Raw genomic sequence first — 144,179 nt, 5'->3', positions numbered from 1 at the left:
ATAACAAGAATATTTATTTGCAATATTTAAAAATATGAATATTTCAATATATTTCACAAAACCTCAAAGCAATAAAACATGATGCAAATATCCACAGATTTACTTCTGCTGAAGAAGGTAAATATTTGGCTGTGTTTATTTACAACACACTCTAAATTAAAAACGTCGTTCCATCCTCTTTTGGAAAAGCTGAAAATGCGTAATTTTATTATATTTTACCGAGGACGTCGTGTATTTGCTTTCTATTTCCAGCAGGTGTCACCCACACATAACTGTGGAAAGAGTAGTCACTGAGAATTTCAGTGATATGTGAACCGAGCCGTAAAATATAGATGTTTATAAGATTGATAGAACCAAAGGCTTGGCAGTTCAGGACATATGAGGCCAAATTAACTTTAAAGCTTCTCCTAATCTCTTCATTTTCCTCTTTAAATATAATAACTCAAGGCAGATATAGAATAAACAATACTATACAATACTCTTCTCCAGGTTTTAAACCTTTTCAATCACAGCGGAGGGGAAAATGCATTTATTTGTTCATTTAGTTCTTACTTTTAATCTGAGCTGTGACATGACGCCTTTGGTGACTCCTAAAACCGAGAATCTCGAACTCTCCTTTTGCCTGAAGGATAATGTAATGATATGATGATATGCATGACGTGTCTTCATTATTTAAATGTCCATTTGATGTAAGTGTATGTTTGGCATTTAATAGTGAAAGAAAAATAGCATGAAATTCTTCTTATTGGGTTTGAGCTTTTGTTATTAACCCAAAGGACTCCTGAAAATGGCACATAATATCTCTCATTAACCTCCATTCACATTTGTGCCCGTGTATGACTTTTATCAGAGATTTAAATGTGTGAAACAATAAAAAATAAAAATACTTGTCTGTCAGGCACTTTGGTTTTTCCACTGAGAATGCACAAATTACACAGCGGTCAGTCGAGTGAGGCTCAATAGCATGATGATGATGATGATGCTGATAAGCCTCCCCACCACCCACCCCGCCTTTCGTTCTTGCTTCTCTCTACCTCTTGCCTTGCCCCATCTTCTGGCCCCTCTCTGCAATCTGTGCCTTCGCCACCTTTGGCGTCAGTCCGGCCGCTGGCACCTGTGCCAGTCCTGGCAACCCAAACCAAGACGCCTTGCTAAGCTCAGTTCAACTGATTCGTTTAGGCAATTGCACTCTGACTCTGATCTGTATGAACGGCAACTTACTCATCCCAGACCTTTGTGTGGGGTGTGGGCACGCTGGTTTGCTCAAGTTTCTGTTGATGGAATCGGGGATGAGTTCAGTTGCTGTTTGTTTTTTTGGGCCAATATACTGTTTCACTGAAATACTTCCAAAATGTTCCCATATGTGGATGATTTCCATCATCATGATTTTCTTATCCTACACAGCTCATTTTAGATCTCCGCGCTGGGGATATTTGTTGTGGCGTAGCCAACTATATGAATGCTATTACATGTATATTACAATTAATGCTATAAGGGGATTTTCCTACATCTTCTATACGAGATTAACCCAATTTTCCCCAAAGATGGAGGTTAAGAGAAGCAGCCTGAATCCTACGTTTCTTTTTTTTGTGCCATCCTCTCCTTATTCCATTTTCTCTTTCAGCTCAGTGACAGATGGCGAGTCCCTCTCCCCCAGGGGAAGCCAGTCTCTGTGAATGCGGCCGCATGTCAATCACCGGCTCTCATGTGATGGCTCTTGCCAATGACGTGCCAGCCATATGGGCCTGGCATCAGAGCTGGTATGTAACCCACCCAGTCCTGCCTCTGAGGTGCCACACGGCTCCCTCCTCGCGTTTGGGCTGAGGATAGCAGCAGTAGACAGAGCAGGGTGGCAGGAGAGGAGAGAGAGGTGTGAGAGCAGAACGCAGCGCCTCGCTCGCACAAGCATCCGTGCAGGGCGTGTGGATGTGATGCCCACCCGGAGAGAGATGGTGTAAACAAACCCGCTTTGCCCCGTCACTGAGCTCCACCACGGAGGTAGGTTGCACAATTCTAGTCAGTAGACTATCAGATAATGATCCAGATTTGTTTTTGTCTTTGTGCTGATGTCTCTTACAGCCACGGTTAGGGGAGGGTAATTTGGGTTTCGATGCCAGATTGAGATAATGTAATGCTTTAAACCTGTTTTGGAAGAAGGGTGCAGTTTTCCTGGCTTTTTTTGATCATTGTATCGCAAGCGATATGATCAGATTGGGCTTGTAATCTTTTTTTTAAGGCTTTTTCATTTTTGTTATATATATATATATTAATGTTTTTATTATCGGAGGACATCGATCATGCTGTGTTTCATAGATTTCGTTTAAATAAATCCACACTGACCCTCAAGAGATAGGTTCTACTTGTCACTTTTGGCATTCATAATTTGCATTTTATTGTCTTAGAAAATGAGCAGCATGTGTGTGTGCGTGTGTGTGTGTGTGTGTGTGTGTGTGTGTGTGTGTGCGCGTGTGTGCGTGTGTGTGTGTTTGTGTGTGCTCTTGCATGATTCACGTCAGAGCACTGTGGGGGTAGTATTCTCCACAGAGATACATAGGCTAATTGACAAGGTATTGGTAGGCATTAATTACATTGTGCTTACAAGATTAGATAAAAAATACGCCCTTGGACACCAAACGCACAGCTGAGCTCAGGGTAGTGAGAACCTGAGGAGATCTGTGGATGTGGCAGCTTTTATAATATCTTTACATTTAATTTTAGCACAGAACATGTCTATTTAACCCGTGTCGTCGGTGAATGTGGTGACATGAATTCGGAGAGGATTTACATTTTGACTAAGTTGGTTTCAGAAGAAATAAATAAATAAATTATGAGGAGAAATTTAATTAAAAGCTAGATTTGTGTAACTTAAAAAGAGCTTTGATCGGGCTGGAATCTCTGACGGAAAAGAAAGGTATTGATAGAATTATTTAAAAAAAACAAACAGTCAAGGTCAGTATGAAAACATACTCTAATTTTCGCTCACAAATCTATGATTTATTTATTTATTAAGTCCAGACAAACTAAAGTCCTCAGATGAGGATTTATCTGTAGCCTGCGTGATCTGCGAAGGTGTGCCAAACAGGGTTCATGAACCCGCAGAGAGTTTACTGAGGTTCTGGTGCATTTCATTTTTACACTATCTGGATGTTATAAGTTAAACGCATATATCTAATTTTTTTTCACGATTAAGATTAAAAAAATAGAAAAAGGTGTATTTTAAAAATGTAATTTTTAACAAAAATCTGTTTGCTCCCTTGGTCCTGTGTGCGGCCTGTGTGTAATGGAATTCCTCCAAGTTGGTAATTTATTGGACAGAGGAGGGACCCGCACCCCAGTGAGCCCCTTGGGGATTCAGCAGAAGCAGGCCAGTCTGCGCCGTGCTGCTGGAGGGAACAGATCGAAGCACATGCTGAGGCCGAACAGTGGCCTACACGGTTACTTGCCTGAAGAATAAACCAAATGCATCTGATTTTCTTAAAAAAAAGATAGTACTAAATTATAAAGTTTTTATTAAGAGAATCTCCCATAAATATGTTTTTGCTATAATTTTTTTTTAAAGGTGGAAACATTAAGTTTTCGTGACGAGCAATTTTATACGGCCAATTTGGTTAAGCACAATGTGAAACTAAATTGATTCAAATTGAAATAAATATTAAATGTATGCATTTATTTTTTTACACAAAAGATGACAGTTTTTTTTTTGTTTAGCAATTGAACAATATTTCATGGCATATAGATAACCTGTCTTGTAGAATTTTGAACCCTAGGTGATGGGATAATTTTACAAACTGTCATAGCTCTATAGCTCTAGGTTGTCTCTTTTTCAAACAAAGATGTAACCCACTGTGGAACAGCTGGGATACCCTGCTTGGTGGATTTCAGTCTGAAGAAGCCTTGACGTTCAACGCAAAACTCGGTGATATAAGCCACAGGGCACTCTCACTGCTTATAAAATAATTAGCGAATAATAACTGTTTTTTTTTTTGTTTCTTTCTTAAGATTAGGGACGTCTAGAAGCTACGACCCTATGAGGGCTCACCGGAGATTTTTTTGCAATGCATGCTTGTTGGTGCGTAAAAAGCAGGGCGCCCAACAGCCAGGCTGAAGCGCTGTTTGTCTGTCTTGCAGGTTGCATGCCACAATGTTGAGCCGTCTGTTCAGCGAGGTGCTGCCAGACGTCCAGAGGCTCGCAGCCGACTGGGTGGAGGACAATGAGGTCGAGGACTCCAAAGCCAAGGAAGATGACCACGAGCCCTGCCACCTCGAGGAGGACGAGCTGGACGAGCCACTGGAAGGCAGCAGTCGAGCTGAGTCTGAGATGGCCGGCGACGATGATGAGGACGAGGAGGCCGAGGAAGAGGAGTGTGGGGATGAGAACAGCGGGGACAAACCCAAGAAGCGCGGCCCAAAGAAACGTAAGATGACGGCGGCTCGCGTGGAGCGCTCCAAGATGCGTCGGGTAAAGGCAAACGCTCGGGAGCGCATGCGCATGCACGACTTGAATTCCGCGCTGGACAACCTGCGCAAGGTGGTGCCCTGCTATTCAAAAACCCAAAAACTCTCCAAGATCGAGACTCTGAGGCTGGCCAAGAATTACATATTAGCCCTCGGGGAGATTTTACGCAACGGAAAGCGTCCAGATGTGGTGACCTACGTGCAGATGTTGTGCAAAGGCCTGTCCCAGCCCACCACCAATCTGGTGGCAGGCTGCCTGCAGCTCAACACCAGGAACTTCCTAACTGAACAGTGTTCAGACGGAGCCCGATTCCACATGCCGAGTTCTCCTTTCTCGGTCCATCCCTACTCGTACCGGTGTTCGCGCATCTCCAGCCCTCATTACCAGCCCGGAACCGGTGCTCTCAACTTGCGAAGCCACTCCTACGGCTCTGGATACGAGGCCGTGTACCCGCCTGGAGGCACGTCCCCTGACTACAGCAGCCCGGACTACGAAGGCCAGCACAGCCCTCCCGTGTGCCTGAACGGCGGACTCTCCGGGAGGCAGCAGGAGTCCTCTGAGACTGACAGGAACTATCATTACTCTGTGCACTACTCTGGACTGACCACTTCTCGACCCAGCCACAGCATACCCTTTGGGCCTTCGGGTACGCGCAGTGGTGGTGCGCACTCAGAAAACATTCCACCATTCCACGACGTACACTTGCACCACGACAGGGCGCCCCCATACGAGGATCTCAATGCCTTTTTCCACAATTGATTCCATACTACGGTCCAATCAGGCTTATTGACATTCTAATGACAATCCTATAATGTTTAATATTGTTTGGGAAGCAAGAAGAGTCTCTAAAGGGAGGTGATGGAGGTGGCAGAAAGAGTCTTTTGATTATCTTCTGTATTCTACTGATGTCATCCCTATACTGTTGTACATCATATCAAAGTGTGTCCAGTATTATCCTGTATGCAGAATGAGTGCAACTGACATAAACAATGTATAGGCCAACATGAAACATGTTATGACTCAAACGACTTAAAATAAAAAAGTGTTTTCTAATCGTCTGAAATGAGCGAACAAATCTTCTTTCTTTACTAGGGGAGCTTTCATTCAGTTACTGCAATATATCATGAAAATAATTCATAAAAAAAGGTTCCTTGAAAATAAAAAAAAAATAAAAAAAAATAGCACTTAACGGTTGTAACTCAGTAATATTTTTTAATATAACTAGGTGCAAATTTTCCCTGTGGTCAGCCAACCCTGTAAACAACACATTAAAGTCGCTTTTCGCAGAATACACAGGTCCTACAGCTCACTCGCTCTCAGGGCAGTGAAAGATTTACAGTAGACAGATTAGAGCAGCAGGCTAAAAGCCTTTTATCTCAGCTCAATGGCAATGTGTAGTTGATCTCTGCTTTATAAATTAAGAATTTATGTACGTTGCTAGACAACAGCTTATTAGAATCAAACGCAGAAAGGAAAATCATTAAATTTTGGAGTGAAGCCTGTGACCCTGGCTTTTAGGTCCCAAAATATCCAACGAACAAAAACATTTTGAACACAGCTGATAGTTAGAAAATCTGGACTGCTGAAGGCGTGGGTTAATTAGGTTAACAACCACTTGTAACAGCCTCTACGCATGCGCACTGTAAAGTAAAGGCTACGATAAACAGGTATAGAAATCAAACAAACCTGTTACACAAACTGAAACAGCACTTTGAGTAAAAAGAAAAAGAAACAAGAATAAATTGGGCTGTATTTCACTGTGCCATAATGTGTACTCATTAAAGGCACATTCTCCTGCCTTCCTAGCAGGATGCATCCTTGAACTTTGAAGAGGCCTGGAACAGAATTATCATCCATAAGGAGTGATGTACCCTGCTAAATGGCAAGTATGTAATGCTAAATCTGAGGCCAATTCTTTGAGGCGATATGTAACCCAGCCACAGGGGAGGGGGGCACAAGCCAGTGTAATCCTAGTGCGGCTCTCAAGCCCAGAAAACGGGGAGAGTTGCGCTAGGAAAAGACGTCGTTGCCAAATCAAATATGCGGATAATATACTTGAGATGTGTTGCTTTTTAAACACATTTTATTTTATTTTATTTTTAGCAGTTCACACGGCAACCTTAAGGAAACCCTCAAGTGTTTAGCGATAAAATCGTGCCACATCTTTTTTGGCTTCCATCTTTTTATTTTGTGGGTTGCGTTTTTTCCTCCTTATTCTTCTTTTTTTAAACTCCACGGTTTTAAATTCACAACAATGGAATGTAAGGGATCCGTTCAAGATGGATATAGTTTAAAGGCCCCTGAATACAGAGCGTAGGAGGAAGAACAAGTGGTCTGCAGAAACTGAGCGCCTGGCATTCAGATTAGCGATTCTCTTTTCCAGCACACCGCGCATGGATCTGGGCCCTGTCACGCCACCGTGGTTTGATTCTCAGGTGAGTGTATTTGTCCAACAGCTTAAATAATAGAATGACCTTATTAAAGATTCACAACACTTACTTAATGCAAAACAATAATATTAATATTAACACTGACCACAAATAAGTTATTGGTAAAGTTTTTAATGCTCGCTTTAAACCACGTTTGAGCGAATAGTTCACAGTTTAATCATGTGTGGTCGAGATCGTATTTTTGGTGATTTCTCATATCACTGGAGAAAGCAGCCACCATCTTTGGACCAGTGCCCTGGGTCCCATATGTTGCTCTGGACATCCAGGGGAAATCAGTACCGGGCACCGCAGGGTGGAAACGGTCCCATCCAAGCACTAACACAAGCAAAAAAGAAAAAAAAATGTCAGCAAAAATGTACGTAAAAAAAGATTTGCACTGCAAAAACATCGATTCGGTGCTGTAAGAATTTCATTTTTGCATTTTAATTTAATTACATTTTACCATAAAGAAAAGCCCATCTGACGTCCTAAAACGGTGAAAGAGATGTGCAGGTGCAAAATCAGGTGAGTCAGTGGCCCGTTCCCCTGAAGATCAAGTCCGTGCCAGAATAGACATGCACACACACCTGCACGCGTAAAGTCCAAACCACCAACATAAATGATACATAGTAGTAACATATATCCTGTATAAATACAGAAAATGCACAGTTTTGAAAGGTTTTGGCAGGGCCGCAGTTTTGGTGATCGTGGAAGGGCAGACAAGCAAACATGGGTTAAAAGGCCATTTTTGGTCGGAGAAAGTTCTCAGATGACGAGCTTGATGTCTTTTAGGAATTTAAATGATTAATTTATTGTAATTTATTTTACTTTAATGTTTACTAAACGGATCTAACCCTTAAACAAAATTGTATTTATTCATTTATTTATTTCTACTTTTGAAGGGAAAATCGCGCAGTTTTGTATTATGCGTGCGCTCAACTATAAACTAACTTAACCTAAACATGGTTAAAAGCATTTGCACGCTAAGAAATATTTGATATCAAAGTGATTTTAAAAAATCGTAATTTGGGGTTTGCATCTTTTCTTTTGCATCCGGCGTTTAATATTTATTATGTGGTGCTGCCCACGAGTGCGTAAAAAAACCGCAAAAACAATTTCCAGAAAACAATTTTGATTAATTCAAGTAACGAAAAGCTTCTTAATTTGGGAAACTCTTAGATTATATATTAATTAGCCAGCATTAGAAAGAAAAGGAAACCTCTATGTCCCTTGAACGCTTGTATCCTACAAGTGGCTGCATGCCTGAAAGCGAGTGTGGCCACACGGACGTATATTTTTAATGTTTTGCATTAGATAAAATTAGGTTGCGTAAAACAATCTTGGGGGGAAAAGTGATCACCACCTGATATTTCCGGCATCCCCTCTCACCAGTTGACCACTATTCTTCCCGGGTGAAGGGCAGGTCTCAGAGGGCAAGGTGAGAGGGTGCATTTTTTACTTTATTTTCCGCTGTAACCTGACAGTTCGGTGGTGGACTTCTTTTAGCGAGGAGGGTGTCGGTTGGCAGTGGATTTGATGGCTGAGCTCAGTGCCAAGTCGCTAAATGTCTGAGCACCAGTAAAGCCAGAGACTACTAGAGCCCACCATCACCAACCCGGGTGCCAGCTGCGCCACGTGGCAGCCAGGCGGCCCCTGCCAAAGTGGCCCTTGTGGGAGGGACCCAGTATTTCTTTCCTAATTCACTCAGCATCTGTTCATTATTCTCCGCCGTTAAAGGAGGCTGAGTGCCCCGCGCAGAAAGGGACCCTTTTCCCCCGGTCGTGCACTTTTGAAGGAGACTGCAGAGAGACCGAGCGTGAAACTAATCGGACACTGAACTGGGTTAAAGAGGTGTCCGTTTCATCTCCCGTTAGTCCCCCCTGCAGCATTCCTTTAAATAGTGCATGACTTTTAACCCTTTAAACTCACCTGTGGGTCCAGGGGCATTCAGAAAAAAAAAAAATATATATCATTATTTTAATCATTATAAATGTCAAATTAGCCCTTGAACAGTGTTCCACTGACACCCATACGACTATGGGCCTCGGTCTAAAGCAATTACCCGATTAATTATTTATCATTACGGGTTTCAAGTCAGATTTGCCAGATCTTAATAAAATATATTTTACATCTTACATTATCGTAGCTACACGTGGTATTTCTGGACAAATCTATGATAAATCGGGTTACAGTTTTTTCTGAATGCTTAAACCCTAACTGTGATTCCTGTAGCACAATCTCTAAAACTATTCAGACTTATAGCAAAACCACTCACTGAGTTTGCAAAACTAAAAGCACAAAAACTGCTTTGCACTCAGTTTGCAATTTTGCAACACACACTTTGCAAAACTGTAGGCACAATTCACTGCACAACACTCAATTACCAAATTTCCAACACACTCCTAGCAAAAGTATACACATGTATGGCTATCATTAACACTAATTTGCCAACTGTCTGGCACACTTTCACATGTGAAAACTTTTTTAGATAATTCGTTCACTTTGCAATCTGCCTAAGCACTATAATACAGGTAAGCTGTGTGTGCGGAGTACAATGGAGGGAGCAGAAAGAGTGAGAAGAAGAGGAGGCCGAGGAAGAGGACGTGGAGGTGAAGAAGTAGGATGAAGAGGACGACAAGGACAAGGAGGAACAAGAGGAAGATGAGGAGGGGGGAGAGGAAAATGAGGAGGGGGGAGAGGAAGGGTAGGAAGAGTAAGAAATAGAATTACTGATGACATCAGAGCTACAATAGTGGACCATGTAATCAACCGTGGAGTGACCCTGAGGGTAGCTGGCCAATGGGTCCAGCCTAACTCGAGCCGCTACACTGTAGCAAGCACCATAAGGACATCTTGAAATGAGAATCGGTTAGTTGTGTGCTTAGTAGATGATGGCTTGTGTGTACTGTTTGATACGGAAACACCACTTTTACGAAGGTGTGAAGAGTTAGTCTAGCTGTGTTTGCTTTTGCAAGAGAACTACAATGTTTTGATGATTGGGTGACAGGTTTTCTTATTTGTGTGAAGAGTTTTGCAAAATTAGCCAATAGTTACAAAAAATGTGCTTAAGCAATCAGAAAAAACTGTAAGTGACATTACTAATGACCAAAAAAAATAATTTCTCTGGTATCGCGTTTAGGCGTAATTGTTCAAATGAGTGTTTATAAAATACCGTGCAATTACTGTAATTAAATAATCCAGCTCAGAGCTCCAATTTGGCGATTCGCTAAAGTCGCCGGACACCACACAACACTCGCGACACTGCAAACAGGTCACAAGGTAGTCCCAGGCTTACGGGGGCCTACACAGATCTCCATCTGGACCGCTTTACTCCCATTTATCAGATTAGGTAAACATTTACCGGATTAATTGTATTGGGATTAATCTCGAAAATGTATTTAATGGTTTAATGGGACTAATCAGTGTCATAGCATAGAGTGTTTGTGCGTTAGAGGAGAGAGAGAGAGACAGGCGGAAGGCACAAATAAATCAGGCTTAAAATAACTTAGTGCTATTAAAAGAAGAGTGACAAAGTCCCCATTGCAGCACCAGGATCACTCACTGGAGAGCTTCTGTGGGGCCCAGTGTGTGTGTGTGTGTGTGTGTGTGTGTGTGTGTGTGTGTGTGACACATAGAGAGAGAGCTCTATATAATATGCAACATGTTTTGTCACTTACTCCCCAACAGTTGAAGAGAAGGCACAAGAACAAAAAAAAATGTCTTTTAATTTTTCATCCTTGATCTTTTTATTCCTGGCTAAATTCTGCACTCACCTCCACTGCAGTGGGCACTGCATCATATTTAGCCACCGTGCCCCCTCCCACCATTACCACCCTGCCAGCCTGAGCGCCACGCCCAGCTCTGTGAAAAGAGATGAAGCTGGCATGGGGTGAAATTCCACTGCATCTGCAGAACAATAGTGTTGTGTGCAAGTCTGTGTGACTGGGTACAGCATGGATACCCATGTGCATGGCTGACTGTCTTTGTGTGTTGCAGGATTATTACATTTATTATTTTTCTTTTTAAAATGCAAGTGTAAAAGTATCAGACCTCGAAAAAAAAAGATGCACACACAACTCAAACACACTGATACCCAACCACTCACACACTTGATGGTGAGTATGAAAGCACACAGAGCCCATCAGTGAGGATTTGTCATGTTTGATGTGTGTGTTTGCCCCAAGTGCCTGTGTGTGTGTGTGTCTGTGTGTGCAGTGTACAGTCTGTGTTGTGCATGGTAGGCTATAGAGGTTGTTGTCACTCTGCACAGATGGTGGGAGTGTTTTTTATTTATTTTTTGGGGGAGTGTGAGGAAATGAGAAGGGGAGGAGGGGGGCAGAGGAAGAGGGAAAGGAGAGGCGAGGAGGAGGGTTGCGTCTCTGATGCTGCCATGCCACGGTCACACGGGCAGCAGTAATTGGCCTCCATATTGAGGGGTTTTGCGGTGCTGCAGGGTGGGCAAACTCCCAGCTGGACCTGTCAGATGGTATTCAATCCAGCTCATTGCCCTCGCTCCTCTGCTCCTTTCTCCTCTCTTTCCCTCCATCTCCTCTCCTACTCTGGCATGTTCACTTCTTTTTGTTCTTCTCCTCTCCTCCCTGCCTTTTTACCCATCTTTACTTCATCCCACACACAAACTTACACAAACTCTCCCTCACAGCTCCTATTTTCTTTAATCACACACTCATCGCATATTTCTTTCTCTCTCTCCTTTTTTTTTTTTCCACACAGCACTTTCTCCTCCCGGCATATCACTTTTTTCCTCACCTTTCTCTTCTCTTTACTTTTTTTCGCCTCGGTTTTTCGCACTAATGGCACATGGTCACTTCTATCTAACACGTTGAGTATCTAAAAGTACATCACACCCTTGCCTATCTCCTCCGTCACTGGTCACCCACATTCACAAACACACGCACACATGCAAAGTCGTGTTTTCATAACTTCGGAGGACATTACAACTCACAGCGAGCACTCACTTCCAGAAGATTTACCCTAAATTGAACCAGAACTCCTACTTGCCTAACAACGTGTGAATGCAAATTTATGTCCCCACAACATGAACAACACAAGTACACTTTTTCATACATGTACACACCTCATGCAAGCATTCCTTCTAAGATACTCAATATAGTTCCCACCCTCGCAGTTGTGTCTCTCTTGCTAAACATTGACTTCCTATTAAAGAAGTCCTTTCTTGAAATTTTAGCAGATGCTGATGCAGCCAATAGTGTCTGGAAATTTAGAGCTAGGCAGCTTCATTTAACGGTGTAGTAATAACTAGTAATTTTAAGGGAGAGGACATCAGGGCTGCTTTACAGGACACCAGCACATAGATAGCGACATGACAGGAGTATGAAGTAGTTACCCATACACTGTACTGGATTTGTTGAGTTTAATATTTACATTATAATTTCCAGGCTTTCTGCTGAGGTTAAAGTGAGACAATCAACCATATGGATGATGCTTTACGCAGGTTCAGTTCTAAAGAGGTGATAGACTTAAGATTAGAGGTCAAATCTCTTCCCAGCTGAGGAAATCTGGGCCTGGATCCAACAAATAGCATCCAAGTGTCCTAACTTAACCGACCTCTGCAGCTTGTCTTTGTGGCTCCTGCCTCTCCCACATAATAACATGATATTCAGGAAGATTAATTGTATTATTATGATCAATATTATAATAAACAGCAGAATTTGGATAAATGGAAATCACAAATTATATTTAATATTAAATATCCACAACATGTAAAACGATGTAAGATGTAAATTTCCTCTATTCTGAAATGTTTTGAGCATTTAATTCAATTACAAATGATAATGTGGTTGTATTGTAGCTGTTAGCTGTCAGTGTGGCTAAATCATCTGTGTATGGTGAGGTCACAGTGACAGTGCTTGGGTGTCTCTGTGCACATGTGTGTGTTTTATATTTCCATATTACACAAAATAATATTTTAATATTTAACCGTAACATCAGTGCATCGCTGATTTTATAAAACCTGAAAAATGCTGCACAAACTGTCATTAACACAGACAAAAAAAATCCAGTGTCTTTAGTGGATTCCTATATATTAAAATATGTAAATGCAACTACCAAAGACCTGATTTTAGATACAGCAAGACGAGAATCTGCCAGGTGTGCAGATTTCATTTAAAGTTCAGTGAAATAGACCCGTGCTGGCCGCTGTCCATATGTTTCTGCATTCTCCCACTCACACATTAGACATCCCCCAGATGTACACGCAGCATAACACAGCAAACACACCATAACAGAAGGAAAACTATTTGCATGTCCACAGGAGAAGCTCAGACACTCAGTACTCGCTCACGAGGATGCAATTAGGTAGGGGGTCAATTTTTTAAATAAAACATACATTTGTTGTATGCATGCATTTGAAACACTGATGCATTAAGAAATACACCTTTTATTTCAAAAGAAGCAGTTTCAACTATTATTAAATACTCTTTTTTTAAGTGAAGGGCGATTAGGTTACAAAAAAGACCAAAATTAAAACAACACCAATGGAGATTGTTATCAGTGAGATAATACTATGCTGGCCTGAAAAAGTCAATCAAAATAAAAATGAAGACAAAGAAAAGATAGAAGGAAAAGAAAATTAAAGAAGAAGCTTAAATATTTAGCTAAAATTTAGATTTGTCAAAAACAGCAATGTATAAAATTTCCCTCTTTTAATACAATAAACCTGTATGAAATTTAATGCCAGAGGAAAGACACATAAGAACACACACACACACAACAACAATTAAGACGTATGTATATGAAATGTGGCCCGTCCTTCTTGTTGTGTCTTTCTGCTTGTATGTGCTGCTTCGAGGAATCAGCAGTGTGGGGTTGTAATGGACTAATGAACAGCTGTCACTGAATTTAAACACTCTCTCACACATACTGAGACTACCACAGTGTCTCTCATGCATGCAGATGCTCACAACACACACACACACACACACACACACACACACACACACACACACACACACACACACACACACACACACACACACACACACACACACACACACATATGTGCAGACATGTATACACACACAACCTCTTCTCTCTCTTTAGTCGCTGGCCTTGACTTAGCAGCCACCCACAGGTTTCGACTTTGTGTGGCTCTGACCTCTAAGTGTCCATTTGTACCTGAGTTTATTGCTTGATGTGCATATAAAACACTTGTTTTCCCCTGGTTTGAAAAAAAAAAGCCTTTGATCAGAACAGCCCAGATGTTAAATTTGAAAGAGTTCTCTGTCTTGTTGTAGACCTGCCCCTGATTTTATTTTACTGTAAATACGAGGCTTAGATTTACAGGGAAATCATGCTGTGTACAATGATTTCAAAATCAGAGGTACGATGAGCTGTCTTTACATATTCTTATGTCCTTAGAATCACATTTAAAGGAATGCATATTTCAGAATTTTTAATTTTTTTACATGCTGTCAGCGCTTTTACCATTAGCATCAGTAATCAGTTTCAGTGTAGTATTTGGCAAAAATAAAAATATACAGTAAAGAAATGTCAAAATCTAGCTTTGGTGGATTAGCTTTGGAAAATACTGACATTATTAACAAGTTAAACATGTTCAGACTCAAAACAACAGATTTACACAACACAATCAGATATTAAGACAATAAAAACACATCCAGTTATTTCCAACAAACAATGTGCTTTCAATCCCTTTTGAGAAAACAATAGCTTTTAATTAAATATCTACTATGTTCCACCTAACAAGAGATTTATAATAATGTGATAAAGAGGAAAATTCAAGACAGTTTCCACCTTTAATTTTAAATGCTGTACTTCTTTTTCGTCAAACATAAAGACACATAAGAGCCCAATGAAGCAAAGAGTGTATTTGTTCACATTGTTAAGGAAAGAAACAAGAGTTTAGTATTTGGATCAACATAAGCAGGGTTTTTTGTGAACTTACTGAAGATCAATAAAGGTTTCTGCTCTTGGTCCTCAGAAAAATGTACATAGTAATATCACATTGATACATGACTGAAATACTTACTGAGCTGACACAACATACAGATGCTTTGATTTACAGTTTCACTATTTTGTGTGTTAAAGTATTTTGGTAATTTAGTTTCACGTTGCACCCAGAGTTATGTAAGATCCACAATGTTTATTGTGTTTACTTGGTGTAGCAGCTTACCATGTGTAAAATGTCAAGAGTGTGAAGCGTTGCATGTTCTGGCTTTGCATGAAACAGTTGCATTTCGCTCTATCCTTGTTTTGATTTTATGATCCTCCACATAGACATGGAGCACTCTGAGGTAAGTGCTCTTCACTTTCATGCTGATTATGATGAGTTTGCCAAAGCTTTATAATTTGAGCTGTTCAGCATTATGTAAAGCAACAACTGGCAATCATGTCCTGATAATTACTGTGTATTGTTGACCTTTATTAACATAATCTCAAATCTCTCAGGCTGTTTTGCACAAGTCAAATACCACGGTTTGAGGCTGAAGCCGGTGCCAAAGTGCAGTGCAACCAACAGTCGCTGGGTGCTGGATTCAAATCAAATCTCAATCTGATTTAAAAAGTGTCAAATTTTCAAACCAATTAGTCATTTCAACAGTCGGTTTCATTGTGGTTTCAACAGCTAAATTTAGAGCTTTGATTAATGTGCTGGTGATCATATAATATTGACTTCTTGCAAATGAGCAAAATGACAGACTTCATCACGCTCTTCGGCTTTTACAATGTGTTTGATTTCATTAGGAAGACGGCACCAGCTAGCACTTTCTAGGAAATGACTGCAATGGATTCCAGCAGTAGCTGGAGTTTGTAAGGGTGCCATTTGTGAGTAGCTAATATCCGCCGAAGGGATGTTCGACTAATGCCACTCACCAGTGACATGCGGCGAGTGCTACGCTGTGGGCGCTTGCTGAATGAAGCTAGGACAGCCACTGATGTTTCTTCATTAGTGACAGTTTTCTTGCGTCCACATTTTGGCAAATCCAACACTGAACCAGTTTCACGAAACTTAGCAAGCAGTTTGCTAACTGTAGCATGGGAGATGGGTGGTCTCGTAGGGTGTCTTGCATTGAAATCTGCTGCACTGACCTGGTTACTGCATTCACCAGATATCGACACAATTTCGATCCGCTCCTCACGTGTTAACCTCTTCGACATGTCAATGGCTGTGAACAAAGAGAAACTTGTAAATAACTCATGAAAGAATAAAGTTACGTTGAAACCAAACACACCATTGTTTTTCTTGTGACATTACCAATAAGTTTGATGTGTCACATGGCCCTCTTCCTATTGAAAAAACAAAAGTTGTATCCAAGATGGCCGACTTCTAAATGGCCACCATGGTCACCACCCATCTTGAGGAGTTTGCCCCCTCACATATACTAATGTGCCACAAACAGGACTTTAATATCACCAACCATTCCCATGTTATTACGGTGTATCCATATAAATGGCCCACCCTGTACAATAGAATTGACGTGGTGTTCATGATAGTGGCTGTTTTGTGTTGCTCCCTGTTGTAGTTCACCTAGCTACACCAGCAGATTCCTCTTTATTACCCCTGAAAGGCTGACAATGAACACTTTTCAACTTATTAGAAAATGCTAACATGCTAATCTGCCTTTTGGAGTACCAGATACGGCATCAGTTTGTGTCTGACATCTGAGGAGGCAGAGAAATACTTTCAGAGAGCTGATTGACCTGGAGCAGTATCTGTGTCTTACTACTATTTTAATATTTCCATATCAATGTATAACCTCAGATGGAAATTCATGATTTCAAACAGATGAGACCAGCACCAGCTGAAAACTGAGCCCATCTGGCTCCAACGTAAACCAATCCATTAGGTTACACCTTGTTACAGCCATCTTTCCTCTATCCACATGTGTACATAGACTATGGCACTGACATGGCCTCTCTGAATATTTGCAACCATCTCTCACAGGTCAATGTCACCTTTCTCTGCTCTTCCCTCTAGTTCTATATCTCTTTTCTTTTTCTGCTGATCCATAGCCCCCATTGCCTCATCCTTCATTCTCTCCCCACATGCTAAAAACAAGATGGAGTGCGTATCCCAGTGGAAGCCTTGAGACAAGGTAATGCCATAGCCATCCATGCTTTTTCAGATTAAAAGAGATTATGAGGAGAGGAATGAACAGATTAGCTCTCACGTCACATCACAGCATGTGGGAAGGGGTGTGGGTGAGGGGCTCGATGGGCATCCATTGAATAAAAGAAAGACATGAGGGTCGCATTGAGACATGCTGGTATTAAACACATGTCCATGCATATGCACACATGGATGCATACTAAATGTAAACAACAGCATTAAATTCAGTTGCGAGTGACGTATCAATTTCAATTAAAATATGGGTTTATCTCTGGTGTGTATATTAATGCGCCTTTTCACTACATCTAGTCTCATGCTAACAAAAGGTAATAAGTGCTTCCTATCAAAACTACAGATGAAAGACTTGTGTTGAGCACCTGGAAAAAAATACACATTTATAAAGCCTCTTAGTTAAAAAGAAGATTTCAGTGTGCAACAGCTGTTTGTGAAATGATGAATATTAAAATCTTTGAAGGGCAGTACCCCCACCACCACAACTTTGTTTTTACACCATGTGTCACTCAGTCCCAACTCAGTTAATTCCCATAAATGATAGTGAATATAATTTAAACATTATGTAAATTGTATGTTTTTAGTTGACTGTTTTGAGTGCAAATTAGTATACATTTGATGCTCCAGTGAGCATTTATTGCAGATTTATGGCAGGAGAAGAGCAGAAATCTCACTCGATTGAGCAAGTGCATCAAACAATTTTTCTTTAGGCTCAGACAAACAAAATGAGGAGATGGAGTTGTGACGTGATAAATAGTTACGGAGGAGTTTGGGGCGGAAGCATGGGTCAACAAAACATCTGACTTTTTCACAGGGGTCTTCTGCTTGCTTCCTATTTTCTACTTATCAAAATATTTGGTTTTGAAATGTTATTTTCTTCTTATCTGTGTTTTGTAATGGTTTATGACTGCAGTGAAAGAAGCGCTGAGAATGAGATTTCACATCGAATGAGACATGTCTATGTGTCATTCTTAGGCTGCGACTGCAAGGAATGAAAAAATGAAGCTAATATGGAAGTAATAAAAGCTTACATTTTATAAATGGCTCCAAAAATGAGCCATTCCTCATGGATTCCCACGTTACAGCAGAAATAAGTATGCTTGCAGCCTGCAACTTCATGACAACTGCATTCTAATCCTGTTTAAAAGGTATTAACTCTTACAGGCATGCATTATTAGGAAGCTCACTTATGTGATTAATAAGTAGTAATAGTAGATGTCTGCAATATGTTACCTCACCTAATTTGACTTATTGAATGTCCTTGTGGTTTTGGTGCATTTTGGAGCATTTTAAATCTAACAATCTGATAACTAACAGGTCGTCTGTGCTTAAGTTCTTTGTTTGTGCTTTGTACCTAAATAGGCTAGATCAGGGGTTTCAAACATGTGTCCCCAGGGCCAGAACTGGCCTGCTGAAAAGTCCAATTTGACCCCACTGGTAGGCTTTTCACAGTGTGAAAATTGCAGTGAAATCACCAGTTACTCCATATGTGGATTGATCTGAAAGCAGGCCTGCCTCAGCTAAGCATGACAGAACCTGACATTGTTCCCCAAAATGACAGGTCATGCCAATAGCTCTGAATAGCTGTCAAGGAATCCTGCACTCTATGCCAATAAAAAAATTCCATCCTACCCCACCATCTTCTGTTATACATGATGATACTAACCCCACAGTACTGCGATGGTTGCTCACTGGCCAGTGAAACTCTGACCTCCCTTTATTGAGCAATTTGAAACCTCCCTCATCCACAAAAATACATTTATAATGTTTTTCACCAGCATCCAAAAAGGACATGTTAGCAAGAGAAACACTGATTACAGTACAATGATAAGGACTCTCACAAACAGGTTTCTTGAAATTGAACATACCTGTGCAGTTGTTTTACTCTGTCTACAGGGTTTTTTTTTTAATGGACACTGCGTAGCTGTTTTAGGGGCATTTGTTGTATTTTAAGGATCTGTGCAGTGGGTGGCAAACCTATTGTTTCCACATTGCTAAAGATGTCTTTATTGAATCCTCCTGTAGTTACGCTGCAGTAAGTCTAGGCTGCAGGGGGCTTTCCATGATGCGGAGCGATTCTTCTTCACTCACTATGTGTTTATTCACCACTCTGCATTTAATCATAGTTAATATTAATCTCTGGCTCTCTTCCACAGTGTGCCTATTGTCCTGTCTTCCTCCCCTCACCCTCAACCAGTCATGGCAGATGGCTGCCCCTCGTTGAACCTGGTCCTGCCAGATGTTTCTTCCTGTTTAAAGGGAGTTTTTCCTTGCCACTGTCGCCAAAGTGCTTGCTGACAGGGGAGTCATGTGATTGTTGGCTTTTTCTCTGTATTATTGTAGGGTCTTTATCTTTCAATATAAAGCACCTTGAGGAGACAGTTGTTGTGATCTGATAAATAAATGAAATTGCACTGAAAAATTGAATTGAAATGTCAGGGATATAAAATGTATTTTTAAGATTTTGATAAATTGAATCATAAAGTGTAAAATAAGTAAAAACTTGACGTGTGAAGGTTTTGTGTTTTTGATGAACCACTGTGACGCGCTAGTCACATATCACATAGAACATAATGCTTATGCTGGACTTTTTTAAAACATATATCAGGCTGTTCATCATCTGATTTGGAAATGTGGTGGTTCATTAAAAGAGAATGAATGATTATTATGCAACTCTTTTACTATTTCAGCTTACTTGAGATCAGATTGGACTCAAGTAAGGCCCAGTAACTCAAGTGAGGTTGACACTCCTGGTCTAGCTGCACCATGCTCACAGCTTCACAACAATCTTCAACGACTGTTGCCATCTTTTATACACATACATGTTGCAGTATATATGGGGATTTTTTAAAAATGGCACATTATGAAGGATTATGGCAGCAGGCTGGCATATTTTATACTGGCTTAACATAAAATACAGTGACCATGTGCTTTGTAATGAAATAAGACATCATCCAGCTTAAAGGTGACACATGAATGTGTTTGTTTCTCCAACAAGAGAGCTCAACTGCTATAAAAGGCAACTCTTTGATCTGTTGGCTTAAAAAATGTGATGATTACAAGAAACACTGAAAATATCATTAGAATTAGCCTTTGTCTTATCTGATGATGAAGATGGAAAAGCCCATCAGCAGGCCCAGCAGCCACGTTTCAGCTGTGGTACGGTTGAAAAATCAAAACCAGTCAGAAAATGGGCAGCCATCAGAGCTGAACATCAGAGCGAATGAGGAAGTGCATCAGTAGCCACAAGGATGAATAAATCAACACTTTCCCCTAAATTAATCTCTCTCAAGTTGAAATTTTATTATAGGCGAGCTTGGACATCTCCATGGTAACAGGAATTCCACCGCCATTCCCAAGTGGATTCACAATCAGCACGTACGGACTGACAGCGTGACATGCTGTGCACACTGCGTATGCTGTACACCTGTGCACAGAAAAGGAGGCAAAAGGCACGCAAACTCACAAATGATCACACACGCGCACAGTTCCATCTCCCATCAAACTGTACAGGACGTCAGAGCTGTTGTTACGTCGCTTGAAAGTAAAAATCAATTCTTCAGTTTTACAAAAATTATTGCTCCAAAAAACTGACAGTTTAAGTTTTCTGCAGGTAGAAACAAATGCACACACACACTCTCCCAGACAGCACACAAAGAAAGAGTGCACTTTGAGTCTGCTGTTTTCTTAGTCTTTCCAGTTGGCGGCGGCCAGACGCGGCAGAGTTGGCACAGCCAGAGTCAGAGTGCCAGGGGGAATGGAGCGCCACATGGCATGTTCATGGCAGGGCCAGCTGGGGGGAGGGAAAGTGAGGGTTGTGTGTGTGTATATATACATGCATGTGTGAGTTGCATGGGGGGTGATGGAGGGGTGGTTTTGCATCTTAAATTCCACAACATCTGTTCAATAGGCAGAGCCATATATACCACTGAAGCTGGTGTGCTCACAGGCAACCATTGTAATTGGGGGGTTGGTGTGTACATGTGTGTGGGCATGTGCGCCTTCTGTGCATGCCTAGGTGTTGTAGAAGAGGGGAGATGAGGATGGGAGAAAGAGATGATGGGTAGGGATGCAGAATATTGAGGGTAAGTTTCAATTGTTCTCCTCTTGGCTCAGCAGCTTTCAATGAAATAAAGGCTGGCCCAACAAAAAAAAGGAAAAAGCACAAAAATCAAACGAGCGCTATTAAATTCCCCTCACATATGGCCGTTTTGCTCGAGGCTGATTTATGGTGTCTGACGTGAGGATCACAATTTGTAGTTCATCACAACAACTGGGTTACGAGTAATTTCAGCATCTTCTTCATACAGCCTTGATGCCAGCAAGCTAGCTGTGTACTGGCACGTGGGGAGTCATCACTCTTCTCCAACGCTGGAAGTCCACAGACAGACACTGAGTGGGCACAAGGCACTGGGGCAGCGGCTCCTCACCCAGCTCGATGAGAAGCGGGAGTCTGAATATGGCCCTTGCTTCACACATGCAAGGCGGGCACACACATGGAGACGCAGGCACACTCGTACAAGCACGCTAACATACATCTAGTCCCCCTCCTCGTCATCCCTGCTGGCACTTTGGGGAAAAAGTACCTCCTCCCACTCCCATTTATCTGCCCCCACTCCACACCCCCCACCCCCACCCGTGGCAGCCGACGTCCCTCGCAGCGTGGCGTACCATCTGTTGCCCCCCCCTCCACCCCGCCCACCCCCAATCTCTCCCTCCAACACCATCCCAACCTACTCCCCCAAACTTCCTCTGCCTTCCTGCGCCATCTTAGCCGTACAACACCTCTCTAGACCAGATCTGGGAACCACCAAAACAGGAGGACTTTTACTATACGCATGCATGGATGCACCATGACTGAGGAAACACCTTCATGTACTGTTTCAAAAGGCAAATAATTACAAAGTCATTGCATAAAAAGAGAGCACACGCCACCCAGGCGGATAATTCAGCGACATAAACCTTGACATGCAACACTATACTGCAAACTACAGATGAAGTTGTACAGCAGGAGAGAACACATAGGGTTTCCTGATTGCTCTCATGAATGTTTAATCGGTGAGGCTCTAATAGGGATGAAGTCTGTAAAACCTCCTCCAGCACCTCCAGGCGAAAAGTGAAGCCATGCCAAAAGCCTAATTAAATGTTTTTTAAACCTTTCCCCTTGGAGAGGACACAGAGTAGTTTCACCCCAGAGTGTGCCTGTGCTTCAAAGAGGTGGGTTAGTATGGGCTGTATGTAGCCTACCAACTACATAAGGGCAGTCTGTGGTAAGCTTGTGCACCCAGGGTGAGAGCAACACTCACAAAAACATTTTAAGAGTCAGTCTTTCTATAATGCACCAGAACTAAACTTGTATTCATGACATTGAACTCCACTGTGTTTGAAGGGTATTGATCACATGACAAACTAGCACGTGTTGGCATTTTGCCTCTCTTGCCTTTCTAACAGAGTGCAGAACACACAAAATATTAAATGCAGTTACTGTTATAACTGCTGATATCCTACTATCCTAACCACAAGGTCACCTAATGTCCTAACAGCATTAATTTACAGTGTTATTTGATTAATTCTCTCTAACCAAAATAATTAAAAATGAAAATTCATGTAATTTTGTTAGCACCTAATGCATTGCAATGAAAGTTAATTGAAAAAATCAGTTAAAACCTTCCACTTTGTGGTATAATTTCCACAGCGTAAAGAGCTCTGGTTATCCCTGGTAAAATGCTGGCACTCGGGCTAAGGGTCATTCCAGCTGATTCCACAGATTAACGCAACAAATTCAAATTTATACGCCACATTTGCCAAATCAGAAAGTGGCATGACTCCTGACCTCAGTGACCAGTCCACCCTATTTCTACGGGAGCTGGAAAAATGGGCTGGAATTTAATATGCATGTTTCGGTAAACCATTTAGACTGACATACTGATTTGGCACAGATCTGATATTGGCTTTTTAACATAAACATTCCAGTCAGTGTGCTAACATGCTGTATTGCAGGTTCTTTGAAAGCTTTGTATGAACAATTTCTACAATGTCTGTTTTTTTAAATAAATAAAACAAAAATCCAACTGTTACATTTCTTGCACTTTTGAATTATTTTCATCATTGCAGCAACAAGCTTGGCAAACACACAAGTATTGTCTTCTCGAGTCTATAATTAGACATTCATTTTGAAAAACCAATATCTGAAAAGCCCTTTGCATGGGCGGATGTAGGGGACAAGTGTGGACAGCAAAAGGTACCTAAACAGAGGAAGATGGATAGACAAGGAAAGAGCCACTGCTGTTTGTCCATTCATCTCAGGTGTATGTAGAAGAACTCAACTATGACAACTCATCCATCAGCCACAGGGAGACTACTGAGCCTCCTGGAACGGAACCAAAAACCACCTCTATCCATCATGCTTCTCTTCTCTTCTCTTCTCTTCTCTTCTCTTCTCTTCTCTTCTCTTCTCTTCTCTTCTCTTCTCTTCTCTTCTAAAAAACAAAATCAGGTTATTTTTACTTTTGACTGAGATTGTGTCCGGTGCTGACAAGCGGCCAAAGCGCAGCTCTCGTGTGGGGTGAAAAGATTAAATATGGAAGGGGAGCCAGAGAGACAGGGCAACAAAAAGTGACAGGCCAGGAGGAAATGTACAAAACAATGACTAAGGAAAAAGCTTTAGAGCATAAAGAGTGAAATAAAAAGGAGAATGACAATAAGAGTGTGAAAAACATGTGTACATATATGAGGAAAGGAGAAAGCGGGAGCAAGGTAAGCAGCTAAACAGCAGCTGTCGACCTAATTCCTTCTTAACGCTGTGCTTGTGCTCTGATTAAGAAAGCGATCTGGCCTTTAATTTTCTCCTGACACTGGCTAATGCTCTGTATCTCAATTGCCCATCCTGGCTCTCCCTCTCACAACTATATGAACACAACAGCTTGCACCGCTTGTCGGCATCCTCCAAGCTGACTTAAAAAGTGTAAGAGATATTTTACAAAAGGAAATCTAAAACTCTCTTGCAACTGTGTTCAATCTTTAATCAAAAGGGAGTAATTGTATTATAGCAAGATAATGTTTTCCCCCAGACAGTCATAATGCACAAAATGAAGAAACATAACTTAACATGCTGATAAAAATTATGAAAGCAACAGAAGCGGAATGACGTGACAGCTAAACCATCTCATAAGGAAGGACACAGATTCAAGTACCTAAGAACAGTCGCGTGTCTTATAGTTGTTTTCTTTACGAATGTGAGTAGAAAATTTTACTCTGAAATAAACAAAACTCAGCAAATTCTAAGATTTCATGGTCATTTTATGGTTATCAGTGTCAAACCATTAGCTGGTACCCTTTGAGTCCCTTGCGCCAAGTTAGTTGTACAGGCAGCCAGATCAAAAACTGCAGTGTGAGTGGGAAGTGAGAAAATCAATTAGGAAAAAAAAAACATTCTCACATGCTGTGGGGGGGAAAAAATCTCATAGTATAAACTGCTACATGTGTAAAGAGTTTTGTACCGATACTTTTTAAATGCTTCTAATTGAGGAGGAATAACTTTTTATCTCCAATTCCGCAGCTCCACCAGTTGAAGTGTGTAGGGTGCTATATGCTCCAGCAAAAAATATCTGTGTGTGGTATCAGCTCCAGTAAAAGACATATAGCATAGAGCAAACAACAACAGAGATAACTGCACGTGTTGCTCTATGCAGGAGAAACCCAACACAAAACAGCAAAATTTAAACAATGTCAAAAACAAGTAAATATGACACAAGCAAAATAAAAATAAATAAATAAATGGAAATGTTTCCTCAGTCAGAGGATTTCATCCATGACGCTTTGCATATGAACAGAGCACTGAAGTGACTGAGAGTACTGAAAATTAAAAGGTGGAAATAAACCCTAAAATTCGGTCAACACAAAAGAATAGATCTACGTTATGACACACATATTAATTTGATTAATTACATGCTTCACAGAGAGACATGTTAGAGTGTTCAAATACAAGAAAGAAACTTGTCAGCTTCCAAAACAATCCCAAATGGGACTAGGAGCTTTCTAAATTTATGTGTACGCACATTTGTGCATGCTCATATAAATGCTAAGGAGAGCAGACGGAAGAGAAGCCAGAGAATTACATGCAACCAGCATCAGAGCATAATGTGGCGAATACAAAAAAATAAAACTGACAATAAATAAATGAAGTAAAATCCCACAAATTTTGTGGAAAAGTAGTTGGTTGCATGTTGCAATCTAACAGTGATGCGTCATGTGATATCAGACACTGATTTCTCCTCAGTGTCTGATGTGAAATCAGGTGCTTTAGATTTGTTTGAAGTGAAATGACAGAGAAACGTGAAACTCCTCTTAACGGTCTCTGTTACCATAAGAAGTGACTGAGTGACGAATCAATTTCCAAGTACACACAATTAATCTGCTGGAGGTGAAAAAAAAACCAGAATAACATTTTAAAAAGACTAAAAAAAAGCTAAGTTTAGGATGAAGCTGTAAACAGTAAAGTATCATACAACCTGTAGAAATGTCAGTAAGTCATCATGATTAAAAATATTATGCATTTGAAAAGGTAAAATGATTGTAATCATTGAGAAGTAATAGAGTTGTCTCACATGATTTAGTAAAGAACACTGTTCAAGGCGGCATGTGCTTGAAACAAGTTCAATTATTCCAAACCGGCAGCCAATCAGAAGTCGAGAGAGAAAGAGGGTTTATTGAAATTGACATTTTTAATTTTGTTTTCTTTTGAAGTGGCAGAATAAACAGTGAGCTTTCACACTGTGGACAAAGGATTTACGATACGACAAACAAACATAAGAGCGGCGATAAACCTTCGTCAAACACGAGGTGTGTGTGTGCGTGCTTGGTGCAAACACACATGCCAATCGGACTGCCATGTGGAGTGTATGCGAGAGAGGTGGCGTTGCTAGGAGCACCAGGTTGTGTGCAGACAGTGGTAGCAGAGTAGAGACGGCAGCAGCAGCCTGGCAGTGGAGAAGAAAGGAGTGGAGCAATGCCAAGAAGATTCCCCCAGAGAGACCGTAGCAAGGAGAGAATGAGGCAGACAGAGAGGGAGAGAGGCACGGAGAGGGCATGCTGATATGATCATGTGTTTCCACCGAATGACGGACGAGCAGTTCACTATCCGCAGATAAACATCTGAACCCTAGTATTAGTGTACTGTGACTTCACTATGAGACTAAGAGGGTCATTAAAAAGCAAAAGCGCACTTGCTGCAGCTTTGAGGAGATATAATGTTAAGGCATTAATGCTAGGAAGTGGTGATGAGGAGAGGGAAGCTACAAGGTTGACTGGAGGGATGAGAAAGCCACTTCATCTGGGCTCATTTTTGTCACCACTCCTCATGTCACCTATCAGTCAAAATATAAATGTTTGCCTATTTCCAACCAGGCTGCATCACTGCCTCACCTCTGCGTGTTACCCTGCTGAGCCTCTCCCTTGTTTTCTACGTGTCATCTCCTTTTCCAGTTTCTCTCTTCCTTCTTCCTCCCGCGCTCTTCCTTTCCTTATTTTGTCTTTAAACGGAGAGTCGTGTGAACAGGCTATGCAAATGAGATGGTTATTACCCCACTGCTCATCAAGCCGCACAGAGGAGACATTAATAGGCTGATGAATATGCATGTGAATTTGTTAATTAAGTTAATTATTCTGCTGAAAATGCATTCGTCTTCCAAGGACATCTTCCCCAGGATTTCAACCTGCTCCACTCATTAGTCATGCGATATTTCATACACAGAGTGAGAATGAGAGAGAGGGAGGCAGACAGTGGGAGGGAGAATGAAGGGGAGAGGAGACAATGCTGTTTTTGGAAAGTGGGTGCCATTAACATGTGGGGTTATAAAAGTATGGGGTAAAAATAATGTATTTTAATGTCATCAGCGCTCACAATGGGATGCGTCATAACTACCCATAATAGCAAACCGCATCCTGCTTTCCAGATATGGCACATTATTCCCAAAAAGACCTAGTTGGAAGTTTATACATTTAGAGTTTTTTACGTCTATTTTTTGCGCTTGCTTCTACCTCACTGGTTACTTCTCCCTAATTGCTTATTAAAACCCTCTTAAATGAACTTTTTGTGCCAACTTTCCAACACATTAATTAATTGTTGTAGCCAATTAAGTGCCGTTGTGCAAATGAGCCTCATCACAAATGGTCCTATAGGGCTAACCCCTCCTTTCTCTCTCCCGCTCCTTGTCTCTTACTCTTCCCTCACCACCCTCCCCCCTCTAGTCTTCCCAGCTGCCCGAGCACTTCAAGGCACTCGGTGCCAAAGAAGCAGAAACTGTGTCCTGATAATGCTTCACTGTTTTCTGGACTGCTTCCAGCCTTCAGGCTCACTGATCTCAAACTTGTACGATAGGTGGAAAGCAAAAAGCTCAGTTGATTCCTTTTTTGTCTGGCACATTTGTACAAGAGCATCTTAATAAGGCCGCTTCTAAACCCACCGCCAAACCATATAGAAAGTGCGCTGATTGCATTGTATGCTTAATTTGTCTGATGGCTATGAATTTTCAAGGAGGCATGCATGCATCAAATAATTTATCTTTATTCATTGCAGGTAATATGAGAGTTCACCAAGAGAGGCTGTAGGGAAAAAAAGAAGGAGGGTAGTTAACTTCAAAGCGCTCAATAAGGTTGCCAAGCTGTTCACACATCTTCATCCCCTGTGTTAAAGCTGGAAACATGCAGAGGAAATCAAATACATGTGTATAAGGAGATGTTCTACACAACAACACTGTGAAAATATACAAAATGTAAAAACACTGAAAATTAGTGGTTGACATACAGTATATATATGTTCACCACCCCACACATACAGCCTATATGTAGGTGTATGCATACATATAATATGTATATTATATGTATGCATACACACATATTATGCAAATCTTTTGTGTACTGGATGTAAAATCAGGTTTCTTTTAAAATAATGACACATCTTTGCACCGAATGCGGAAAGCAGAAAAAAGCTGAATCGGATTAATGGGTATGTCTAACATTTGCCTTTAAGCATGTGCCAAGGTAAGTATCTTCTGTTGATTTAGGCTGTCTCATTAGCTTCTGCTTCTTTATTCAGTTCCACCCTGACTCAGTGATGTTGAGACCAGTGTTTTGTGGAGGTCATACCATCTGTTGCAGGACTCCTTGTTTGTCTTTCTGAAGAAAGTTCTTCGTGACTTTGTTTGTACATTCTGTGTAGTTGTCAAGCTGCGAAATGATTTTGGGGCTCTGTTAGGCTACACCCTAATGGTGCCATATGATGAACGAGCACCTAAACATTTAAAGTGTGTAGAAATGTTGCATAGCAGTGCACTTGGAGCGTATGTATGTGTTCACATGTGTGTGTGTGTGTATGTTTTATCTATTCATAAAATAATAAAATGTGATAATAAATGGATCGGAGGACTCAAAATGTGCAAAGAAGCAATGTAAATTTGGCCTAAATGTAAAATTTGTAATGTGTATTATTGTGTCAAAAATGTACTGCCAATAATGCCTCATGAGATAATACCTTTTCTGATTAATGTGACAGTTCTTAGATTTTTTTTTTTTTTTTACTGCTGTTGTTGTTGTTTTACTTTGGGGTTTTCTTTAGCCACTGTGGCATTCATTTTGTAGTTGAGACAATGTGAACATTTTTCCATCATGTTAACAACATGCAGAGAAGCGTTTCTCAGCACAGGGGTTGAACTTTCTCTTTTTTTCTCATGCCTGGCTCTGCCCACTCTGCTGCCATTCGGACGTGGCACTGATACACCCACCAGGAGGATTAGGGAAGGTTTAACACCGGTGCCAGCCTCACTCCCTGTGCCACGCCATCCCTCGGCACAGAGGGAGGTCCCGCTTGGCATGGCAAGGTGAACTAGCCTCTGATTGATGGGCATGGTTTCAGCCTGCTACTGTGCTCCCTAAGGCCCGTGCCTCCTTTTCCTTTTTCCTACTGCTGTCTTGGCAGCAGTGCCCAACTCCTCTTCCATGCCAGGCAGCCAGCTAAAGCTCCTGGTGGGCACATCAATTACATAGCGGCACCTCCCCTCTTTTCTCATGTCTATCTGTGGGTCTGTCTACTGTCTCAGACGATGCCAATCTGGTCCCACTCCATTTCCACTGCTGTCTATAGCTATCTCCTGTGTTTGTGTGCATACTGCTTTATAGCCTACCCATGTTCACAAATACATCTTTGCATATGCACAAATGCACATGAATCCTATTCACGCACACACCCCGTGCTTTCCTCTTAGGCAGGTCATAATGGTTGGTGGGAAAATCCTCCCTAGAGAGCACTCTGCCACAGGCTCAGCTGTACAATAGGCTCAGGTGTGTGCCTGTAGTATGTGCTTGTGTGTGCAAGGCATGGATGCTTTTGCTCTTTAATCTTTTTTTTTTTTAATCTACTGCTTGATTAAACGGCCTATTTCTCTGACTGCTTTATAGTAGAGGGCAACAGTAGGAACAAACAAACAAACAAACAAACAAACAAAAAACCATTAGTAATGTAGTGCATTATTTACATGATTATTTCAACCTTCCTTTGGATTTTGCCTGTTAGTTGCTGTTGGCAAATCATGAATCATTTACTCACAGCGACCATACGCCATCTGCAGTATTAATTTTGACACTGTCTTACTATAAGCTGAAAAGGCTTTTATTTTTGAAGCGATAAAGGCAGCTGTTTCGTTTCTCCTGGAAACGTTGTGATAAATAACCCAAAGTAATTGTTACAACGTGCAAAATGGTAAGTCGGAACCTTAAAATGTTTATACTATTTTAAATGTGCTCGTGTATGTTATATATACACACAAACATGCAAAAAAAATTGATACATAAAATTTAAAAAAAAAAAAAAGTCTGGAGAATACACACAAATAGAGAAAGGACTCACCCAAGAGAAAAAAAAATCGCTGTTCCTCTCTTGCTATGACGAGTTTATAGTAGTACGGAAGCCCGGAAGGGATGCTAGGAACCTGAAGCGGGGAAGTCGAAGTGGAGCAGGGGGTACAATGGCGGCGGGGCCTGGTGTTTCTATGCAGAGCTGCAGCCCTGCGAGGGAACTTTCTGTTTCAGTTCAGCAGGGAGGAAATCAGACTCATGGCGATCGGGTTAAAACCGAAGAAGTAACGGGTAAGAACGCGACTCGTGCTTTATTTTTCGTTGCTTTACTGATAATTTATTTTGGGACTTGGGCTATCAATGGCTAACTGCTAAATCAGCCCACTATTTTGGCGAGTACTGCTGCTTTTTGCGTATGTTTTATAGATTTGAAATCCATCTGTGGGTACCATACACACACAATAACTCCAGATTGATAAGTGCGGCTTATCTGTACAAGGATTGGTGTTATTTTTTGGTGCGCTTAAAGTCACGTTAGTTGCCTATCTGTAATCAGCTAACGGCTAACGTTAGCAGCTTGCTAACGTCAACTTTCTGCAAACACTGATGATAGGTAGGTCGTGCAAAACAAGGCTCTGAAAATATAAACACCACAGAAGTTTTGCTTACCTATTCAGCGTGTAGAGCAAAAAATGCCAGTCTGTCCATCAGTTTGGCAAACTGTGTAATAAGCTGCAACATTGTAATAGCTCATTATCGACATGTTTTGACAACACTAGACATCCTAGACTAACAGTCTGGTAAAAGGATCCCAAAACTTTTATTAAAAGTTGTTGTTTTTTTTTTGTTCTTTTTGTTATTTTTCCAAAGAGCTGACAAATCCTACCAACCAGCTAATGTATAAAAATCATGCCAGTCGCCTACCTACGTGAGACATCTGCCTGGAACACAAATAGTACAAGTGGGACATAGATGATGATAATGATGTTGTTGTCATGCTCTCAGGTCACTCTTGAAAATATAGAGGAAAGAAAGTATTTTTATACTTATATTTGTTACAGTACACATTTGGCTTCCAATTTGTTTGGAATACGTAAATGATGATAATGCCTACAACACTATTAGACCTTGGTCCACCAGGATTGGCTGAGATCTATCTATCTATCTATCTATCTATCTATCTATCTATCTATCTATCTATCTATCTATCATTGATCAATGGTCTTTGATTAGTGGTCATGTCATTAAACAAATGTACTTTTTGTAAGGTTGAGGAAACCTGCAGTCAGCTGAGACTGAAGAAGTCACTTGGATGAGTGACAAACTGCTTCTCCCGCTGAAAATGCTACATTCAAACAGAATCCACTTTTTGGGATTCCTGCTGATCTACATTCAAAAACACGCACAAAACTTTTTTTTTCCTCATAAAGTTACACTAAAAAAAATGTGTTTGTGTGTGTTAAGTTGATATTTTATTTCTTTAAGTTTTGTTTTGTTGTTTTTATTGCCTTAAAACATTGAAGTTACCACATGTAGCTTTACAATGTTTACCACTTCTTAGACAAATGCCACATAGAAGTTTGAACGGGAAGTTTTTGTATAGCCTTTCACACAGGTGTGGATTAACCAAAATTATTTCTAAACAGTATAGTTTGTGGTTGTGTTTTTCTCAGAATAACAAGGATAATAGAAACGCCCATAAAGATATACAATATAGCTTAACAGCAACTCAAACTGCAGCTGTTAAACTGACAAAAAAATGTGTTTGTTTGATGAAATTAGTTTTTGCCTAGAGGAATAGTAAAAACTTTGTCTTGTTCTAGTTTAAGTACTTTTATTACATAAATATGGTTATTCTGGGTGGCAAAAAAGATCATAAACCTCTTTTAAAATGCAGAACAGAATAAGTGTATGAAATTTGCTTAAAAGTTATCTAAATGCATGTATTTCTTTTTTATTTAGAAGCAGAGAAGCAGAGTCGCATGGCTGCTCTGCTGGAGAGGCTTCATGCCAAACACAATGCTTCCCGGCCATGGCAGGAGACCTGCAAGGTTGTTCGTCAGGCTATGGTGAGAGAGAGACCTTTCTACAAGTGATTTGTACAAATTTCAAAAGCATTATTTTACATCAGTAAAGGCAGGAAAGAGGCATCTGCAGCAAGGCCCTTATGATAAAATCTGTGGTGCCTTTGTGAATAGAAAGCGAAAAACATCCTCAACTCCATTTCTTGAAACAGTAATAGGCACCACCTAGTGGTGCAGTTTAGCTCTACAAAAAAACCAAGTGTTTTCATGACTTAGAAAGACTTTAAGGGGAAAGTCATACAATATATTCTACAGTGGTATAATATACCAGTTTTAGAAGGCCTTAACAACATTATAAACACACACAATACCCATCATGACCCATCTATTTACTTAACAATCCCACATCAGGTCACAATGTAACAAGTAATCACAACAGAGAACACATTTAATGTCATTAAACATATAATTGCATAAAAGGTATATTCTTCAGTAACTTAGCTTCTGGATAAGTAAAGCTGTAATGAATTTACATTCTTGAACCCAGTGGAGCAGGTGGAAAACAAATTTTAGATCTTGTTGATTAAGCACATTTTTTGTTTTATGAACTTTCTCTTTCTTTCCACATAATGTGTCCCAGGAGAAACGTGGTGTGATGAATGCAGCAGGTCACCAGCTCCTGCTCAACTGTCTGGAGACCCTGCAGAGAGCTTTGAAAGGTGAGGACGTCAGTTGATTGAAACACAAGGGAGAGCGAGTTGACCTTTTTGTTTAGAAAAACAAACTGCTTTCTTTTTCAGTCTCATCACTTCCCTCCATGACAGATCGTCTGGAATCCATTGCTCGACAAAACATGTGAGTCTCTTACAGTTACCGAGGCCGGTAAACCTAAGCACTGAAAGCAGTGGAAGCTTTCAGTGCTTAGGTTGAAAAACCTTTAGTTTAATATTTCAAATGAGAATGAGCTTCTTTATTGGTTAGGAGGGCTACATACAACACATTGCATGATGTTCTTTATTTTACAGTTTTGATGGCATTTATCCATTGTGAACGTAGTCAGCAACAATATTTACATTTTTTCCAATATACTAAAACTGTTTTAGCTAAAGCACAACAGGAAATGGAGTATAGAAACGTCATAGCATTATTTTGTCAATTTTTTTTGTCTTGTTTATGCAGGCTGGGCTCCCACCTGAGTCCCTCTGGAACGGAGTGCTACATCACAATGGACATGTTTTATGTGGAGGTGCAGCTAGACACCAGTGGCCAGCTAGTGGATGTTAAAGTGGCTCATCAAGGAGAAAGCCCCACGGTCAGTCTAATCACTATGTAGTTCCATAAATTAGTAATAGAAGGCCTTGGTAACACAGGTCTAGAGACCATTCAGTGCACCATTGCAACCTCCACCTGCTAGGAAAAAAACTAACCAATCACAAGGAGGTTTCCAATAAAGCGCAGTGCCAGGAATCTTTGGCAACCGTTTGGAATACACATATTTTCCCTTACAACCAGTGGTTGCCGTGGGTTGCCAACTGGTCTCTAGGCTTGTGTGACTGGGAGAGGCAAATTACATTAATCTAATTCCACTAGTGAAGATTCAGTAATCTTTTTTTGCATTTAATTTTTGGTCACAGAGTTGTCCTGAGCTTTTTCAGCATTTAAGGTGAGTAGAAAGCACATGTGTAATTGAAACTCTTGTGGATGATAAGAGACAAACCTGTAGTGCATGGTGTTTCATTTCTGTTAATGATTAAAAGTTAAAATTGCAGTTACCTGTTAGAGATTCCTGTTTAATAGCTGATTGAGCCACTTTTGTTTTCTTTTTAACAGGGAAAAGAACTTTGAAGAGTTTTCTAAACATCTCAAGGGACTTGTTGATTTATACAAGCTTCCTGGAGACAAGTAAGTAGGCTTGCAGGCTTTGACGTTTGGTTTAGGCTTATCTAAAAGCACGAGTAGATATTTCGTTCCACGTATAAAATTGAATTTACATGTGCTATCTTCCAGATTATGAAAATTATCTTTTCTTAAATTGTTGAGTTATGAATATGTAATGTATTTAGGCTTTTTAACTGCTGAGAGACAGGAGAGCTGAAAAGAAAGCAATCAAAGACCAGATTAGTGATATTATTTTTTTTATAAGATGCATATGCCATACATCTCTGAATATTGTTTTCATATGTCTAATAATATTTCCTTTCTGTGTATCAGTAAACTGAAAACCAAGATGTACATAGCACTCCAGTCTTTGGAGCTTGATCTTACAAAGATGATGCACATGTTTAGGTAAGTTCAATAAGTCTTTGATTTACTGTTTAAGTTGTCTTTGGGATCTTTGGACTTTTCATATTCATCACATTTCTGAGGACTTTGGTTGTATGCTATATGTATGTGCTTCTAGAAAATGCATGTTAAATAATAAATCCCTGAAGATTTAATCAGTTTGAACCTGTGGTACTGTTAAAAGACTAAGTACACTAATTTTATGAGGTGTTGGGACACCTATTGTTAAAGATCGCAAGGGTCACCTCTTATTATAAGAGACTGTATCTCTGTACATTTGCCTAAATTGTATAAATTAATAATTATGACCGAAGCACTTAATTTGATCATCTCTATTTTAATGCAGTCTTCTTTGTTTTTATGTTTTTTAGGTTAGCTACCAATGCTAATACAGTAGAAACTATTCTGCATGGGAGTGTGGGCTTGCTGACAGCCAGAAGTGGTGGTCACCTTGTTTCTCTCCAGTGCTATGTGTCCCCTTATGACATATTTGAAGAGGGAACAGGCACACAGCTCAACCTAATGGACAACAATGGCAAGTGCATGCAGGGCATTGATGACCTTATCAAGAATCATCTACCAGTCACGACCTATGTAACTTACTGGATGCTTGTTGTTACAGTGCCGCGCTCTCTGGGTGTCAGTGTCTCTGTTACAATTGAAGGAACCTCCTCTGTCTATAAGCTCCCAATTGCTCCACTGATCACAGGATCCCACCCTGTTGACAACAAGGGGTAAGAACATGTTCACCAGTGTTTACAAAGTCCTCCAGTGAGCAACTCTAATCTGTGTAAAACCTGCAATTATGCTATACTGGGAATTGTTTACAAATTCACCACACTTGCAAATATTAGGCAGTTATCATGGGTAATTGATTTTTTTCTCTTTATTTTAGGACACCTTCCTTTTCCACTGTGACCAACTCCAACTGTGTGGACCTGCCAGCTTGTTTTTTCCTTAAGATGAACCAACCCACACCCTTTTCACTCTCTTTTATCCAGAGGATGGGCAATGCTACTTGTGAGTTTACCTAATGCATGTTGTATTCACTATTCATTAACACACATAGAAAATATTATTCTTTATTTGAACGGTTTAACCTTAATCTCTGTCAATTTTTCCCCCAGCCATCCCAGTGTTTGAGACCCCACCAATCTTGTCACCTCTCTACCAGTTAATTGTCCAGAGCCAGCTCCAACGTCTTGAGGAGGGCAGCTCCCAGCCTCCACCCCCACACAACATGCACTTTTATTCTGTGAGCAGACATTACTTGCCTCCACAAATATCAGCGATGTGTTGTAAATCTCTAGAATCTTTCAACTTGCACATTATTTGGTTTAGTTAAAGGTCTGTCCACCCTCGGTGGTTACCCCCAACCTCTTCTTTTGGCTTTAGAATTGTCTCCATTACTTGTATTTATATATCACAATTATCACAATTTCTGTCATTGGAAGTATCTGAAAACTTCTATTTTGCTGTCTAAGGTGTTACCTGATCAGCAGCACTGTTACTTCCTGAATGGCGATGCTCCAGTGCAAGATGGTCGATCTCTTCAAGGAGCACTGGTGTCCAAGATCCCCTTCCGCCACCCGGCACAAGTACCATTCTTGTTGGATATCATTCGGCATCAGGCAGCCTATAACACCTTGATTGGCAGCTGTGTGAAGCGGACTTCTATCAAAGAAGGTAGGTGGCTTCTGATTTCCTGTATTTATCTTATTAACATGTGCTCTGTTTTCTATCATATTAAATTACTTATAATAAGTGTCATTGTTATTTCAGACAGTGCAGGCCTGCTGCAGTTTGAGGTGTGTCCTCTTACTGACTCAAGTTTCAGCGTTTCTTTCCAGCATCCAGTGAATGAGTCCCTGGTCTGTGGTAAGCACATACTTTTGCTCTTTTTTTTTTTTGGGAGGTTTCGGGGAATAAAGGTGTTTCACTAAGATAGATGCATTTAAAAAAACATCACAGCAAACATGATGTTTTGTAACAAGTGGATTTGACACAAATGTCTTTATACTACTTTTTTTTTCTCCCCAGTAGTCACTTGCTACAAATACTTGAAATCCTGATAGAGAGCTTGAAGTTGAACTTTAATTTGTTTATATTTCATATATTCATTTTTAAGTCAGAAGTTCTGACTACTGAAATTGATGTGACACTGTTGGAGTGGTTGATATTAATTAATTATGTGGGAAATTGGTCTTTTCTGATTGTATAGTGGTTTTACAGAGAACTGTTTTTTTACATGGTAAATTATCTTTGGTTGAGTATATAAAGGTTTCCCCAACTCATTGCCCAGAAACACAAAACCAACAATTGCAAAGTTTTTATAAAATTGCCATTGCGTTAAAGTTCAGCTAAACTGGTATTTATTATTTTAACTGGAGGACTCAACACATGACTGCAGCATGTTGAACCTTTATCTCAAACCTATGTTTGCTGTCTGTCTTTTCACTGTTGGCTAATATAAAATGTTGACTGAAAAAAAAAATCCTCTAAGTCACTTCAAGGTTGATTAGCAGGCAGCCACTTTACACTTTTAGCTTTGGAGTAGATTGCAGTCTAAAGGGGTTCATGTGTTAATCTGCTGGAATATCTTTTGTTTTTTGTGTAACTCTATTCTATGTGATCTTTTTCCTTTAGTGGTGATGGAGGTGATTGACTCCAGACAGGTATCCTGCAAGCTATATAAAGGAGTGTCAGATGCTCTAATCTGCACTGATGAATTCATCACCAAAGTGGTCCAGAGGTGAGATACTCACCATAACACCATAACTGTGTGGTTATGCACAGTTTAGTACATGGTTGGTAATTGTTTCCTTCCTCTTGTAGATGCATGTCCATCCCTGTAACCATGAGAGCAATTCGAAGGAAAGCAGAAACCATTCAAGCAGACACTCCAGCCCTTTCCCTAATTGCACAAACCGTGGAGACTATGGTGAAAAACAACCTTCCACCCTCTGGTAGTCCCACCTATAATATGGTAACAGCTGATGGATCTAATCCCATGGGACTGCCTGGGCTTACAGGGGGCAACACACCTACTGGAGGAGGGCCCAATTTTACAGGTCCAATCACTTCTCTGTATGGGATGTCCCGAACTGACAGGCAAGCTCAAGGAGGAGAGTGCCTAACCCCAGGAGCTGTGGCTAGCCAGCAACAGATGCAGCAACAACAGCAGCAAGGTCAAGGCCATTCAGATGACTATAGCAAAGTCACACAAAATCCCATACTAACAAGTCTGTTACAGATAACTGGAAGTGTGGGTTCTAGTCCCAGCTCCCAGAATGCACCACAGCCCCACCAAACTCCACCTCCAACATCTTCCCCTGCCAGCAACACCAAGAATCACCCCATGCTGATGAACTTGTTGAAAGACAATCCCACTCAAGATTTTGCTTCCCTGTATGGGTCTAGTCCATTAGAGAGACAGAATTCTTCTGGTTCTCCACGGACAGAAGGCATGGGCGGAACCTGCCCTGGAGGTAGCACGAAGGGAAAAAAGAAGCGCCCACGGGGGAATGAAAAGGGTGGCATGCTGCCTGGAACAGCTGCTGGTGTTGGAGGCGGTAGCTTAGGCATGAAATCTCAACAGTCATCTTCCATGCCACAGCACCACCAGCACCATCAAGTCACTCACGAGGATGATTTCCACCGTGAGCTCCTCTCTATGGATGTGGACGCATCTCAGAATTCTATCTATGATGTTAACCTGACCAGTGATGGCTTAGACACGCCCCATAGCATTACTCCTGCACCAAGCCAGTGTGGAACACCACCATCTGGTCCCAGCATGCCTTATTCACAGTCTCATGTCCAGTCTCAGCAACAGCAGCCACCAGGTACCGTACCACCTCGTATGGTCCGTCTCTCCAGCTCTGATAGTATTGGACCTGATATCACAGAAATCTTGTCAGATTTACCTGAACAAACTGGCAAAGGCAGTGGTGGGAGCCATGGGCAGCATCTAATGGGCAGCGGTGGGGAGGATGGAGGCGCACTAGGTACCCCTATCCGTGACTCTTCGAGTTCAGGTCAGGGTAGTGCAGTGTTTGACTCAGCAGATATTTTCAATACCAACAGCAATGAGAATCCCTTCACAGACCCCGCTGACCTGATTGCTGAGGCGGCCGGAACTGTTACCACTCCCACCAGTGACTCTTCTTCTACCAACTTCTTCCCTGATGCCGCGGACTTCAACCCTGACCTTCTTACCTCAGGCCATGGTTTCTCCCAGAGCTACTTTGATGACAGTTCTCCAAGTGCTGATGGAGACATGGACCTTGTCAAGAGTTTTGGGGGAGGTAGCCAGCAGAATACCCCATCAGGAACGCCTCAAAATCCTACTCCACATGGACAGAGCACTCCAGAGCCTTCACTAAAGGAGCCTTTTGATATTGGGATGGTGTTTGGAGGCAACAGTGGTAGTGGTAAACCACTTCTGGGACAAGCTCCTGATTTAGGAGACACACATGGTGGAGGGTCCCAGAGCCCCCTTTTGAGCATGGGCCTTGGAGGAGCATCTGGTGAACCAAAAGTTAAACAACAACAGGTTCTCATGCGGCCAAAAGATGAGAATGGGGGCAGCGGTGGGAGCAGTTCTGGGATGGGAATCGGGAGCAGCTCAACAGAGGGAAAACAGGTGAAGCGTAGCAGGACGCCATCCAGTGAGGGAAAATCTAAAGATAAACCTCCCAAACGCAAAAAGCTCGATCCTGATGGAAAATCCCCTTCTCACAGCTCAGGGGGACGGCCTTATACACCACCTAGTGGTGGCTCAGGCTCTGGTAGCAGCATAAGTGGAGGCGGTTCCAAGTCTCCTGGTAGCTCAGGACGGTCACAAACCCCCCCTGGAGGTGCCACACCTCCAATTCCCAAAATCACTATTCAGATCCCCAAAGGGACCATAACTGGGGGCAAAACCTCTTCCCATAGTGGATACACCTCCAGCAGTTCAGCCACAAGCAGCACAGGAGGAACTGGAGGAACCAGCAGCAGCAAAAGCCATCATTCACACTCATCGTCCTCTGGAAAGATCAAATCCAAGGAAGGCTCCATGACACAAGGCAACAGCTCCAAACCAGGGAGTGGAGGAAGTGGGCCATCCCAGTCTAAAGGCTCCTCCCAAGGGATGGGTGTTGGCAAGCCAGGATCTTCACCAATCACCAAACATGGCCTGTCTGGGCCTGGAGGTACTGGCGGAGGAATAGGAAGTAGTAATAAAGTTAAGCCTCAGGGGGGCAAGCCTCCTGGTTCACTTATGAATCCCAACATAAAGCCCAACATTTCACCTTCCCATTCTCGTTCCAGTAGCTCTGGTGAAAAATTATCCTCCCCTATGAAGATGCAGCAGTCCCAGGTTCCAGGAACTCCACCTTCTTCCAAGGCCAAATCCCCCATGGGCTCAGGAGGTGGCAGCTCCGGAGGGTCCAAGTCTTCTTCTGGTGGAGGCATGAGCTCACAGAAACCAGCTGGGGGAAGCTCTTCATCTGGTTCTTCATCTTCTTCATCATCCTCCAGTTCCTCGTCATCTTCAGGTTCAGTTGGCTTCTCAGGAGGCTCTCAGTCTCAGTATGGCAGTGGTGGAGGGGGAAGTGGTGGAGGTGGTGGAGGAGGCAGTGCAAGTGGGGGTGGAGGTGGCAGTGGTGGAGGGGCTGGCCAGAATAATGCAAATAACCCAAACGCCAAAGGAAAGTCTCCTAGCCGTAACAAGAAACCCTCTCTAACAGCAGTCATAGACAAGCTGAAGAGTGTTGGAGGAGGAGGAGTAGGGGAGGATGGTTGTGAGGTAGGGCCACCAGTAGGGGGAGCTGGTTCGTCATCTACTCCTGGCGGTGGGTCTGGAAATGTTCCCAGTGGGCCTTCAAACATGGCACCATCCAAGCATGTCTCATCCTCTCAAAGTGGTGACTATAAGCGGGAAAAGTCTGATAAAGAGGCAAAGGCAAAAGTGTCAGTGTCAGGGGGGAGCAGTGGGGATAAAAAGTTGATGGACCCAAAAACAGGTGGGGTAGGTTCGACTGCTTTGGCCAAGATTATAATTAGCAAACCAGACGGTGGCTCTCCAAGTATCAAGGCTAAAGTGACCCTACAGAAAGCAGGAGAAGGATCTGGTGACAATATGCGTCCTCAGATTTCTAGCCTGAAAGCTTCTCCACTCTTCAGTGGCTCGACTCCCAAACATGACCGCTCCTCCCCCAGTCACAGCCGCTCACCAGGATATACCCCACTTAACCAGGATAGTGAGAGCGAGTCAGGAAGCAGCTCAGTGGCTGAAAAGTCTCACCAGAACAGCCCCAGCTCGGACGATGACCAGACCATGCGCCCACTTCCTCCCCAGGACTACATGAGCTCTATTCCCCTTAGCTCAGGTGAGAAACATAAGAAACACAAGAAGGAGAAAAAGAAGCAGAAGGAGAGGGAACGGGAGAGGGACAGAGACCGAGAACGGGACAGGGACAAAGAGAAAAAGAAATCTATGTCAATGGGGCCGTCTTCTCATCCAATAAAATCGGACAGTTGGTCAAGGTCTCCCATCTCAGCTTCAGATTCATCTTTGTCCATGTTAAGTTCAGATCGGCCTTCCCGGCCGAGCCCAATGTATATGAGAAATGAAGATGATGACCTCATGGACTCAGCCCTCACCGGCAACCTTTAATTTGATGTAGAAAGTGCTTTGATTTCACTCATTTGTTGTCAAATTTTAACCCATTCCTTTTAAAACGTAAAGTAAACTTCTATTTATTTCAATCAAGCTGCAGATTAGAGCTGGATATAGGAATATTAAAGCTCTGTAGCTGATCATTGAACTGTTAAAGCTGTATTTTAGTTTTGTATTTTACTGTATGAATACCGATGTATGATGTCGGGGTGGTTAGGATGCCAGGTGTATGTGAATGTGAACACTACACATAAAAAGCCACCTCCGAATTGAGAAATTAACCATTTTTGTCTTTCCTGTGATGTCAGATGTTTTTATTTTTTTTAGTACGTTTCCCCATTTCTTTATCCATGTAATCCATGTACATTCTGCTTCTGTCATAAAAAACAATGGGTTGCTATTATACAGTATGACATCTATTGGAAGTTATTGTAAAGACAGAAAGGTACAGCATTTACTTGCCTTGTTTTTCACAAAACCTTCAAATTTGTAGATTTTTGATACATTTTAAATTGTTAACGAGTAAATTAGTGAAGGTAAAAAGACTGTAACTGATAATGATGATGATGCTGATGCTGATGGTGGAGTAAAAGAGACATGCAGTTATTTTTTATAACTGGAATTGTTTTTGAAGGTTGGAATAAAAATTTCACATGTGAACCCTATGTGGCACTAGATGGCAGCAGTGTATCAGGCTCTATTTCTGGCTGCAGAATTACAGGGTGCGTTATAATGAGTCATTTTCCCAAAGGTAATGTGTGGAGGTTAAATGGATTTTCACATCTTTATTCACAGGTATTATAAAGGATGATTTGTAGATTCAGAGTGCAACTAAAGGGTTTTTCTTTGCTCACAATGGGCTCATTTTGAGCCTCCAAATTGACAGAACTAAGAGATGTTTATACTGTCATGTTTAATATCAGCAAAAAATACTTGTGTTGAGGCAATCTTATTAGGAAACTAACCGGCATTAAGACCTAACAGTACAGATATGCCAGAATGAGTTGGTGTAGTTTTTTGATTTGGTGCTATAAAGTAGTATGACTTTGTAGCTCCAGATACATTTAAATCAAAGCAACGTCTGTGTATCACTGTATGCACAGTGGATTAAATGGCCACTGTGCGTTCTTTTTTTCGTCATTGCATTTTCTGCTTTGTCTTTGTGAAATGATTAGATGTAAGACATACAGTCTTTAACAAGCAGCTGAGGTGTACTCAGTAAAGCAAATATCTAATCAACCAATAAGATGGTAGCTCAACTCCATGAACTTATACATGTAGATGGCCTGCTGAAGTTCAAACTGAGCATCAGAATGAGGAAGAATAGTGACTGAAGGGACTTTGAATGTGGCACAGTTGTTGGTCTCGAGGGTTTAAAGTGAATGGTCTGAAAAAGAGGGTGGCGTAATGGTGTGGGAAATATTTTCTTGGCACGCTTTGGGCCCCTTATTATCAACTGAGCATTACTTAAACACAGCCTAGCTGAGTATTGTTGCTGACCATGTCCGTCTCTTTATAATCACAATGTACCCATTTTCTGATGGAGCTACATATAAAGCAAGGTGATCACCCAAGACTAAAGTTGTGGTCAGACCAACATCACCATCCATAGTAGCAAACTTCCAGCACAGCTCAAAAATGTGTTTGCTAAATTAGACTTTAAAAAATGGGGCAGTCTGAAATGTTGGGTTGCTGAGTACTCTGTAATAAAATTTGAAATTGTCAGGACTTTAAATTTGTATCTACATTGCACTGAAGAATGGGATTGTTCATGCCAAAGTAATCAATTAATAGAGGAGAAATATAAATAAATATTATGTGTCACATGACCAGTTCTAAACCTTCCAGTAACATTGCAGTCAAAGGAGCTTGGAAAAACTGACTGAGAACCTTCACAGACATATTCCAGTAACATTGCACGGACCTTTAGTCAACATCAGGCTTGTGCCCGAGAGACGATAAAAGACTTTGCACAGAATGAGAGGATTATGGGAAGAAAAGGAAATATGTGGATATATTCCAAGCAGTCAGAAAGTGTGAGTGACAGGGTCAACAATAGAGAAATTAGCTGTGCTGGAGAAAAAAGGCAGATCAGCAGTTTCAAAAGGTTGGCAGGGAATATAAAGTCAAAGAGCCACAAAGGGAGGAATGGAGAGAAGCTCGCAGCTGGAGGATGGCGAAAAGATGGCCTGGTAGAAATGAGAATGTTGATTATAAAAACTTTGACTGAAAATGCCACTTTAGAGGCTCAAAAAGGAGTTCAGCTCTGGGCTACTGTTCCCATAATGAGGGCACACATTCAACATATCGTTTTAGGATGCTGTTTTCTCTTTTGGTGCAAATGCAATGATTTACATTGATTCCCATGACTAAATATATAAACTGTGTTTAAGGCTATCAGCAAACTGTCTCTACAACATGTCTCTACATACACTGAATTAAATAAGGTGAAAATAAATGCATCTCACAGTTTTGTTTAGTTTTGAAGCCAAAATGTTAAAAAAAAAAAAAACACAAGTCAAATTCCTAGCAGTCATGAAGAAAAGATGCAAATAGGTGCTTCTGAAAGCTGAGACAGAAGAGGAACAGACTGTGCTGCAGCTCAATAGCAGAAAGACTTGATTCCTTTATTATTCACAAGGACATGATAAACCACATTGGCAGTAATGACATTCAAGCAACCTCCTGCTGTGGTGTCGTAGGGTACTTAGCTGCATATGACACTCTGCATTTATCCTTTGCAAATATACAGTACAAAGGATCAGATGACTTTGCTTTGGGGCCCTTCAGATGGGGCACTGGGGACATAGACAGGAATGTGAAGCCAATCAAGGTGCACATGGTTGACAATAGCGTTTTTTCTTATTCTTTTTCTAAATCATTTTTTTAAATCATAAAATAACCCTATTAATTTGTGGAAGCTATAAAGTTTAGCACTGGCTTCTGGGGGGAAAAAAATCTTCAAAAAACAGCCCAGTCAGCAAACCCAAGGAAAAGTGAGGTAATGTTTCAGAGGATCAGCTTGCTAAAAGGTTTGTATCAAAACTTGGTTTCATGTGTCATTTGAGACATGAGGGGAGGCAAAGGTTAAAAAGATATTTTTTCCATCCATACAGGAATATGTCTTATTGATTTTGTAGAATATCAGCAAAATGATGAAGTGATTTGATTCATCAAAGTGCTGAAACTTACTGAAAGTTACTGCAGATTTGTTGGCTGCACATCTGTGATGTGAATCTCCTATTCACCACAATCCAAATGTGATCTATTGGATTGAGATCTGGTGACTGTGGAGGTCATTTGAGTACATTGAACTCATAGTCATGTTCCAGAAACCAGTTTGAGATTATTTGAGCTTTGTGACATGGTGTGTTATCCTGCTGGAAGCAGCCATCAGAAGATCGGTACAGAGTGGTCATAAAGGGACAGACGCGGTCAGCAACAATACTCAGACTGTGGTGTTTAACAAATGCTTAATCTGTACTAAAGGAGTCAAATTGTGACAAGAAACTATCCACCACACCATCAAACCACCTGGAGCCTGAACCACTGATACAAACTACAATGGATCCACGCTTTCATCTTGTTAACACTAGATTCTTACCCTACCAACTAAATATTAAACACTGATGTAGACCAGGCAATGTTTTTCCAGTCTTTTGTTCTTAAATTTGGTGAGGCTTCAACATGCATACCATTCTTTCTCCTTTGTGATTATTATGTGGAAAAATCTCAGCAGCAGTTTCTGAAAAATTAAACCATGCTACACTTAACGTCACTAAAATCACCCTTTTTTTTTAATCCATTTTGATGCTCAGTTTGAACTTCAGCAGGTTGTCCTGACCGAATCTATATGCTTATAGTGAAAACACCAAATGTAAAAAGGCTCATTTACACCACTGAACCCTGCTCTCAAAAACTGACATAGACATAACACTAACTTTCACCACTTATTTCTCAAATCCAGATACACAAAGTTTTAAAAACATGTTTAGTGACTTCTTCTGTAAGTTTGGAGCTTTACGTCACCGTCTTGGTTGGCTGGTTGCGGTCAATAGACTTACATCAGCTAGCTTCTGTTACCTACCTAGTAACAGAACCAATAACTTGGGGGGATATAAGGACACTAAAACTAAAAATCAGCTTAAGGGGATCACTTTTGTGCTGTCCCTGGCTGCAACCAAGGTTAAATATAACCCTGGTGTCCACTTTAACACTCTGTCTCTTAAGCAGTAAGTGTTGTTTCGTTGTTTGGCTTGATGCACTGACAGGGGAAACTACACCTGGATGATTAGATACTATTTTGTGTCCCCTGGAGCTTTATTCTTTTACTCTGCAGCACCACCACCAGCCAAAAGCTTAATGACAAGATACAAATTACCTGCCAATTGTTAGCATTCTGATGTTGTTGTTAAGCTAGTGCCACTGTAGCTGATTGCAGCCTGGGGTGCTAAGAATCTTTGCAGCCCAGAAAGGATGCTGGCCAGATTTCATGTTCTGCTGATTCTCTTCACTCCTGATCCTGTAGTACTCATAATTAATTTCATTTCTAATTCCACCATTATTCTGTTCTACATAATATGATTAAAAATTCACTCTCCTCTCCTTTTGAGTTCCCACGTCTGTTTGGTTTCTTCCTGTAGCTCATCCTACACCATCCCTCTCTCCTTCAGTGGCTCTACTTTTGGTTTCTTTTGGACTCCTTGCCTGTCTTCGTGTGCTGCAGTCAGGCTCATCTGTCTCACTTGCTGTTATGCAGCACTGTGCATCATTTTATTTTCTTCCCAGTTGTAGCAGATTCCTTCAATTTCAGGTGTGTAAGACACATAAGGTGCAGGAGATGACTTCAGCAAACTGCGGTTTACCCTCGAGCACACAAGGAAGAGCTGCAGTTCACGACTGTTGATGAGCTGTATAGCATGGAAATAACCTCCCAGCTTATCCTGTAGATAAGCAAGCAAGAGGGAGGCAGTCATTTGCCAGTTAGTTAAGCTTTATAGCTGCACACAGTCAGCTTTTGGAGGCAATGGAGGAGGAGAAGGGGTTAGAAGAGGATGAAAAGAAGTAAGAAGTCAAAGGAAAGATGGAGGAGAAGAGAGAGATTTATTTATGCTGCATCCTTAACTAGGGATGTTATTATAGCACAATAAGAGCTGCAGACAAAGTCCAGATTATACTGTTTGGAGTATGCAGCAGCTTATAGGCTGAATCATTTTATCAGTACTGAGCGTAACCCGCCAAAAAAAGAGTTTTATATTTATCAAGAATATTCTTAATTTTTCTCCATGTTGCAGTGGTTTCACTGTGCCAGTAATTTACATATTTGTGTGTGCAGAGATGTAGATCAGCATCACTGAATATTAATTGTTCTGTTGAGAAAGGGTAACTGAATGGGCTGCAAGTGAAATTGAATTTAACCGCTTTTCTTAGGCAAGTTGCTGCAACTGAAGCATGAAAGCTGTGGATTAATTTGTTGATGCGAATTCCATTATTCAAACCGCTTATGCAAGTTCATCAGCAGTTTGCAATTTCATTTTCTGTCCGATAGTAAAGTAATCATTCTTGCTTTGACCGAAAAACAACGGCGAGCAGAATCACGTTTCCTTCATGGCATAACATGCTTTGAGGGAAAAATTTATGGTTGTGTAGCTTTGCAGGTCTTTTTAAAATGCTGTGCTGAGGAAATTTTCCCTAACTGCATCAAGTTTTCAAGTAATGCTGAGGCAAACTGAAGTAAGCGGCTGTAAAACTGTGTCGCTTGTGAAACATCAGCAAAAAGGAAGGAAGTGAAGGTACATCTACAGTTCATAGCCACCGTGTCACTATGCATTTCACTGTGTGCTTTCCCTTTTTTAAGAGCTGTTTACAGTGAGAAATCAGGATGAAATATGCACATGACTCAGTTAAGTGACTGTAATACTAGTCTATACTGTCATGAGTGGCAGAAGAGGACCTAAATGTAGACTTCTGAGGCAAAAAGCAATAAACAAACAAACAAAATCAACATTTATTTAGCTGGACTATTGAGTCCATAGCAGAAAATTAATTGCAGAATCCAAAGAAGCCTAACAAACAATAAGACAAAGGCAGACAGCAACTCTGCAAACACAGAATAGCAATTGGGGCAGAGTGGAGACATCTGAGAGACACAGCTGAACTAAATCAGATAACAAGAGGTGGTGAGGTAAAACTAAAACATGGCACCGGAGACAAATGACTATCAAAATAAAAACAGGAAGTAACAAGACAGAAAAACACCACACAGAGACTCTAAGACTTGACAGGGAACAGAGGGCAGGTAAAACACAATGTAGCCTCAAGGACTTAAATCTATTTTATGATAACACAAAAAAACCCAAAATGGATAATCCAGAAACACAATTACACAAATCACAAATAAGAAAACTGTTAACAAAGGACTAAGAACAGCCCAAAAACCCAAAGCGCTGGGTCAAAGAACCCAGGACCACATAAACACACAGAATCATTAACAAGCTCTAAGAGTCAGACTCATTATACTTTTTCTCTTGTATAGTGCTTAACAAATTTGTTTGACCACCACACAGTGGAAGGCTTATATCACATCGGCCCAAAATGAAAATTTTAATGATTCTGTGATGGTTAATCCTATACTATGTGCTGAGCACATACTAATGCACTAATACTCAAATCTAACATTTATCGGTAACCACAAATGTTCAAATTTACTGTTTTACAAAATCCTAAAAAATGGTAAAGCACATTATTTTTTTTAGTAAGATACTTGTATTTCTGAATAGATGAACTAGTTTTACTGGCTAAATGTTGTGCTTGAAGTCCAGTGTGCCGTCTCAAATTTGGGTATCAACACGTGAATTCAGATTGTTTTTTGTTTAATAAATAGCAATATATGTCTTAGTTCTGAACACAAATGTTCAGAAACCTCTGAAAATGTTTGCATTTCCTGTTTTTATTACAGGTGGTCTAATAAATGAATTAAGCAAATGTTTATATGCAGCATTATATCTCTCCATCTCTTTCTCAAAACCTAAAGAGCCGTGGGCACCTGTTTAAACTAAAAGGCAGGTATTTGTGTCAGAGTGGGTCACTTGGCCCTTACACCACGTGTTTGGGAGTCTATTGTCTCTATACTCCCAGTGAGGCTGGGGTGTGAGTCAGCGAGTGGCAGTGCCAACCCTTTTTGGCATGTTGAACACAAATCTCAGTGTCATTCTGGCCAGCTGCCTATCCTCTCCACCTAGCCTTTTCTTTAGCCATCTCATCCCTGACTCGCTCACAGAATCACTGCTGCTGACAATCTGGTTTTTCTTTCAGTTGCTCTATTGCTGTGTACTGCAGACGCATAATGTACTGTGTCCTGCTCCAGAGTGAGTTCGATCGACTTTACAAGAAGACATCTTTTCAAAGTCTATCATATTAGTTATATTTTGCTCTTGTGAGAAAGAAAATATTGCTAAAATGTGAAGATATATTAAAGACTCTCTCCACTTAAAATTACGTTTATAACTTTTCACTAACATAGTGATACCAAAAGCTTGTGTTACCTACAGTTAGCGGTGCTTTTTAGGTACACAGCAAGTATATCATGTATTTTAAAAAGCTGTTGTGATTGCATCTCATAATGTCTTCTGCCAGCATTTATCAGACTCATGGCTAAAATGATAAAGATTCCTACCTTCCACTGCCAACATCACCTCAAAACGCAAAAAGGAGTTTGCATCATTATCCAAAGTAAGAAACCGAGTGGGTGTAATTGTGGACGTGACAAATTTTCACTTAGTTATGACCTTACTCAGTATGAGCAAATGACATTTTGTTATTGTTGACACACACACACACACACACACACACACACACACACACACACACACACACACACACACACACACACACACACACACACACACACACACACTGTAAACACTTTCATTCCACATCTCTAAAATGTTTTCTTGAACCCTCAGCCTTAAAGCTGTAATGACCAAACAAAATAGCTTTCATATTGGGCTGGATTTTGAGCTGGATCTCACAGGGAAAGAAAAACACATGTAATCATTGGCATAGAGTAAATAGAGTAAATCTTTAGGCAACAGCAGTCTGTGAAGAGACACTGTTTGGCACAGTAGAACTGCCTGTGAAGCTAAATATAGCTGCCACATTTGTTTAGCGAATTATTCCTATGCAGCATCAGCAATCGAATCTAGTTTTGTATGTCACATCTTCTTCTTCTTCTTCTCCCCCCTTTAGGGATCACCACCGTGGATGATCTGCCTCTGTCTCACTCTGTCTCTCTGTCTCACTCTGCATATCCTCCTTCAGTGCATCCATGAACCTTCTCTGATTTATTCATCTCTCGGCCGCTCCATATTCAATCTATCCTTTGTCCAGTATATCCCCTACCCCCTCTTCTGCACATGTCTTAACCTTGTCTTCAAACTAGTCAACCTGAGCTGTCCCTCTGAAATATTGATTTGTAAACTTGTCAGTCCTGATCACTACCAATAACAATCTGAGCATCTTCAGCTCTGCCACCTTTAGCACCAAACTCCTGTCTTGTTAGCGCCACCGTCACTAAACCATACATCCAAGCAGGTCTCACTACCATTTTATAAACCTTCCCTTTCCTTCTTGCTGCTATCCTTCTGACACAAATCACACCTGACACTCCACCCACTCCACCCTGCTTACATGCACTTCTTACCTCTATTGCGCACTGTCCATTGCTCTGGATGGTTGACCCCATTCGACCCTCACTATCTCTACTGCCTGCATGCTCACCTTTCTATACATCTTCCTCTCATTCACACACATGCATTCTGCGTGGGCTTTCATTCCTCTGCAAACATCATAGTCCACGGAGACTCCTGCCTGACCTCATCTGCCAACTTGTCCTTCAGCACTGTAAACAATAAGGTTCTCAGAGCCGATCTCTGATGTAATCCCAACCCCACCTTGAACCATCCATCGCTCTTACCTCACCCTGTCTCGCTGTCCTCATACATGTCCTGTACCACCCTCACATATTTCTCTGCCACTCTGGCCTTTCTCATGCAGTACGACAGCTTCACTCTTGGGACCCTATCATATGCTTTTTCTAGATCCACAAAGACACAGTGCAGCTTCTTCTGATATCCTCAATACTTCTCCATCACCACTTTCAAAGCAACAAAAGCACCAATTGAAACATTTGAAGCTGAAGTACTGAAAATGGTTTCTAAATGAAGTTATGATGATGATTATTTGACTTGTCTGCTTCTTTACAACGATACCAACATCCCCTCTGGCCAGGAGTTTGTTCAGTTAACTCAGCGGTCCCAACCTTTTTTGCGCCACGGACCGGTTTATGTCCGACAATATTTTCACGGACCGGCCTTTAAGGTGTCGCGGGTAAATACAATAAAATAAAATTAGTACCGGTACCGAAAAAAGAAGATTTATTCATAACACACGTGAAAAGACCCAGGAAAACCAAGTTAACGATAAAAACGATAACAAAATAACGCTGAAAACCGATAAAAACCCTGAAAACCATACATTTCACACCTGAGCCTCAACTCTCGAGGCCCGGTACCAAACAACCCACGGTCCGAGGCCCGGGGGTTGGGGACCGCTGAGTTAACTGACGGCCTACGGTTCCCAGGAGGGAGAGCATTTCACATTTTTTGGTGAAATAAAAACCAAATATTTGATGGTTCACCATCAAATTGATGACTTTCATCAGATGTAAACCTTGGGCTGAATTGGGTTTGAATTATATTTGATCCCCTGTCTTTTCACCACTATCAACACCGTTAGGTCAAATTGTAGATAATATAAGTTATTGACAATAAATACTTTACTGTATGTTTATCTATCATGTAATGGCCGTTCATTTCTTTTTCATGTCCTGCTCCCTGAGCTTGTAGTGAGCTGTGTTGCTCAGCAGGTAATATGCTTTCTTGCTCCAATTAGGTCAGAATCATTTTCACATAATCAGATTATAGTCAGACAATTTAATTTCTTGTTGTTAATAACTTCTAAAATTGTTATTAAATTATACCGTAGTTAAAGACAGGTCTGCGTTTGCTCCACCTGTCACCGTGTCTGTTTGCTTCTGCCTCGTAACACAAGAAAGGATGAGTGTGAGTCTTTGATTCATCTTACAGTCAGTTACCTGAATAGTGTCGCACTGATGTTCACAACTGCTTTTTACTGCAGGGAAAATGACACATTCCTTGTGACCTCATGACAGTTGTGGTGTATAAATAAATCATACTGTTTTTAGCAAAGTTTGACATCTCTTTCTTTATATTTATATTAAAAAAATCTTTTTAGAGGACCGCATCTACAGTGTGATCATTCTGAATGAAATAAGATTTCATTCTCTACACTTGACTTGGTTCCTTCTCTCATTTCACCATCGCTCACCCCGAAAGTCTCACTTGGATCCTTTTTTTTTCATGATAGCTCACACTTATATATTTCATAGTTCACACCTGACCTGGTAGAGCAAACACTGGGGACTCTGTGTTTTCACATTGTCATTAAATACTGTCACTTTGTAAATAGAATGAAAATAGAGAACCACACGTGAAGTTGGAATAAAAGAAAGGAAATAGATCCGCTACAAGGCAAAAAATAAAAAATAAAAAAATAAAATCCACACAGAAAAAGTGGGCCATGTATTCCATGTGGATCAAACTAGCAATGAAAAACTCTTCAAAGTGATAAATAAAAAAACAAGGCTGTTTCACACACGAGCAAACGTTTGCTTGTTATATCATGAAAGAGATTTGTCTCCTATCAGGAATTAGTAGGTTAACATTTGACCCAGATACAGCGGAGATCTGAGGTTGTTCATTACATCAAAGACTTTAAATTAAGCTTTCTCATTTAAAAAGAAAATGATCTTTAAAATAACACACTTTTTCACTGAGTGGCTTTAAGGCTGAGTTGGCCTCATGAGACAACTGAAATATGCAACTTGTCTCCTATTTTCTTATTGCAGGCTATTCAGATTCTTAATAATCTTCCAAAGCTTGTTGCACTTGGCAACTTTTTGTGCTACAGTGTCCAGCATTGTTATTTCCGTCTCTTCATGGAGAACCTTTAGACCTGTATGACATGTTTTTATTCTGTGAGCAGTTTTCTAAAGATACCAAGTCCTACATACTTCCCATTACACAAAACCATTTAAAACTACAGCATCTCTTAGAGATTAGTTTAGTTTCCAAGAAGTAAGTTTGTGTTGTGATAGCTATTTCTGCTCTCGGGCTGTGTTGGCAGCAAAGAGATTTGCACTGTGTGCAGCACACGAGATAACATGTGACTGTCCTTAGTGACCTGCACAGGCTGGCAGATACTCTCAGACTTTGCTATGTAACTGCTGAAAGTGTCTGTTAATCTATGCTTAGTCTGATCAACGAATTTAGCATTTCAATCCTATGACTGTCATCGCTTTTATAATTGTCACACTCACAGTGGTAAGGTTTTATTTAAAGGAACAAGTGGACCCAAAGGAACTAGAGATACTTTCTTTCTATATTTATACTAATATAAATATAGAAAGAAAGTATCTCTAGTTCCTTGTGGCCTTAAGGCGATGCAGTGGTTAGTACTGCCATTTCACAGCAAGAAGGTCCTGGATTTGAATCCAGCCTTGAGCCTTTCTGTGAGGAGTTTGCATGTTCTCCCCGTGTCTGGGTTGTCTCCAGGTATTCTGGCTTTGTCCTACAATCCAAAGTAATGCATGGGGTTATCTAAACCGGCTAGGGCAGGGATAGCTCAGTAGGGCAGGGATAGCTCAGTAGGTAGAGTGGTGGCCCCATGATCGGAAGGTCGGGGGTTCGATTCCCCTGAACAACTACCCTGAGGTACCCCTGAGCAAGGTACTGTCCCTACACACTGCTCCCCGGGCGCCCAGTGGCTACCCACTGCTTCACTGAGTGAATGGGTTAAATGCAGAGAGGGAGTTTCCCCACGGGGACCAATAAAGTACACTTTCTTTCTAAAGGTATTAATGTGGATTTAAATATTTGTCTGTCTCTATGTGTTAGCCTTGTGACAGACTGGGATAGTGATCATTGGGTTACAAAAAAAATCAGATAAAAAATCCCTGCAGTCAGTCACCAGCCAGTGGTTTTTTGTGGTCCCTCACAGTTGTTGACATATTTTTTTCCCTTCTGTGACTGGGACCTAAATGGGAGGCTTATTTGAGACAATCTATCAGGTTTTCTGTTGCATCATTTAAGGCTTTTTTTAAAGGCTTTATACAGATTTTCCTTTTTTACATATGCAATACACTTTTGCTGCTGAGAATACAAATAAACAGACTTCAGTATGAATGAAGTGCAGCTGAACAAATACATAATGTAGTTCAATCATACTATTTATTCTTATAATTATATTTGATTTCTTTAATATGACATGGATGAGGCAGAGTGATAAAATAGATATTGGTGTTGCATTTATCTGGTGTGATTCCTTGGTTTTGAAGATAGAAGCAGCATTCAAAAACTGTGGGTGTATAATGGATGCAAGTGGGTGACAATGATAATTAATCTTTTGGTCTACACTGACATGATGGCATTGCACAGCTGCTGTAGATTCATGATGTGTTTGAACTTCACCAGGTTATGTCGACCATGTGTGCATGAAAGAATGGTGAATGAACTGGTACTTTTACAACACATTTTAAGTCAGGTAAGCAATCAAAGCACATTCTACTACAAGTTTAATTCACCCAGTTACTCATATATTCATACAGAACTTTGTGACTTCTATGTCTTTGAAAAGCACTATATAAATAAACCTTACTTACTTGAGCCACAGCTGACCCATACATTGATGCATCCAGTGGCTGGTTGGATATTTGCATCATCAAGCAGTACTTAATATAGAGGCCGGTAAGTGTATATCACTTTTTCAAAATTTAAGTTCTTTTTGCTTCTGAGACCAATAAAAACATTTTAGCTGACAAGGTCAGCAGATGACTAATGCATTCATTACAACTCAATGTTACCCAGATGAATTCTGGGGTATAATGCTTGTTTAATGCTTAATAAAAGCTGTTGGCCACATACAGAGAAACCCCCCGGCCTGAGCAATGTGTGCATTCTTTTGAAGTCGAGGGTCTAATGATAGAAAGATAAAACTTGCATCAGGAAGGTCATATGCAGAATAATCTTCCAATAATGGCATATAAGGACAATGACTAAAGAATTTTGATTGTGCTTTACAATGACAGCAACCCAGCAAACTTACAGTAATCCTCCTGAGGATTATGATAATGTTGACACTATTATCCATGAGTTCAATAAAGTCCAAAAAGTGGATTGAAGAGCAGATAAAAAACAAGGTTGAGTGGTAGGTGTTACAAGAAAAGGTGCTTTAACTGAAAACGTACCTAACAAATCTTTAATCTAAAACAGGGAGCTAGCAATGACCTGATAAAGACAGAGGGAGAAGAAAAGGCTAAATACAGATTAACACAAAGTCAGTGATAGAGAGAATGAGAACCCCGACTAAAACCAATCCAGTTCTTCATCTGTTTCTTACTATATGTAATAAATTGTACTTATTGGTGGCTGAATGGCACCACAAGCTCTGGAGGCAACAAACACAGCCCAAGCAGAGCCCAACTGAAGCATTTCAGAGCAAAACCAAAACTGTCTGGCCACCCAGTGCTGGGAAGCAGCTGAAGTCAGCTGTCTCTCCAGACTGCCTGCTGGGAAAATACAGTTTTACTCCTGGAAACAGATGAGAATCAAAGTATAGATGACAAATGATAATTTGGAAATGAGAGGGAGCGTGCAGATTGACAGATTTAAAAATGGGAGAGGAGAAGGAAGAGAGGCTAGATAGAGGGGAAGCAAAAGAGAAAATAGGGTTATGCTAATTTGAATGGATGGGGAGATTAAATAGAGGCATATCAGGTCATGTGCCTTCTAGAGACAGGGCCCTAATCCCCTTCTCCTGCTTCTTGCAGCTCTACTTCGCAAACATACAGTACAAATGCACACACTCGCACATATTCACATACACAAGATGACGTAAAAAGACTGGTGCACTGTGGAGAGCATTTTAGATGACAGTCGGGAAAATGGAGTAAGACATCTGGAACTGCAGGGAAAAGAAGAAAGAGTGAAGAAACAACATGTGTAAAATATTTTATTTTACTTTTTTCTTCTGTTACCAGTGCACGCTGTTGGTCCTTCTGGAATATTTACTTTGAGCAAACTTCACATGTGATAAGGATTTGTTTTATTTTTTATCTTTTGCAAAGTCAAGGCTTGTAATCAAACACATATTTACCTTTAAACCTGAATTAGACATCAAAAATACACGCTGAGAGACAGAGAATCAGCAAGCATATGGAAGACAGAGTATCATAAGTAGAATGAAAAAGTACTTCCTTAAGCAAATATTAAAAGATGATGCTTTAAAATAGATATCAGCAAGAATCCTGCCATGACATGACAGCAAAGGACATCAACTATGTCTAATAATAATTATTTGGCAACCAAGTGTTTTCAGTGGCTAATAAATGTAGCAAAAATATCCATACAAATGTGGACATTCAGTTGTACATACTTATTTGATGCTCAGCTGATGATATTTGCAAAACAAGAAATAGATAAAAAGCACAGATGAGTTCTGTGACATGTAAAAGGGCAAAAAAATCTTAATCATCAGGAAATGATTACATATACCTATGAAGTATCAAAATGTATGCACGAAGGTCATAACCTCACTCTGTTCATTTCTAGAGCTGATACTAGCTCACACACACAGTTACGCAGAGGAGCCCTTGAGAGTCCTTATCAGCTTTTTCATGCATTTAAGATAAGATAATATGGTCTTCAATTTACATAATTTCCTGCTCCAAAATAACACAACATTGCAGCAGAAATTGACAAAGGCAGGCTCTGTCAGTGTGCTGTTAAACTGCTCAAGGCCAGCTATGATTATTTCAGACAACTGCCACTAAAAAAACTGGGACATGGTGTACAAACATCATCTTCCTCAGATAGAATATTTTGGTGAAGATAGATAAATAGGTAGAAAATATTGTATAAAAACATTTCATTGTGTATATTTTTAAATGTGCACATAAATAAAACTAGACAGGGCAGCATCGCAGCGTGATATGTTTCCCCTATGCTCATTGTCAAAGTGTTTAGTTTTCAGTACAGTATCTAAATATTAATGAATCATTAGCAGTCGGTGCCACTGCTTTGTTCTGAGTCCTTTCTATAATTAGCTTGTTTTTATGGAATACATTACACGCTGTATACAGGTTGTTGCAACAAACACAAACGACCTTGCATGATAAGAGAAGTTCTATTATTGGAATGAAAAGAACTTGTCAACTATAAAACCAGACAGTTTCACATGTAAGGCTGATAATAAGTGACAGACACACACACATAGAGGCAGGCAAGAGAGGGGAGGAGCTGTCCTTGGTGCTGAATCAGCCACCTGTGCTTTGCTGCTGGTGCTCTTTGTGAACTGTCTACGCACATAGTATTGTATTGTTTTAAAATATATTCTTATTTTCTTCTTGTTCAATTTTTTTAATTGGACTTTAATTTTAAATACATAAGATAAAATCTATAAAATCAAATACTTGCACATATTTATGAGAAATAACTTGGTATAAGAATAGTATGCAAGTACAAGATAAATCAGTCCTGGGTATGCATCAGATAATTTGCTGATTTGTATCCATACGCATGTGCAGACACCTGCTCACAAAATTTAGAAGTGCAAACCTTTTATAAACACGGTTGTATTTGCCTCCATACCTCCACTATGCTACTTTAGTGCCCCTTTAGCTTTAACCATTGTTCTTGTGGTGTACAAATAAACATTGTATTGCACGAAATTCAGCCTTATTGCCTTTCATTTTTCATCAACCCCTGCATATTGCCCCAGTAGTGAATGCAGTCTTGCTTTCAGGAAACTGAATGAGATCATATTGTACGCAACCGTTTTCAGTGGGGGAAGAAGTTTCATTTCACTAATGAAGTAATAATATTACATTTGCAGGCTTGCTACCAATATCCTGTGCATCAGGAGAAGTGTATTAGCATCGCACCGCACTTAAACATCAACAACATAATTTTTATATGCGATATATTGGAATTTTCTACCACGTGCAATATTGTGGAGATAATCTACTGTTTGCTGGAGCAAATTTAAACAAGTCAAAGTTGACAAAGTTTAATTCCAAATAATAAAACCACTTTTTATAAACACAGTTAGCTAAGAAATCTTTCACTGAAGGAAAATAAGCTGTCGAAACACATCATTACAATGTTGAGCGACCATTCGAGACATTTACACTATTTTATTGGCCCTTACTCTCCATTGTAGGCAAAAGCGTAACAACAACATAGACGCTGAATATCTAAATACGATGCTTATAAGGAGAATTCAACAGCTTTCACCTGAATCTGGTACTGCCCCTTCATCATCATCATTTTCCAGCCTATAGAATTCAGCTCCTCTGCTGCTTTTGGCGTAGTTTCGTTGGTCTCGACCAATCAGGACGAGCGGAGCACTTGTGACGGTGAAATCAAAGTTGTTGTAGGAGCGCGTGTGCAAGTGAGCGAGCGAGCGGAGAAAAACTGGCCGGTGTGAGAGAGAGGAGAGAGGCGGCGGAGGGAAGTGGACGAACCGGCTGGCTGCAGCTGTTGGATATTTTTCCCACCGTGTCTTCAGAGCGAAAAAAAAAGGACAGAGAGAGCTTTAAAGCGTATTCCTAGATGGCTGCTGTCCACAAGTTAGCAGTCAGAATCGGTCCAGGGTCGCTGCACGAGAGACCGTAGGGATGCTTGCACCTCTGCATGCGTAGTTTCCAGATTCCTCTGTCGCTGTGGACTTGCCAGTTTGGTTGAGTTTTCCTGAGGAAGGAAGTTTTTTTTTTAAACAGAAAATGACAGAAATAAGCGAAAAGGAGAACGAACCTCAAAACCGGGACCTTCACCGACCACAGGCTACTGTGCCTAGTCAACAAGAATCAAAGGTAACGGAACACACCTGTGTAAAAACTGCAGGATTTTTTTTTAAAAGCAATAATCTGTTACTGATAGAGGAATGTTTTTATATCATTTTCTTTACTGTTTTATTTAGCGGTCTTTCAGTTTAAAAGAAATAATTTTTAATATGTAAATTGGGACTAAGTGCGAGTATTTACTTTCCCACGAGGCTAATTCTGTGGCGGCTTGCATAACAACCCTAACCCGCTTTAATTCAGGTAATTAGCTTGGCCTCAGAGTTGGAGAGCAGAGATTACACAGAGGGGTGTAAGCGTTGTCTGGTATGTGTGCACAAAATATCAAAAGCTGCAAGTAAACAAAGAAGAAAGGTCCTTATTGCTTGTTTAGCTTAGGTCAGAGAAGGATGTCCACAGTCGTTTTGTGTACATGCTGTAAATATTAGAAGTACAGTGTCCCAGAAGAGGAGTCCTCCCTGCTGCCAAACATAGAATCCAGTCGCCCTTTTATAACACCTCGTGTCTAGTTAAATGGATGTGCCAACACTTCTTCTGTGCTTTATCTGCTAATGTTGGCTGTTATTTGATTAAGTACATTAATTTAGGCATTGGCAGTTTGCAGACATATGAGATTACTAGACGTACAGTGCATTAGTTATCACTAATGTACACATGGAGGCTGGGAAGAGAGACTGCAGCAGCCAGCTTTAATAGTCTGCAAATAGAATTAAACAAGTCTCCCCTTGAAGTAGGTTTAATTTTGTTCCACTCATTTGTGCTCCAGTTCTCTCACTTAAATCTATGCCCTGAGAATACCTGAACAAGGTTTGGATGCTAATGCTTGTTTTCAGGGACCCTGCTTGTTTTGAGGTTAAATTGATGAGTCCAATATCCTTGGCTAAATTCAGAACCATTGTCATCGCCATTACTACTGCTCCTGCGATTAGCCTTATTTTAATCTTGTAATATGAGTTCATTGTAGTTCTTTCTGATGTAGTGTTTTGGTTTTCAGCCTTGTATACTGCCATCTTGGCTAAACTTCCAACCTCAGTAGGATTTTCCCAAATAAGTGGGGGGAAAAGTGAAAATAGAAAATTTAAGGTCAGCTTTTTATGGCAAATGGCCTTTCGGATGCAACCCTGAAGGCTTCTGTGTCCTCCAGGATAATAATAATAATAATAATGTTAATATTAATATTAATAATAATAATGGTAATAATAATAATAGTAGTAGTAACTAAGAACAACTAAAAATTTTTTTAAAAAGGACATGGAAAACCCTCTTTAAAATAGGACCAAATGATCTGGAAAACAGAGTGGTGCTCACATCAAGGCATCGAAAGCATGGAGGAGACAAACATCTTCGTATATTTTATTTATATTGTCTCTGTATTTATATATATGTGTGTGTGTATAACTCTGTAACTTCTGTCGGTGCTGTGCTTTTTTGGAAATCGAATTTCCCAGAGGAACCCACCCGAGGGATTAATAAAGTTCTATCTTATCTTATCTTATCTTATCTTATCTTATCTTATCTGATGACATGAAGACTCTAGTGACACTTAAAGTACAGGGTGGGCCATTTATATGGATACACCGTAATAAAATGGGAATGGTTGGTGATATTAAAGTCCTGTTTGTGGAACATTAGTATATGTGAGGGGGCAAACTCCTCAAGATGGGTGGTGACCATGGTGGCCATTTAGAAGTCGGCCATCTTGGATACAACTTTTGTTTTTTTCAATAGGAAGAGGGCCATGTGACACATCAAACCTATTGGTAATGTCACAAGAAAAACAATGGTGTGCTTGGTTTCAATGTAACTTTATTCTTTCATGAGTTATTTACAAGTTTCTGACCATTTATAAAATGTGTTCAATGTGCTGCCCATTGTGTTGGATTGTCAATGCAACCCTCTTCACACGCTGATAGCAACACCACAGGAGAAATGCCAGCACAGGCATGCAGTATCCATAGTTTCAGGTGCTGCACATCTCGTATCTTCAAACCATAGACAATTGCCTTCAGATGACCCCAAAGATAAAAGTCTTAAGGGGGTCAGATCGGGAGACCTTGGGGGCCAATTAACTGGCCCACGATGACCAGTCCAGGAAACTGTTCATCTAGGAATGCTTGGACCTGGCACCCATAATGTGGTGGTGCACCATCTTGCTGGAAAAACTCAGGGAACGTGCCAGCTTCAGTGCATAAAGAGGGAAACACATCATCATGTAGCAATTTCAAATATCCAGTGGCCTTGAAGTTTCCATTGATGAAGAATGGACCCACTATCGTTGTACCCCATATACCACACCAAACCCTCACTTTTGTTGTTCCAACAGTCTTGGAGGGATCCATCCAATGTGGGTTAGTGTCAGACCAATAGCGGTGGTTTTGTTTGTTAACTTCACCATTTACATAAAAGTTTGCCTCATCACTGAACAAAATCTTCTGCGTGAACTGAGGGTCCTGCTCCAATTTTTGTTTTGCCCATTCTGCAAATTCTGTGCGCCGATCTGGGTCATCCTCGTTGAGATGCTGCAGTAGCTGGAGTTTGTAAGGGTGCCATTTGTTTTTGTTTTTTTTTTTTGTTTTTTTTTTTAAAATGACATCAGAAACAGCAGTATGCGACATTACGTGATGGCAGAGCTTCAGTTCATCCTTTGTCATTTTTTTTTTTTTTTTTTTTTTTTTTAATAAATAGGACAGGGGGAATGAATGAGAGAAAGAGGGGGAGAGAAAGAAAGAAAACCAAAGGGGAGAAGAGACGGTGAGAAGGGGGGGGAAGAGAGAGAAAAAAAAAAGAACTCCTGGGTCACCTGTATGGAGAAAAAAAAAAAAACAAACAAAAAAAACAAACAGAGGAGACAGCAAACAACAAAGAGCAACATAATAATAGAGAAAACAAAGCACCATCACAATAAACTAGCTAGTCATAGATATCAATATTTACTAAATAATAAACGATATTGTGCAGCACGCAAGATAGACAGCGCACAGTGTGCTTTGAGGCAGCAGCCAAGAAAGCTTTAGTCCGCGTCTGTGAATACCCATGTGTGCATACCTGTGTGGATCAGCATGCTTGCATTCCAAAGGTTTCTCCATGTAATGATCTGCTAGGGAGTGTGGGGGGGCCACAGCCCCGTCCTCCAGGGTGTGAAGTGGGTATGGAGGAGATCAAAACTCCAGACATCCAGAGGCCCCCAGAACACAAGAGACCATGGAAGACCAACAGAGGGGCAGCCGCGCCACTGTTCCAGTAAGAGCTGAGGAGAGTCCCAGATGAGAGCTCGCCCAGCAGCCGCGGAGCAGAAGTCAGGGGGAGTTGCAGTGACGCGCCCGTGAGCTCCGCCGGCCCCCAGCTGTGCCTGAGTGACCGAGCCCCAGGCCGAGAGGCCGGGGGCACCCCACCTCCAAAGGGGCCCGAGCGAGCCCCAGGCCCCAGGCCCCGACAAGCGGCCGCCAAGGAGTGAGCCGGTGTGTACCCGGACGCCCACCCCCAGACACAAAGAACCACCAACACACCGACACCTGAGGGAGTCCGCCACCGGCAGGGGAAGTGGTGGTGGGTGGAGATAGGCCTCCAAACCTTGGAGGGCCTGAGGTGTCCCCAGAGAGGTGGCGTCTGATACCCAACCTGACATATAGACACAGACATACGGGCACACACAGACACAAACATCCATTCCCACCCTCATGCTCTCATATGCACTCACTCCACACTCAACCAACGTGGAGACAGACATAAAGAGACGCTGTACACACAATCACACTCCCCAAGCGTACTCTACAAACCGGGTCTAGGTACCCTTGCCCCTGGAGGGGGGAATTGCAAAGGGTGCCATTTGTGAGTAGCTAATATCCGCCGAAGGGATGTTCGACTAATGCCACTCTCCAGTGACATGCGGCGAGTGCTACGCTGTGGGCGCTTGCTGAATGAAGCTAGGACAGCCACTGATGTTTCTTCATTAGTGACAGTTTTCTTGCATCCACATTTTGGCAAATCCAACACTGAACCAGTTTCGCGAAACTTAGCAAGCAGTTTGCTAACTGTAGCATGGGAGATGGGTGGTCTCGTAGGGTGTCTTGCATTGAAATCTGCTGTAATGACCCGGTTACTGCATTCACCAGATATCAACACAATTTCAGTCCGCTCCTCACGTGTTAACCTCTTCGACATGTCAATGGCTGTGAACAAAGAGAAACTTGTAAATAACTCATGAAAGAATAAAGTTACATTGAAACCAAGCACACCATTGTTTTTCTTGTGACATTACCAATAGGTTTGATGTGTCACATGGCCCTCTTCCTATTGAAAAAACAAAAGTTGTATCCAAGATGGCCGACTTCTAAATGGCCACCATGGTCACCACCCATCTTGAGGAGTTTGCCCCCTCACGTATACTAATGTGCCACAAACAGGACTTTAATATCACCAACCATTCCCATGTTATTACGGTGTATCCATTTAAATGGCCCACTCTGTATTATGGAACAACTTTATTACGCACATCTATTTACACATCAAGGCATCTGCCATTTTTCATTTTTCACTAACTAGACTTCAACCAAATTTGCTCTGACTAGTATTTCTTAAACTTGTGCCCTGGAGTGCTAATGTATACTCACCTACATTTAAATCTAGTTTATGGTCTCTGCACTGGTAATGTCACACCAAACGTGACATTACTACAGCACCGTATCCATTTATGCTGGTGCTTGAGGCACTGGACTTGCTGCAGTCTTAAAATGAAGGTGTTACCATTCAGAAGAAAGCTCTGCACCAGCTCTGGAGCAGGAGTAAAAGTTGGGAGGCAAGTTTTCCCTAGAAAGTCTTTTTAAGCTGTATACAGGGTAACAACAGCGAGCATAAACTAGGTGTCATGCTTCTGCCTGCCTTGCTCTGCAGTTTTGTCACCAAAGTTGTGTCGTTGTGAGGTGTAGTTAAATTTTTTTGTCATGTAAGGTAAAGTGGAGGGTTTCAGAAGAGTTTGTTGTGTTTGCTTGTGTTGTACCTCTGGTTTAGATTTAACAGAGGGTTGTTGCCTGCTTTGTAACTCCGAAGTTTTATTTTATTTTTAAATGGATTTGCCAATCCGTTTTTCTCCGAATTGAATCAGAGTAAATTTTCAGTGACTAAACCAGCTTAAATCCCTCACCAACATGGATCTAAATCTCCAACGACAGCTTTAATTGCAGCAAATATCACAATAACAAATCACATTATACTCGTCTTTTGTTGGTCATCACCACAGGGACCTGAAACAGGCCTGGCAGGAAGGGCTCTTTGTTGTTGTTACTTGACTACAGACGGCACAATGGATGGTGGGCAGTGAGGTGCGGCGTGAATTTATGAGACAATCAGCTAGCATATGTTTGCTGTGTCCTGCTAGTGGCTGGGTCATAATTCATGCGAATGCTTGTCCAGACAAAACAGAAATGGGAGGAAACAATCCTCTGAGCTACGTCAGCCATGTCGCCCCGTTGTTTGCAAAACCAGCTGCTGGCACCGTGACCTATTCCCATCTCACAGAAGAATAAGGAAGAGGAAAGGGGAGGGGAAAGATTAAATATGTGTTACAACTGGGGTCTCTTTAAGAGTAATCTACTTGAGAGTATCTGTAGAGATTTACTTGCTTTTTTTTCTTCTGTCACTCTGAATATTTTTACTTAAATCTTTTAATTTCATAACAGTTTCTTCCTTCTGCTCTCGCCCTGTTTCCCCCGTTCTGACTTCTAACAACCAATCTTTTTATTCTTTCTCATCTCTTTAGCAGCTCTCCCTTATGTCTCACTCATTTTCCCCTCTCTCGCTCTCTCTCTCCTCACTGTCCCTCAGCTCTCAGAGTATTTATTGCACCGCTAAGTGGGCCCACTGGCTTTCTTGAGTGCTTCTAATAGAGCTAGTGACAGAGAATGAGTAGTTATTCCACCTCCTCCACCTACGGGCAAGGTGATTGCTCCAAAAATATTATTATTCCTCTCTACTCACTTGGAGCACATGTTGTACAAGTTTATTCGGTATTGAATTTGCTTTTGCTTTTGGCTTGTTGTGTCATGTAAATGCACTTTACATTAAGCTTAGTTTAAAATTAAGACTAAAAACAGGGAACTCGACATCCTGGCGCTGTCCAGAAGCAGCAAAATCAATCCTTCTAGCACCTCTATGAAGACCAACAACTCAACAATTATGGCACACAACAGTCTCATCGCGGCACGAGTTGTTAAAAACTGTAGTTTATCATGTCTGTAAGGTTGCACGTAGTTATAAGGCTCCAGGCTTTTTTGCCAACCTCTGTATAAAAGGCACCTTTAAGGTTTTCCACTACTGTTTTTTAGCATCACAGATTCTGGAAGCAGCTGAATTTAGCAACCAATTTAGTAACCTTTTAACAAAAGTAAGCTAGCAATTTGCTCCATATTTAGTTATTGTGCTCATTCTATAGCACATTTGATCATGCACACACAGGTATGGAGAGGTCCAAAAGTTGAAGTCCATCCCAGCTAGTTGTCATCTCAAACATAATACTCCCGAGGAACTAAAGACCCAGTCGATTACTTTACATTTGGGTGTTAATGTCTTCCCAATAACAGGAAAATCCTTAATGTTAGCATATAGCTCATAATCTAAAATTCTAATCTGATTATTATCTGATATTCCCATGTAGTATCATTATGTAGTGTTGGCTTTGGCCCATCAGCTGACCCGTCCATTCATCCATCCATGGTGACCATAGCTCAGTAGGTAGAGCAGGTTGTCTATTAATTGGAAGGTTGGTTGACTGGCTGTTCTAGTCTGCATGCCAAAGTATTCTTGTGCAAGATGCTGACCCTCAAGTTGCTCTGCAATGTGTTCATTGGAGTGTGAATGTGTGACTGTTAAATAGAAGGTGCATAGGAAGGAAAAAAGCTGCTTGTATGAATGGGTGAAAGCGCTTTGTGCTCAAGTAGAATAGAAACGTGCTCTATAAGCACCAGTCCATTATTGTTATGACTGCTTATAACACAGTTACCTCTTATTTCCATCCGGGTTACTGGGGCAGCAGTTTAAGCAGAGACGTCCAGACCTCCCTCTCCTTGGACACTTCCTCTAAATTTCTGGTAAAGCACTGAGGTCTTCCAACACTAGCTGAAAAACAATTTCCCCGGCTTGTTCTAGGACTGCCCCGGGACCCCTCCCTGTAGGACACGCTGAAAATGCCTCATGCAGGACATACTTAGGAGGTATCCTTGTCAGATGCCTGAACCAATTCAGTTGGCTCCTTTCAATGTGGAGTAGTGGCTCTATTCTGAGGTGTAATGAACTCCTCACCCTTTCTTAGCCCAGAATACTCTACAGAGGAAGCTTGATTCTGCGATTGTAACCATAATCTTTCAGTATCTACCCTCTGCTTGTGACCATTAAATGTTAAATACCTAACTATAAACCATAAATTATAAATGCCAGTTGAATATGTAATGACTTACACAAAGTGGGTGTCGTGCAGTATTGTGCATCTGCAGATAAGACTTATTATTATTATTATTATTATTATAATTATCATTATTATCATTATTATTATATTAACTTCGTGCGGACTTCTGTCACTCTTTGTAGTTTTTTTTTTCTTTGCACTTTTTAATGGATTTTTTGGATGTGGGGGGGCTTAAAATATCCCAGGAGAAAAACACGGTGTCACAAGTACAATATGAAAAAAAAGAATGTATTTTTTTTTTTATATCAGAGCATGTAAACCTATTGCTGTAGAAAAATAAAATTTAAAACATGTAACTGTTCATAATATGGGTTCTTTAAAACACCACTTTTGTTAAGTAGTGGATAAAATGAGAGCTGTGCTCAGAATCAGCTGCTACATAAAGTTTAATATTCACATTAGACTTTGCGTGCAAATGCTGACAGTGCTTGGTGCCCCGGTCCATAGGGAGTTACACAGACCACCAAATTTTCAGCCAACACAGAAGACATTTTTATGGAGGTAAAGTTATAGCGCAATTTCTGTCTGACTTTGCCCTTCAGTCACTTCTCAGAGCTCTCCTCCTTCTGCTGTTCCTCTCACTAACTTGCTTATCAGCTTTTTTTCCTCCTCTTTAACTAATTAATTGTTTGCTCTCCTCTTAGAATATCACTTTCCTTTCTCTTTCATAATTACTCTGGGCAATTTAAATAAACTTGTAGTTGAAGTTCATCTGTATATCTTTCTTTTTTAGCGTTTCCTGTGCCATAGCTCCCTATTTCTGTATATGATGACTTTTTCCAAAGTTCAGAGTAGATAGATAGTTATGGGTGGTTGGAAGGATAAAGATGAATTAGGGACTGGATTTCAAGCCGGAGTTAGCAGAATTGACTGAACAAGAGGAAAAGCAAAAAAGAGAAGCGTGACAGTGATCATCATATTATCAATAGCCAGAATTTAGATGGTTAAACTAAACTATAGGTTGCACTTATTTTTGATCAAGACTTTCTTTAAAGTGTTCATTAGAAACATGAATTTTAAGATTAGCAATATTTCCACTTCATGAAACAAACCGCACATAAATGCACTGCAGCAAATTGGATAATGATGATCTTCTTCAATAACATTTTGTATAACTAAACTCCTTTTAATGAGCACTCAGTTCATACAGCCTGATTATACTGTGTAGATGATGTTTCTGGACAAAGTGTATTCCGTCTCCTTGTGTTTGTTTCAGCTGCATTCCTGCTGGAAATATCATTCAATTAAAAGTGAGTGAATGATGCATCTTCCTCCTGACAGTCTGTGATGTGTTGTTTTTTGTCTGTAAGATAGATGGATTTGTCCTTCTGACCTTTGAAAATAACTAGAGAGAAGCTTGCAGGGAAGGCAGATAAATGGTTGGGAGACACAGATATTGACAACAGCAGGATTCTCCACAAACTGCAAACTAATAAAACAACTTCTCATTCTTTACAGCCTCACTGTTATACTTATGTATCTCGCATTGTTTTGATTGATGATGAAGTCAGTAAATTACTGCCCTTGATTGGGTTCAGAAATGCTGCTGATTCAGCAGAGTCCTGTGTACAATGTCAGCGAGGAATAAGCAGGGACTTTGTTTAGTACTGACCTTAGGTTATTGCTTTAGGGATAGGGAACTTCTAGGTTATTTTCTCTTTTCAAATATAAAGCTGTTAATGTAATGAGATGGAAGAATTGAAAGTTCATAATGAATAGTTTTCATCTTCAGCTCTAAATGGCAGACTTGCCTTGACCAAATGTGGGGATATGTGTACATGTGTGATGTAAAATAAGATGAATTTATAACAATTACTTATCCTTAAGTTGCTTGTGTTGCTTGGCAACTATGATGTAACTTAGTCATCTACTGAAGAGGGTACTTCTAGTACTGCATTGACATTAAATTAATAAAAATACAGCCTTGACTTTTTCTTCAAGACTGAGACAAGTTTATCAGAGTAGGACGTTTCTCTTTCCGTGTACAACCCCAATTCCAATAAAATTGATGCGGTGTAAACAAAAACAGAATTCAATGATTTGCAAGTCCCATAAACTTGCATTTGGTCAAATTAGAACATATGAAATTTATCAAATGCTTAAACTTTGAAATTTCACTATTTCATGCCAAACAGTTTGACTCAGTTTAAATTTGATGCAGCAACATATCTTAGGACATAGTTAGGACAAGGGCAACAAAAGGCTGCAAATATGGTGGCCCTGAGAGGTCAAGTGCACTGCAGCCTAAGAAAATGCCAACAAATAGAAAAATACCGCAAAGGCACACAAAGCACAATCCAAGTTGAATAAAACACAACAGAAGCAGAAAATATCAAAACCTCACAAAATATATGGAAGTAATTTAGGGGAAATGATGTGTTGATAAGAAGTGGAGGCCTCGTTGGTGTTCAGCAATCCACACAAAACTGGATCTTGGAGATTCTAGAGCAACTTTTAAAGCAAGTGGGCAATAATTTGTTGACAGGTGTATATGCAGCTATTTTGGCTGCAACCCCAAAATTATAATGACTAGATCCTGATGCGCTCTTCCTTTCATGATCCTTGTTATGAATATTGATCTTGTACAACAAGCTAATGGAACAGGACTGTAGAGGCTTCAAAACTTGACTTTGAGTCCTTTAAGATTTCTTTAGCATTAAAGCAATCCAGCGCTAGTTGTCAATACTTCCACATGTACACAGAAAAAAAACTTTTAATGGTTCATTCAGCTTCTTTATCTTCCAGTAGCTTATGTTGCTATCACAGTATAACTTGGTTTACCACATTCAGATGAACCTGTCAGTCACAGAGGTTGTGTGTGCACTGAATCTGACAAATCACTTAAGTCCCCCTTCTTTCTTTGGACTTTGGCCTCGTAAACTGTGAAAAGTCTGAGTAATTTGTGTAAACAGAATTCAGCTTTCAAAGCAGAGCTGCCTGCAAGAGCACAAATCTGCTGCAGCGTTAACCAAGCAGAAGCTCTCACCAGCGTGATGGCTATTTTGTGTGCTTGGGCTGCTGAGTTCTGCATGTGCAGAACTTAACTACGTAAGTGGCAACGAAAACCTGTACCCGTGTAATTAAATTATTTGCTCATGATTACATTTAATCTTATGTGGGACTTTTGACACGATATAACTCCACAGTCTGCAAAGAAGATGAACAGAAATGTAGAAAATGCAGGTTTTCCAAGATCCCATCAGCCTTACTTTCCATCTAGCTGGTTTAAAAAGGCTGAATAATAGCAGAGGGGTGGTTAGACTGCATATTAATTATTGCTTTAACCAATTAGTTCTTCTTGTGGTTACTGTTTATTTAATGAACTAATTGTGCATATGCCCACCTACAATGGTGCCTTAGTGTTAAGAGGCTTATGTTTGGCCCTTTTTTTTTTTTTTTTGCACATAAATACTGTCACATGCGATGTACCTCAGTGAAATGATAGGAAAGTATTGGAGAAAAATGATGAACATATAATTAGTAAAGAAAACTGCGTGACTTCATTGTCAGAAATGGTGTAATTTTAAAATGAAGCATCTTTTGGAAACCTGTGCTTTGGATTTCACAAGTGTCAAGAAAATTGCAGTTTTGTATTGACGTTACATCAAAGTAACACCTTGCGATAAGTGTTTTTCCTTAGCATTGTGTGAACATCAAAGAGCCATTGTGATTGTCACCTCATACTAACTACAAAGCTGCTTGTGCAGTTAAGCCCTTTAAATGGCTGGATTTGGAGATGCAAGCTGCTTTTGCTGCACAGTTTGGCAGACAGGCTTGTGGGCTCGTGGAGTCTGCTTGCATGGATTGCTAAAACATAGGACTTCAAACAATAGCCAGATATTTTGAAGCCACACACAGAGCTGTGAATGTCATGAAAATGAAAAGACGGGAGAATTTGCCTTGAGTCTGGCCTATTTCTAATCTTTACTGTCTTATTTCTTATTGGTTGATGGACACAGCCAAATGCCTAATACAGTCAAAATAACTTGAGTAATGTCTGGAAAATTTATAAGCCCTCCAATTTTAACAACTTTCTTTTCTTTGCCATGATTTCATCTTTTTTTGTGGATGTGTGAGTGTGTGTCTTTCTCCAATTTTGGCAGGTCAGCTACATAACCCTTTTACTACCACTTATAGGGTGATAATGCAGATCAGGGCAGATTACTTATCGGATTATAACCACTCTTTTAAAAAAGAAAATAATTACTAGGATGGATCCAACACCTAGCCCTGGAAACAGGTTTGATCTGTAAGCTTATTATAAAGGTTATTTTAGGGAGCTTTAAATTTATCTGCGTCTGACTCAAAATTATATCGTGATTGTTGGGTTTAGATTTTATTATTGTCATTTGTATTAGGAAACATTTAACCATATATTCTTAGAGGTGTATAATCAATTGTGTAGTGATAAGTTGTGTGATCTTTAACAGGCTACAGAGGCTTGGTGTGTATTCCACTAGAATGCACACCTACATCCTGGGAGCATGGGAAGAGGTCGCATCTTGTCTTAATTGTTTTATGGTAGGATTAACGTAGCTACGTCTGTTCTAGTCTAAGTGCTTTTCTGTTTAGATGAACTGCTGGACTTCCTCACCGGGGGGGGGGGGGGGGGGGGTCTACCCTCTTCCTGACCAAGGATGTTTGCCTTCATGTTATATGACCCTTTGATCAGCAGTAACACACACACACACACACACACACACACACACACACACACACACACACACACACACAGTATTCTTTGTTCACATGTATACCTATGTAAGATGCTATATGTTAATGACCCTATGCATATTCATGTAACTACAATAAAAGGAGTGCTATGGGGAGCCTGGCTGAGAGTCTGACAGAGGTCAAGTGGTGGAACGACGCTTGGCTCCAGCCAGGTCTCCCTCATGCATGAGTAACCAGAGAACTTTGGTGCCTTGAGTCTTGCTTTTTGCTGTGTAGCAGATTGTCCTTAACGTTCCAGCAAATAGGTTTATACTATAGACCTATCAGTGATTCTTCAAGAAAATTTGTAATACTATTTCTAACATTATAGCTAAAAAATAATGAGCTTTTAGTTGATGCTTGCTCGCAGCAGCATTTATAAATGTAAGTAAATGAAAGGAAATTTCCATCCTCCTTTTCCAGTGAGATTCTGTCACTGATGACACGCTCCCTAATTAGAAGTGTGAATCTACCCAAACAAGGTGCCAGCACCAGCATTATAGTGCAATAGTAGTGACACAGCATGAGTGAAATGTAAGCACAAAAGTCACCTATGTTGTGTTTTCCTTGGGTATTTTAACTGAAAGTATGACATGACTTCTTCATGCTTTAATTTAACAATGACTAATGTAAATTAATCTTTCAGTTCTACAGGAGCTGAACAATATTATCACATAATAAAACTGAAAACTATTTTCTACCTGGGCTTTTTAAACCAGCTGCATACAGCTCTGCTTTTCCATCATGCAGCTGCATCAGTCACTTCCATTCATCGTTTGCTCTTCCTGTCATGTGGAGTGTAACTGCTCTAGCAATGCTCAGTGGAGTCATTTGGTTACTTTTGGGTGGCACGTCATCGGCTGCTAGTATCTCCTCTTCATAGTCTGGCTATGCTTGTTTTATGATTGTTGTTGTTGATGTTTTTGTTTTATTTTTTCCAATTTTAGCAGGTACTAAAGGTACAAAATCATTATTGGAAGATGACATGCTGATCTTGCTCTCAGACATTTCCAACCTTTTCCGGTTGTGTGCACTATAGAATGTAAGCAATGATAGCAATTATCTTGCAAGACGACACTAAAAATAAAAAATCTATACTGTTACTACTGTGTCATGGTACTGCCATAATACATACATTTTGTGATGCATCACACTGAACTGTGAAAGGTGGGAAAGTTTAAGGTCCTATGGCAGGCAGGTTGAAGATTGCAGCCCTGGTATAAATGTGAATGTGTGAGGGTCTCCATTGATATCAAAAGGAGTCAGGTAGGGAGAAATAAGCAGGACACAGGCAGTAATTTATGACACATTGAGATAAAAGTAAATGCTGTTTCATCTGAATAGGACTCTTGATTATAAACAATGGGCATCAACAACAAAACCGACAATTTTACCTCTTGGAGTGTTTTTTTTTAATAAAGTGACAGAACTTTAAGCGAAGGCTCCTTACACATATACACATGGAAAAACTAGAGTTTGGACTTGTTTGGGAAGTTTGTTCTAATCAATGTGACCTGTGCTGCGGTTTGTTCTGGGAGGCATTTCCATTTGCACAAAAGGTTGTTTGAGTAGATGCATTTTTCCCTAATAAGGGCCAACTAATGGAGTGCCTAATGAGGTCACCTTTAATTCACATCTCGGGTCACTGCAAGAGCGCCAAACATCAGACCCCACTGTGTTTAATGAGACTTTGAGAATCACAAGCAGGCAGAGATCTCCTGAGAACAACACTGCAGTGGGCTTGAGATGCGCAAAGGCTACAAGACACTACAACTGTCCTCGTTTGTACAGACAGAAACGATACCAGACCACATTAAACAAGCATTTCTACATAAATAAAATGGTGTGCAGTTATAAAGTGTGACTACTGAAAAATATATGTTTGTCAAGATAACAAGAAGACTAAAGACTAATTGAGCTACTTGGGGTTCAGTCATTCGTCAGCTCTTAGCGCTTTAATCTTATTGGCCCAAACTGAAGAGAAAGAAGAATTTAATAACCAAACCAGGCTCATAAACCTGATCTAATAAATGCCTATGGATATATTTACGACCAAATCACATAGTTTTATGTATTTGCACCCAGTTCACACTGGGACAGCTTCTTGTCAGAGGAGCCCAGCCAGATTTAAGGCAGCTAAAACTGAATGGGCGGATGTACTGAAATGCTTACAAATAATTACATTTTTAAATTTATTTCATCTACTTTCTTAGTAAAATAAATATCAGCTTTATACATGCTAGATGACCTGGGCATATTATGTAATCTGCCACCAGCTGCTGGTTCAGTTGAATAATCTGTTACTAGAAGGTTTTTACAAACAAATGATGACACCCAGCAGGGATTTTGGCTTCAAAAAAAGCTATCAAAGTTATTTTGAGGCATTACATATACCTAGCTTAAATTTCAATGTCAATAAAAACTGTTTTAAAAACTGTCATATAATGTATCCCAGTCATTTCAGATTTTAAAAAAGTGCATAAAAGTTCTGCTTGTTTTCTGCGAAAATAAGAATTTAAGAGCCTTTTCCCCCTTTATTAATAATTATGATGCCGTCTTCATTGGTGTGTGAGTAATAAATACATTTAACTTTATATTTGACTAAATATTCACTTGATGCTGTGTTGCGGGGGTAATTAGCTGACAGTCATAGACTTTGCCGGTTCATCAGGATTGGAGGACAAGCTTATAGACAGATGCAGATGCTCTGTAACAATAAAAATGGAATTTAAGCTAACATCTTACCTACCAGTCTTCCCAGATGAATAGATGTGCCCCCCAAAAATGTAAGTAAAGTATAAAAAGAAAAAGAAAAATCAGACACCGCCTCAGTGTGTGTGCACATGCAATATAAGGTCAGCAAGCGCAAACAGCTTCATACAGAACAATAAAATTGTGAAACTGTTTGCAGCTGATGCTGAAAAAGTCGAGGAATAAGATTTAAAGTTGCATTTAATTATTTATTTATAGCACTCATCATCTAGGAAATGCAGAGACTTTAAATGCTGAAAAATGTCTTAGTGTTTTTCACAAACTTTAGACGCTCTTACACTCTGAACAAAGGTTCAGAGGATATTCCAGGAATGGCGCTATTTTCCAGAGAACTTACTGGTCAGTAGGTAGTAATTTCATACCTGTTGATCTGTAATCTAGAATCAATAGGTAATGTGTCAAAAACATTTTTAGTCTTTTGCCAGTAAGTTAAAGCTTATCTCAATTATGATAAACCTTTCTCTCTGAAGTTGATTGCTGTCAGATTTGTTAATAATTCGTCAATATTTAGGACCACGGTCATAAAATTCACATTAAAATACCATGTTTTTGTAAGGAACCAAGATAAATGATTTCTGATTTTTGTTTTTCACTTTTGTGACCTTTAACCTGCACAATGAAACTGACAAAACAAAAATAAATGTAACTAATATGGTTACATAAGTGTACACACTCTTATAAGTAGGGGTGTAGGTAATTTCAGAATTAATCCAACCTAAACACTTGTCAGTACACACCTGTCATCGGTTAAAGTGACTCTGTTTAAAGTTAAATGAATTCCAGTTGTTCTAGTTGGACTTTCATGACATTTATTTAGCTGCATCTTACAATTTCAAATGGATCTCACGTTTAAATGAGGAGGAGGGTACAAAAGAAGTTTAGATAAAGTCTTTTAAAGTTACTGTGATCCAGGGAATCAGGTGATGGCTACTTTTTGAAAAGAATCAGGAGACTCTTTTCCGTTATTGTGCCAGATTTCAGTTTTTTACTGTAAGGTATAGCAGAGGAAGAAAAGCATTGCATAAGAAAGGGTCGAAATATTGTTCCTTTTCTGCTCAGCCCCACAAAAAGCGCAGGAGCATTAACTCCATCTTGGTGGCAGCAGGATGATTTTACCTCACACAGGCATCTTGTCTGCATGCCCACACCTCCCTTCTTAATAATTAATTTATCCAAGTATTCCCTACAACAGCCTATTTATAGAAGGCTTCACCAAACATCTCTGTGCTCATTTTCAAAGTGCAGCTGAAATACAAGGCAGAGTCTAGGCGGTGGTGCGATATTTTCTTCTCTTAACGTGTTCTTTCCTCCATTTCTTGCTTCTGTTTCACTAATTCTTTCAGTTTCTCTGACTACACACATAGTTTACATGTGTTCTTTCACAGACCGCAGCCTGTTCTAATACACTACATCATAAATGCTGTGATGAAGTAATTGCTGTCAGCTGTGTAGTGTGATAGCTTTCCAGTTCTGTGATCTAAAAATAGACTTTTCACCACCTTCGGAGAGTAATTACAGACAGTAACTGTAATTAATAGGATATTGCTTTTGAATTGTTCTTTCAGAGGGTTGTTATAAGATGTATAAAATCTGTAAAACAGCAGCTGTTCTAACATTATTCAATAATAGATAATAAGAGTTATAAAGCCTAGGAGATCATGAGGATAGTGGTGCATATCCAGCAGAATGCACTGCAGACCCCTAATTTCAGAAGGTCAGGCAGCTGTAATTTTTTTAAATTACTTGATGTATAGATACATTCATTAAATAATTATTTATACCAATTTAATCAGTCAGGATGCTTGAATATTCACAGAGCATGATCAATGCCCCCTGACATGTATTATGAAGTCAGCAGAGCTTAAATCAGACTGAACCCAGTGTGCATCTCAGGTAATGATTGTTCACACTGTGTGGCTGTGATGCATAAATGCACACTGCCCATGTGCATGTGGACTGAATATTTATGGACCAGCACTGACCTGGGCCTTGAAAGTCAGTTTGATATATTCGAGTATGTGGAGAACCAAATAGTAAATGCATATGTGATTAGTGTGCTGGTTTCACAGCCTCCACTCTTCAGATGGCTTTTGACAAGATTTTGTAACCTTGCTGCCAAAATGCGATTAGTGAGGTCAGCCCCTGATGTTTGACAATACGGTCATACCTTGATGGGATTTAAGTCAGGCCAGTAAAAATTCTCTTCAGCAAACTGGAAAAAACGTTTTGTTATGGGCTTTGCTTAAACCCTGAGGACACTGAAGCAGGAGAAAGTATTCCTCAAACCGTTGCTGTATGCCATAGTGTTTACATTTCCCTTAGCCGCAAGGGTAAATTTGTTGTATTTGTAATGATTTGACTTATTATTTCAATGAAATACGTGTTTGAGGGAGTTATAAGTAGCTTGTTTCATGTGAAAGAAAAGAAGGATTAAATCTTGAGTGTCTGTTTTAATCATGTGCAGTCAAAAAAATGCAGAAAATGGATGTGTTGACAACTATCAGCAAATGTGGAACATGCTGTCGTTATCATTTCTTAGATAAAAGATAATCACTTTTTTTTTTCAGGCCACATAATGTATTGCCATTTTTTTAGATGTGAAATTGATAAGACAATGGAATTCAAATTTGGATGAACAACATTATGATTTTTCTTTTTTGTTTTATTCAGGCAGATCTATAACCAGACTCTTGTCAGTATGCTGTTGTAATTTGGAGTACTAATGCCCAGATTTCATGATTACTGAACCATGTAAAGCTACGTACCAGATATGTTTGGCAGTCAACTAGCTATTCTTTCACTTTTTAAAATTGGCTCTGAATCCCAGCTTCTGTCTGTTTTTATTTAATCTCTTTAAAAGCTTGGGGAGATAAATAAAGCCATTGATTATCGGACATGTGTTGTCTAGTTTGTGCTCGAAGAAGTTGTTCCTTTTCCTTGGATGTGAAGCAAAGACAGGCATTCACTACAAAGAAGATTAACAAAGTCAGACAAGTTAAAAATCTAATAGAGAGGAACATCCATTACTGAATGGGCCACCAGTCATGCCAAGAAAAGGCCATTAAGGAAAGCATGGACTCAGCTCCCTGTAGAAAACATTTGCGAGAGGAGCTCACTAATGGGTCAACAGAGAGGACTGTTTTCATCACTCAAACTAATTGGCATCTGTGAATCTGTAGCTTGAAGAAGGAAAAAAGGAACATGCTCAATGATATTGATTGGGTTTTCTGTGAAGGAGTGCAGCTGGATGATTTCAAAGCTCAGAGACGCAATAAACCTGATGAAGAGCCTCTCCACATATGAACATAAAGAGGTCCAGTGAAGCTGCAATGCTGGTCTTACTGGCTTTGAAGAAATGTCTCGCCTTTTGCAGGAAATGGTTACACAGGAAGAAAACTAATGCTTAGAAGTAACAAGAATCCAGAATTTAATATAAATTTTGATAGGCTTCAAGTTTGAGGCACTGCTCTGTATATCGCAATGGTATCTTCAACCAAGTCACAAACACAGACCGCTAATGAGCTCTGTGCAAATTGAGGAGGTCTCACGGATCCATTATATCCTTGCTCCCATTCTCCAGGCCGTTCTCTGTATGAATCCATATCAGTTATTATTTTCCATAAATTGAGTTCCATCACTCCCAAGTCCCTGTAATTATTTGTCATTCTCAGTTCCACTTTATTGTGGCCAAAAGCGCTGGATGGCAAGCATGCAAGAAATTGAGGAAAGTGAAGCCAAAGATGAATACAGTGCTTGCCATGCATCACTGACTGCATCAAATGCATAGCTGCAGTCTGCTCAATAAAACTAATCAAACATGAATTTTAAAGGGTATTGACTTGGGTGGATTTGCAAGGGAAAGCATATTTGCCATCTAAGGAAAAGAGAATAGTGGAGTGGGGTGGGCTGAATATGGAAGATCAGAAGTCAGCCTAGTAGTGCAAGGACAGAAAGGGTACAACTATTTTTAACAGACTAATATTTAAACAAGGCACATACACTTTAGCTGGTTTCCTGTTTGTTGTATCAAAACCCACTGCTATTGTTCCTACTTTAAATCTGCTGCCACCGTACAACATACACGATCCTCAATTAAATACAAGGTGGGTGTTTTAACATTTGAAGTTGCAGTCATTGTTCTAAAAGCACTTGGAAAAAGTATAATAGTCCTTACCTAATCTTTAGTAAGGACATAGAAGTCCATATTAAAGAAGAAATGATTGAAATTATGAATACATTCAAAGATGAAATGGATTGCATTTACATTTTGAAAGAAGTTGTGTTGTCAGCAAATCTCAGCTCTAGGCATCTTTTTTAGGATGTTTTAGCTCACTGTTTTTGGTCCACCGTGTTACTGTTTTGGTTCCACACTGCTCACCACCGACCAGCAAACGACCACCAAAAGCCTAGTGGATGCTAGTGACTGGATGATCAGTATAGGACATTATCATTACAGGCACAAATATATACATATACATTAAACCCCACAAATATTTGGTTAAATGTCCCTTAGCAAGTTGCACCTCAACCAGACACTTTTGGTAGTCATCAGCAAGCTTCTGAAAGGATTCTGTCTGGATATTTGGCCACTCTTCTTTTCAGAATTGAGTAGGGTCGTAGGGTTTCCTTTCTTTGAAACTCCCTTCATTGTGGACAGTGATGCTGGTTTTCCACCACTCCCAGTTCATAGCAGGCTTGAACCTTGGTGGTTTCCTGGGTTGTTCCTAAACATCCTAACCAATTTCCTCAATCATGATAACTAATGAACCTAATAAAGACTGACCTTGTCAAATTAAAACACTGTAATCTTCAGAATCACTTACTAAATGATGTTAAGTGCATGCTTGTCTATATTTGAGACATGTATGATTTTGACCCCGTGTGGATTATCGAAAAATTAAAATTGTGTACTCAGTTCTTGTTTTAGCATGTATGCTGTGCAGTCATTCCACTCTGGGCCTTTTAGTACTTTTGTCGCTTGCTTTCTCAGTTTTCTTGAAAACAGTTATAATCTTTCGTGCTGTTGAAGCCTGACTAAATATCTTTAATGTTTTTTGTTCTAGCTGCAGCGGCTGAAACGCTCCCTCTCCTTCAAATCGGTCATACGCAGCAAGAGTGTGGACAACTTTTTCCAGCGCAGCAACGGTGAATCACAGCCACCTTTATGCCTAACTGCCACATCAGCACCACCGGCATCTCCTCCCCCCATGTCTGAGTCCCCTCTGGCCTATGAACACTCTCCCTCTCTCTCTCCATCTATCAGTCCTAACCCTTCGTTGTCATCACACTCCCCGTCTGTCAGTCCTTCAATATATGGGACTTCCAAGATCCAGCCAAAGTGTCAGGCCCAGCCAGTGCAGCCAGTCAAGACCCACTGTTTCCAGGAGCATGTCTTCCGTAGGCCTACCAGCTGCCAGCGATGCAAACATACAATCCAAGGTAGGTCAGTTGTTCCACTTCAAGAACATCGTATTCACAGCAAAAAGATGCAACCATGTTGGCTCAGGGTGTAGGAATTAGATTGTTATCAATCTGTTTTCTGACATTTACCTTGATTTATAATGTTAGGGGCTTTTTTTTTGTTTTTTTGTTATTTGTATCTGTCCATGGTGGAAATAAACATGACAAAGAAAAAAGGCAAATGCCACTTGAAATTCAAAGACAAACTGATATTCTTGAGTGTTAGAATTGAATTGTAGAATTTCTTTACTGTCCCTGTCATGATAATTCATAAAATATCTGAATGATCTGTTTCAACAGATATTCTACCTTTGTGTCAATGTGTGTGAGCAAATATTCCTAAAATGGTCATCTCAGACACAAGCCACACTCAGGACAGGCAGCCAGTCGTAAGAAAGCTGGATTAAAGTCAGGAGACTGAGAGTTAAAGTGGCTTGTTTTAGACAGAGTATGATGTGGAGGAGTGCCAGGATAAATAAGGATTAGTTTGAACTGCTATCATGCAAAGTTATCTGTCTAGATATAAAAACATGAAACTGGAAATGAGCATAATAGGTACCCTGTAATGGACTATAGCTCATTTCTTATTATTGCCCAGTCACTGTGGGCAGTTTGCAGTCTATTTGCTCATTGGTCCCAATGAAATCATCCGACAGCAGGCTTTATGGACCTCTGTACATGCTTCCACTGGGAGTTGTTTTGCCTTCTTGTTCTGTTGGCATGCTGACCTATCTCAGCAGTGCTGTTTATGTAAAATGGGATTAAAAGTAACATCCACCAAACTGATGTCTTTGTGTCCCTTTGTCTTTGGATGGTCATCAGTGTAGACCAATTTAAAACCATGTCAGTTTATGCACAAAGGCCATTTCTGAAGGTGGATATACTAACTGTGCCTAATATGAAACATTAGTTTTCTGTAACATTTTGCACACAAACTACAATGTATGTGAGTGACAGAGCTGGTTTATTTTATACTTGATACAGGAACCACAAATGAGGCACACATCTGGCACACCTCATCTTTGCTACCATTAGAATACCATCGCTAGCTAACGATTGATTCAAAGCTACAGAAATATTTCCTGACAGGCTTATGGTAACATGTGTAATGTTTGGTGTTAATGCAGGAAACTCCAAGCAGGGCCTACGTTGTAAATCTTGCAAGATGGCCACCCACCTCTGGTGCTCCTCCGAGCTCTCCCAGCAGCCCTGTAATGGCAAGGTAAGGCTCTTTGCACCTTCATCAGATTGTTACACTTTAAGGATTGATTGAATGATAGCATACAATCTCAGTGGAAGTGTCTGAAATACCAAGATTTAAATATTTCACAGGTATAAAGTACTACTCAATCACTGGTTGGTTGGCTTTGTCTGAATATTATTTTCAGTGTACCTTAGTTGCTTTGCTCTTTACTGCCATCATCTCCCAACAGCTCTGCTTGATGTAGCCAAAAATTCTTGTCACTTAGTTAATTACCTTTCTATATGATGTGTTCTTGCATAGAGAATTTACTGAAAACGAGCACGTTCTCTGTAGAATGGAGACTAACACAGATTGCATTGTGCCAGCAGCTTTAAACAGCATCTGGATGCTGTAATTGTCTCTGTCACCTGGCATAGTGTTTTGTCTTGGTAATATGCTTAGCCTCAGATCCCTCCGTCTTGTTAAAAGAGGATAAAAGCCTTTTTCAAACCAAACCACCAAAGACAAAAAGGTATGGGTTATAATTGGAATCTTTATTGATGATGTTTTCACAGTAGACTGAGACTAAGTGTGAAGCCCGAGGGGAATAAAAGCTGTGGATGACACCTAGAATATACATGGCCAGGTCCAAATATTTTTCACTCTGCCTCTTTGCCCTTCCTCACACATGTGCTGCTCTTCTCACATGACGTCCTCTTCTCTCCCTCTCTCTTGTCTGGATGCTACATTTCCTTCCTCCCTTCTCAACTCAGTTGGAAAATCAATATCTCTCTGTACCAGCTGGTCTGGCTAATTCAGTGTGAAATTCAGTGTGTTTGAGGCGTACAATCCCTTGAGGATATGACACGGCAGGCTTTCGCCAAGCCTTCGGCAGTGTCCTTTTCGATCACTGCGCGGTCATCAAAGCAGGGATTAGGCATTTTACTGAAACTGAATGGAGTTCAAGGCTACATCGACGTACATTAAGGGGTTCACTGACTCCGAACAAAAGCATGCCACCCAAAAGTTTTGTGTACAAAACATACTCTTCAATGTAAATTGCAGTTGGATTACAATTACAGTGTGTCAATTTCTCAGGTACAATTCATAAATGATTTAAAATTGGAGAAAAAATGTAAAGGGAACAAATTAAAGTCGGAAAAACTTACATGTGTGGCAATTCATGTAAAGTAGCCAGGTTTCCAATTTTGTATACATGTTACTAAAGTTAAGTCCCCAAAAAACAGGAGCTCTGGTGCAATCGTAAGTCCTTCCAGGCGTGAACTCCACTGTCTTTTAAGGACATTTAAAATAATAAATCTGTTTAAAAAATCACTTAACATATTCTGCGTTTTGTTTTTGTTTGTTTTTTTATTCATTTTTACACTTTAAAATGTTTCATTTATATTTATGCCCAAGTCTTCAGTGTGTTTATCTGTTCTAGGGCTGCAGCCAGAACAGTAATAACTAACAGAGCCTAACAATACCACCATGGAAATTTATAGTTACTGCTTTTTAATCCTTCTTGACTGGAAATTAATCATAAGTGATCCCAGAAGTATTATTTTTTTAATTTAATGTCATATCATTGTTATAAGAGTTACGTGACCCAGAAGAAGAAAGGAAAAAATTCAAAGCTTAACAAATGAACAGTATATTTTTTCCTTTGAAATTTATTCTCTTGGGTTTGAGTAATGAAAAAAAATCTTAAACAAGCATTATTACATGAGGAGAATGGTCAAACAAAAAAATCTGAGTGGCTTAGACCTTAGAAAGCACAAGAGAGATATTGATGACTGCGCTCTTCTTGGCTCACTCTCAACCCATTTGCTGAGTGCACCGATATATGACCAATTACTTTAAAACGTCTCCAGAATCAAGCAGCTTTAAATTGGCTTGGAATCATGACAACTTTTTGCTAATCAATGCTAATTTGAATTAAAGATGAATTACAGTATTATTAGAACTAGGCCTGCTGCATTGCACAAAATCGTTGCTTCTGTGTGAAGTCTTTATACAGTTCAGAAATCTGAATCCAGTTTTGATCTTAAATAGGTGTGAACTTTCAGCTTGTCTGCTCCCCTAAAGACTAAGCCATTCCAGTAATACTGTCACAATCGTAAGATATTGTGATACTTAAACAAAAACCTGTTTTCAGTTAAAAGAAAATATGATAAGGGTTAAATACAAATAAATAAAGGCTGGGTAAAAATTTAAAACATCTGGGGTTCACAGCTGTCCTTGTCTTAGAGACAGTAGGTATGTGTAAAGTGATGGCCTGCTTGCTTTTGAAATCTGGAGATGTGCATAGAGATTTAAGCTACTGAGTGATCCGGGTTCTGGATAAATAAAGTTACCGCTCACTCTTTAATGTGAAAGAAAGGTTTGTGTGCTTAAGAACATTTTCTACCTACAGTTTTGAGCACAGTTTATTTTAATTGGGAGCATTTGTTGTATAGTTGAGCCCAGTTGTCTCTCAGTAATTAGCAAAAGTGTGAGAGTGAAGCATTTGCTATATTTATTTACTGAGACGTGTGTGTGTGTGTGTGTGTGTGTGTGTGTGTGTGTGTGTGTGTCCAAATTCCTGTAAAGAACCTTGTGATAAACAGATTAAAAAAGGGATGATATTTAAAATATTCAGTGAAAGACAACATTAATACCTGGACTTGGCTTTAGTTGCTTATCTGTGTCTCTATGCTAAAGGTACAACAATGCATTAAAAAGAAGATTAATGGCATAGACTTAAAAAAACAAATTGTGAATTGAATAATTTAGGCAGTTTAGGAGATGGCACACAGATTCATTAATAATAAAAATACAAAAAGTACAAATGTAACGATTTTATTGAGAACTTATGACTTAGCCTTATTAATGCACATAAGGACAGAGATAATCTGCTAACCTGTAGTTAGTACTAGCAACAGGAAGTACTAATAAGTACTACAAATGACATAATTCTGGGAGTAAAACTATATATTACCGTTGTTAATAAGGAGGTTTGGTAATAATTGGCCTTTTTTCATCAGTGTATGATCATCTGATCTATAGAAGTCTATAGGAGACTATCCAGGGTAAGCTCATTAGCTAATGAGCAATTCAATGAGCAGTTTCACATTCAGATGTGCCCCGTAATCAGACCCAGATTCAAAACAAAACACTGGGTGACATCATGGTAGCTACATCCATCTTTTATCCTGTCTATGGTGCACTTTTATGCTGAACACAGCACGAGTCTATGACTAATAGCAGGGCACAGTGGACGAAGTCACCTCACCGAGAAGGTGTGCATCCGCAGCATTCAGCTCCTTTTTTTGTTCCTGTAATGTCTGATCAACTTTCAGAAAGTGCAGTAATGATCATTGTTTAGTTTTGTAGACCCACCGATAGCTGTGCACACTGTCAAACAGGTTTCATTTCGTTATAAAAGTCAACTAATATTTTGCCAGTCAAATGCCATCAATGGCTGTAATGTTAAAATACAGTGAGAGTAAACATTTGATTTGCATCCCTCCCCCCGTAACTGTTACCACATGCATTCAGTCTGTAATACTTCAAATACACAAACTGCAGTACTCTCATTAGTGGGTTTGATTAGGCAGATATGTTCAGATATTTATCTCAATGTGTATTTCTGATATTGTCCCTTTTAACAAAAAGCTTCACTGTTCAGTTTTATGCAGTCATTTCTGTCTAGAGCTGAAGGTTATTTTCTGGGAACAAGCAGATTAAAAAAGAAATAAAAAATTCTGGGCAAGATCTTGTCTGTCTGGCCTGAAAATAGCCATCATCTCCTTCTGTACCTTAAAACTGGTGGTGGTCAGAGTCCGGCAGCCTCGCCTCTGTCAGTGCGCCCCAGGGTGGCTGTGGCTACAATAAATGATCACAGCTGCCAGTTTCTTTTATTATTTTTAAAATTGTAGATCCTGGAATAAATCATTTAGTGATAATTGGGGTTGGTAGATGGCAATTGTTTATCAGTAATTTCTGGTATGGTGTGCTTTGACCTTGTGAAATATTTTTGTATAGAAAAACATCTCGTGAATTTTCATGAGATTGTTTTAATCTAAAAATAAAACACAACCTTGAAAGTGTTGTGTTTTTTTTTTAAGTACAACTGTGCTAAAAGTAATTCAGAGATTAAAGCGATTTACCTGATATATTATTTTCAGCATATATCACAAAAAGATGAAAGAAGAAAAAAATCTAAGAGCTTAAATAAAGCTGAGATTCTTTAGAAACTGTTTCTATTTTGTGTCCCTTTCATGAAAAACAAGGCTTTGAAATTTATCTCTGAGTCACGTCCTGTAGCTAAACATGTTTCTCTTACTAAATAAAGAAACACAATCAGATATCAAAGGAGTACAGTATCAGATCTGTACTGGCAAGCTTCAGTTTGACAGTGACAAACCTTTGTGACGAATTAATGCAGACACCACGTGATTAAATCTTCCTGAAGGCAGGCATATAAAAGGTACAGCAGTGTTTTTAGACATTTCTCCAACAAATCATCTAATGCTTAGTGTAGTGCTAACACACTTTGCTTGTAAACGTCATGCTAACAAAAATTAACACCTTGTCAGATGTTGACTGCCACTGGTTAGTCAGGGGGGGGTCAGTACTGAACCACTGCCTGCTCATTCATCAGGAATGCATTCCTTCATGCTACAATCCATAAAATTTAAGCCTCTGATGGAAAAATATGAACAATATTTTGCATTTATTGCGTTCAAGACACATGAACTACCTTAGTATGTGCTTTGATAAATATCCCTTCATTTTTGCCATATTTTAAGGTGCACCTTTATAGTCTGTTGTCTCACACGACATCCCAGCAGTAATATTTTGCCTTTGTTACTTTGGACCATTATGCTTTCAGTCACCAGATATGTGTGCATATCTCTGTGATGCTAGTGTCATCTGACAGAAGAGTTGTATTTGATTGCCTGCATGCAAATGTGCTGCAGCAGCAGAAGACCACAGCCGGTGCCACTCCTGGTAGTTAAGAAGAGGAAAAATGAGGCTCTCAAATAGAGTGGTTCACCAAAATTGAACAATAGAGGACTGAAAGACATTGTCTGTTCTGTTGAGCACAAACAACATGAAAGCATGGAGCTATCCTGCCTTCAGCTTTTGGTGGTTTATGGCGGTGATGGTGTGGGGGAAGTTTTCTTGGCACATTTGGGCCCCTCAGTACAAAGTGAGCGTCATTTAAACCCCACAGCCTGCCTAAGTATTGTTGCTGACCGTGTCCATCCCTATTAAGACCACAGTGTACGCATCCTTTGATGGCTGCTTCCAGCAGGATGACACACCATGTCACAAAGCTCAAATAATGTCAAAGTGGTTCCCTGAATACGACAATGAGTTTGGTCTGCGTAAATTGCTTCCAGAGCCACCACATTTGAATCCAATAGAGTACCTTTAAGCTGTCGTGTAACAAGAGATTTGTATCACAGATGAGCAGCAACTGTGGGAGGCTGTCATGTCAATACAGACCAAAATCTCTGAGGAATGTTTCCAGCACCTTGTTGAATCTAAGCCTTGAAGCGCTTCTAAAGGCAAAAGAGGTCTCGTAGGTGTAATAAAACACGTTTTGCGTTTTATTTACTGCAGTATGTTTTAGTATTTTTCACATGGGTAAAAATTAGTTTTATTTAATTTGAATAAAACTCAAAGAAAATATATAATTTGCAGTTTTGAAAAGCACAAACAAGATTCTTTTGAGTGCATTCACATTTGAACCTTTTCAATTACTCAGAGTTCATGAGTATTTTCTGTAAGTATGTATAAGTATGTTCTGCTTTTCTTTGATAAAGCCTACAAAAGCATTTTTCCACTTCAAGTAACATTTCTCCCTTTCTCTTTCCTTCTCTGCTGTCTCTCTCCTGGTATGTCAGACAGGAGCTTTTAAAAGAAACTTCAGCTCTCCTCTTCTTACCATTGATCCACTGGGTGTGGTTAGAGAGGCTCCTGCTGCGCAGGGTGAGTGATGGAAGCACAGACTGATTTATCTCAGCAGCAAATAACTAGACTCCGAGGATGACTAATCACCATGTCTGCGGCCTTTAATGCTTTATACATGAGAGGCGTGCGTGTGTGCGTGTGTCTCAGTATAGTGTCATCTATAAAACTGCACATATGATGATCTTTTCCTTTTCGTCTGGTCATATGTAGAAGCAGATAATAGCACTGTTGATCCTGTGTATGAGGCCTTGCGCTACGGAATGACACTGGCTCAGTTGAGTCAATCCAGCTTCAGCAGTATCTCAGAATCACCCTGTCATGAGGTATAAATGCACACAGGCAGACACACACACATAAAATACACTGACAACCCTCATCATTCAGAAAAATCTATGTTGATATAATTTCTTGCAAGAATATTGTTCTTCCTGTCTTTATCATAGGAAGAAAAACTGCAAGACAAACTAGAAAACCAGCCTATAGCTGAAGAGGATCACATCCCAGGAAGTAAGTTAAATATTTTCTTGAATACAGGAAATGCATTTTGTTATGTTGTCATGCTAAAATTCCTTGAGGATTATTCTTAACATAACATCAGATCTCAATAGGGGAAAACAATCATCCTGGGTATCTGTTTTAATTGTAATGAAAAGTATCAACTTACAGAGGACTTGATTCAAAAACACACTGAAAATCAAAGTGAAAAAATTGATGTTTATTTTGCCAAAATTTAATTTCAGCAACTAATTTAATTGTATAGCCTCCTCAACATTGTCAGGCATGCTTCTAATGAGATGATGGATGGTGTTCTGGAGGTTCTCCTCCCAGATCTGGACCAGGACATCACTGAGCTCCTGGACAGTCTGAGTCAGGGTGCTGTTGCCTGGGCTGTATATGTTTGTGCCTCCCTCTCAAACCATCACTGACCCACCACCAAAACTGATCATGCTGCATTATGTGTTACAGGCAGCATAACATTCTCCAGCTCTTCTCCAGACCTTTTGACATCTCTCATGTGTGCTCAGTATGAACATGCTTATTTCTTTGAAAATCACAAGGCAGTGGACCTGCTTTTATTCTATGGCAAATGCCGGTCGAGCTCCATGGGTAATGAGCACAGGGCAACTAGGATACTGGGTTCTCAGGAACAGACTTCATGAGGGTGGCCTGACTGTTTGGTCAGAAGCATTCACACCAGTGTCCTGCTGGAGGTCATTTTTTTTTAGCTCTGGCATCATCCTGTTCCTCTTTGCACAAAGGAACAGATACCGGTCTTTCTGATGGGTTAAGGACCTTCTACCACCCTGTTCAGCTCTCCTAACTGCCAGTCTCCTGGAATCTCTTCCAAGCTCTTGAGACTGCGCTGGGAGACACGGTGAACCTCCTGGAAAATGGTGCATATTAATGTGCCATCCTAGAGGAGGTGGACTACCTGTGCATACTCTGTAGGATGCAGGTATTGTCTCATGCTACCAGTAGTTTCTTATTCAGTAACAATTTCCCTTTACAAAAAAAGACTGGTTAAAATCTCATGCTGGACAGATATAGACATTAGTTGAGTATTTGTTCATCACTGTTGGGTAACTGGTCCAGAGTCCAGGGACGTCACTGTGCTTAGCCAAGAAATAGTCCCTTGCATAACCCACCTTCTTTTCTTTTAAAGCTATTTTTAATTTCAAGCTAACACTAAACAAATGAGACAGAGCATGTCCATGTGTGAGCTTTAGAGCTTCTGGTAGATGTAGTTTACTCTTTTTCTTTTTTAAGTTTTGACATTTTTCCTTGCTTCTGGCAGCTGGGCTCTAGTTTCAGATTGCGTTGCTTCAGACTCGTACTGATTGTTTACAAAAACAAACAACAACCCCCCCAAAGTATTCCTTGTGTAGGGTCTTTGTGTAACATTTTATGACTACATACTGACAAAAGAAAAAACATGCACCAGTACATTGGTCCTGAAAGTGATACTGTATAGGTATTGTTAATGGATTAATCTAGAATTTGTCATTAAAACAACTTTATAGAATATCTGAATACTGAGTGAAAAAATGTAATGCATAAAAACACGTTTTGAAACAATACGTTACACAGTTTGAGTATTTAAAGAACAAATGTTCAGCTCTAATACATTGTGATGTGTTTCTGGTAAAGGACAATTGCTAAATAAATGTCAAAGAGTTAAAGGACCACATTAACATAATATACAGTACAGTGTAGAGGTGGTAGTGTGTGTCTTCTGCACTTTTCCTCTTTGACTTTAGTCCCAGGAGAAGAGTTCATCTCTGTTTGTACTGCTGCCACTTTATAGTGAATGACCTTCCCTTCTGCCTTACTTGTTTGCCACAAAGTGACAAGAGCTCTCCCTCTTCCTGTGTCTTGTCTTTTCTTTCTTTCTCTTACACCACCCCTCTTTCTTGATTTTTTTCTTTTTTTTTTTCTATGTGACCTTTCTTTGTCTCATGCATATTATCTGTCTTTGGTTTCTGTGTCTGTCTCTCCAGTGCTCACCCCTCCTGAAAGCGAGAAGGCTGATTCAGAAGAACGGGTCAGTCTAAAAGTGTGTAGTCAGCATTCCTCTGTTATTTCAGCTTCTTTTTTTTAATTATTACAAATGCATTCTGTCAAAAAATATTTTTATGTTTGATGATTCCACAAGAGAAGCATGCAAAAAAGCAATCTTGATTTTCCATCTGGTTTTTGTTTTGTTAGACTCCAAAACGAGTGGCGGTTCGCTCTATTCACACCTATGTGGCGCTCTACAAGTTTCTGCCTCAGGAGAAGAACGATTTGGAGCTGCAGTTAGTAAAATTCCTTTGTTTACTGTTTGTGTGTGTGTCATTTGTTATCAATATTGTTCAGTTCCGAGAGATGAGAAAATGTGTACCTGGACAAAATTTTACTGACATTCACCCACCATCTGCCTGCCCAGCAGGATGATTGTAGGGGGTTGCATGGTTCGGTTGGAAAGGGAGAGCTTGCTGGGAGGTCAGGAAGGACAAACAGCTGCACTGTGTGTTTAAAAAAAAGGGGTTTTTGTATGTCAGTAGATGCAGGAATCTGCTGAGTGTAGAATTACACCCAACAGTAATCTGGAGGATAATTCTGTGCAAGAAGACAGCACATCAGGAATTTCTTTACATGGACAACAGTCCACTAAGAAAGCTCAGTAATGTTATAAGTGTTCAGACATTGCTGGATTCATCAGTCTGGTAAATTTATGGCATTCACTTACATTTCACTTAAATGTTATGTTTCTTATGGCTTTATATAGACAAAGTAGTTGTGTTTCTATTAATGAATATTATCTGAAGAAACTCTAATTAACTGCATTTTTCTTGGGATTTCAGCACACATGTCTATGTTTGTACTGTACTGCATCAGCCACTCACAGTAAAAGCTCAGACAAACCGATATCTCTACTAGGTTGGGAATACCAGAACTATATGATAGACAAGTATTCTAATCTTTTTTTTTTTTTAAATAGCAACAGTTTATTAGACATCAGAGACTGCTGACTGTGCTGTTGTAATTTTATTTGATAAGTGTGCAGACACAAGTCAGAAGTGATAAGTAAATGTTGGTTGGAATAAAATAGCCTTTTATTGTTACTGTATATGTAAGGTGGAATTATGGGTGCTTAGTGCCAACTGTGCAGGAGTTTAAAAAAAATCAGGAATAAATAGCAAACAGAAGAAATATATACAAACTAGAAGAATACATATACAAAGCAAAAGAAAGGCACACTTTGGAGAGCAAAGTGTTTGGAAGCAGTGAAAAGGACTGTCTGAGTATAGAGTCTGTGTGTGAGCGGCCTGAGTGATGAGGGTTACTCAGACCATGACTCAGATTAATGAGATGGGTGGGCTGTGGTGTGGTGTGGGGGGTTAGTGTTTTTTAACAGTCTGAATGACCCAGGGGAAGAAGCTGTTGGTGAGTCTGGAGGTGTGGGACCTGATTGACATGAGGCACCGACCAGAGGGCAGCAGGTCAAACAGGTGGTGGGCGGGGTCACCTATGATGGCCCTGGGTTTTCTGAGACAGAAGGATCTGGCGATGGCCTCCAGGGGTGGCAGAGAGCAGTCAATGATTTTTTTTATTTTTTATTTTTGGGGGGGGGCATTGTTAATTACCCTAATTACCCTTCCTGTTCTCATTTGTGGCCCCTGCGTACCAAACACCAAGGCAGTAGTAGAGCACACTCGCCACTGAGGAGCCAGTAGAAGGCCAGCAGCATCTTCCGGTCCAGGTTATTCTTTCTAAGGACACGGAGGAAGTTTAGCCACTGTTGGGCCTTAATAAGGTCAGCTAATTAAAGTTAGGTCAGCCTATTAAGATTGCTGTTGTGACTTTAATGGAAAACTGACCAAAGTACACAGTCCGGCATGAAGCCAGCTATTTCAGTTGCCTTCAGACTAATGGAAAGAAGCGTCTCAGGCTGCTGTGATATTTACAGGATTATACATAATAGAAGAGTGAACAATTACATAGTGAAGTCCATTTTCGTTATATAGCACATTAAAAAAAAACCCACCAAGACACAAATGGTTGATCAAAAGTGTTCCAGTTCAGGCAAACCCTTTAACACACACGCTAGCCTGAAAATGGTCAGTGTTATTCTGCTGCTGTATACTTACTGCTATTATTAGTATTTTGAATGACATTTGAAAAACTCTAAATGGTTTACATCAATGTAAAAATACCACCTCCACCTCCAGTTCTTACTTTGTAATAAGGGTTGATAAACAGCAGAAGTATTGTATCTTGTATTTAAGATAAGATAAGATAAGATAACTCTTTATTGTCATTGCACAGTCATACATAGTACAGTAGTACAATGAAATTGGAAAAACTGTCCTACGTCGGCACTACATATAACACAACACGACACGATATGACACATCACAACGTAACAAACAACACAACACAGTATAATAACTTAGTATAAAAAAGAAGAATAAGTGTATGTGTATTGCACACTGTTATTATTGCACATTAATTATTATTGCACCTTGTTATAAATATAAATATTATTGTTATCGTTTTAAACATTGTTACCTCCCCCTAAAAAGTCCAGGGAGGTATCCAGTCAGGTCAGCTATTTACATTGATCAGGGCTATTGCCCTGTTGTAAAAGCTGTCCTTGAGTCTATTTGTTCGGGACCTCAGCAGCCTGAACCTCCTGCCAGACGGCAGCAGCTTAAACACCCGGTGTCCTGGGTGTGTGCAGTCCCGTAGGATGCTGCGTGCCCTCTTGAGACAGCGAGTGCTGTACAGGTCCTTCAGGGAGGGAAGAGGATGTCCAATGATTTTTTGGGCCATGTTGATGACCCTCTGGAGTGCCTTTCTGTGTGCTGTGGTGCAGCTGGAGAACCACACACCGATGCAATATGTCAGCACACTTTCAATGGAGCAGCGGTAGAAGACGGTCAGCAGCTCCTTCTTCAGGTCCATTTTTCTGAGGATTCTCAGAAAGTGGAGACGCTGTTGGGCCTTCTTTAAGACCGCAGAGGTGTTAGAGCTCCATTGGAGGTCTGTGTCTATGTGCACACCCAGAAACTTGAAACTGGAGACCCTTTCCACGCACTCCCCGTTGATGCTGACAGGCTGCAGCTCGGACTTCCTCCTTCTGAAGTCAACTACCAGTTCTTTTGTTTTGGTGGTATTGAGGTCCAGGTTGTTGTCTGCACACCAATCTGACAGCCTCTGAACTTCAGCTCTGTATGCAGTCTCATCTCCCCCTGAGATGAGCCCCACCACAGTGGTATCATCTGCAAACTTGATGACTGTGTTGTCTGGGTGGGAACTAACACAGTCATGTGTGTACAGAGTGTACAGTAGGGGACTCAGTACACAGCCTTGTGGAGAGCCGGTGTTGAGGCTGAGGGCTGAGGAAAGATGAGGCCCCACTCTAACTCTCTGTACACGGTCTGAGAGGAAGTCTCTGATCCAGCGGCAGGTGGTGGAAGGAAGTCCAATTTCCAGCAGTTTATCTATTAGTCTGTCCGGGAGTATCGTATTGAAAGCAGAGCTAAAGTCAACAAAGAGTCTATAGGTGCCAATATGCGTCGAATTAGTTTTCACTGTATGCCTCTGTGTGTTAGCCCTGCGACAGACTGGCGACCTGTCCAGGGTGTACCCCACCTCTCGCCCTATGACAGCTGGGATAGGCTCCAGCACCCCCCGCGACCCTAAAAAGGATAAGCGGAAGCGAATGGATTGATGGATGTTTATCTAACACTAACTGTTTTTTTGGGGGGGGGTTTGTTTTTTTTTTGGTAAAAATAGAATAAAATTACAAGTGAACATCAAACCTGACACTATTGCTTTTAAAGTGGTAAAAATCCTCCTCAAGGGATACTCAGCTCACTGCACTCTGGTCTATATTCTATTTTCTCTGCAGGCCTGGTGACAGAATTCAAGTGACAGATGATTCCAATGAAGACTGGTGGAAGGTAGGCTTTATAAAACAGACTTTATATTGAAATGCACCGAAGTGTTATCTATTCACTAAGTCATTCGGAAGCATTACATTTTCTTTCTTTTTAACTGAGCCAGTGCTTTTGTAAATAACATATTTACTTATCCAGGGTATCTCAATATATTTATCAGAATCACACATGGGACCCTCAGCTCGACATCTGAACTTCCTTTCAAAGCAGAGCTGTTTGGTCACAGTAACAGAGTTGATAGTTGAGCCCTGAAGTAAGGCAGGTGTGACTGTTAGCAGAGCTAGTTAACATGAAGAGGAAGAGGACAGATTGCAATCTGTGTTTTAATGAGACGGCAGGCGATTTTAACCTTGACCAGCAGAAGGACAGACAAATCTTCACATAACAAAACATCAGGGAAAAGTAAAAGCTTGTCTTACCCGACACGGTGGCAGCAGAGGAACTATTTTCCTGCGGCTAATTTTAGTTAACGAAGAAGCCTCAATTAAATGAATGAAAAGATCATCAAGGGGCTCGTTTAAAATTGACTGTAAATAAATATTTTTGTTGGATTTTTCTATTTTCCTTCTTAAAGAGTACAAACCAAATTACTTCAGAAAACAATATTTGTGACTTGATTTAAACGCAGTACAATTCTTCATTCAGAATGTGTTTAAACTGATTCAGGACAGTCTAGTGACTTCAGCTACAAATGCACAAACAGTGCTACTGTTATTTCAACAAAAAAAAACAAAAAAAAAACATACAAACCACCTTCCAAAAGAGATACTTACACTCTGCAGAAATCTGCTGTTTCCCTTTTATATATGCTTTCAGTTTAAGCAAGGACTCAGCCAAGCCAGCAAAATGGGTAAATTTTGAGTTGTGCAACTCCAGCATTCCATTCCTGGGTTTTGTATGCTTGTGTGCCAGAGTCTCTGAAGAGAATAGCAGGGGATTAGGGCTTCACAAATACAAAAATGCTTTTTGGTCTAGTGGCTGTGTTGCTAATTAGGGAACAAAAACTCAGAAATCTCTTTTTAATTCCAGATTTCTTGCTAATTGTGACGGTTCATTCTAATTCATTTTTCTTATTGTGCTACAAATGTGATGCTTATTTGAGGGCTGCAGAGGAAGCTGCCTCTGAATAACATACTCGTGTTGGAACATAAGCGGACATGATATGAAATAATTTACCTTAAGCGAGTGAGCAAAGTTGAGTGAAAACCCAGTGAGTGAGATCTATTTTTATACTACAACCAGTGCAGACCTTTTTTTCCTCTCTGTTTAGACTAACGGGCTAAATGTTTGTGCATGTGTGTGTCCTTGGTTGGGTGTGTTTGCCAGGGGAAAAGCAGAAACAAGGTGGGATTTTTTCCGGCCAACTTTGTGCAGCGTATCCGCCCTGGTGAGAGGGTGTGGAAGGTCACTACTGGTTTCCACGGCAACCGAGACAAAGGCCAGATGACTGTGAAAGAGTCCCAGGTGAGACTGTAAAATACACACAGTTTCTCTTGCACGCTGAAAGCCTTTTCAAAATCTATGCAAATGAATGCAAAAAACTGCTGAGATTACCGAGGACTGCATGTTATGACTGTTTTTTTTTTTTTGTTTTTTTTTGCCTCAGTCCAGAAACTCACATATATTTATTTATTTTTATTTCACTTGCCCTTCCACCTGCTCCATTGTCCTCTCTTCTTGCCTTTCCTCACCGTCTGACTCTCCCTCTGCAGATCTGTATCGGGAAGAACGAGGAGATTGACGGCTTCCTCCGGCTGAGCAGCGGGAAGAAGAGGGGCCTGGTTCCTGTGAAGTGTCTGCTAGAAATATGACGGTGCTGCTTTCGCCTTGACCCTCATTTTGTTACAGTGATGGAGGAATACTCAGGAGTGTTTAGCCAACACCTCACTGACCACCAACCACCCGCCTCCATCTCAAAAATGTGGCAGTGAAAGCAGTGTGAGTGGAAGATAACTCACAACTTTGCTTTTTACCGCAGTTTAAGACCTAAAGGATGCAGGGGCTTCCTTGCAATTATTTAGAGCTACTTTTCTTGTAGCACAGCTTTCCTTTTTTATACCCTCACAAATGAAATGTAGCATTATGTGGAAGAGGATAAGTGTGCAGGAAGTCTGGCTACCTCAATAGCCATCTCCATTGGCCATCTGTTTGTGAGAAAGAAGAGAGGACTTTTTAATTATGATGTCGAGGCTTGTCCAAGCCTAAAGAGACATTGTAAGCAAACTGTCTTAATGTCATTGTTTTTGTAGAGGAAACGAGACATTGTGAAAGTCTGTAGCTGTTTATTGTGGTGCGTTGTGCAAACACACTGTCTGGCTGTTTGTTTGAAACCCTGTTAAACCGCCTGGATTTGATAGATTTAGCTGAGAATTTAAACCATATTTGGATGTCCACACTGCAGCTCTATATGAGCACATTTTACATCATGATATGGATATGTGTCACTTCTGCTCCGAGTAGAAAAAGATTCAGGTATTACATAATATATAAAAGTAAGTCTTCTCGGCTACATCTTTTATTAATGACACACACAGATTCTGAGGTTTTTACATTTCAGACTGCTCTCCGGTGATTGGAATATCGTACATTTGTGCTCTTCACAGCTCTGATGTGACAAATGCTTTACGTGCACCTCGGGGAGTTTCTTTGTCAGTGTGCCCTTCAGTCGCACTTTCTTTACACACACAGATTTCATAATTCACTCTGTTCAGTGTAGCGTTAAAAACCATCCACTAGAATCTGCTTTCTTCATCATATAAACACCAAGCCATGTCTATCTGTATGTAATGTCCTGTAATATTCGCGGTCATATCTAGTTGTGTACTTCAGCATGAGGATGGTGTCAATGTTAGGACTTTTTGATGTGCTTGCTTTTCCTCCTGGACAGAGCAGAGCAAAGAAATAATCCAGGATGATTTATTAAACTCTTCCAACTTTCAGTCTCTCAGACACTCAAAAGTTTGTTATTTTAAATCAATGGCAAGTTTCTCCCAGCACACATAAGTGATAAGTATTAAAGAGAGACCAGGGTTAGGAAAAAGACTAAATCACCTCACGACACTTGGTTTATTGCTCTGTCATTTGAAAACAATAAGGCAGTCACGGACTGCCTTTGTTGTGGCAATAACTGTAAATACAATTATGACAGTATTTGTAAATAGCCTTAAAAATATTGTATATAGCGGCTCTGAATAGCACTCTGGTTAAGAGGTTTGCAGCTATCCAGGACCCAACTAAGGGCATTAATTTCAGTTACAACTTACAGGAAATTACTATTTATTGTCTTACTTACCTATGTATGCATCTCTTTGCTCAATTAACAACTACCCCTGTCAGCACAAGTCTTTTCAGATACTATGCACAACAGTTCTAGTCACTCACCTTATTTTATACTCTGCTTATTTCCAGTGTATCCACACGTGTGTCGGTGTGCTTTTGCAAGGATTTGAATTTGGACTTGCTTTTACATCTTGAATTAGTCTGTACCATGCTACTCTTAAACATTATCCTCACTGACTAGAACCAAAATTGGCTCAGGATCAGTATTACCAGGTGAATCTAAAATCTAAATGCGCACTACCAGGCTAGTTCTCTGCATGGCTAGCTGCTCTGTGACCTTCACAGCTCTCAATAAAGTTAAATGAACTCTAAAATGCTGTGTCTTTTTGTCTTTGTTATCCAATTTTGTGCTTTCAGTTTGAAGTCAGCAATAGTTGTGGAGAGTAAATATTTGGTAGTATAACCTATTTCTCTGCGACTCTTTGGTTTTATCACTAAAGGCAGAAAATTGCTGCTTTAATTTAGTGCTTTTAACTCTTGACCAAAATGTTGACTCTTCTCAGTGCACTTACATTTATCACTAAATATCAGGGACCCTTATGTTGACATAAAGATTAAATCTAGCTGTTTTTTTTAACTCATAAATGTTCACTTTTACAAGAGGGCTAGTGCTTTAGGAAGGATTTGGGTCATTTCCTGAAGAAGTAGCATGGACTGCACATGAAAAATTGATTCAGCTCTGTTGCAAAGAGGCATCAACATCACAGGCGTGTTGGACTGGTCCTCTTCCTTGTCTTGAATTTCTAGAATTTAAATGTAGCTCATCTGACTGTGTTGTTCAATAATTTATTAATAATCGAATGAATATTAGCTAAAGGTTTATAGTAAACTGTAATTGTCTTTGCTAGTGAGGCCTTGAGCAACGATTTTAAGAAAATGCTAACAAGCTTGTGTTTATAATGGATAGCCTTAGCATGCTACATTAGCTAATTTCTACAAAACACAAAGCTAAAGCCAGTGGGAATGCTGCCAATTTTGGCTGCTATTAGGAGAAGAAGGCAGGAGTAAATCCCTTTTTCTAAGTAACACTCCTATAAAATATAAGAGTGTTACTTAGAAAAAGCAACCTAACAGTCATTAGATTAGCTTACATGCTCTGGTGATCACAAGTACTTGCTGAGATATTTATTTAAAGCTGAAAGTATTCGCTATAACTTTACATTTACTGAGTAATCTTGCACAAAAAATTGATACCATTCACCCAAATAGAATGTCTCCATTCATGGCCACATCACTGAAGTACATTGAGAGCTTTGATTTAAAGTGACGACTGCTTGTTCTTAAAGACCATGAATGATGTGATTAACTCCCAATAAAATTAATTGGTGACGGAGGGGCTGCTGGCCAACTATATACTAAGCAGGCATAGAGAGTGTTGTGTGTCTACGAATGTGTTACGGTTGTGCGTGTGTCCCTGCTGTAGAGCCAGGAACATTTCTCAAACCATGACCCAGTTCTGTTATCAAACTGGATCAAATGTGATTTTCATCTCTGCAGAGAAGGAGACTGAAAAGTGTGCGACTGGCAGTACATCAAGCCGCGCATACATTTCATAAAAATTGCTGACTGTGGTGCTCCGACACTGCTCTCCGCTTACTGTACCACTCTGCTCTCTCTCTCTCTTTCATTATAATGAGCTGAGGAAGTTGAAGCCTTTTTTTAAATTCTCTTTGTGTGGCTCAAGCAGCAACAACAAACCAAGGATGCACAGCTTAGTGGCCGTGTCTTCCTTAACAAATCATTTTCACTTTGCTTTCACGCAACATCCATCAACATCAATGCTGAAGTGTTCAGTTTGGGCGGCCATAATTCTACACCATGTACATAAAAGAGGTTGCTCCTAGCCCCAGAAAATGATATGAAATGGCTCATTAAATGTGTGATAGGTTATACAATCATGTCTCATCCTGTAGATTTCACACTTACTTCTATGCATCTTTAAAAAATGAGCAGCAGCAGCTGGGCAGATGCACAGCAGGGGCGATGAACACAGCACACGGGGCGTTGACGGGAAGAAGGAATATAACAATAATGCCAATTTTAGAAGAAAATCCAAGCTCAAAATAGCAATTGATAATAAAGGCAGGCAGGAGAAAAGGAATGCACTGTCAGTTGAAAATAAAGCTTTCTGGCGCTTGCTGACACCTTACAAACCCCTGCATCAAATACACAAAATAAAAATAATCTCCAATCCCTCACTTCCACTAAGTCTACAGGCGAGGATATTAACATATGAATCTGTGGAAGGTTTGCACCATGAAATTATCACTTCAGTTTATGAATTACACATTTTAACAGCCCACCTTGTGGATGTAGTTCAGCCAGTCAGCTCAAGTGGTGCACATATATTATGTAAAACTTACACAGAGTGGTTTCTTGAGCTGGGGATCAAGTGCTGAGCATCACTGGCAGCGTAGCACAAAAACAAAGTGGCCAAAGTGCTCACACCTATATTCCCTTAAAAAACAAAGTTTCTGGAAAGCTCTATGTACAGAACTGTGAAAAAGTAAGTACACCCCATGATCCATGATTCAGTAGCTTGTAGAACCACCTTTAGCAGCAATAATGTAAAGTAGTTGTTTTCTGTATGACTTCATCAGTCTCTCACTTTGCTGTAGAGGAATTTTGGCCCGCTCGTCTTTGCAGCATTGCTGCAGTTCATTGAGATGTATGGAGATGTGTTCATGCACAGCACTGCAGCATTTCAGTTGGGTTAATGTCTGGACTTTGACTGGGCCATTGCACTGCCTTGGTTCTGTTGTAGATTTGCTCTTTTGCTTAGGATCATTGTCCCATTGCGTGACCTAATTTGCTTCAGTTGTCCAGCACATGGCTTCGCATTTGATTCTGTAAATACTTTGGTATACAGAGGAAATCCAGTGATCGGAAAGTGCCCAGGTCACGTAGCTAGAAAACCAACCCAAATCATCACCCCTCCACCACCGTATTTGACAGTTGATAGTGGCCAGTAGTGGCCAGAAATCTCCACTTTGGTCTCGTCTGTCTAAAGGATGTTGTTCCTGAGGTATTGCTGTTTGTTAAGATGCAGCTTTGCAAACTTGATCCATGCTTCCATGTTTTTCAGAAAGAAGAGGATTACTCCTGACAGCAGTTCTAAATGAGCTATACTTTTTCGGTCTTCTTCTAATTCTGTCTTGAACTTTAATATTTAACATGCTAACTCAGGCCTGTAGAGACTGAGGTGTAGCTCTTTTTTTTCTTCTGAGCATTGTACTCTTTGACCTTGGGATGAATTTGTTGGGAATTCTTTTTTAGAGGGTGCAAGACACTTGCTGATGATCGGTTAATCATAGACATTTGATTAGGAGGGTCTGGCTGTTACCCTCTTAATTCCTATGGAAGCAGTAAAGGTGTACTTAATGTTTCATATAACTGCACAGAGTTTTGCATTAGACTATTTACAAAGTATCCACTGAGCAAACGCAACATGTATGTTTGCAACTAGTAGGAGTAACTTGTTTTTGACTGTTATCAGCTTTAGACTAGGATGTAGGATTCATTTGTTTATTGAAAATTCTCTTAGAAGACATTGGAACCTCCTTCACATAAACCTTTTTAACAGTTTACAGACAGCAAAAAGAGTTAGCTTACTGTATGAACCTTTAAATTAGTGTGTAAAACGCCTTCACAAACAGTGGCTTACGTTACAATTTGATCACTATTTATACTCACTCATGCACTGTTGTTACAAGCAGGGATGGGTACCGGACCGGTGCCATCAGTAACCAGACCGAAAAGCAGCGCACATTTCAGTGCTTTATTTCGGTGGGTTTTTTTTTCCTGAGCTGTGATACACTTTAGATTCTAGCCAATCATTTTACGTTTCCGAAGATAGTAGGCGGGCCCAGGTACGTACGTTCTTTTAGAGCAGAGCTACAGATTAAAAATGACGAAAAAGGCGAAGCGGTCAAAAGTCTGGCTGTACTTCACAGCAAAAGATGCAAACTCAGCAGCCTGCAACAAGTGCTTTCGTGTATAATTTACGTTGAGTAGGCTCACCACGTTATTACATTAATGCATGTAAGGTGAACTAGCAAACATCATCATAGCTACATGCAGCTGTCTTCTTGTTTGATGGCAGATACTCCCTTCACCCTGGCCAAAAAGGCTAAAATGACCAAAGAAAAAGTGGAAAACAGCTAAACATGAGAGGTTTTTGGACAAAGTTTGTTTTTTCCATTGTTTAAGCACTGCTTCCAACCAAGAGTGATACCATATATGCCCTATAGCTGGAGAAAAGGCTAACATTGATATCTTTTTACAAAAAAACAGCTGAACATGAGAGGTTTTTGGACCAATTTTGTGTTCTCCATTCTTTAAGCACCGGTTTGAGCACCATTTAAGCACTGGCACCGTTTCAAAAGTACCGATTTGGCACCGGTATCGGATAAAACTAAACGATACCCATCCCTAGTTACAAATGATGGTATCTCTTGGATTTGGCTTTGCTAGGAATACAGTGTGCACCAAGTTCTGAGAAATTTCCATTTAAACATCTGCAACTGCAAAGTTGGTGATCTTTATGTTTTCTGATAGCTTGCCATTAAAAGCAGTGTGCTTGTAGTTATGTGAATAACAAAATAGGCTGCAGAATATAGCAATTTTAAATAAAAGGAGAACTATCCTTGGTTTAAGCATGTGCTTAAATCTCATCCTTTATCATATAGCAAAACTTCTTGTTCTCAAAGAAGTACACAAAATAAAAATATGTACAGCAGTCTTACAAATCATTAAAAATGTAATAACAGCATGTCTGTCGTGTGTGTTATGTTTCTCTCCTCCTGTCTGTCATATGCAGTCAACACCCCATTGTTAAAATCGTGTTTACATTCAGACCCACAGCCAACTGCACCATTAAAAATGGAGAAGGTACACGGAGGCTGCATGTTTAATGCATGGTCTCATCTCCTGGTACTGAGGCTACCTCCGCTTTTTCAGGATGCTGCTTGCACAAACACACTTTTAGTGACAGGAATGAGCATCACATGGCAAAGTCCTGAGGTAAAAGATGGCACAATGAGTTCAAGAGCTTTAAGTCTAGTGGAAAGTCTCGGAGTAGATCTCAGAGGTTGAACAGGACAGACAACGTAGGCCTGGGGGGTGACACATGAAAGCTGTCTTTGAAGCACGCTACACTGGGAATGGTAGATTTAAGGAATCACATATGCCCCTTTGCCTCTATTGACGAACTATTTCAGGGAGGCCCTGGGTGATTTACTCGTTATTCTAGTACATAATAAAAAGGAGATCAAGCAAGTTTTATGTATGAGGAATTGATTAAGCATTAAACCAGCGCACTGTGAACAGTTTCCATAATGGTCCACGGCATATAATCCCGAAATGACCGCCTACCAGCCCCTCACAGCCAGACTACAGGAATGATTATATTTATAGTTACATCGTTTAAATGTAATGATAATAAGGAATGCATAAGCTGTTTAAACTAAAAGAATTTACTATTGAAAAAGTATTTTCTGGTTGTAGGTATGGCTACCTATCTCCCCCAGTCCTGTGAGCTGGGGTAAATATCTATGCCGGATGCCGGTTTGTGTTCCAGATGGCTGTTTCTTTGCCTATGACAGATGTTTCTCTGAATTAAGCCCATGACACCAAATGAAAACACAACACTGTGTTCCACTCTTGCAGATCCACCCCACCTCCACACCTGCTCTCAGGCTCTTGCTCCACACTGTCACTCCACAGCTGCATGGTGTAAGAGGATTAAACTCCACAGCACTTCACCCAATGCACTCTTTAATCAGTGATCACAATCTCTTTTTTTCTCTCCCTCTCTTACCTCTCTGTGTTTAGCCTTCAGGCTGTAATGTAGCTTTGATATGACTGATGGCTTCATGACTTGTATGGAAAAGGAAAATCTTGGGAGGTCAAGCAGGACATGAGGACATGGATTGGAAGGACAGTGTTTTTATTTATCAATTTCTTTTGATCAAAAAGGTTATATTCCAACACTACAGCAGCAGCTCTGCATTAGTTACTCATTCATTTAAAATTGAGTTTCCATCTCCATAATCACTGTGTAAACACACTTTTTGTCACTTAAGTGTCCTGTTTTCCCAGTTACTTATTTCTATCCAGTTACAAAATTCTGCATTTATTTAACCATTGACATTCTGCCGTATAACATAACTATCAAAAAGCAAAAAGTGTCTCAGTGTAATCATATTTATCCCAAATCTAAAAAGGCAGGCTATTCAGTAAATTTAGAAAGTTTGACATTTAAACCAACAGAGTGGTGCCTTGAAATAAAAACCTTTTTAAATACATATTTCTGCACAACTACATTGGAGGAAATAATTATTTGATCTCCTACCAAATTTGTTTAGTCACTTACATTTTAATAGATACAGAAAATCAACTACAAATCCAGAAAAAACGCATTTCATAAAAGTTATGAATTGAATTGTGTGTCATTGAGTGAAATAAGTATTTAATAGTCCATTAAAGGGAAACTACCATAAGAAAATAGAGACTCACAAATTCAGGAGGGAATCAAATCATTATTTCCCCTCACTGTATGACCTAAAACAAAACTAGATTTTAACATAGATAGACAAAGGGAAACCAGTTAAACCAAAAAATATACTTTCATTCATTTATTTGGGAAAATATTTCAAAACATTGATTTTATTCTTCTTTGCATATTTATTTTGTTATTAGTAGAAACATGGCCTACTTTTAAAATCATGGAAAAAAAAAAATTTAATTTCTTGATATAATTTAAATTAAATTGTTCCTGTAATTATGACAGCTCAGATGCAGTAAATGCTGAAAGCATCTCTTTTGGTCTCAACAACAACGACTTGGACAGGAAGCGGCGTTCTTTCTCCTTACAGTCCTGCACAAACACCGTTGTTGATTAGTGTTCCTGTGATTGTGAACTCATAAACATGAACATTAACCAATGTGAGAAAGAAACTCAGGTGTTTCTATGTGTTCCTTTGTGACATCCCAGACTGTTATACCGCTCACTCTTAGCGTGTTCTTTGTTGGTCGACCACTTCTGTGGAGAATCAATGCATTGAATTTCTGCATTTCAGTCTGTCTGACTGTGAACTGACAGAGATCGAACTTTTTAGAGAACAAAATAAAAAAATGTCTGGAGATGGTTCTGTAAAGCCAACAACCCTTTTTCTGAAGACTAACTTGTGTTAAAGTAGGATTTTTGTTTTTTCCATGTTTATGCAGCAAACTTTCATCCACCACTAAAAACTTAATTTTAATTTAATTTTACACTATTTATTCAAACAGTCATAAAGACATGGTAAAAAAAATAAAGGACATCCTCTGTTGAATTTCAAGTTTTTACCACCATGTCTTAAAATATAATAAATAAAATAATCTTAAAATTAAGTAAAATTAAGTAAATAGAGCTGCCAATAAACAACAAGACGTGACATACTACATTTATTTATTTAACAAATTGTGAGCCAAAAGGCTGAAACAGTATATGAAAAGCTAAGTACTTTCTCCAAAAGTGGAGATTTTTGTCTATAATGCATAGAACCATGTTTGGAGTAAACCAAATGCAGCGTATCAGCACAAACACCTTCACCAACTGTGAAGCACGGTGGTGGAGGGGTCATGATTTGGGTTTGTTCTGGAGCCATAAGACCTGGGCACCTTGCAGTCACTGAATTGAACATGAATTCCTCTGTATATCCTAGAGTCAGATGTGAGACCATCTGTCTGACAACTAAAGTTTGGCCAAAATTGGGTCATGCAACAGGACAATCATCCCAATCACAGCATCAAACCTACAGCAGAAATCCATAAATGAACACCAGCAATCTGATATGGTTTCCGAAAGAGACTCAGGCACAGGCCAGGGTATTCCTTTAAGCGAAGAACAGTGCGTTTATTCACAGTGAACACAATCACCAAGTGGCTATGTACAACGTGCAGGGGAAACGGGTCCGGGTCGCCAGGGTCCGTGGGAAACAGGGTTAGGGGAAAAGGTGCTCCACACTTTCTGTACAAAAGCTCCTCCTCAGTCACTCCTCTCAGAATCCGGTTCCAAAAACGATCTAAACACAAAAGGTCGGGTTAGCGGGATAATAACAAAGGGCTTTCAAGATACAGGTTGGCAGATACACAAGTTTGACTGACGCTGATAGTTCAACGATCCAGCGAAGACTAGTGCAGACTCGCCATCTTAAGTAGTGCAGTAATCAGCTGGGATCAGCGGCCGGTGCGCTGATGAGAGCAGGTGTGTGGGCCAGCAGCGGGAGCCCGCAATGAGCATCGCCGCGGCGAGAGAGAGAGAGAGAGAGAGAGCAAACAAACCACAAACATATTGCCTAATAGAGGGTCGACCAGCGGGGCACAGGGACCATGACACAAACCTCAATGACCGGAAGGAATGTTGTAACAAAAAGTGGGCCAAAAGACTGAAGACTGAAAGACCAAAGGCCAAAGACTGAAAAAGTCATGCAGACAGGGTGCAACCCCCCCCACACACACCTTTTTTTTTCTTTTCTTTTTTTACATTGAATGTAATTTGATTACATTGCTTGAATTCTCTAAACTGGAGTCAAGAGTTGACAGATGTATTAGGTTACCAGGTGCTACTTCTTCCTCTTCACTGTGTCTATATTTCGCTACTACTAAATTTATATTATATCACAAAGTGAAGCACTGACATTGTTGATTTACAGTTTTGCCTAAGCTGTCTGTTGTGGGTTTCAAGGGCTGGATTAGAGTAGAAACTGTTTCTTTTATGTATTTATTTATTTAGTTTTTGATTAATTAACTGTTGCTCTGTAATTTTATATGTTGTTCGTAGCTATTAAAGGTTTCCAAGGCATATGAATCTTTTATGTGATAAAACATGTCAGAGTTTGGTTTTAACCAGTTGCTGTGCTTTGCTTGCAGCACTAAGACTTAAGAGCCTTTTGATCTAAGATGTTTCCTGCAGTCTTGTCATCTCAGCTGGACAGCTGTAATGTTTCTCTCAGCCAAACATGAGTACGTTGCCACAGGTCCTCTTTATACCTCAAGTCCTAACCTCAGCCCTCTCTGCCTTTAAATGTTTTCCTAATCCAGCATGCTCTGAAATCTTAAAAGCATACTTCAAAATCCATTAAGTCACTGAGAAAAGGATTTGAAATCCACAGGACGAGTTTTCTTTGTGCTTTCTCTCTCCATGCTCTCACACACAGTGCATTTGTGCATCTGAAAATATAAATTTTTTATCTACTCCGCCTCAGCGCTTTCCTGTGCCTATATATATATATAGCATTCTGTAACGTTTGTCTGGATCTATACTTTCATCTGAAAATATAGACCCAGAAAAACATCACACAAACATTTATTGTTTACGTTACAACAGGCTTATTACAGTCAAACCCTCAGTTTATTGCTATTCCCACAAAAGATGCTGTAAAATGTTCGGTCCTGCTACAAATAGGATAGAAAAATTGATTCCATTCAGTTTAATGTGTGTCACAGACTTTGGGGTGTGTAGCGTCACAGAGCAGGGATGAGAGGATAAGTGGGACTGCTCTGTTTTGTTAATGATGCTTTGCTTGCTATCTGTTGCAGCTTTATCCCTCTCCTTATCCAAGTCAAAAACTCTGTTATGACAAACAGAAAGACGAAAAAGGAGAAGCTATTCAGCAGGCTGAAGAATCAGCTATACGGGGAAAGAGCTGGAGATAGGGCTAGCCTTACCTGGTATGTGTTTGGAAAGCTTCTAAGAAACAAGAGGACAGGAATGACAAATAAGGATCTAGTGAGAGGGCAAAGCAGGAATGCCGGGGGAAAAGCTAACTAGATTCAAAACATAAAAGACTCAGAACTCTCTGACTTTCATCAGTCATCACTTCCAAACAAACTCTTTCCTGAACTGCAGTCATCACTTTCAAATGAATGACTAAGCTGTGCTCACTTCCATCAGTTGACATGTTCTCTAATGACTGAAACCGATTTTCTCCAGCATTCAGATTTATAAAATTTACTTTACTAATATTCCCCGGCTGGTGTTTTCTGAGTCAGCTTGTTTTGGGTTCTTATGTTTTTTCTTCTTCTTTTTCTAATGAGTCCATCTGGCCCTCCAGCTCATGAACACAAACGATTTTCATACTTGGAAAAACTTGCTCAAAAATTATTTTGATGCCTTAGGTTTTTTCTGTGTGTGAATCTCATCATTTGACCTTTTCTGCAGCAAACCTTATTCGCTCATCTGAGCCAGTGTTGTCGCTGGCCTGTTGTTCACCTCATGATTTTAACCAGTTCCCACTTCAAAGACTTCTTTTCTTCCCATCCTCAATTGCGTTTATTTCTAAAGTGGAACACGTAACATATGTTTCTTCTGTAGATACTGTATCTCCTCTGGGGGCTCCAGGTACATATTGCTAAATGGGTTTAGGGCAGCAACAAATCCCTGTTAACAGTTTTGTGTTTTTAACTAAACAGCGAATTCATTAAATTGCACAGATTTCTTTTCCAAATGTGAGAAGATGAATCATCTGAACACTCAGCAGAAAACAGTTCCATTTTGCATTTTAATCAGTTATTGATAAATGACTTTATCTGACTCATTTATCATCAAATGAAGCTTTGAGTTTACTGCAGCTCAGATTCATTTTCCTCAGTTTTGCTATTAAGCTCTGTTTTCACTTAACCTTTCCATGTTTTTTCCAGATTATAATTGACAATTATATTTGTGCCTGATTGAGTCCTAAGAAGAGACTGACTCCTAAGGGCTAGTGAGGAGCTGCAGGGAAATGACATACAAGCATACACTCAGTGACCACTTTATTAGGTATACTTTGTTATGCTAGTCTAAGGTTGGACCCATTTTTGTCATCAGAATTGCCTTAAATCTCAAAGGAATAGATTCAACAAGGTACTACAAATATTCCTTAGAGACTTTGGTTCATGTTGAATTGATAGCAATAACAAAATATCCCTCGCACCATTATACCAACAGTAGCCTGACCTGTTGATATAAGGCAGGATGGAGCCATGCTTTCACGTAGGACAGGAAACATTTTTCCATTCTTCTGCTGTCCGATCTTGTAGCCTCAGTTTCCTGTTCTTAGCTAACAAGAGTGACAACCGGTGCAATCCTCTGCTGCTGTAGCCCATCAGCTTCAAAGTCATAGTTATAACCACTGCTTATTTAACTTACTGTCACCTTCCTATCAGTTTAATGCAGTCTAGCCTTAATTCTCCTCAACAAGGCTTTTCTCCCCAAAGAAGTGCAGCTCACTGGATATTTTCTCATTCTTGGACCATTCACTGTAAACCCTAGATATGGTTATTTGGGGGAAATCCCAGCAGAAAAGCAGTTTCTGAAATAACATCCTGATCCTTGGTTTGAACTTCAGCAGGTTGTGCTTCAAAAAGATTAGCCGATTAGATATTTGCATCAACAAGCATTTGAACAGCTGCACCTAAAAACATGGCCGGTGAGTGTATAACATAATGTATATGTTTTTCTTGTAGACTAGCATTTTACTTTAATCCAGGTTTTCCACAAGATAAGAAACATACAAGGAATAAAAACAGAGAAGAAGAGTGTAAGTGTGGCACAAAGAACTAAGAAAAGGGCAGCTAATGGTTTTGTCACAACAGCAGTGGTGTCAGTTAACACCACTGAGATTTCTCTCTCATATTTGAATCTAATTTCTTATCAAATTACAGACTGCAGCCTACAGTCTGCTTGATATGATGTACCCTGACCTCTAACTGGACACCTGAGAACCCAGTCTCCGTATGTAATCCCACACTGTGCTTCACAGAGCAAGAAAACCAATAGATTAGTTAGAAGGCAATTCTCAGGTTAAAACAACTACAGTGTTCAAGGTGAGTCAGATGTCAGAGCAGTAAAATTATATAAAAGTTTTAGTAAAACTTTTCTTGCACACAAATTAAATACAGCCACTATTTTTAAAGATAAGCATGCTGGCGTTCCTGTTTCTGAAAACTGAAGAAAATGAATCATGATCTCTCCGTTGTTTGCAGGTCTGCCCTTGGTCTGATTGCGCCTAAGACATTTGGAAGTGTTTGATTAGAGCGGTCATGGATTGGAGTCTTCACACAGAAATAATTTTGAGGAGACATAAGCTGTCATATATCTGGTGTAAACGAAACAACAGAACACTTGTGATGATGCCGGCTGGCACACACCAAAAAATTCAAGGCAAACTTTTCAACCTGCTCTTTTCAGGAGCAGCATTTGACTGCTTTCTAGTAGTACTGCTAATTTGTGCACACAGGATCCCAGTAGATCATCAGCACAATCACTCTCGTCATATTATATTGCAATTTCTTTGATTCCTGGTGCATTTTGACATTGAGCTTTGTCTGGATGTCACTAAATGAGTGTGCGGCAGTGTGAAAGCGTAAAAGAGCAACCCCTGGTGTTAAGAAGACAGGCCTGAGGCGTATCTGTATAAGATCAGAGCGACTGCCTGTCTGATTGATTTATATCAGTGAGCACTGTTACAGTAATCCCTCCTATCAGTCAGCGAACGAGAATGAGAGAATTAGAGCTCCTGAATTCTTCCCTCGTGCTTTGTGTCTCTGTCAGTCTATAAACCAGAGTGATTAGGTAATAGAGTCCACTGAACATGTGGGAAGAGAAAATAAAAAATAATGTTGAAAAGGATTAAAAAGACGATGACTCGAACATTTTATATGTGACAGTGTTAATGTGTGGACTAACAGTCATTGTCTTTGTGATACAGAGGCTGACCGACAGTTTAGTATGCAGCAAAGAAGAGAACCAGTCCCACAGACGGTGGAAAGAGGGTAATCAAACAGGCGAAAGCAAAGTAATTCGTTTAGTCGTTAGATAACTGTTTTTATATTTTAAAATAATCTTACTTTAATCACTTTCATCTCCTCACTTCATTTGTTATGAAAGCCCTCCTGAACTCTTGAGTGTGCTCCATTTGTTTTGCCTGGGTTGAAGGCCAACTGTAATAAAGAGTGCTGCTTGGTTTCAGCTCATATTCCTCTCCTTATCTAATCCCATTAAGGCTCACGCTTCAGGAAATAGGAGTGCCTCCTGGTAATGAAGAAATACATTAACGGAGCTGCAAAATGGCTGTACAAAGGCGGTTTTCTCCTTCAGTAATCCCTGCGACATATTCCTGCAGAGCTCCCGTTTATTTATAAAGATCGTTTTGACTGTGCGGAGCAATTTGGTAATGACCGCATACAGCTGAAGTGCATTTTAAGCGAAAGTGTTGTGCATAACACTGCTTTGTGAGAAAATTAAACCAGGATATCAAGGTAAGCAAGTGAGTTATGCTGTATAAAAACCTTAATTCCAGCTACTCAAGGCCTTTGAAACCCAGACTGTAGATGTGAGGGCTCTTCACTGCCAGCTTCAAAAGCTTGAGTGTCCCATTGTTTATGCATGACTGTCAGTCACAGACATAGCAGCTTAAGAATAAGGAGGAGGTGGCAGAAAATTGTAAGTGACGAGTTTACATTCCAATAAAGTGTACAGGGATTATTTTTTGTTTTCCAGATTGCTGTATTTAAAATGATCTGAAATGCTGAGTGTGCTTTGGATAGTAAAAACTCCCCTTTCTCTCATGCACACACACTTGCACAGCACAGCAGCAGCCTGTCTGTCCCAGTTACCACAGGATGCATCTGTACACTTCAGTCACACCTTCTTCTGCATGCATGAAAAATGAAATCCTTCAAGGCTCAAGCAAGAAATAAGTGGATGTCTGGAGTGTCAGTAGCACAGGTTTAATGGGGCTAACGGTGGTTGTCTGAGCTTCTGCTACTTTGGTGCCTGCTTTCAGGAAAAACGAAGCAGGAAAATAATTTAAAATAAGAAGCTTTTACGGAGCAGACCATTGAGCATTTAATAATGCATGAGTTGCTTTACAAAGTTAATAGATTTTGTTATAGAATTACAGCCAGTTAATGTGAACACATTCCTTACAGGCCATCTTCAGAAAAATCCAGTATGGTGAGAGCTTCCTGTTACGTAACACTGCTCCTCACTATCAGCAGAGTCTGCATGGCATCCAACCCAAGCTTCAGATGCCCATACTCTAAGGATGAATATGACTTGAGAACATTTGCCTCAGCAAGGAAGTTACTATTTATAAATGTTCCCTTATAAAATATGTAATTTAACAGCAGCTAAATTGTTGCTACCTCTACCTTCCTAAAAATGCACAAATGCTTGCAGTGCTTTTGCTGAATGAACACAAATTCAACTGTAAGCTATATGTGGAAAAAGTGGAAGATCTTTGTTTGTTGTTACCAAGTTGCTTATCTACCATTTTTAATAATACCTTTGAGGAATACTGTGCTGTGTGATCAAGTTGCTGATTGAAAATGACTTTTTTTTTTCCAGTTCTCTTTCTAGTTTAATTTCCTCTGGCTAAAATGAGTAGACGTAGATGTATTTGGCACTCTGCTGCCACCTTTTGTAGTGTTCAGAGCATTACCTCAGAAGCATAGTTTGCTGTCTTTTCATAGCCATATTACAATATATATATGGCCATGTTAAAAGAAGAAAAGGGCTTCTCTCACCTCTGTTTATTCAGGTATATATAAATCATAATCAAAATGAAATATTTTCCAAAGTACTCTTTTCATGTCAAATCATTTTTAATATCAAGGCAAGAACATTACTGATGATATTTTCTCTTATCCACATTTATTCACAACCAAAAGCTGATCCTCACAAGATTTGAATACATTTTAGATTCACTTTTTTGTAGTTTCCTCCTCCTTTGATAAGTTCTTGATGATCTCTTCTTTCTTGGCCTGGAGACGCTCTTCTCTGCGTTTGCGGGCTTCTCTTGTCTTTGTGCGCCGGGCCTCGGCTTGGTCACTGCAGGACAGAAACAAATTAATTTCAGTGTATAAATGTTGCTGCGCTTGGAGTGAAATAATACAAGAAAAGAAGAAGTGGAAACGTACGCCAGGAGCTTCTTGCGAGCCTTGTCAGCCTTTAATTTGTGGATGTGCTCCATAAGGATGCGTTTGTTTTTGAAGACATTACCCTTCGCTCTTAGGTAGAGACTGTGGTACCTAGAAGACACAAAACATTACTCATCTATCAATGAAACTGACATAAAACCTTATTCATGATCAGTGAGTACATCAGTGATGACATTCACTCTTACATGTGCCTGTCAATTTTTTTGGACTCCCTGTAGCGACGAAGAAGACGTCGCAGAATTCTCATGCGCCGCATCCATGACAACTTCTCCGGCATACGAGCATTGGCCGTGCCCTTTCTCTTACCTGGAAAGAAAATTATATTACTGAAATAAAACTCTTATCTTACTCCAAGTTCATACTGAAACCACCACTACTTGCAGTTTCTATAAGCAGTCCTTAACATGTACACACCGCTTGATTTTATTTTCCCAAATACGCAATTATTAGCCACATTATTAGTGAAAGCAAATTTGGGGAAAGATAACAATAACCTAACTACTCACCATAACCCGTGTGACGTCCCTTGCGGCGTGCCAGTGTGTTCTTGCGGCAGCGTGCACGGGAATGAACAGTCACAGGTTTTCTGATGATCAGTCCATCCTTTACCAGTTTTCGTATCTGCTGGCCTGTAGCCCAAATAAAATTCATTTAAATAAAAGCGTAAATTTAAGGAGCCCAGAGCCTACTACATAAATCCACAAAGGAAACAACTCACGAGAGTTTGCGTTGGCAATCTCGTTGGTCTCGTTGGGGTCCAGCCACACTTTCTTTTTACCACAGCGCAAGACACTGGAGGCCAAGCGCTTCTGGAGCCTGAGCATGCTGGGAGAGCAAAATCATTATATAAGCACTGTTGGAAATAGTTTTTATTAAACTAAATTAAAAACAAACAAACAAAAACCCCAATATTACAGCAAGAAGAAGCGTATCATTTGATTTAGTTTAATCTAGTTTAGTCCAGTGAGGATATAATTTAGTAATAGAAATTATAATTCTATTACTAATTCACCCTGGCAGTTACAGAAAACATACATGAAAAAAATATGTCACATTCTACGTTTCTGTAGTACAATCTTATTTGTTAGGATGGAATAAACTTTGCCTACCCATCACCATTCAATTAAAAAGCACCCTCGATTGTGTTCATAAGCCATTTTTACTTCATACCTAATTTTTTATGCCTATACAAGAAGGTGTGACCTTGACCAGTTGAGCGCCTAACGCCAATATATCATTTAAATTATTTTCTTCGAGTGTCATAAACTAACTGTTACATAAATGGACAAATCAGCTACTGAACTCCCATTTGAGTGTTTTTTGATGAAAGGCTGTAAAAGATTGAAACGTCATTTGCTGACTTTTAGATGTGCAGTAAACTTGTTTGTTTACTGGTTGGTTTTCCACTTGGGAGAAGAAGACTGTAGCCCAAGTACCAAAACACATGACAACAAGTAACACCTCTACCTTGCCGAGATAATTGACTTTCATTATTAAATCTGTTTTATTTCACTCAATCCATTCGTCAGCTTGTTGAAAAAAAGTCAAAACACTGCAGTCTTTACAGCTGATGCCTGGCTCAGTAGACGGGCTGTCTTCTAACATGTTGTGACATGTCTCACTATATTAGCACGGTTTGCTTACCAACAAAGGCCATCAACGCATTCTGGTAGAAATGAGCGAATTCACTCAAAGTCATCTAGACAGTTCTCCCCGCTGTTTTAAATAAAAAGAATCTCTAACACTTCCTGCACTCTGCTTGGAAATGAAAAGCTTAATTAAATTTCAAATATACAGCTTACCTCATGGCTGCTGCTAGCTTGATAGAAACGAAGGAAATAGAATGTTTGTGACACTACCATTATAGCCATTGCCATGGGTGAGACAACTGTGGCTGTAATATATAGAAATGTAAATACAGCATAATGTTTATGAAGTGACAGAATAGTTAAATAATTAACTAATAATTAATACCAAATAATTAATAATCTTAATCTTTTGGCTTTGGTTTACTGCGTCTTAAAATAAGCCACAATAACCCTATTGATGTAGCACAGTGGTACGGTCCGATAAAATGCTTGTATCAATCCGCCCACTGGAGGGCGCGTTAACCCAATGTTTCAAAGACTGCATTTTAAAAACAGCTTTAAAAAAAAAAAAAAAAAAGCTTTGTCAAGATGACACATTTCCACATCAAATAAAAAATGGACAAAAAAATAGAAATACTAACGCACCTTTATATTAAGTGTTTAATGTTGTCAAATTGCAACGCAAAGTGGTCAAAGTGGCGTCGTGCTGCCCTCTTCTGGCTGGTGGCAGAATGGCGCCGCTGCTTGTACCAAAACAAAACCACCGCAAGTGGTCCTCCCTCCTGTCACACATCCCCGAGTGTCAGAGCTGTGTTGTCCGGTGTACCAAGGACAGTGGAGCTAGTGTGTTACAAAAGAAGCGTACCGAAATACTCAGCGGCCGGCTGTTTGTCGATAAGCTTACATTTTAGATATGACTCAGCGTAACACTGTTGTCAAGGTAAGTGAGAGTCCATTCTCGCGAGCGTGGCTGGAGAGCTAATGCTAACAGCTACATCGTTGCATTATTAGTAACTGTTACTAACGCCGTTCCTGTCCTGTCATAGAAACAGTAACTGTGTCGTTAATGTGGACTTGTTGACACGGTTGTGAGAGATAATTACTTATCATTTAGAGCCGTTTTTCACAGTAAAACACGACATAGTCGGTCAACTTTACACTGACATTGAGTTCGAGACGACCCCCGGCAATGTGGGATTTGACATTTTTCCATGTCTCATCCGCACTGAGGTAAACCGGGCTAATGCTAATCATTTAAGATTCAGACTAGATTAAGACATCGAGTGGAGAACAGGTTAAAGTCACCCCTGTCTTGGAGACCATCGTGAGTACCGGCGTTAGCTGTAAGATGAGATGTGCCTCATGAAGCTCGGAAGCATGCCATGCAGCGTGCCACAGACGGTCACGGAAGCTGCTCACATCACGTTTTAATAACTTTACGCAACACCATCCAAATGCACAAACTGGAGACTTTTTAATAATGTCTTTCTAGGAGGTGTCGGCTGTAACTGAACAGTACCGCGTTTCCGCGGCCAAGCTAGACATGGGCATGTCTGGTTGGTGCTATTGTTGTCTGATCAGCTAGTTATCTGAACTGACCATCTGTCACAAAGAGACCTCTCCTGTTTGACCTGCTTATTGCAAGGCAGGTCTGAGCCTGTCTGCCGGATTAACCCAGTGGTTTTCAGTGTGCATGAACAGGCATGATTTTGCTAAAGGTAAATAAAACGTGATTATGTGGCAGATGGCCCAGGCCATACTTTGCCAGTGTAATTCGATAGTAGCGCCTCAGCGTGTTGTTTTTTAATAATTTCTTGATGATACTTCATTTTGAAATTACTGATTGAATCAAATATTTAACAACGTTATAACAGATAGTGGAAGTTGCTACAAACTAATGTAGATATATCCCATGAAAATTATTCAAATTAGTTTATAGGATTTGCATACGTTGAATGTTATTATCCGTGTACTCATTAAACTTTAATGCAGTGTAAGGGCTACCTTCACTTGTTATCTAATTCCCCTAAGCTCCTCATTCTTGGAGGTCTTTGTTTTTCTGGAGTACTCTCGGCCGTTGACCCCTTTGAAATCTCTGCTTCCCTCATCTGTGTGCACATCACCCACTACAACCACAACACCACAGGAGGACAATGTCGCAATGTTCATTCATTCATTGAAGCTTGTTAGGCAGGAACATTTTTGTGAAGAGGCCAGTCTGCTGACAGTCAGACGTATTAGTCAGAGAAAGATGGACCGACAGTGTCCTTAACTGACACACATACTGTACAGTCTGTGTAAGCATTCATTCATAAATTGACTCATTTCCAGGCTAATCAAAGACATTCTCTTAATTACCTTTGTGGGTTCTCTTCACATCTTCTCTCTTTCCTTACTGATGTCTAGCTATCCCCTTACCTTGTTTCTTCAGGAAGGTTCAGTGGTTATGCTATGTTTGGTTCATTGTAAAATCCTCCAGCATTGTGTGTTTAGTGTAAATTTTGACTTTGTTTCAGGACGCTTACCAGTGTTATGCAGGACAACTGGTGTGTAACAAAAGCAAAGTGTCATTTGAGGCACATTAGACAAATTATGTTTAAAATGCCAAACAAAAGCTTCCCATTATGTTATTTTTAGATTGCTATTTTGTGTAGTGACCATTTCTACATAGTGACTGATAGGGACGCTCCAGCTGTGTAACCGTGAGCTGATACTCATGTTAAAATGTCAGCTTGGGCAATACTGGCGTTTTACTTTTGTTTTGTTGTTGTTTGCCAATGGGCCTCTGTCAGAAATCATGGCGAACTGGTGACTTGTCAGATAGCACTGTTCAGCCAGTAAATCAGTGCGTACATAGTAGTTGATGTTGTTACTCAATCTAACTGCGGGCCTTTTGATAAAATGATAATTTTTCTGTGCCATAAACCTGCTGCTTCCCAAAGTAAAGGCTTTATTTGGTTCTGTTATTTGTTTTTTTCCATTGTCAAATATTTAATGTGTGCATTAAGCTAAACCAAAAAAAGAGCAGCGTAGTTTGGCTGCATATATCTGAGTTTGTGCATTTAATTTAAGGTTCTTGTCAGCTGGAGTTGAGTACGACAGCTGTGTCTTGAGGGCAGATGATGATCTTAATTAACATCTTTAAGAAGTGCATTGTTTGGTGTTTGAAAATGTTTGTGTTTTCTAAAATGAGGAAGTCTTTGCCCTATCTGTGGTCACACTGCTATTTAAAATGGCTTACTCGCATATCAGTTAAAGAAGTAAAACTTTGACTTCTCTGTTAACTAGTCCCACCAGACTGCATTCAGTCTGAGATGTTGGGGTGATTAATATACATTATTATCTGCTGCATCTTGTTGGTTTTTCCAGTATGACTTCCGACTTTTCTTAGAAAATCAGGTCTAACCGGAGCATGCCAGCGTTGACTGAATCTGAATAGCACAGCGATGCCTCATGTGGGAGGTGCTGACTTTTGGCTTTAAAGTTGAAAGGAAGCTGTTAACATCTGGTTGTTCACCATCATTGCTCATGCAGTCAAAATGCTGAGCAGAGGCTGCTCGTGAAGGCGATATAAGCTATGTCGCCCACTGTAGCTTAATACATTGCTGCAGTGAGTGTTGTATTTTTCCACCAGCTAGATTTAAACGCTGTGCATTTTCTTTGTGCTACTCACTAATATTCATTGATCACTTAAATTAAAAAAAATATAACTGTATTGTATTTGTGTGTGCTGTCAGCTTGCCAGCTAGTGGTGTGTGACCAGGAGGGAGAGGAAGGAGACAGCAGAGAGCATGGAGCTGTCAGATGGCTTGCTGCTGCAGGTCAGCAATGGAGAGCAGTGGTGTAACCGCTGGAAACATCCCAATGAAGACTCGGTAAGCCACAATTAATTTGTTTTCTTTTTGTTGTTGTTGTAATTTTCATTGTACATTCAGAACAGCGCCATGCATCCCCCCCAAGATCAAAGGCGATAAATCTCATATCAGCACACACGGTCCTTTCATGTGATGCTTTTGCTTCTTCCTGATCAATCTTTTTTTTATGCATTTCAAGGACCGCAGCACCAGCCCTTCAGTCCTGCGTAATGTCGCCAGCACGTGGAAAGAGGGTCTGCTGAACAGAAAGAGGCCCTTTGTGGGGCGCTGCTGTCACTCCTGTACACCACAGAGCTGGGTAAAATTACATCACGGCTAATTAACTGTGGCTTGAGTTCATTTGCTGATTTCTGGTCTTTTGTAAAGAAATTGGCCAGCATGGAATCGAATAGTTCCTGCTAACTCGATCTATCCTGGCTGTTCGGAAAAACAAGCAGTCCTCTTAAAAAAATCATAATTAAAAATAATTTTAGATAAGTCATTATTATTCATATAATCTATTCAGATCTAATTTGATTATTTAATTTGCTAATTAAATGATATGTGGATCTCAGGTTGTCTTCCTGTGTTTATATGATAAAGGTGAAAATCTGAAAAGTGGTTGCAAGGCATTTTCAAGGAATGTTTTTTTTAGACATAAAGCAATTCTTAAAACACCTCATTATTGAGTTTAGTGCAGTAATATAAAAAATTAGCTGTTAAAAGGTTCAATTCTAGTTAAATTTATTTTCTTAACGAGAATTAAAGCATAACAAGCTGTAAAGTAACGCGAAACTAAACTGATTCGAGTTACTTTCTCATTTTTTATCTTTTTTGTTCCTTACAGGAGAGACTGTTCAATCCCAGTATTCCATCTCTGGGTCTGCGAAACGTCATCTACATAAACGAGACCCACACTAGGTAAACGGAGCTTTTCACTTCCCTTCCACTTTAGGAACATTCTTCAACTGAAACTTCACGTCGTGCTTTGGCAGAACAGGAAAGTCTCTACTTGCCTTGTCAGTCCTCTGATCTCCAATCAGTCCCATTGAATGCAGTTCAGATTTAGGGTGAAATTCTTAACAACCAGTGTAAAATAACTGGATTTAAGTCAAGAGGATGACTCTCTGAAATTGTGGAAAGGTCGACAGATGAATAATTTACAGTGTTTGTCAGTGGACACCAGACACATGCACCCAGTGGCTGGCTTTTGTTGACAATACTCAGTAAGATATATGCCACCATGCTCCAAACCGAATGGGGAAAAACAGAAATAAGTTAATATCTAGTTCTATTAGCATGGAAACAGAGATGGTGATGTACCGTACTCAGCATGGTTGGGTTAGCATCGTTTGCTTTGTCCTGACACAGTCAGTATTATGTTACTTGAAAGCTCATCAAGGTATAGCAAACCTGACCTGTAACACAGCTGTTGATGATGAAGCTGTGTGTTTGGGTTATGCAGGTTATGCATTGTTCTGCAGTTCCTGGAAATGTGATATTACCATGAAAAGTCGTGCAAGTATTCCTGACTGTCCCTTATCTGGATGTTGATTCATATATTTAACTTATGTGTTTTTGTGCGAAAAGCAAGGCTCATGTTTATAACACAGCTTTCAGCATATATCTGAGTATATTTGAGAATCTCTTCTCGTATGTAAATATGTATCGTTTATGTGGTTTTATGCAAGCGTTTTTCTGTGTGTGCTCATCTAGACAGCGGGGCTGGCTGGCACGCAGACTGAGTTATGTGCTTTTCGTTGTGGAGAGAGATGTCCACAAGGACATGTTCACCAGGAACGTGGTGGATAACGTACTCAACAACAGCAGGTAAAAGTCAGGATACAGGAAATTCAGCCCACATCAAACTTTATTTTCCAATCATAGATAAATTTGTGATATGGTGGACATAAAGAAACCATTTTATTAGAGAAATGGAGACAATGCGTTGAATGTTAGAAGAGGCAGCTTTATGTTTGTGTTCTTCTTTTGTTGATTGCAGGGTGGAGGATGCTATTGTGACAGTAGCAACAGACTTGGATGCTGCAGCCAGCCAGCCTGGTCAGGAGCACAAAGCTGTCAGCAAAGTAAAGCAGAAAGCCAGGGCCTTCCTCCAAGAGATGGTTGCTAACATTTCCCCAGCCTTTATTAGGTATTTATACTTTTTAGTTTATGACAATATTGTAATGCCTTAAGCAAACCTGCTATGTTGTGTTCTGTTCTACATCTTAATTTTTCTTTTGGATTAGGCTAACTGGTTGGGTGCTTTTGAGGCTGTTTAATGGCTTCTTCTGGAGCATCCAGATCCACAAAGGACAGCTGGAAATGGTGAAGAAAGCTGCTACAGAGGTGAGGGGCAAAGACACACATGATAAACTGTCTCAGCACAATCTGCTACCCAAAATGAGTAAGACTGTTTTTTCCATTAATATTGAAAACTTGTTTCTGATTGCTGAAAACGGTAACGGCTAAACCGATAAAGCTGATGTAGTATTTCATGTACATAGTCTTCTTCACTGATTGCTGTGTCTTGATTAACTAGCGAAGCAGCCTTTATTTCTGACCACTGAAGAGGCTTTATGAATGTAAATGATTGATAGTTGTAAATATACATAAACTAGCACTAAATATACACTCCACTTTATTAGGTACACCATGCTAGTACCAGGTTGGACCCCCTTTTGACTTCAGTACTGCTTTAATTCTCTGTGGCACAGATTCAGATTTTGAACAGTGTTGACATGATAACATCATGCTGCAGATTTTTTGGCTGCACATCTGAGATACAAATCTGTCGTTCCACGACTCTGCAAAGGTGCTTCATTTGATTGAGATCTGGTGACTGTTGAGGCCATTTGAGTATAGTGAACTTGCTGTCATGTTCAGGAAACCAGTTTGAGATCATTTAAGCTTTGTTACATGGCATGATATTCACACTGGAAGATGGGTACAGTGCGGCAATAAAGGGATGGGTATGATGAGTAGCAATACTCGGAGCTAGGTTCTAGTGTTTAAATGATGCTCATTTTCTACTATGGGATCTTAAGTTTGCTACGAAAATTTGCCCCACCACCACCATTAGCCCGAACAATGCAGGATGGATCCCTACCTTATGTTGTTTATGTCTGATTTTGACCTTACCATCCAAATCTTGCAGCAGTAATCAAGTGTTCAGTTCAACTCAAAGCAGTCTGCTCATTTTTCTCTGGCCTCTGACTTCACCAAGGTATTCTTACTCAAAGAACTGCTGGATGTTTTCTCCTTTACAGGAAAATCCCAGTAGATCGGCAGTGTCTGAAATACTTAGATCAGCTCATCTGGCACCAACACTCAAGCCACGTTCAAAATCACTTAAATGACCTTTCTTCCCCATTCTGATGCTCGGTTTAAACCTCAGCAGTTCATCATGGCTGTGTTTACACACCTAAATGCATTCAGTTCCTGGGCAGTTATTGGGATTGGCTGATTAGACTTGTGAGTTAACAAGCAGTTGAACAAGTGTACCTAATAAACTGGCTGTTTAGCTGAGTGTTTATTTTCTTGCTTGTAATATTTACAAGGTGTTTTCTGTCATTGTACATTTCTCGTAGATAATAAAAGTTCTCAACATTGATCACATACAGAGTTCTTAAAAACGTGTTAGGAGAAATTGCTTATTTCTCTTTTCTTTGCAGCAAAATGTGCCGATGGTCTTCCTCCCAGTTCACAAATCCCACATCGACTACCTGCTCATCACGTTGATTCTGTTCTGTCATAACATCAAAGCCCCGCACATCGCTGCTGGAAACAACTTAAGCATCCCCATCCTCAGGTAAACATAAGGCCTTGTGTGAAGATTGATCTGGAAATAAGGTGTATGTTTAACTCAAACAATAAAGAATTCCCTGGAAATATGTTCGATAGTTAAATCTTTTTTTTTATCCTGCTTCAACTAGCATTTGGTTCAGCACTGATCCTTTTGTACTACATGGGTATTTACAACATGGGTCCCTGAAGTGTCAGGATGAGTCATCTTTATATTTTAAGTGCTTCGGTATCAAACTGTCCTCCTTTTTCATCATAGTCACACCTTAATCCAAATTAGTACCTTGAGGAAATCACTGATTAAAACTGTATTTGCTGACAGCTGTGGAGTTTGTGCTCACTGTTGCTGCCCATTGAAAAGCTTGGAAACTACTTTATAAAACTTCTTTGTTTTCAGCACCCTGATCCGTAAACTTGGAGGTTTCTTCATACGACGAAGAATGGAAGAGTCTGCAGATGGAAAGAAAGACATTTTGTACCGATCTCTTTTGCACGCAGTAAGTCTGCAGAGCGGGTTTTCTTCATGTTTTCTGCTCTGTGTGTTCTTTTCTATTGAATAATGAGAGAGTGAAATGTTTTTGTTATTTAAGCCATGTCTTTGTTTCCAGTTTTACTTTGTAATTAGCATTATATCTTCCAAAGAACTTATTTTGACTCTGCTACAGTCCTGTCATTTGTAAGCCCAAACTAAATGTTTGGGTAGATATGCTCCTTTCCTTTATTGTAGTGACCCATGTGTCAACAGTTTTGCTCTCTAAACATATTGGGTCGGCTTATACGTCATCTAACCTTTTATTTACCAGTTGTAACCCAGTATTGGTCATTATAGGTTTTTCTGTATCACATGACGAGTAGATGTTCAGGCTTGTGTTGCAGATTCATAGGTTTTTGTTAGTGTTTCGCCATCATAAACTACTTGGAAGATTTTCAGTGTGTTTTCTACAAAGTAGCATGGAAACTTAGGTGGTTTATTTAATTGCATGGGTTGATCTGAGTGGCAGATTTTCTTTGTATCTTCAGAAGGGGTTGGCAATAAGTAACAGTGTATTGTGCTTGTAAGATAGGTTCGTATTGTGTCCTTAAGATAAGAATTATCAGCCCAAGACATGAGCAGCTAGTAGAAATGATGAGCTGAAATTCAATCCTGTTATACAAACCATATTTTACCTCTTTTTCTTAAGATGAGATAAGATAACCTTTATTAGTCCCACACGTGGGAAATTTGTTTTGTCACAGCAGGAAGTGGACAGTGCAAAAGTTATGAAGCAAAAATTAGAATACAATAAGAATAAATACAGTACACAACTGTACAGAATAGAACACAATAAAATACTATATACAGTAGAATAAAATAGAATAAAATATACAATAGAATAAAAATAAAATACAAATGCTGTATACAACTGAGTAAAAATACAACGACGCCAGAAAAGAGTATTGCACTTAGTGTTATTGCACATGTCAAAGAGTGCACAAGTTGCAGCTGTAATGATTGAAAGTGGTCAAAGTAATTTAATTTGCTAAAAAGTGAGATTTTAATCTGGCACGCATGTGTCACTTGCCAGAATGGAATTAGCTTTCACAGGCAAGCTGTAGAAAAAGGTCACATGCTGCTCTAACTCCAGTTGCTCCCATGAAAACTGAACCTAGACGTCCCGGCTTACTTTGAATGCCACGGCCTGGAGTTTATTTCAGGACAAAGCTTCTATTCTCAAAAGTGTCTGCATAGCTAAGACAGCTGTGTACACACTGTACTCAGGAGGATATCATTATACAGCAAAGCTACCTCAGCATGCACCCGATTTCCTACACTTTGAGTCTCATGTTTAACCTGCATACTACAGCACTGGCATGGCCTTGACTTTACTTGACTGTCAGCTTGTAATTAAGTGAATTTCCTGCTTCGGGACGTCAGCAAATTACATTTTCACCAAAAATACTGCGACCTTTACATGTATTATTTTCTCATTTGTCTGACACACACCTTTTCTGTATTCACCTGATCATTTCCCTGTTTCGTCATTGTCGTAGTACACAGAGGAATTGTTGCGGCAGCAGCAGTTTTTGGAGGTCTTTCTGGAGGGGACTCGGTCGCGCAGTGGTAAGCCATCTCCAGCACGTGCAGGCATGCTGTCTATCGTGGTTGACACAATGTGCACGGGGGCCATCGGAGACGTGCTGGTGGTGCCAGTTGGCATCTCCTATGACCGCATTATTGAGGGAAACTACAATAGTGAGCAGCTGGTGAGTGTCTGGATGACGTCGGTGGCAACAAAGGTGTTTTTGTTTTTTGTTTTTTAATCATGCACAGAAAAAGAAAAATACACAGAAAAATAAATTAGTTGGATTTTGAATTTGTGACTGAAAAAAATGTATGTATTTCTGGTGGTAGAGCCAAGCATGTTTTGACACAAACTGCTTCAGCTGTGTCCTTATAGCTATATTTTTGGTAACTTTCAAATCTGTCTTGTTCTAGGGCAAGCCGAAGAAGAACGAAAGCTGGTGGGGAATAGCATGTGGTGTGTTCAGGATGTTGAGGAAGAACTACGGTTGTGTCCGTGTTGATTTCAACCAGCCCTTCTCCCTGAAGGTGATTAATCACACTAAAAAGAGCTGAAAACCTTCCATGTTTGTTTTTTATATTGAATATGTATTTATGAATACGTATGTCACATTTATGTCAATTATAGGAGTACTTGGACACCCAGAGAAGCCGTCATAGTCCACCACCTGTATCTCTGGAACATGCTTTGATGCCCACCATTATTTCTGCAGAGTTAGTACAAATATACACACACGCTCACTCCATAGTCTCACATGTCATGACCTTCCTGGACAATCTTCATGTCCAAGCTCTATACCTCCCTCCTGCTACTTCATGGCAGGCTCTGTGACATTTGAGAACGGGTCGTTAGTTAGCCCTGGCAGGGGTCAGATCAGTTCAAAGCTGTCTCTTCATAGTAAAAACGAGCGATAAAGCACTGTCGCTGGGATGACTGCAGTCTGCCCCAGCTGGTCTACAGTCAGTTTCAAAACTTGTGCCAACAGTGGTGATTAACAACCTTCTCAACTCTTTGGAGACAAATATTATGGAAGACTCTTTTCAACACTCGCGTGAAATAGTGGCATATCACGTTTTGCTAATGGCACGGATGGATGAGACATGCAATGACTTTGGCAAAAGCCAGGAAGTAAACGAGTAAGATAACCACCCTGAGATCACGTTAGATAAATGATGACAAATAATTGGTAAGCTATTAACTTGAGATCTTGAACTTGAGTACTTTTTAACGGCAGGGGCAGATTGTTTGTAGAGAAGTCAGACACAGGGCACTCTCATGCCACTTTGTTCCTCTTTTGTCTATTTATTCGTCTATGTTTATTTAGGTTTTAAATACTGTATCCCCGTGTAGTGGTTGTATATTCTAATGTGTATTACATTTTACAGTACCCAATATTATTATATTCTAACATTATTGGGGGTTACACTGCAAGCTCCCAAAAATAGGAGTGAAAGATGAGCTGGTGTGTGTTTGGACATGACAACTGCCATCTTAAATTATACATACTGTGTGTGACACAGTAAAAAACACATTGGCTTGTTGTTATTATCCTTCCAGGCCTGATGCTCAGCTGTTTGATGGACAGGAGGAAGAGCAGGTGAACAGAGAGCTGCCCGAGGACATCTCTAGACGACAGCTTATCAACAACCTGGCCAAGCACGTTCTCTTTAGTAAGAAAATCACAACCCGCAGATGGTGGGTTTACTACATGCACGATGACTAGGAATCATAATTTAAAGTCTTCAGTAAGCACCGGTCCCTTAAATAAGCACATAAGTCTCCTTTTCATCCTGTGCTAAAGGTGCACCTGCTCACAAAGGCAGCACTCATGAAATACAGCACAGCATCAGTCCATCCGCTTTACATCACTCGGGGTGTTTTGCCCTGGGATAGCACTCCAGAAACCGGTTCTCCCCAGCTCATTCAGCTGCATTCTCCTACACTAGCTTTTTTTTTTTTTTTTAAACCAACAGCCTATCACAGAACCACCAGCTGGATGGCATGTTGTTTTTAGCCAATAAGGTGAAGGGGAGGATGGAAGCACAGGGGAGGGGGAAGAATGCAGTACCAGCTTAGCTGTTCATAAATGTCCTGCACCTCTATGCTTGATTACTACTTTAGGTGATCTGTAGTAACCCTTGTCTTTACACACTCCCTCACATGAGTGCTATCAATATAATCAGCTCTTTTAGGCCTATTTAATATTTTATTTGTAGTAAGTCAAACTCTGATGAATTAATTAAAATTATATATAACAAAACACAGGTATATAGCTTTTTTTCATCCTTTCTCCCCAGCCTATTAAATCAGACAGCCACCCACCTTGAGTTGGGTTCTGTCTGAGGCTTCTTTATGTTAAGACTTTTTCTTTTTTTTTTTGTGTCCACACTTAATCACGCTCAAGGTTGAATCGTCTCTGTAATACTCTGTAAACTTTCCTGACTTGATATCTGCTATGATTGGATGCTATACATATATACACATATAAAAAGGAACTGAACACAGCTTAGTTTGGGGCTTACAGCACTGTAGTCTTGCTTTAAGGGTGTCTCAATGAATTACAAGTACTTCTGCTACTTCTGCTTTTTTTGTTCTCTTTCTGTTGTGTGTTGGTTATTATACCCTTTTGTATCTCCTCCTCATAGCGGCCAATAAATCGTCAGCAATCATGTCGACCCACATTGTGGCCTGTCTACTGCTGTATAGACACAGACAGGTATGTGTAGCTGTTGCCTCCTCTCTCCTCGTGTTCTGTCACTGCCAGATACACCAGCTCACATTTTTTAAAATCCTGCTATTATTACCCCGTCTGGTATGTTTGTTTTTTTTCCCCTTGTTCCTCTTCCGTTTAGCAGGTATGCACCTTCCTGGGCATGACACTTAAGTCATAAATATAGGAATAGATAACTCTGTTAGAAAATCGTATTTCTTCCTGCATTCTCTTTCATCGCCTCTTGCATTAATTGTGAGACTCTGCCCTCTACAGACACACTAATGTCATGACAACTGCTCAGTGCTGCATACAACCCCAAAAGCCCTTTTGTAGTTTTTTTCTTTGTTTCTTGACTTTTATTATTTTGAAGTGGGCTTATTAAAATTCACCAATATACTTTTTTTTTTTTTTTTTAAGTTTCTGATGTTGTTGTTGTTGTTTTTTCCTGCTCATTTTGTGTCAGGGGGTGGTGTTGTCCAAGCTAGTGGAAGACTTCTTCAACATGAAGGAGGAGATCCTGTCACGAGACTTTGACTTGGGCTTTTCGGGGAACTCAGAGGACGTGGTCATGCGTGCTCTCCACCTCCTGGGGAACTGCCTCAATGTGACCAGCAGTTCTAATCGCAATGGAGAGTTTACCATCGCACCTAGTCAAACTGTACCTGCGCTTTTTGAGCTCAACTTCTACAGCAACGGCCTTTTCCATGTATTCATTTCTGATGCAATCATTGGTAAGTTATGCCAACAGTATTATGTGCTGTTTTGGTTCATCATTGTGGTTATTATTTAAGAAAAATATACTGAACATGTAAGCTTGAATAATACATTTTTTTTTAAATAGTTAGTTTAAATTGCTGTTTGAAGTTAAACAAGTGACAGTAGATCTAAGTTCAGCAGTCCTAAACACACAGGTTTTCCTGTACCTCTCCAGCCTGTAGTGTCCTGTCGCTGCAGCGAGAGCTGGTCATGGAATCAGAGTCTGCTCGCCAGCCTGGCAATCCCAGTAGTCATCTTCTAAGTCAAGAGAGACTCATCCGCAAGGCCGCTGGTCTCTCCCACTTCCTTATCAATGAGGTGGCTGTAGCACCAGTAAGTCCTGCATATTCCATCTTTATCACTCCAAATGTCTGCGCACATTTTACATACGCGTCTATGATATTATGACTACTGCTGTCATCCACCTCGTGTCCACTGCCTCATTTCTTCAGCAGTGGACATGTTTACAATCAGAGTCCTTTTATATATGCCAGACATTGTTTTGCGCAATTGTGACAAGATAATTAATCTTGACTTCATCTCTGTGTGGTTATAGTCTCATTGATCATCTGAATATAAGACATTCCTGTCACCGTAATTAGTAACTCTAACCTAGGCTCTAAATGAAGATTATTTACAATGTTTGCATATTAGTTTACACTAGTAATGATGGAACAAGTTTGTTGACAAGTAGTTGTTTATAAAATTACATTTTCAACTCCTATGTGGTTTCATGTTTTAGCGTGTCTACATCTCTCCTGTCTGTCCCACAGCCTTGCCAGACTATTTACCAGGTTTTCCATGACACAGTAACCAGGCTGATCCAGTATGGAGTTCTTTATGTGGCAGAGGTGAGTTTACAGGCCGTCAGCCGCTGGACAAAAATAACAGATCATGGCGGTTAATGTCAGAAGTTGAATGTTTTAGGAAGGACTCTTAGCGATAGTTGCTATTGGGTAATGAAACTTTCAGATCCTCTGATCTGTTTTTGTGCGTCAGGAGGACCAGGAGGAACTGAGCCCAAGCCCCACAGATGAGCCGTGGCCCAAAAAGTTTGCTGAGCCCCTTTCCTGGAGGAGTGACGAAGAGGATGAGGACAGCGATTTTGGAGAGGAGCAGAGAGATCGCTACCTTAAGGTATACTTAGACCATTTGGAATTTTGCAGCCAACACAATCGCCACAGCATTCACATCCAAACATCCACTGTTCACCATCAAAAATGACTTTATTTGACTTTTGGTCTGTTTGTGTTGTCTTTCAGGTGAGTGTTTCTGCAGAGCACCAGGAGTTCTTTGTCTTCCTTCAGCGGCTGCTCAGCCCGGTGCTGGAGGCCTACAGCGGGGCTGCGATCTTCGTCCACAGTCTGAGCCAGCCCATGGTCGAGTCCGACTACACCCAGAGGCTCTTCAGATATCTGCTCACACGCACAGAAAGAGGAGTGGCTGGTTATGGTAATATCCTAATATCGCCCACATACTGCACAATGTATTTAAAAAATAATTTAAAACTTCTCTAGTGTTACATCGCACTTGGAATTGAGAAAATTGCTAAAAATGAGAAAATGGTTTTTCCAGTCATGATTTTTTTTTTAGGTGCTGGGAATAAAGTCCAAAAGTATAAGTAGTATTCACATGAAAAATAAGAAATTACTATCAGATTAAAGAAGGATTTAGCTAGTGAAAATTTTTAAAAGTAAGATCCTGTCTCTGTTTTATGTATTTCAAGCACTTCTCTTTTCATTCAGGTGAAAGTGCAACTCATTATCTGGTTAAGAACACCGTGAGGACTTTCAAGGAGCTCGGGGTAAGCATGTGTGCATTTTTATGTGTGTATTTGGGTGATGTGCAGAGTCATCCAGCTAAACCTCCTGTTTTCTGTTTATTCTCCAGGTCCTAAAGGAGAGGAGAGAAAACAAGGTGACAACTCTGGAGCTAAGCAGCACCTTTCTACCTCAGGAAAATCGGAACAAACTCCTGCAGTACATCTTAGGTTTCACTCTGCTGTGACCGCGACGCGCGTCACCCAGCTCGGACCCCAGGCTCCTTCCAATAAAGGGCTTCTACTGGTTAGTTCTAAACAGTCCCAGGTGCTACTCTGTGGAAAGCTTTACCAGGAAGTGCCTTCACGTAAAAGCAGCTAACTATCAGCTGTAGTCGGAAGAGACTTGAAGCCAGTCTTCCCTTTCTTCTTCTTTTTTTTTTTTTTCTTTTTGTTTCAGTCTCTGACTTCCTGTGTTAGAACCGCGCAGTTGATTTAACACGTGTATTGAAGGGGTCCCTCTAGGAATCGTTCGTTGTGAACTTTGCAGGAGAAGTCAAAAGGTTTTAATATGGGGAAAAAAAATTTAACCGTGCAGTCTGAACAAAGCAAAGCTGCCTTTTGTCTATACAAGTGAACAAGTAAAATATGCATATAAAATAACTGTAAACATAACCAACAACAGAGGCATTTTTATGTTAACTCTTTGTGCTTGTTTATAAAGTTGCCGTATTCTCTCCAGTGCACTCTAATATCTTACAGTTTAAAATGTGTTGCCTGTACATAGAACGTAGAACAACTTCATTTATAGTGCACTGAAATTATTACACTCTGGTGTAATTAAAGAGAAGAGTTTGCTGTACTCAGAGAGATACAGTGCACCTGCAAATTGTGTACATATCCAAGGTTTCAGTGGCAAAATGTATGAATTTAAATCTCCATACGGTGAAGGTCAGTTATTTCTAGTTGCTGTTTTTTTTTTTTTTTAGATAAAAACAATCAGTGTGCAGTTTGGCCCATGAACAATATTTACTTAGCGAATGCAATATGTACCTGTTGAAAGTCTGGCGTAGTCAAGGCCTAAAACAATGTCCACCTACAGTTAAGTGCATTCAAACCACTAATATCTAAGTGCATTCACTTAAACTTTTCATATGAAAAGTGACTTTGATCTCTTTTCTTTTTGCAGAACACCTCACTTTTCGATGAATGTTACACAGCACAGCACTTAAAGTAATGAATACCAGCCATCACACCCACTTTTATTCTAATAACAACACGCTCAGACACTCTGTGACATGCCTTTCAGGGAAAGCAGATATTTGGGATTACCACCTCTTTTTTTTTTTCTTCTTCTATCATAAACACGCTGTATAGCCTTTATAGCATTGCTGCTGAAAGAGCAATAGTTGGGCATTTGTGAGTTGAAATTGCTGCATAGTGTGGTAAAATAGTGCAGTTCTTTTGAACAGTTGGCTAATTATGAGTGCAGTATAGTGTTCTCTTTACAGACCTCTGTAAGGTCAAAAACAAACAGGAAACAGAAAAAAATGCAGTCATCCAAAACCTCCGGGTTAAATTCTTCTTCTTTCATGTTAGATATAGCAATGGAATTTTAAATTCCATCATTAGTTACATTCTTTAATAAAATCAATCTTACACTGACTTAAATTATGATAGAGTTTACTCTAGTAACTAGATATTACCTATTCTTCTTCTTCTTATTATTATTATTGTTATAGTTGCATTTACACATTTAAGTGTTTCAGTGTTGGAATCAAAAAGTCAGATTATGCCTGACTGTGAAATTTTAAAAACATGAACAAAAAGCAGAGTGGCTGAAGTTAAAGTACGATGGTGAAACAACACAGCATTGTGCATTTGGCTGTGAGTTTCTAATTATGTTGTAAAGTAACTTGATAACACAAAGTCGATCAAGTCAATATTTAGTGTGTCTTTCAGTTTCAGTTTGCAGTGAACATGAATATAAACGTACACCGCTCCTCTTCTTGATGGCAAGAAAAAGAGGAAGCAGCAAGTTTGAAAGGAAGCGTAATGAATTGCCATCATTATTGAATGATCGTGAGGACATTGTTGATGCGTCAGGGCAATACAAGAATTGGGTCCTTTAAATAAATATTTCTATTGGGAAATACGTGTGATAGTTCAACACTTCTTGTTACAGGTCATTGTAATGTTTATTTTTCATATTTTTCTAAACTTGTAAATGAAAAAAAGTTACATATTGGTGAAAGACACCTAAAGCATGTGGAAGAACAGAAGAGTATGTTACTGCAACAAGAATGTGCTCTGAGAGTGTCACGAGCTTTCTAGCATTTCTGAGCCCTCGGTCTGTACAAGTCTCCTCACCAGGGGACCCATCTGCCATGATACGTACTGTACTGCATGTTTCCTCTGGTCGCCTTTAATCATCGGCACTTCAATGTGAACTCTGCTCAACCTGATAATAATGGTCTTTTACAGCCTTACCGCTGTGTATGTCGTGTAAGTTGTGTTGATGAAAGCGAGCTGTATGTGTAGAAGATTAATTGTGTTACCTCTTGAATGTTATCTAAAAAGGTCATTGTGGTATTGTCGAATACTCGATGGACGTGGTACAGATTTATAGTTTTTAATGAACTGCTTGTGGGATACTGAAGCTGCATTAACCACATCCCACTACTCTGTATAACGTAGGATAAATGCCTGTATCTGGGAAGCAGGTGCCTTTTTAATGCACTGTAGTATTCTTTTCTTGTTTGTTTTTCTTGTTTGTTTTTTTTTTGTGCATGTTAATAATTTTGGGAATCCAAAAGAACACTGTAGATGGTAACTTGGAAAAAAAAATTCACAAGTTGAGAGAACATGTTAGGATCACCAGCTACTAAAAATATGTCACTTTTCTTTTTGCTTTATCAAAGCAAAGCACAATTGGCATTGTTAGATTTTGTTTTTAAATAAATTAATGATAGATTAGTGATGGTGTTGCCTTTTTATTTCTTCTATTATATCTAAAAAGCATTTTGTGATTATTTTTCTGGTGTGTGAAAGGGGTAAAAGGTTATTATAGTTAACTAATGCTTAAATAAAAGTGAGTTAGGAATGGTAACTGCAATGAAAAATTAAATAAGAATAAACTATAGTCATGTTAAAGAGAGAATACACCATATTTCAGTTTCAAAGTTCAACAGGTCAATTATTTAAATACAACCTCAGATGAACAACAGCGTGAATTATTACACTGTGCATGAAACACTAAGTACATCCCATCACTCAGTAGCTTGTAGAACAAACTATTATTACCAGGACAGATTTTAAAAAGCTGACTATATTCAGTACATACGGGAACATAAACCCAAAGATAAACAAGCAGACACAGTGCTTCTAACAGTAGCTTCTGACATGACAATTTCTCTCTGCAAAACATTAATATCTTTCAGTTTTCTGTAGTATTTGGAGTGAAAATAACTCCCAGTATGTCCAAAAGAAGTAAAAGGTGATCAAATGATGCAAACACATTATTAGCACATTAGAGCTAATTTTGTTTATTTATTTCTAAAGAGATCAAACTGCTAAATAAATAAATAAATACATTAAATTCTCTGGTTGCAGATCTGGTAATGTGGCAACTTTTGATGCATCTGTCTGTTTGTACAGACATCATTATGTGTCAGGCTGAGGAAGGAGGGAGGCTTGCTTTGTTAGGCCCATGGGAGGCTGTGAGGAGGATATATAGTGGATCGAGACCATGCGAAGCCTTAGTGGCAATGAGGACCAAACAGAGGCGACAGGTGTGCGTTCTTCTACCGAACAAGCAGCACCTGGATTGTGCTGTCACGGTGAGTGACCACAGGGCCTTTCTGTAGCATATTTTCTTGTTTGGTATTTTATTGTGACACGTCACATGGGCACACAGAAACCTAAATTACATTCATGTTAAGATTGCATTGATCTGTCAGTAGGGTATATTTATTTTTAAAACAGTGGAAGAGCTAAAACTGTATTTTATTAGAAAAAAACATATTTGCAAGAAAGCCAAAACACTGAAAGCATGGACTCTCAGTATGTTTTATGTTTTCTTTCTTCTTCCTGTGTGTTTATAGGTAAAAGCCAGAGGCCGTGAGGTGTTGAACAGTGTGTTGAAGCATCTTGGTGTCAGTGATCTCCAAGTGTTTGGTCTAGCTGTTATGAAAGGTCAGTTAGTTTCTGCGCGGGAGTTCAGGAGCAAATGTTTTTTATTCATTAACTGTGGAACGCTGAGATTCTGGGAGGCTGCTGATAGTGAGTGAACCTGCTGTAAGATATGATAAATGGAAAGCCATCTCCTATCAGCCGTAAACAACATAACTGAGGGATAACACGTGTTAAATGGACTCATTGTGTTGATTTCATGCAGCGCTGTCAAACATATGGTTTGCAGGACAAATATGGCCAAAACTGAGTTACTTTACTTGAGCGTGCAAGTTATGTCGAATTTTTTCTTCCTATTTTTCCACTCTTTCCTGTGCAGCATGAAGTGTTGTGTCAGGAGCTAACCTACCTCAACTGTTAATTTTGCCGCCCTACCGAGAAGTGTGAAATATGGTCAGTTTCATGGCTGTTCATAGATGTGGTTCTTTGATTAAGACAGTTGCAGTTCTTTTTAATGACAGCAGATTTATTGAATGTGGAAAAACTGAGACATGTTGTTCAAATTGCGCTCACTATCTAAGACACACCAGCTAGTTTGTGATCCCATAAGTGTGAATGTTTTAAAAATGTATTTGTTCTTCTTCAGAGCAAACGCAATGGAAATAAAAGGCCTTTGTACTGCTAGGTTGTTAGTCAATATTTATACTTTTCTGGGCCACATGGTCTGAAACTGAGCTGTATGTAGACCCTAAACTGAGCCTGACATCTCTGATTGAATGTGTGCTTTTTTTTCTCCTTTTTTTAAGATAATGATTACCTGTTTCTTGATTTGGACCAAAAGCTGAGCAAGTACTTTGGGAAACGATGGAACAAAGGATCTTTAATGGTTAGTTTTCCATTTCTTTTTTTGATGTAGTGTTTGCACTGTTGAAACAGAAATCACCAGATCTACAAACAGCTCCATGCTGTAATGGGAACACTCTAAAAGCTGAATTTAGTGATCTTAAGTAAAATTTCATGTTTTCCTGGCAGTCATGATGATTTGCATATCAATGATCTCAAGTAGATCTTGTGGCTCATTGTTATGCACTGGTGCTGATTTCAGTAGTTGTGCAACTTTGCTGTTTACAAGACTGGGGAAACCTGCAACAGATAAGACTGAAGGCGTTGCTTGTATGAGTACTAAGATGTTTCTCCCAGTGAAAACACTGTATCCAGATAAAGTCCACCAATGGACTAACATGTCAAACGTGTTAGAAAGATCTGACTTATTTTAAAAGTTCTTTTATGTCCACGTTTTCTTTTTCTTTTTTTAATGATTTATCATATTGGTCAAATATTAACTAGACTGTGTGATAGCAGAAACGATAAACTGAGTACTCTCTTTACTCATCCCACCTTTCCAGGTCCCGTTTATCTTATTTCTAAGAGTCCAGTATTATGTAGAAAGTGGGCTGCTAATTTTGTAAGTTTGTTTTCCATTACCTTCTTTTTCCAAGATTAATAATTTCCACTATAAGTGTTGTTGAAGTTTATGAAAATGTTTGTGGAAAAGTAGACACCTGACAGACTTCATAACAGGAAAAGAAAACCTCCCTGTTTCTTGCAGGAGCACCACAGTGCAGCAGCTCTACTACACTGAGCTGAGGCAGAAGGTGCTGCGTTCACAGAGCCACCATCAGGAGGCTTTGTTCTTCCAGCTGGCAGCCTCTGCCCTCCAAGCTGACGTTGGCGATCTGGCACAGGGAGAGGAGACTGAGGAGGACGGAGAAGAGAAGAAGCAGGAGAAAAAACACAGATGCTACTTTCTCCCTGAAGATTACTTCCCCTCATGGGTAAAAAAAAAAAGAAAGAAAAAGAAGTGTAGTCTAACCTTGACAGAAATACTCTTATATATATATCTGTGTGTTCATCTTCTCAGCTCATAAAGCGCAGAGGGAGAGAGTACTTACTTCAGCACAGCCCAGTGCTGCATGGTGAGCTGAGGGGGGTGTCCCGCAGGCAAGCCATCCTGCACTTTATAAAGGAAGCCAACGAGCTGCAGGATGGACCTGTCACATTCTACAGGATGAGAGAGGTCAGACAGTGTTACAGTTAAACAAGGGCGAACTCTGTGTGAGGATGTCTGTTTCTTAATTAGTTTAAGAGAGACTAACTAAGAAACTTCTGTCCTGAGATGTTGAATATGGAGCTACCAGGCAGTTAAAAGGAAAAGGAAAAGAGGTCACATATATCAGACACTCCATAAACGCGTACATTTCAGAAAATCTTCAGAAAAATATCCTACAGGGTGTGAAAACTGTTACAGATCTCGTAAAAAGCCCCAGTAATAATTCTTTGGCATGCTCTTGCATTATTTGTCTCCCTTGGTCATTTTAGAGAACTCTTTTTGAGTCATGTTTGTTATGTGAGCCCATGGCTTTAAAAAACAACAACAAAAAAACTGCTTTATCAACTATTATTTTACACACAGGAGGACAAACAGCCGAGGAGTTTAATCCTCCTCGGTGTGACAGTGAAAGGAGTCCATATTTGCCAGGTGAGTCGTTTTCAATGACAGTCTCACACATAATTTTAAATAAAGTTTATGAACTTATTTTCACATGTACATATAGATTCTTGATCTGAATTTGTGTTTTTAAGGAGGTGGAAGGGAAACAATCTTTGTTGTACGATTTCTCCTGGACAGGTATTGATCGCTTTACCTTTCAGGTTAGGTTCTAAAGACTGGACTATAATCAAAATATACATACAATACAGGTCACATTGACCTGCGTGTAGCTTTAACCGTAACACACGAGATCATCCTCTTTATGTATGGCTCTTACTTTTCAGGGCAACAGGTTTGAAATCACTGCTGTGGGCTCTTTGTGCCTTCCTAAACTGGTTTATTACACTAAATCAGCTTTCCACTCTAAACACATCCTGAGGCACCTCCGTGACAGTCACCAACTCCACATGAACATCAGAGATGCAGTCAGTTCCATCCAACAGCTGGAAAACATGGGTAGTACGTAAGGCTTTACTTTACCACAACCTATCTAAGACACGACTGAGTCAGTTGTCTTGGTCTGAAACCAATATCATGTAATAATAATAACAATAAGTCTTTTAAGTGATTTTAAAAGATTTGAGATCACAGTCTCTTACACAGTCACACTCCAAAGGTGTTCTCTTTTCTGTCTATCTTCAGCCAAAGAAGCCTACATCTGCGACACAGCGTGCCTAAGAAAGAGTCTCCAGTGCAGCAACCTCACATCTTCAATGTCCGACTGCAGTGATGCTCTGGAAACAGCTACTGCCTGGTTTAAAGAGGAAAAGGAAGAGGACGGAGGCTCTACAACAGGTCTGTTATTGGGAGGAAATGATTGTGTAGATGGTGCAACATTTGCCTCTCAAACAAATTGTGCATTTATGTTTGGAAACTGGTAAAAACACGTTTAATTCTACCCAGCAATGGTTTACAGCAGTAGGTCTGCAGACCTAATTAAGGAAGAAAACAGCTGATGTTGCTGAAGTGACCAAGAGGGAAAGTTTAAAAGCTCATTAGGCAAATGAACGCAGAACTACTTTCTTAACTTACCTGTTGTACTTTTGCCTTGAACTCAAAATCAGTTGTTTGTTTATACTGATGCCAGGGTCTGAGCTGTGGTTGGACGAATCAGAGGAGTTGTTTGTTGATGATCCAGCTGAGGTGTCCTGGCTGGCTGAGCTGCTCCGTGGTGTGTCTGTTGACGCTCCTTTGATGTTACCCTCTTTTTGCTGGGCAGGTTAGTCCAAAAACCACTAAGACCATTCTAAAATAACAGTTGAATCATGTGTTAGTTCTGTGTAGCATGTGATATTGTGTCCTCTTTTATCAGCTGTCACCATGGAAATGAAACAGGTGAGCAAACTGCAGGTCTGTCTGTTTGAACATTTCCAGCACGATCCTGCATCAAAGCCAACATCTTTCTCTGTGATCTTCAGGTTCTGTGGAAAAAAACGGATGAAGGGATATCTGTGGACTAATTGAGATTCAGAGGATGCAGGGATTCATCACCCGTTCTTCATCTCAAGACAAGGAGACACCTGTTGGAGTTTGTTGTTATGGAGCTAAAATGCTGAAAGGATACAGCTGAGCGTTATATTTTGTTTGCTTAGAGGAAACCTCATTAAATGTGCTAAAACAGAAGCCATATAGTGACCTGAGTAGTTATAACTTGCTTTAAACTATACAGCCTAAAGTTGCAGTAATTACACTTCAGAAATCGAAAGAGGTATAATAGTGTTTTAATACATATTTACAAACTAAACGTATTAAAATATCAATAACATAATAAATACAACACTTGGGACATTTTTGTCATTCTTTGAACAGTGCTATTACAATCAGTGCTGACTTCTGTTCATTTGCCATTATTAATGTTACCATTAAAAAATTGTTCTGTTTTATGATTCAGGTGAAATTATGTTGTCAGGCTTCCACAGTGTGGCAGTATTTCCAAACAATCAGAGTCCATGCCATCATGTGAGAGGTCTAAGATGCTGTGTTAAGGGTGCACTCTCCCCTGGAGGTGTGGGTTCAAGGCACACTCCTGTTGTTGCGTTAAACCAAACATATATAAATGAGCTTTTCTGAAAATAAAGTAAAGATCTGTGTACAATATGAGAAGGTTGGTAGCAAAATCGGAGAGCAATGCACTGTGTAGGACACATGGAAGTACAGTGCCGAGGACTAATCTCCTTCAAAAACACAATGATAAAACCCTAATACTAAGCACTCAGAAGATTGCTTCACTGTCAGTGTTGACAGCTCTGCACATTGGCTGCTGTGTGAATCCTGTCTAGGGTTCTCCTTGGCTCTCTGTTCAAAGGGGCTCTCATGCTCTGGGGGGCCTCTGGATATTTGGGGCCCAGGTCTCCTCCATGCCTGCTTCATGTCTTTGGGAGCAGGCTGTGGCTCCCCACACCTACCTGTTAAATAGTTAAATTGAGTAACCTAATGAACACAAGTGTGCTCACACACACAAGTGTACAAACAGGTACCCACAGACACACTATCTTGGTCGGCTGCTGCCTCTAAACATGTATCATTAATACTGTGTGCTGCTCAGTGTTTTTTCTCTCTCTTCTTTTCTATTTTTATCTCCCTCTTCTTCTGTTAACTTTCTCCTCAACTCCACTCCCCTCTTTCTTTCTTCTCCCCTGTTCCCTCCATCTTGTCTGATCTGAGTCTACTAACTCAAAATAAAAAAAAATCCTAATCAAATTCTAATAAAATATGACTATAAAGTGGACCACTATAACAAAAGCCGTAATGGTCCTCTCGGCAAATCTGTTGGGCCTTTTGTTTTGCCTTCTGACAATATTTCTGATTGCTACATTGAAAAAAAGAAAAAAAGACAACAAAAATACTATATCAGCATTTTACCATTAAAATATATTTTAATCACTTATTAAAACTAGAGTGTTTTAGTTTGCTTTCATCCAAAGCATCTTACAGTGTTATGCAGAATTTCATGTGATGAGATCACATTGTGTGGCTTCCAAAATCTGTGTGTAAACCCTCTGTGGTGTGGGTTTCATGGTGTAATGATTAGCACTCTGGACTTTGAATCGAGTGATCTGAGTTCAAATCTCTGTGGGACCTCATGCATGTTATTTATTAACTTTCCTTTCCTTCTTCACATCACCTGCTACATGTTCAGTGGCAGTTGATTCATTTAGGTGGTGAGAGGATCCACTTGTTATTACCATAAAACGTCCAATGACAGTTGTATTCTAGTCCTGAGCTAGTATTCACTGACAGCAGTTGTATAGAGGTATTTTAGCATGAGTATGAGTATTACATGTCATTCAAACACTTACTGTCATAAAATAAAACAGTTTCCTCTACAATATCTTGAACAAAGGTAACATCTTCACTAGCTGTTGGCTGTTACCTTCTCGACTTAAGCTGTTTTGTGAATTGTTCAGTCTTTGGCGTAAGCTCATTCGAATGCTTTTTTTTTTGTTTAGTTAGGATGGCCAAGTGTTCTAAGGCACTGTGTTAAAGTTGGAGTTCAAATCCAACTCCTGACAGTTGGATTTTATCTTCGATAAAGAAAAGGTTTTGTCCAAATCTTCCAAAATCTGTCTGTAAACCCTTTGCTTCGTGGGTCCCATGGTGTAATGGCTAGCACTCTGGACTTTGAATCCAGTAATCTGAGTTCAAATCTCGGTGGGGCCCAAATATCCTTGTATCTTGCACAAGGATATTTGGCATGTAGATTAAAGCATCCCATCACCAACCTGGTAGGTGACCTCCACTACGGAACCCCCAACACTAACTGAATCAGATTTCAAGTTCATAACTTATCAAAGCAGTTGCCATTTGGTGGCAACTCCTTTATTGAAGGAAGACATCACATAACATTTCAGTCTTAAGCAAGTAATGTCAGGAGTGGGATTACAGGAGAGACTGCGACCTGAACGCAGCGCCTTAGACCGCTCGGCCATCCTGACACATTTGTGCTTGTTGATACAGAATCCACATGACAGGCTAGCAGATCAAGACACCTTTACAACTGATCAGATTGGCAGACTATTACACCTCTGCTTTACCAACACATATTCAGCTGAGATTCAAGAAGTCACTTTGATGAGACTTTTCTTCAACTATCTGATAAATGAATGTGACCATTTGGTGGCAACTCCTTTATCGAAGGATGACGTCACATAACATGACATTTCAGTCTTACTTTTAATAAGCAAGGGATGTCAGGAGTGGGATTTGAACCCACGCCTCTGGGAGAGACTGCGATCTGAACACAGCGCCTTAGACCACTCGGCCATCCTGACATCCTAAGCGGATCACTCACTCACTCTCTCCGTTTCTTGCTGTGCTGAATTGTAGCATGAACGAATGCCGGCTGCATTTGAAGGAGTCGACGAATTAGGACAGCCTTTGTTGCCTGGCTGTGACTTATTTGGCTTTCAAATGCGGCCTCCGAAGGATGCAGCCGACGTTTTGGGACACAGCTACAGGGGTGAGTTGGCAACCAATGTTAATTTGCATTACCGCCCCCTGGCTCACAGCTCAGTGGACGTTTAAATATACATAAAAATATATATTTGATACATAAAATAAAATAAAAATAAATAAATGTTCCCTTTAGAAATCTTTTTTTTGCTCTATTTTGCTCCATAAAAATAGTTGTTTTTCTTTTTCAATCACTCATCTTAGCAGTAGGATATACATGAAAAAAGAAATATATTAAGTTTGAGTGAAAATGTACATCCTTTGCACTCTCTGGGCAACTGACTCAGTGACTCAAATCACTCATAAGACCCGATTCACTTTGGTGAGTGACTCATTGAAACTCGATTCAGTAAAAAGAATTGAATTTACCATCACTACATGTGACGGTACAGAGCAGGGGAAGGCGGGGCTTGTTCCCTCCTAACCAGTAGGGGTGTTAAATATACTCTTTGGGGTTTTATTCTTATATTGATATTATTTACCTTTTATTTTTGATCTACTTTACCTCAACTCAGTGATTAACAGAGTAACGATGAATCACAATTAACAATAACAATGTTGTAGTGCATTACTGAGTCATGTAAACTCACTAGGTTACACAACCAATAAAGAATGCTTATTCTCAAATAATTGCAAATCCTCAGCAGCGGTTTTTGATACGGGCGACACGGGCAGTTGCCCGGGGAGGCATCGTGGTGGGGGGCGGCATCACGGGTATCGGCAAAAAATAAATAAAAAAATTGCTCGTACTCATGCTGCCCCGACATCAGCCAGCGCATAATGAGAATGGCATAGGCACTGACTGGTTTTCTATCGCCCTTTTGCTGGGAGTAAGGGCGCCCTCCACTTGTGAAGTGCGCCTGTTGCTTGTTGCACAGGGAGGAGAGGGCGGGACGGCGGGGGATTCTCTAGCTGTCTGGAGCGGCATCTAATAACCAACCCGTAAAATAAAAAAAATAAAAACAAAACAACAAACATGTGAACTAAGGTGTAGGTCTATTAGGTTATGTTGTGGTGATCCTCGAGTTGGGGGATTTGTGTTCATACTGGAGTGCAAAATTAAAACCAATGGAAGATGGACAAGTAAGGTTCAAAGCCATCAGGTGCTCAGTTTAGAAAAAAATAGAGAAGAAGAGGAGGAGAAACGAGCAAAAGATACAGGTAAGCAGATGTGTCATTGGATAATGGCAGGTCATGTATCCTGAAACAATCAGAATCAGAATACTTTATTAATCCCTAAGGAAATAATGTGGATTACAGTTGCTCCAAAAAGAAATAGTAAAAATAGTAACAGTAACAGACAAACAAACTTCAAACATTATGTTACAGATTTTAATATTAATTAGTCAGTGTCAATTGTTGATTTGTCCTGTTCTCATTGTATGACGAATTATGATGGCTGTGTGGTTGTCATGGCTACTGAACGGACCCACGCGCAGACTGTTCTTTCAAGGAAACAAAAGGGGATTTATTTACAATAGGGATCACCTTAGTGCAAAATATATGTACAGTGAGTTGGGAGGGGGTCCAGGGCTCCAGGGAGAGAAGGGGGGGGGAAATCCACACACACACTTCCTCTTCCACTCAGTCACCGCCACCGCTCCTCCGCACACACGCACTCCTCTTCAGCCGCACTCGCTCCAACACTCCACACACTGCCCCACTTGGACAGGTCCGGTGATTCGGTCCAGAATCTACAGACAGAAGGTCAAAGGTTAGTTCCACAACATAAAACACGTGTAAGCGATTCTTCTTTGAATATGCCGCGAGCACGAACTCAGGTGGTTCGACGTTCCAGCGGTGAGCTGCTCTGTGCCACTGCCTTAAATAGCAGCTGGGGAAATCAGCCAGATCAGCCGCAGGTGGACACCATCCACAGGGGTGCGTGGGCCAAGAGTGAGAGCCCGTAATGAGCTCCACCCAGGCAGAGAGGAGGAGGAGAGACAAAAAACTAAAACTAACAACAACAAAACCTGTAGCCAGCGTGGGCCAACCAGAGAGACACGGGGACCGTGACAGTACCCCCCCCCCTTAACGGGAGCCTCCCGGCGACCCACCAGGCTTATCCGGATGAAGGCGATGAAAGTCGGCAACCATCCCGGGATCCAACACAGCGGAGCGGGGAACCCAGCAACGTTCCTCAAGGCCATAACCCTCCCAGTCCACCAGATAGTGAAGACCCCTCCCGCGACGGCGAGAGTCCATGATGCGGGAGATCGTGTAGGCAGGGAGGCCACCAATGACCCGAGCGGGCGGAGGGGGCCTGGAAGGAGGGCACAATGGACTGGAGAGACACGGCTTAATCTGAGACACATGGAAGACATTGTGTATCTTCATGTTGCGCGGCAACTTAAGGCGAACAGAAACAGGGTTTATCAAAGCAGCAATTTCAAAAGGCCCGATGAAGGTTGAGGTGAGCTTCTTCGATTCGGCATGAACAGGAACGAAGCGTGTGGACAACCAAACCTTTTGACCGATGGTGTACTCAGGAGCGTGAGTGCGGCGCCGGTCAGCCAGACGTTTGTAGCGTTCTTTCGTGCGCAGCAAGGCCGCACGGGTGGCCCTCCAAACCCGGCGACACCTACGAAGGTGAAACTGGACCGAAGGGACAAAGTGCTCACCTTCCAGAGCAGGGAACAGAGGAGGCTGATACCCCAGGGAGGCCTCAAACGGAGATTGCCCTGTAGCTGAAGACGTCAGGCTGTTGTGGGCATATTCCACCCAGGGCAGTTGGTCGCTCCAGATGGTTTGGTTGGAAGCAACTATGCAGCGCAGAGCGGTCTCCAGCTCCTGGTTAGTGCGCTCAGTTTGTCCGTTGCTCTGTGGGTGGTAACCAGAGGAGAGACTGACCTTGGCTCCTAGCGCCGAGCAGAACTCCTTCCACACACGAGAGGTGAATTGCGGCCCACGATCCGAGACCACGTCCTCCGGGATGCCATGGAGGCGGAACACATGATGCGTGAGATGCCGAGCCGTCTCCAGGGCCGTCGGGAGCTTGGGGAGTGCAACAAAATGCGCAGCCTTTGAAAAGCGGTCAACAATAGTCATTATAGTGGTGTTACCTGCTGACTGTGGGAGGCCGGTAACAAAATCCACCGCGATATGGGACCACGGCCGAGACGGTGTGGGTAAAGGTAGCAGCAAGCCGGCCGGAGGTTGATGTCCCAGCTTGTTGCAGGCGCAGGTTGAACAGGCAGAGACGTACTCCCGAACGTCTCGTGATAATGTGGGCCACCAGAAGTAGCGCTGAAGGAAGGTGATCATTCTGTGTACTCCTGGGTGACATGTGAAGCGGGCAGTGTGAGCCCAATGCAGTACCTGAGACCGAGTGGCCGATGGAACAAAGAGGCTGGTCCTCCTCCTGGATCTGGTTCAGCCCGCTGAGCCTCACGAATGGCCGACTCGATTTCCCATGTTATTGTACCAACGGCACAAGTCGCTGGCAGGATGGGCTCAGGGTCCTGCCTCTCCTCAGGCACCGAGAACTGCCGTGATAGGGCATCCGGCTTCACATTCCGCGAGCCCGGTCTGTAAGAGATTGAAAAGTTGAAACGGGTGAAAAAAGAGCCCACCTGGCCTGTCGAGCGTTGAGACGTTTTGCTGTTTGCAGGTAAGCCAGGTTTTTGTGGTCCGTCCATACAATGAATGGCTGAGCCGTGCCCTCCAACCAGTGCCTCCATTCCTCCAAGGCCAGTTTTATAGCCAAGAGCTCCCGGTCTCCCACGTCATAGTTGCGTTCGGCTGGGGAGAGGCGGCGAGAGAAGAAGGCACAGGGCCGTAGCTTACCCTCTCGCTGTTGTGAGAGCACCGCGCCGACCCCCGAGTCGGAGGCATCCACCTCCACAATGAATTGGAGTCGCAAGTCAGGCTGAGCCAGGATGGGTGCGGTGGTGAATCGGTCCTTGAGCTGTGTGAAGGCCTTTTGGGCCGCCTGATCCCACTGAAAAGAGAACTTAGGAGAGGTTAAGCGGGTCAAAGGCAGAGCGATTTTACTGAAGTCCCTAATGAACCGGCGATAAAAGTTGGCAAAGCCGAGGAACTGCTGAAGCTGACGGCGATCAGTTGGTTCCGGCCATTCCACAACAGCTTTGATCTTGGCCGGATCCGGTTTGAGGTTACCCTGGTCAATTATGTAACCCAGGAATGCCACTGTTTGAACGTGGAATTCACATTTCTCCCCCTTTACAAAGAGTCTGTTCTCCAGCAGCCGCTGCAGGACCTGTTTTACATGGGTTACATGTTCGGTTTCAGTCTTAGAGAAAATCAGGATGTCGTCCAGATAGACGAAAACGAACTGATCTAGGAAATCACGGAGCACGTCGTTAACCAACGCTTGGAAGATGGCTGGGGCGTTGGTTAGCCCGAAAGGCATCACCAGGTACTCGAAATGACCGAGGTGTGTGTTAAAAGCGGTTTTCCACTCATCGCCGTCTCGGAGTCTGACCAGGTGATATGCATTTCGGAGGTCCAGTTTGCTGAACATGGTGGCCCCGTGAAGGAGTTCGAATGCAGATGAGAGAAGCAGGAGAGGATATTTATTCCTGACTGTAATTTTGTTCAGCCCCCGGTAATCAATGCAAGGACGTAGCGATTTGTCCTTCTTCTCAACAAAGAAAAAACCAGCCCCTACCGGGGACGAGGAAGGGCGTATTATGCCAGCGCCAAGGATTCTGAGATGTAAGTCTCCATTGCTTCCCGCTCAGGCCGCGAGATGCTGTACAAGCGGCTCGTAGGTAACGGAGCCCCAGGAAGCAATTCAATGGCGCAGTCGTACGGCCGGTGGGGGGGTAACGACCTCGCCCTGTCTTTGCAAAACACCTCGGCCAAGTCGTGATAAACTGGCGGCACAGAGGAGAGGTCCGGTGGTTCCAAAGCCGGGGGCGGTTCGACAGTAGAGGCGAGGGGAGGGGCTGATCTAAGACAGTTCATATGACACTCCTCCCCCCACCCAGACACGCACCCCCTCTTCCAATTTATGCGCGGATTGTGTTGCTGCAACCAGGGGTGGCCCAAAACCAGGGGGGCGTGCGGAGCCTGAAACACAAAAAGGCTGATTGTCTCAGAATGATTGCCAGATAACATGAGGGTAACCGGCTCCGTAACATGAGTGATGTCTGGTAGGCGCTGCCCCGACAAAGCAGAAACACGAAGGGGGTGTGGCAACGGGTCGGAGACCAAGTTTAAGCGTTTGGCGAGGTGTGAGTCAATGAAGTTTTGTTCGGCGCCAGAGTCTATTAAAGCGGAGAGAGAGTGTGTCATGGTTTGCTTAGTTATCTTGGCTGGCAGCAGAAGACGTGGAGGAGAATCTTGAGAGAGCCCGCCCACCAGTATTCCTGCCTTTACTGGCGGGCGCGCCCTTTTGATCGCAACGGGCAGGTTGCCACGAAATGGCCTGTCTTGCCACAAAACAAGCACTCACCCGAAACCAAACGGCGATGGCGCTCAGTGGCGCTAACCCGGGAGTGCCCCAACTGCATGGGTTCCTCCTGGTCCAACTCCTCACGGAGCTCACGGAGCTCTGCCTGGGCTCCTCCGGGCACCGTCTTGGGCCGCCCCGAAGGCTCATGAAAGGGGTGGAGCCGGGAACTCCGTCGTGCACGCAGGCGGCCGTCTACTTTCACACACAAACTCATTAAAACATCTAGCGAGGAGGGCAATTCCCGCATGGCTAATTCATCTTTTAACTCCTCACAAAGGTTATTTAGCAGGGTACAACATAATGCATCCTCACCCCAGCCGGTCTCCTCAGCCAGAATCTGGAAGTCAATGGAGTAGTCTGCCATACTCCGCTTCCCCTGCTTCAGGTTCAGCAACCGATGAGCTGCTGCTTCGGCGCCGGATCCCTTCTCAAAAACATTTTTAAATTTCGAGAGAAAAAACAGCATAGGTTATGTCTGGATTGGCTTTAAGCGCTGCCTGTGCCCACAGCAGCGCGCGGTCACGTAACAGCTGTACAAAGAATGCGATTCTTGCTCCATCATCTTCAAACAAACGTCTCTGTTGGCGGAAAACCAAAGAGCACTGCGTCAAAAATCCTGCACACTTTGACAGCTCACCAGAGAAGGGCTCAGGGGCAGGTAGACGGAGTCCTGCGGTGCCTGGCTCCAGAGCAGAGGGGGCTGTTACTTCAGCTGCTGCCGGCTCCACAGCTTGGGCTTCGGCGCCTTGCGGGGCGGGGTGAGCCGCCGAGGGCGTTCCTTCCAGCGGTGTAAGCCGAGCCACTGCCTGGGTGAGGGACGCAATCTGGCCAAGCAGGTGTGAGAACATCGCCTCGTGGCGGACCAGCACCGTCTCCTGTGACGCAAGGGCTCGCTGGACTGGGTCAAGGTCTGCTGGGTCCATATTCAGGCTGGAACGTTCTGTCATGGCTACTGAACGGACCCACGCGC

At 40.6% G+C, this 144,179-nt stretch overlaps 5 protein-coding genes, 2 non-coding genes and 1 pseudogene across 14 annotated transcripts in view; 6 read left to right on the top strand and 2 right to left on the bottom strand.

The window, feature by feature from the left end:
- LOC147323442 (neurogenic differentiation factor 2 pseudogene) overlaps positions 1–6,140 on the top strand; it is a 7,079-nt pseudogene extending 939 nt beyond the window's left edge. Inside the window, exons 2-3 of the transcript XR_015130740.1 lie at positions 1,625–1,998; positions 4,129–6,140. The product of XR_015130740.1 is annotated as a neurogenic differentiation factor 2 pseudogene (transcript). The remainder of the gene's footprint in view (positions 1–1,624; positions 1,999–4,128) is intronic.
- A 23,843-nt stretch (positions 6,141–29,983) lies between these two features.
- Positions 29,984–41,504, top strand: med1 (mediator complex subunit 1). The gene is made up of 16 exons (XM_086303752.1): positions 29,984–30,142; positions 31,814–31,920; positions 32,516–32,594; positions 32,676–32,730; positions 33,055–33,187; positions 33,510–33,538; positions 33,706–33,777; positions 34,087–34,161; positions 34,530–34,693; positions 34,781–34,892; positions 35,054–35,178; positions 35,286–35,413; positions 35,643–35,844; positions 35,941–36,036; positions 36,805–36,910; positions 36,994–41,504. Exons 1-16 carry the CDS (start codon positions 30,022–30,024, stop codon positions 40,817–40,819), a joined length of 5,430 nt encoding a protein of 1,809 aa, XP_086159878.1. The 5' UTR covers positions 29,984–30,021; the 3' UTR covers positions 40,820–41,504.
- Positions 41,505–57,418: 15,914 nt separating this feature from the next.
- Positions 57,419–95,454, top strand: LOC147323440 (SH3 and cysteine-rich domain-containing protein 2-like). 2 transcript variants are annotated; one of them, XM_086303750.1, is made up of 11 exons: positions 57,419–57,830; positions 77,823–78,198; positions 79,347–79,441; positions 85,300–85,384; positions 85,577–85,689; positions 85,810–85,873; positions 87,865–87,908; positions 88,073–88,161; positions 91,764–91,815; positions 93,139–93,276; positions 93,525–95,454. In XM_086303750.1, the coding sequence occupies exons 1-11, from the start codon at positions 57,741–57,743 to the stop codon at positions 93,621–93,623; spliced, it is 1,245 nt and encodes a 414-aa protein (XP_086159876.1). In that variant the 5' UTR covers positions 57,419–57,740; the 3' UTR covers positions 93,624–95,454. The 2 variants fall into 2 exon arrangements, with proteins under 2 accessions (XP_086159876.1, XP_086159875.1); XM_086303749.1 differs by having other exon boundaries at positions 87,865–87,920.
- Positions 95,455–109,758: 14,304 nt separating this feature from the next.
- Positions 109,759–112,637, bottom strand: LOC147323439 (large ribosomal subunit protein eL19). 2 transcript variants are annotated; one of them, XM_086303748.1, is made up of 6 exons: positions 112,353–112,637; positions 110,837–110,943; positions 110,625–110,747; positions 110,304–110,424; positions 110,098–110,208; positions 109,759–110,008 (listed from the first exon to the last, which is right to left on the bottom strand). In XM_086303748.1, the coding sequence occupies exons 2-6, from the start codon at positions 110,940–110,942 to the stop codon at positions 109,882–109,884; spliced, it is 588 nt and encodes a 195-aa protein (XP_086159874.1). In that variant the 5' UTR covers position 110,943; positions 112,353–112,637; the 3' UTR covers positions 109,759–109,881. The 2 variants fall into 2 exon arrangements, with proteins under 2 accessions (XP_086159874.1, XP_086159873.1); XM_086303747.1 differs by lacking the exon at positions 112,353–112,637 and adding an exon at positions 111,921–111,988.
- Positions 112,437–129,636, top strand: gpam (glycerol-3-phosphate acyltransferase, mitochondrial). 3 transcript variants are annotated; one of them, XM_086303741.1, is made up of 21 exons: positions 112,437–112,647; positions 115,445–115,582; positions 115,761–115,880; positions 116,409–116,482; positions 117,278–117,391; positions 117,564–117,713; positions 117,811–117,910; positions 119,236–119,372; positions 119,763–119,862; positions 121,397–121,609; positions 121,842–121,955; positions 122,056–122,141; positions 122,986–123,098; positions 124,074–124,144; positions 124,605–124,872; positions 125,073–125,230; positions 125,671–125,748; positions 125,897–126,034; positions 126,160–126,349; positions 126,643–126,701; positions 126,788–129,636. In XM_086303741.1, the coding sequence occupies exons 2-21, from the start codon at positions 115,499–115,501 to the stop codon at positions 126,902–126,904; spliced, it is 2,484 nt and encodes an 827-aa protein (XP_086159867.1). In that variant the 5' UTR covers positions 112,437–112,647; positions 115,445–115,498; the 3' UTR covers positions 126,905–129,636. The 3 variants fall into 3 exon arrangements, with proteins under 3 accessions (XP_086159867.1, XP_086159868.1, XP_086159869.1); XM_086303742.1 differs by lacking the exon at positions 112,437–112,647 and adding an exon at positions 112,734–112,937; XM_086303743.1 differs by lacking the exon at positions 112,437–112,647 and adding an exon at positions 112,734–113,031.
- On the top strand, positions 126,840–137,229 carry LOC147323436 (FERM domain-containing protein 6-like). 3 transcript variants are annotated; one of them, XM_086303744.1, is made up of 14 exons: positions 126,840–126,963; positions 130,269–130,495; positions 130,760–130,850; positions 131,594–131,673; positions 132,194–132,252; positions 132,397–132,622; positions 132,709–132,864; positions 133,261–133,326; positions 133,431–133,499; positions 133,623–133,797; positions 133,981–134,133; positions 134,426–134,557; positions 134,651–134,673; positions 134,757–137,228. In XM_086303744.1, exons 2-14 carry the CDS (start codon positions 130,277–130,279, stop codon positions 134,796–134,798), a joined length of 1,491 nt encoding a protein of 496 aa, XP_086159870.1. In that variant the 5' UTR covers positions 126,840–126,963; positions 130,269–130,276; the 3' UTR covers positions 134,799–137,228. The 3 variants fall into 3 exon arrangements, with proteins under 3 accessions (XP_086159870.1, XP_086159871.1, XP_086159872.1); XM_086303745.1 differs by lacking the exon at positions 134,651–134,673 and having other exon boundaries at positions 134,757–137,229; XM_086303746.1 differs by lacking the exon at positions 126,840–126,963 and having other exon boundaries at positions 130,322–130,495; positions 134,757–137,227.
- trnaq-uug (transfer RNA glutamine (anticodon UUG)) lies at positions 136,927–136,998 on the top strand. The gene has a single exon. It is a non-coding gene; the product is annotated as a tRNA-Gln (tRNA).
- Positions 137,230–137,526: 297 nt separating the features above from the next.
- trnal-cag (transfer RNA leucine (anticodon CAG)) lies at positions 137,527–137,609 on the bottom strand. Its single transcript has one exon. It is a non-coding gene; the product is annotated as a tRNA-Leu (tRNA).
- Positions 137,610–144,179: the final 6,570 nt, after the last annotated feature.

The sequence above is a fragment of the Aulonocara sp. 'chitande type north' Nkhata Bay genome, linkage group LG8 (genome assembly GCF_057382095.1).
Source record: "Aulonocara sp. 'chitande type north' Nkhata Bay isolate Kocher_YH1m ecotype deep benthic linkage group LG8, A_spYH_male_GT1.1, whole genome shotgun sequence".
NCBI lineage: Eukaryota > Metazoa > Chordata > Actinopteri > Cichliformes > Cichlidae > Aulonocara > Aulonocara sp. 'chitande type north' Nkhata Bay.
This window is presented reverse-complemented; position numbering and strand designations above follow the sequence as displayed.

Coding starts and splice junctions, on each gene's coding strand:
- LOC147323439 (XM_086303747.1), bottom strand. Junction 110,748..110,836: donor GATTGCCAACGCAAACTCTC/GTGAGTTGTTTC, acceptor TTTGGGCTACAG/GCCAGCAGATACGAAAACTG. Junction 110,209..110,303: donor AAAAAAATTGACAGGCACAT/GTAAGAGTGAAT, acceptor TGTGTCTTCTAG/GTACCACAGTCTCTACCTAA.
- LOC147323436 (XM_086303744.1), top strand. CDS start 130,277: ATGTGGCAACTTTTGATGCATCTGTCTGTTTGTACAGACATCATTATG. Junction 131,674..132,193: donor GGAACAAAGGATCTTTAATG/GTTAGTTTTCCA, acceptor CCACCTTTCCAG/GTCCCGTTTATCTTATTTCT. Junction 133,327..133,430: donor AAGGAGTCCATATTTGCCAG/GTGAGTCGTTTT, acceptor TGTGTTTTTAAG/GAGGTGGAAGGGAAACAATC.
- gpam (XM_086303741.1), top strand. CDS start 115,499: ATGGAGCTGTCAGATGGCTTGCTGCTGCAGGTCAGCAATGGAGAGCAG. Junction 115,881..116,408: donor CCTGTACACCACAGAGCTGG/GTAAAATTACAT, acceptor TGTTCCTTACAG/GAGAGACTGTTCAATCCCAG. Junction 125,749..125,896: donor GAGTTCTTTATGTGGCAGAG/GTGAGTTTACAG, acceptor TTTGTGCGTCAG/GAGGACCAGGAGGAACTGAG.
- LOC147323440 (XM_086303749.1), top strand. CDS start 57,741: ATGACAGAAATAAGCGAAAAGGAGAACGAACCTCAAAACCGGGACCTT. Junction 85,874..87,864: donor AGAGGATCACATCCCAGGAA/GTAAGTTAAATA, acceptor CTGTCTCTCCAG/TGCTCACCCCTCCTGAAAGC. Junction 88,162..91,763: donor AAGAACGATTTGGAGCTGCA/GTTAGTAAAATT, acceptor TTTTCTCTGCAG/GCCTGGTGACAGAATTCAAG.
- med1 (XM_086303752.1), top strand. CDS start 30,022: ATGGCGGCGGGGCCTGGTGTTTCTATGCAGAGCTGCAGCCCTGCGAGG. Junction 32,595..32,675: donor CCTGCAGAGAGCTTTGAAAG/GTGAGGACGTCA, acceptor TTTCTTTTTCAG/TCTCATCACTTCCCTCCATG. Junction 36,037..36,804: donor GAATGAGTCCCTGGTCTGTG/GTAAGCACATAC, acceptor TTTTTCCTTTAG/TGGTGATGGAGGTGATTGAC.